At 35.4% G+C, this 144,179-nt stretch overlaps 7 long non-coding RNA genes and 1 pseudogene across 8 annotated transcripts; 7 read left to right on the forward strand and 1 right to left on the reverse strand.

Moving 5' to 3' along the window:
- Positions 1-26,037: 26,037 nt before the first annotated feature.
- Positions 26,038-104,234, forward strand: LOC125657962 (uncharacterized). Of its 2 annotated transcripts, XR_008798084.1 has the most exons (4): positions 26,038-26,088; positions 38,582-38,606; positions 103,774-103,834; positions 103,989-104,234. It is a non-coding gene; the product is annotated as an uncharacterized LOC125657962 (long non-coding RNA). The 2 variants fall into 2 exon arrangements; XR_007363539.2 differs by lacking the exons at positions 26,038-26,088; positions 38,582-38,606 and adding an exon at positions 103,356-103,416.
- LOC130049541 (uncharacterized) lies at positions 51,703-58,447 on the forward strand. The gene is made up of 3 exons (XR_008798086.1): positions 51,703-51,867; positions 53,231-53,288; positions 57,982-58,447. It is a non-coding gene; the product is annotated as an uncharacterized LOC130049541 (long non-coding RNA).
- Positions 68,413-75,737, forward strand: LOC130049545 (uncharacterized). Its single transcript, XR_008798091.1, has 3 exons — positions 68,413-68,908; positions 70,927-70,984; positions 75,690-75,737. It is a non-coding gene; the product is annotated as an uncharacterized LOC130049545 (long non-coding RNA).
- LOC125657990 (uncharacterized) lies at positions 81,087-88,732 on the forward strand. Its single transcript, XR_007363549.2, has 3 exons — positions 81,087-81,163; positions 81,408-81,465; positions 88,377-88,732. It is a non-coding gene; the product is annotated as an uncharacterized LOC125657990 (long non-coding RNA).
- On the forward strand, positions 94,305-98,600 carry LOC130049542 (uncharacterized). The gene is made up of 3 exons (XR_008798087.1): positions 94,305-94,389; positions 94,628-94,685; positions 98,122-98,600. It is a non-coding gene; the product is annotated as an uncharacterized LOC130049542 (long non-coding RNA).
- Positions 104,235-112,132: 7,898 nt separating the features above from the next.
- Positions 112,133-113,893, reverse strand: LOC125659916 (uncharacterized; annotated as a pseudogene).
- Positions 113,894-128,497: 14,604 nt separating this feature from the next.
- On the forward strand, positions 128,498-129,988 carry LOC125657976 (uncharacterized). The gene is made up of 3 exons (XR_007363543.2): positions 128,498-128,609; positions 129,362-129,422; positions 129,678-129,988. It is a non-coding gene; the product is annotated as an uncharacterized LOC125657976 (long non-coding RNA).
- A 4,899-nt stretch (positions 129,989-134,887) lies between these two features.
- Positions 134,888-135,995, forward strand: LOC125668760 (uncharacterized). The gene is made up of 3 exons (XR_007367779.2): positions 134,888-135,082; positions 135,420-135,480; positions 135,724-135,995. It is a non-coding gene; the product is annotated as an uncharacterized LOC125668760 (long non-coding RNA).
- Positions 135,996-144,179: the final 8,184 nt, after the last annotated feature.

A 144,179-nucleotide genomic window follows, 5' to 3' on the forward strand; every position in this document is an offset into this window, starting at 1 on the left:
CTGAGTGGGTAAAAGGATTGATAAACTAAGATTTTGAATTTTTAAAAAAGCTAACAGACAGATATAGCTTGTTAAATATCATAATACAGTCCATCATATAACAAGGGTGCATGAAAATCAGATATTAATAGGTAGAATATTGATGATACGTCTTATCTGGTACATGTAAGTTGTAACACCCTCTTCATTAATACTGTGAATTTTGACAAAATGGTACATGAAGTGCAGTGGTACATGTTCCATTGAATTTGAATAAATATATAGTTAGTAGTGGTAGGGAACAGGTATGGGTACCAGTAAAGTGCGAAACGAAATCGAAACGAAACGAAATCTACTGAAACGAAACGAAATCTACCGAAACGAAACGAAACCTAACGAAACGAGAAAGATTGTATAATCGAACTCTTAATTATGATAATTGAAAATGGTATCTTAGGCCCCTGTTAAAGTTTACACATATAAATAAAATTCACCTCCCCTTTGATGTAGGCTTTCGGCTTGACTGATACAAAGTTTTAAAAGTTGGAAGGGGGGGGGGTAAGCACAAAGTACATAAATACCATGTGCAATTACGGAAGGTTACAGTCTCATAGGTCAGAGGGATGGGGAAACACACTAAACGAGGGATGGGGTCGTCGGCGTTGGATACGCTTTTGGGCATAAATACATGTTTCAGTATTTTTTGCTCTAAAGACAAATATATGTATACATGTGGATATTGTGTATTTGTATGTAGTATATCAAACGGTGGATTCTGAATATGTCCTCCGGTTCTTTTTGTGATTTCTGCTTAAAATTTCTTTGTTCATATATAAGCCGACCTCCTCCTAATATTATTGCATTAAAAAAAATTCCGTTTTCCGTCCCGTTTTCAATTCCCGGTTTTAGCAATACCCCAAATGTATAGAGTTTTTCCATTATTGAAAGTACTCACACCTCAGCAGTTAGAGATAAAATAAGCGGTTAAGAGCTCTTCCTGCTTTCAATTTTCTCAGACACCAGCTTCTTCAAACAATGTATCTATGTCCAAAGGCGGATCCAACGTCGGCGACCCCACCCCTCGTATAGTGTGTTTCCCCAGATCTCTGAGACTGTAACCCTCGGTTCTGAAATTTATGGATCCGAAACTAATTGTACATGTCATTTAATCAACTACGGGTATGTACTTTGTGCTTACTCCCCCTTCCAACTTTTAAAACTTGATAACAGTCAAGCCGAAAGCCTACATCAAAGGGGAGGCGAATTTTATTTATATGTGGTAACTTTCACAGGGGCCTAAGACACCATTTTTAATTATTATAATTAAAAGAGTTCGGTTATACAATGTTTCGTTTCGGTGGGTTTCGTTTCGTTTCGGTAGGTTTCGTTTCGTACTTTACAGGTACCCAACAGGTATTGCTTGAATGTGTCTACTAGATTTCTTGTTAAATAACCTTCACTGTAATTTCAGTCAAACATAATTTTGCATCAAACAGAACAAGTGGCTTTGACATAACCCAGAAATTACAATATTCATTAAAAAGAGCATGGCACCAGGATAGCTAGATGCCCATAACCCCAGCAAAATGAGCCAGTCCTAAAGAGAGTCCACTAGCGATGAAATAAAACTCATTAAAATGAGAAAAGGTATATATATACAAGTTTTAATTTGTACCTTAAGAGTATTGATGATTTGTATTTTGACAGCCTCCAACTAAAATACAGTGAAAATATTGCTGCAGTACTGTAATTATGTCTCCCCTCTTTCAGGGGGAGACATATTGTTTTTGTACTTTCTGTCCGTTTGCCACAAAATCTTGTGATCAATTCTCCTATATGGCTTATCGGATAGACTTGAAACTTTGTACAATGCTTCATTGCCATTTGCCATTTGTAGATGTGTATATTGGTGGGACGGGAGGATCAAATTATTTTCCTAAAAGTTATAGTAGGTCTAAGAGGGGTAGAGGATGTAAAATACCTTGTCAACACTTCTCCTCCTATATGGCTTATTGGATAGATTTGAAACTTTGTACAATGCTTCATTGCCATTGGTAGATGGGCATATTGTCGGGACAGGAGGGTCCAATTATTTCCCCAAAAGTTAATAGTAGGTCTAAGAGGGGTGGAGGATGTTAAAATAGCTTGTGAATACTTCTCCTCCTATACAGCTTATCCAATAGACTTGAAATTTTGTACAATACTTCAATGCCATTTGCGATGTGCATATTGCAGGGACAGATCAAAGATCCAAATATTGTCCTTAACATAGTGGATCTGAGGGGTGGAGGGTGTAAAATAGTTTGGAGTTCATAGTGTCTATATGTTCCTGCTCATTTTTTATCTTCCATACCATGCAGTACATTAAGGGGTTGGAGGTTTCATTTGGAGCACTTCCAATTTGGGAAGCTGGGGATACATTTGTTTTTCATAAAAACAATTTGTAGTTATGATATATTTGTCATAAAATGTTTATGATATCTGTATCACTTTGAATCTTTAAAAAAAGATATTTGATATTTGAATTAATATTTACAGCTGATCATTTGATAAACACTTACTTTGTGGAAATAGAAATTATGATTTTTATCTAATTATACATTTATTGCTATCTCTATGAAGACCTTTTACTAATCACTTCTCTAAATATTTTTGCAGATTTGACAGAATGTTATGCATCATGATCAACAGAAAAGAACTTCACAGGTAGACCATAGCTGACATGGGATGAGATCCTAGAACGAGACCTAGAGTTTACAGGATTGGATAGGATCAATCCACTGGGTCGCCAAGTGTGGAAGTACAAACTTCAACCCCGACAGGACAGACAGGCCTCACCCTTGCAAAAAGATTAATTTGGCCTGGATAGTCAAAATGAGTGATGATGATTGATATCAAGGTCTGACACTGGAAGCTCAGTAAGGGTAGATGCTGGCAATGGAACTGTTTAGCAATAAAACAAACAAGTTTAACATTAAACATGTTTATATACTTTTTTGGCTCACCTGAGCCAAAGGCTCAAGTGAACTTTTCTGATCACCTTTGCCTGTCGTCTGTCTGTCTGTCTGTAAACTTTTCACATTTTCATTTTCTTCTCCAGAGTGAACCACTGGGCCAGTTTCAATCAAACTTGGTATGCATCATCAATAGATAAAGGGTATTCAAGTTTGTTCATATAAAGGGTCATGCACCCTTCAAAAAGGAAATAATCATGGAAATGCAAAAATAGGGTGGGGTCATTTAAAAAACCTTTTCAAGAACCACTGGACCAGGAAAGTTGAATTCACATGAAAGGTTCCTGTTTTGTGCAAATCATGGTCTCCGGTGGTAGGGTGAAGTCACAATAGAGAATCAAAGTTTTACATTCATGTATAGTGCAGATTCAAGTTTGTAAAAAGCTCACAGGGGTAGGGTGGGGGTCACGATAGGGGATTTAAGTTTTACATGTGAAATATATACAAGGAAAATCTTTTAAAATCTTCTCCTCAAAAACTAGATGCAGAACCGTAGCTCTTTGAGAAGAGAGCTTCAGATGAACCCCTTATAAAAAAAACTTCAATTTATGGCAGAGAAAAAAGTGCATGTTTAAGTCCCTCTATCACTGCATTCCTGCATCGCTGTCTCATGAATTTAATATAAAATAATTCCCAACATATTTTCCCACTATACTTGTTTCCAAACATACTTTAAAATATTCCCTAAACCCACATATAACCCAAAAACTCACAGCTTCAAGTGATTTTCTTTGTTGATGTAGCCATGTTAAGTAGCCAGTCAATTTGAACCCCAGTTCATTTCCATACTCATACTCATTTTGAAACATAATGTCTGTGTGAACTAATATCCTCACAAATATTTTTAGTGAAATATTTTGGATGAAATCATCCCAGTTGGGTTAAATACTTATTATTCAAATACTGTAGGTTTGAATATTGAACTAATATCACAGCTTTCTTAGGTTTGATCCCCATCCCCGCCAGTCAGTTTTTACGCTTAACTATTGAAATGGAGTGTAAGGGATCAGACTAGGCTTTTATAGCATTATCAATTTTCAAAAGCTTTAGAAAAATTATACAATTTTAGGTCACTTGAGTAAACTCAGATGACATATTGCTATTGGTCTGTGTCTGTTGTAGTCCCTCGACGTTAACAATTGCACATTTTTAACTAATTTCTATAACTGAAAGATGAAAATAACACACAGCGATCAATCTACGATTCGAATAACGGAATTCTTTTCAAATTTAGTATGAAGCACACAAATTTACATTAAACCTTCCTGACATAGTGCATATTCAAGTTTGTTAAAATCATTTCCCCGGGAGGTATGGTGTGGTAACAATAGGGGGTCAAAGTTTTATATGCTAGCTGATATAAAGGAAAAATCTTTAAAGATATATCTCTTGAACTATTTAAGCTAGGACTTTCATATCTTGTATATACAATTTTTATGGCAAAACAAATCTGACCTATTCAGTATGTCCTGAACTACATTGTGTTTAAGGTAGATCTTTCATATATATTATGAATTTCTTATGATAAAACCTTTCATCTTGTTGAGGAGCCTCTCACCTCTGGTTGGCGCGAGTTCGAATCCTGCTCACACCGGTAATTGAGAAAGTTTCCCAGTTTACTCTCGGAAGGTTGGTGGTCTCTTCCCAGGTACATTGTATCTGGGTTCTCTCTTCCACCAATAAAAACTGGGCACCACCAGATAACTGAAAAATTGTTGAGTGTGGCGGAAAACAGCTAAAACAAACAATCATATTATGTTCTTTGACCTTGTGACCCTGAACTCTGAGTTTGATCTACTTTTAAGAAATTATAACCTATCAAGTATATCCAGGACTATTTTAGATAGGGCTTTCATGTTTTGTATTTTGATTACTTATGGCAAGGTCTTTCATATCATACCAAGACCTACGACTTTTTACCTTGGTCTTATCCAGAACAGCAATAGCATGCTAGTCATATCTTTGTGTTATATGATTTCATTTCAGTAATGTTGTGTTCTTTAGAGCTAGGTTTGGGTCACATTATTCATGAGAATAAAGATTGATAAAATAGCATTTAAAAATCAAAACAGCAGGGCCAAGATGACTCAGGTGAGCGATGTGACCCATGGGCCTCTTGTTGATTTTGATATTTCTACCTCTATCATTTTGTATGAGAAATGGAACGCTTTGTTTTTCTTTTACAAATGCATGTATTATCATATGGATCCATCTTTGTTGATTATTTAATCAAAGGACTATATTCAATTCATTCAATGTATTAAATGTAAATTTATTGATATGTCTGTGGTTGAATTACTTATGTATGTATGTACATTTTTCTCGCACATGCAATTACATATGTGATGTATATATATTTACTAATTGGACATATAATATCCCCTGTTATATAATAAAATATATGACTGAGAATAAAAGACCCGCTGTTTTCATTGCTACCATGAAACATTAAAAGATTAGAATAATTCAAATATCTTAATGAATTCTGTAATATATGAATTTGATATTTGTATACGATTGCCTCACTGGTGTTCAATGTGAACTTTGGTTTATCGTTTCAGTTTGCTCTTTATATCAAATCAAAATTTAAGACAAATGAGGAATTATTTCCGAAACAGGTTAATATGGTACATTGTAGTAAAATAATCAAGAGTTTATTCATATGAGATAGCTAAATTTCACATGGATAACCAGTGACTGATTCTTGATTGTCAACATTTTCACCGAACAGTTCAGAAATTACCCCGGTACATACTATTGGGGGGATCATAAAATTCCTTAAAGAGTGACAAATTTTTAAATACATGTATCACCTTTTCAAGGAGAAAAATCCCTTTAAGTATATGAATCCTATGAAGAGATTAAAAGAGAGGTGGCTAGATCTTTATTTTTCTGCAACATATTTAAGTGTGTGTTTATCACTTGTATGGTGAGATTCATTTGTGGCAAGAACTGGTATGATGTCTTGAGTCAGAAAACACTGGAATCCACTAGGAATAGTTTTAGATCTATGGAGCGCCAAAATAACAAACTCAGATATTTGAAGATATCTTTAATTATTTGAAGATATTATCAATTCATTTCATGCACGCAACATTGCAATTAAATATCTCTTCAAATAATTAATGATATTTTCAATTGAATTGAATTATTAATATCATTATTTATTATATAGCTAATAAATAGTCTATTATAAAATCTGCGTAAAATCTAGAGAATGTTAGCGTTCAATATCCTGAGAATTTATTGAACGCCAACTTTGCATTGCATAAATTGTATGCGCCCGAAACATTCCGAGTATGAGCGTTCAATATTGACGTTACCGTAACGACGTAAACAAGCCAAAATGGCAGACGGCGGTCCTCCGAATCTGACAGAGCCGGTATAGCAAATGTTTTACTGTACATAAATTATAATGTCCCCATTCACAAAATCAGTTTGATTCATGCATTAATGACGGGTTAAATATTGAACAGTTAAGAAATGGATGCCGGTATTGCACACCTTCACCTTAGATGCCAATATTGATGAATTCTCGTCTATTTTGAGTGAAAAGGGATATAATTTAACAACTAAATACTTTAGCTATATAATAAAAGGGTTATTGAACTTATCTAGGTGAATATTGGCACTCGTTGGCTGTCAAAATGCACTCGCAAGCTCGTGCATTTTTACAGCCAACTCGTGCCAATATTCACCAATATAAGTTCAATAACTCTATATTATTCCGCTGAATTGATACATGCAATAATTTAATTGTTGCTCTCCTCAAATGAATTATAATTTAATGATACCAACAATAGAATCAATGCATGCTACAATTCAATTGAAGAGAGTAATAATCAAGATTATTTGATACATATCAAATAGTCCACAATTAATTAAGATTGGCTAATACTGTTCGTACCGTTTACGAAATAAACCTGGTTCGAACTATCTTGCCTCTTACAATTCCGCCTAACGGGGAACGAGTTAACTTTTCATTCTGCTCAAACCTTAGATTCAACACATTATGAAAAATGATTTTCTTAATGACAATCCATTGCCATCGAGCTAATTTATTAACATCGGGCAATCGTATACGCAGCCAAACAATCCTTTACCAGTGCAGCAACAGGATGAAGCCAAAAAAAAAAAAGAAAAAAAAAGAAGGGACAGATAGAAGCAATACCGATCGATTGGTTTATGATTTGTTTTGTCCATGGTGAAGATAACGAACTGTGACCTATCTAATTCCTATAAGCAATACAATAAAACATCTCTTCCAACAATGGAATCGTCACCACTGTCGGCGATGGGTTGCTAAACTTTGGCCTGAGTTAGGCGTTTTTTCGGCCACTTAGCGGGGAGCTTCAGCCTCAGCGATTTTTATCGTGCCACCTGTGACTCAGACCCGCGGTTTAATTTGACGGCCTATTACAACTGCGATGGGTGCTGTGGACCTTTCTATCCTGGATCCCCACGGGACTTGAGTCCGAGACTAGGAGGGCAAGGCAGTGAAGCACGGCAACGTTATGCCCCCTCCCCCTCTTTTAAATGCAGTAGGTACCCATTCAGCTGGTGATGGAGGTTTAATCCCGGGCGAACGCTACTCGTCTTTCTCAAGGTCAACCTGAATAGAATCGTCACCACTGTCGGCGATGGGTTTCCAAATTTTGGCCTGTGCTCGGTCGCTTTGCGGGGAGCGATTTTTATCGTGCCACCACACACGGACCTTTCAAACCGGGATCTCCACGGGACTGGAGCTCGAGACAAGGACGGCATACCAACCAGGCAGTGAAGCACGACAACGTTGGTCCTTCCCCTCCTCTGAAGGCAGGATGTACCTATTCAGCCGGCGATAGTCGTCTAATCCCTGACGAAGGCTACCATCCCTTCTCAAGGTCAGCATGGTGAGTCGCTGCATTTATTTGATATTTCTTAATATTCACTTAGTTCAAATTCTACCGGCTGTCGTGAAGCACTCGCACAACATAGCCCATAGGGCGATACCATACTCAGACTTAGTTTCTGTATGTATCTTCTGGCAGCCGCCATATGTAAATTCATATCCTGGTCATGTCCTACACCACCTAACATACCTAGCATTGTCGATGCTCTATTATTATGTATCCCAATGGCAAACCTATGGCACAATTTTGATTGTATCTATTTGGCCAAAATGCCATTCATGATTCAAGGTACTTGGTTAACGTAGGTTTCATGACCTTTCATAGGCATGGCTAGCGAGTCGGTCAAGCAAAGGGCACCAGATAGTCAGATCATGCTACAAATTCCAAGGCTTGCTTACTCTTAATTCGTCCCATTCTGTAATCAGTTCATTATGTCGCGTTACTTTGTATTTATTCATTTACATGTCATACACTGATGAACCTGGATAACGTTCAGGTATACCTGATTGTGCCATGTCGGCACTGCATAGACCAGGGGCTTGGACCTCAACCTACCACGAGGTTCAATTTGCAATGTGGCCAACCACTACATTATCTCACTAGGTTTACTTGCTAGGCATTATTGGGCCCAAGTTTCAGGGTAGGCATTGCTATTCACGGCCACAGGGGTTCACGGGTTTTTACTACGCACGGTCACAATTTTAGGTACCAAGGACCTCACCGGTCAATTTATGCAGAGTTATTAATTTCATAGTACTTATCTATTATTAACATCCCTATGCAATTACGTGGTATTCTTGCTATTTCAGCAATTTACCTCTTTTTATTTTATGTAGTTTACAGATGATTCCGACAACGTACGTGACGTGGAGCGCTATATGCTATTTCGTACACACGTTTCAGGTTTGTGCAAGAACCAGCATCACAGCGTACGGGTCGCAGTATATTCTCACCTTGTCGTTCTTTGGATATTTAGCAATTTCCATAGCACAGAGACCCTAGTTCCATATCATTAGTTGCATTTAATTGCAGTTTTTGTTTCCGATAATTGTCCACAATCTCAATTTCAGTTCGGACTTGCAGATTGTTGATCGGTTCGTTGTTTATTCTCAATGTCAAGCCTAACCAAAAGTTATTGTTTGGTTAACTTTAAGTCAATCACACTCCATTCCATTTTCATGTAAATAATTGACTGGTTTTGTCTCAGATGTATTCGGCGTTGAATTTTTCTTTCCATAATTCATTCAATAGGCATTTATTGGAGTTTGTATGGTTCCAGCAGTCGAGAAACCACGTCAGGAAGTGTCATGTTTTGTTATCCAACTTTTTCCGAGGAGGCGTGACTTTGAGGGTAGAGGCTTAGGGGTGTTAATGGGCTGGGTAATTTTCGTATTTTGGCTCGAGTAATCGGTCTTAATTTTAATTCTTAGCTGAGTTTGGGTTAATTCTTACTGGCTCTGGAACGTTTGGATTAGTTTGACGAATTTATGAGGAATTTCCGGTCGAAAAAGTTTGATCCATTACAGTTTATTGTTTTATCTTAGGAATCGTCGAAAATGATATGTAGCAATGTGCCATTCTGCTATCATTACCTTAGTTTTTACGGAAGTATTTGGGACTTGTAGTTAGATCTTTTTTTACGGAATTCAGACTTCAAAATTATTCTAGAATTTTCTGCTGAAACTCTTCAGAATCAATCGGAATCCTTTAGAGGTATACCAGTTTCAGTTATGGGGCGTAATTTTCCTCCAGTAGGACTGGGAGATGGTTTGCTAAATTGGTGTTAGGAATTTTTGCTTTCCATCATAGGAGTTATTCAGAGCTGACAAGTCATATAGTCCGCCTGAACTGCGACCACTTTGTTGTTAATCTTACGTCACCTTTGAGATTACACATTTTGAAATGGTCATTTCAGAATTCAGTCTAATTTTGGTCAGGAATCCTGAAGTTTTAGCTTTTCCATTGAAAAATCCAGGAAATTCAAATAATATACAACTTTCATAATCACTATCAAAATGTGTCAATTTGGTGATACCAGTGACCTCTTGGTTAAGTCACCATTGCTTGAGAGTACGCAAGGGGGTTCGAAGGGGGTAGCATAGAGATAAACGCTCTCCCATTGTGCCCCCAGGGGGCCTGGGTGACGGACGAGAGTGCACGTCGCCCACCCCGCAGAATTGAGATGACCTTGTTGTTAATTTATTACCTTCGAGGTTACACTTTTTGCAATGATCAACTTCAGAATTCAATCTAATTACTGGTCGGAAATCCTGAAAGTTTTAAATATTCCCACGAAAATTACAGGAAATGCAGGTAATCTTCAAGTTGAGAGCGATTACCGAAATGTGTCAATTTGGTGATAACTTGGTCTTAGTAACCATTGCTCGACAGTGCACAGGGGGTTCGGAGAGGGGAGCGTAGAGATAAATGCTCTCCCCTCGCGCCTGTTGGCCCTGGGCGACGACGAGGGTGCACGTCGCCCACCCCACTGTTTAAGTGCCTCCAATTTCAAGTATGCATGAAGAAAAAAGGAAAAACAAATATCAATTTTTGTGGGGGACATTGTTCCAATGTCTGTGGCGGACTGGGGAGTGCGTTGGGGTAGTTGATCACTAATTCTGCGCCAAAACCGGCTCTCCTCCCACCTACTACTAAAGCAGGGGGCAGTTATTTCACGTGTACCCTCCAGACGACCATTAAACTAGGTCAAGAGTCAGTGGATATTCATAGAAAATACTAATTTCTTGCATAAGTTGTTAAAGTTTAATTCGTGGGGCTCTCAGCTAGTTCATAGCTGGGGCCACATCCACCTCCTACTAAGGGAGGGGATGCTACAGGCTGGTGCATGTTGCGACAACTGTAGGAGGGTCTACAAGCTTGCTCCGCACTTGCTAATTAAACCAGGTAGCACGCAGGAGACCGGTGAGATGCGCAGAGATCTCTACCTCCCTTAGAACGTGGGGACTCGTTCAGGTTCGGGCACCTATGTCCACATAGGGCCCCCTGTGTTGCCCCTACTTTGGTAGTCAAACTGGCACACTGGCCGCCTCCCCAGTTCCCCACAAAAAGTTTGCATGCGAGCCTTTCCACCATATATGTAAATTTGCATCCTGTTTCTGATCCAATTAATAAATATTAAACTTGTATCACTCTTGTCATTGCAGCTGCTAAGCAGCCTATGAGGGATTACAGGGCAGTCAGTTAAGCTTCGACACACCTACTGGTCTATTCAGATATTAGGTTAAGGTCACTATTCAATTCGGGCAGTAGGTCAGATGTCTTGCGGCTGGTTGTGCTGTATATTAAGTTTATTTTAGCATAATGGCTTCTCTAGGTAAATTTAACATACCCTAGGTCAGGTCATGGTCATAAAGCCAATTCTTTTATTAATTCATTAATGCTGACATCACTTAATGTGCGCAATAATTGAATTATTGCTATCTTCTATCGAATTATTGATATCATTAATTAAATTGATGCGTGCAATAATTATGTTAAAGAGAGTAATTATCTAATTGAGATGTAATCCTTAATTCGACATATCCACAACTGAATGAATGGTTTCTTTAATTGAATTGTTGCTCTCTTTTAAAAAAAAAACCGATGAGCACATTAATTACTTATGAAATAGCCCTATATATAATTAAAAAGATCTTCTATGAATTAAAATAGATAATCAAGTCATTCATACAGAGCTCTAAATTAATTTTTGTAAGCAATATTTCCACCACATGGATATTATTGGACTTAAATTATTTGACCTTATGTAAAACATTAAGATTTTAAAAATCAACCTGGTGAATTTGTATTGCAAAAGTCATGAGAGGAGACGTCCAGTTTATGAACAAAAACAGAATGTAATATATTCTCTTGAATTTGGCCATCCCTGTCCTCAGTGTGTTTCAGAAGTGTTTAATGGGGGTGTGTGTGTGTGTCTAACACGTTTAGCGGATATTTAGTTGTCGGCATGTGGCGGGAGCGAAACCAGGAATTATCCAAGGGAAGGGCGTAATGAGTGCCTAAGGCACGAAATCTCTAAACAAAAATATCTAAGATGAAGCAAAATTGTGATTTTTGAAAAGTTTATTAGATATATCACATTTCAAGTATACTTTAAGTAAACCGTATCATTTAAAAGTTAAAATTTGTGATTGTACAAAATGAAGATGCTTTAAATTACAAAAATTAACGTTTCACTGGTTTGTTTGTTTACATAACACAGAACCAAAGCTAAGATACTGCTCTTATCCTTGCATTCAGACGGTCCAAATTTTGGTTGTCAACATTAAATGAGTTATATATTTTTATTTTTAACATAAAAAATGATTAACATTTCTTTCAAAAAACGTGAACCAGTCCCTTAAATGCGCCATTAAATACAATTTCAGAGTAGCAATCCGCATAACAATAACTTTTTCAAAGATAGATAGATATATATATATATATATATATATGAGAGAATTTTGATTGATTGTTTCTTGTTTAACGACTCTCGGGAGAATTTTTCACCCATATGGAGACGTCACCAAGATCGGTGAAGGACTTCAACTTTAGACCTTTGCTCGGTAATTACGGCCATTGAGAAGTGAGGGTTGTTTAGCGTGCCACACCTACTGCGACACGGGACATCCATTTTTAAGGTCATCTCCGAGGAACCGTGACATTCACACCTGATGCCGATCGTTTGGCAATGGAACTGTCCCTACCTATTTTAACGACTTAGTTCCATCACACCCGGGATTCGAACGCTCTAATCTATAGATCAGTGCGGTGGAGAGGGAAAAGGTTAGTATATATTCAATTTAAAGTAACATTTCAAGGATAAATAGCCCTAGGAATTACATGTACAACATCGGTTGAAGTGCACACTCTTCCACCAACGTCAAATGCAACAAAATATCATTTTCTTAGAACATTCTATCAAGTAAAACAATGGACTGGTAATGACGAAAACATGAATTTGACGGACTTTGGGTGGACCATTGAAGGGAATACGTGCTTACCTGTAAGTTCAACCATGCTTCCTGCACCTCTTAAAAACTATTTATTGTAGATGCAAAATCTGTTGTGATACCAAACGTTGCAACTGCAGAAAACATGGACTAGAATGCTCAATAGCACGTACCGAGTGTCGAGGCACAACTTGCGTGAACGGTTTTAGCCCAAATGAAGATTCCGATGATTCATGATATTAAAAACAGTAAGATATAGGAATAAAGACAAAATGTGAAAGATAGCTGTGAATCAAAACATTATGATAACTTTGTTAAACGTTATCTAAGAGGCTTACAAAATAGAACTTGTTTTGTGATGTTTGTGAGAGTTAATTATCAATCTTAGCTGTTGGAAATCATATTTTTGTTTAATATTCACCAAAAATGACGTTTTTGTCCCATAAAATACGTATGTATGGTACTAGAAATGAAATTTTTGTTCCTTATGATGCAGTATTTTGTTTTCAAATCATTTCAAATAACTACAATGGCCTATTTTTCAGACTAAAGCTTTGTATCTATGATTTCCAGTTTTTTGCGATTTTTCTGAAACATCCGTGATTTTTACCCCAAGAATCTATATAATGCAACAATTGATGGCGATTTTTGATATAGCATTAAGGACACTGTAAGCTATCCAAAGAACATAAAAACATTTCTGTTGCAATTAGTTCTAGGTTCAGCACAACCTGGCGTAGAATGACTGGACTATAAGTTGTAACCCATTACAGGTAAAATGGAAACCCAGTCAGGATATTATCAAATCTATTATAAAATCATTCAATGTGGTCGCTTTGAATTCAGCTATGCTCATTCTTTTCACGTTCACAAGAAAGTTTGATGAGAGTTTAATCGCTGAATGAGGAGTTACTGTTTAAACGACCTCTGGTTATGAATTATTAAATTTGATATGAAATAGGTTTCAACTATTATAGTTCTATATTCCTCAGATATAGCCAAAGATTGATAAATGGCATACTAGTACATTCTTTAAAAATACTAATTTTCTGGACTAAGATCCACACCGGAAACGTGTATTTTTTTGGTTTTTCCCCAATAATCTTTTTGAGAATTTGATTTATTTCAGAATGTTCCTTCATGATTTGAAAATTTATTTCGTCAGATTTGATAAACTTGACACAAACTAAATATGCTCAGATCACACATGCCAAGACACGAAGTATGCATTGCGTTTGAGAACTTTCATTGTTAATGGATGTGTTCGTTTCTAGGGCCCGTGTCACCTCAAGTGAACCTAGGAAACTTTGTGCCGAATATTTAATTGGTAAAAGCACTGGGAAAGCATGTCTTAGTGTGCGACGAATAACAGCGTACCAAGACTCTGAACGTAGGTCTACAAACAAGTGAAAATTCAATAAAAAGCACTGAATATATACATGTATATGCAATGCATGCTCGATGAAAATGAATCCATGTTTAGAACTGCAATCATTTCTTGATAAGTATACATAGAAGATGTATTTCTAAGATCTCGAATTCTTTAGAGAATTTCTATGCAATTTTCCAGAGTTCATAAAATCACGCTGACCTTCAATTCATTGACCTTAAAAGTCGTCAGACACTATATCGTCAGTAACAAAAATAATGTAGCAAGTTTTATTAATTTCGCGAGATATGTCCGAAAAATGATAGGATAATGATGCCAATTGGAGATGATCTAAAACGTCGTTTTTAATTCTAAAATATAGACTACATTACCTGATTTATTTTAGACAATTGGGTATATTACGCCTGTAAGTTGGTTTGTTTGTTTGTTGTTTTACGTCTGTAAGTTTGTTTGTGTGTTGTTTTACGTCTGTAAGTTTGTTTGTTTGTGTGTTGTTTTACGTCTGTAAGTTTGTTGTTTTACGTCTGTAAGTTGGTTTGTGTGTTGTTTTACGTCTGTAAGTTGGTTTGTGTGTTGTTTTACGTCCGTGAGTTTGTGTGTTGTTTTACGTCTGTAAGTTTGTTTGTGTGTTGTTTTACGTCTGTAAGTGTGTTTGTGTGTTGTTTTACGTCTGTAAGTTTTTTGTTAGTTGTTTTACGTCTGTAAGTTTGTTTGTGTGTTGTTTTACGTCTGTAAGTTTGTTTGTGTGTTGTTTTACGTCTGTAAGTTTGTTTGTGTGTTGTTTTACGTCTGTAAGTTTGTGTGTTGTTTTACGTCTGTAAGTGTGTTTGTGTGTTGTTTTACGTCTGTAAGTTTGTTTGTGTGTTGTTTTACGTCTGTAAGTGTGTTTGTGTGTTGTTTTACGTCTGTAAGTTTGTTTGTGTGTTGTTTTACGTCTGTAAGTGTGTTTGTGTGTTGTTTTACGCCTGTAAGTGTGTTTGTGTGTTGTTTTACGTCTGTAAGTTTGTTTGTGTGTTGTTTTACGTCTGTAAGTTGGTTTGTGTGTTGTTTTACGTCTGTAAGTGTGTTTGTGTGTTGTTTTACGTCTGTAAGTGCGTTTGTGTGTTGTTTTACGTCTGTAAGTTTGTTTGTGTGTTGTTTTACGTCTGTAAGTGTGTTTGTGTGTTGTTTTACGTCTGTAAGTTGGTTTGCTTGTTTGTTGTTACTAATCATGCTAAACATGGCGCTGGGAACAGAAACAGAAATCTGTATGATGGATACTTTAAGATACATAATCAAGCAGTCTGCTTTTCTTCTCAAATCTAGGATGCTTTAGAAATGCCTCTATTTGCAGACGAATCTTGTACATCGCATATAACTGAATAACTGTGATGGAATGATCTGTAGATGATTTACACATACCGGGGTAGAAGCATAAATTAGACTTTGGAAGAATTAGATGAAAATACTAATATACGATTAATCAGTGGAGTGAATTATCAGTCTATTTTATGAATCAGATTAACCGATTTTCACTTGTGGTGGTAAGAAATCGAACATTCTTTATAAAAATGTTGATGAAAACCTCCAGACAACGCCCGAACTGTTAGATAATTCACGCGACCTTAAATTTTATTAGTTAAAAATCAATGGAGGTGACGTTTCGCGTTCCCTTATCTCTACACTAATACTAAACCATCTGAGCGTCATCCTTCTACAGAAAACGTGCTATTCTGAACTGATTACATGCCCGATCCAGTAAAACCGTTGGGTTGCCTAAATATGAAGACTTTCATAGGATTGTATTTCTTATCATGTCTTTAAAATCAAAATTTAAGAGTAAATGCCCGGATGTCAAAAACTATCACTGCAATGACATCCAATAGATTATACCATGGATTTGTGTTACCATGGTAGAAGAGAAACAAATAATACTTATCATATCAATGTGTTTTAAAATTGGATTCAATTTCAACCATACAGCCGAAATGTGTGCAATGTTTGCGTTGTCTTATTCTAAGGAAAGCGTGAGGCTAGCATTGCAATGGTATTAAATTGATTGGTTTTCTATCTATTTGTGTTTTTCTATAGTGGCAGAAAACAAATACAAAAGATTAATTAAAAGTTATCATGTTGTCTTTTTGAAGACAAGACTGAAAAGTATGCCTGAGTATGAATTCAGCCACACAATGTGCATGTTGCTTCAGGTGGCCCTGTTTCTAAAAGGGAGATGGTGTTATAGGAATGGTATCCGATATATTAGTTTACATCTACCTGTCTTTAGTAGAAAAATATTGATTTATTTTCCATGGTAGCAAATAAACAAATGTTGTTATCAAACCGAAAGAGAATGCTACAAGGCGGGTCTTAGTACAAAAATGTAATCATAATCTTAATGTGCATGATAAATTCCAAAAGATCGATGTGAGACAAATAACCCCCTTAGTCTTGCAAAGACATTTTGTATTGGCGATACCGTTGTTACTTTAGAATAATGACAATCGTTTTGAATAAAAGGTCCATATAAGTGTATACATTTTGTGTTGGCGATGATTGTAAATCTATAATGACGACAATCGTTTTAAATGATAAGACAGTATAGATATCTAGTGATCGATAAGTCCACGGTTACCTGTACGTTAAAAGATGATCAATATTGGATCACCTAGACACCTAATCCCACCTAGACACCTGATCCCACCTCTTACAGGGTCCGTCTTTGTCTTGTTCTCGATGTTGTATTCTTTATAGGATTATGGGATTAAACAGAGATCACTTCACTCTTTCATGTATACGTATATTGTAGAAACTTCATATCAAAAATTTCCGTGGGGATCCGGGTTAGAATAGGTCCTCAGTACCCCTTGCTTGTCGTAAGAGGCGACTAAATAAGGCGGTCCTTCGGATGAGACCGTAAAAACCGAGGTCTCGTGTCACAGCAGGTGTGGTACGATAAAGATCCCTCCCTTCTCAATGGCCTTACGTGACCAGCATATGCCTAAATTTTGCAGCCCTTCACCGGCAGTGGTGACATCTCCATATGAGTTAAACAATATTCAATCAATCAATTATTCTAAAAATGAACTTAAAAAAGAAGTTACAGTCGTTAAAAGTTTGGTTGGTTTTTCTTTTAAGACAAAGAACATAGTTTATCATGTTTATAGGGTAATTAGATTGACTACATGTTATTTTCCTTCTAAATTAAAATGTAAGGAACATCACAGAGAACGCTTCTGGAGTCATACTTGTACATATGTAATTACAAATGTGATCAGATTTCCATTGTTTAACCTTTCAACTTGATCTTCTGGTATAACAATTAAGAAATCTTTGTTTTTCAGGATTTTGAAAGCATTCAACCATTATTTAAGTATTTAAGAAACACATAAAATGAAACGGTGATACACGCAAAAACTATTTCTCCAAACTATAAATCTTCATAACTCGTAATCTAAATTCTTAGGTGAAAGGATTTATGTCTGTTGAAGAATCAGTCCCTATTCCAAGGGGGGATTGCTTGAAAATAGTAATACTGAAAAAAACGTGAAGATAACAAATAGTGATCAATCTCAGAAATCTGTAAAGAATACAAAAGTGAGAGTAGGGTAAACACGACCCTTGGAAACACTTGAGGTGGGATCAGGTGCCTGGGAGGAGTACGCATTCTCTATTGACCGTTCCTTATCGCCGCGAGCTACTTATTCTATGGGTAAACATAGTAATTTGCAGTCATGAACTTTTTAAAACGATATGACACACGTCAAATAACATTCGACATAATGTCAGGTATCTAACACATAAGAGCTTTATAATCATATAATTTGCGAAATGCTGACTTTAAATGAGACTTTGGAAACTCCTATAACAACAACTTATTGATCAATAGCCTGGCTGCCTCAGTTTAAAATGTATTATACGCAGAGCATACTTCGTGTTTTGAATCAGTTGAGAGACATAAAATCATATGTAGGTAATAATAAAACTGCAGCATTACGATGGGAAGTTGACGATGGAGAAGCTGAAGTCATCCCGTTGGTAATAGAGTTGAGTTGTTTTTATGCCGTTAACGGTTATGTTCAGTACAACATCTAAATTTAAAGCAGTTGTGGAGGTCTCTGTGGCGTTTATTGAATCGACCTATGAATGAAAGTGAACAAGAGGTACTGTGAGCAATGCTCACTAAGAATACCCCCCGCTTACCCCAATCTCCCAAAGGGTGTTGGTAATAGGTATAAACTACCTCTTTTCTGAGTGTAAAAATCAAATGGCATGACAAACCAAACCATATTGCTACTTCGATGTCCAGTGCACGTGACCTGACCTTTTGACCCCAAAATCGATAGGGAACATCTTCATCCCATGGGTAGTCCATATGTATGATATGGTGACGGTAGGTGGAAAGGATAACGCTTTAGAACCCGGAAACCATATTGCTACTTCGATGTCCAGTGCGCATGACCTTTGACCTTTTGACCCCAAAATCGATAGGGAACATCTTCATCCCATGGGTAGTCCATATGTATGATATGGTGACGGTAGGTGGAAAGGATAATGCTTTAGAGCCCGGAAACCATTGCGTCTACAGACGGACGGACGGACGGACAGACAGACGGACAACCCGATTCCAGTATACCCCCCCCCCCCACAACTTGTTGCGGGGGGTATAATAATGTTATAGATAAAATGTCGCCGATGTATCTAAATGTCTAGTTGAAGGCTCAGCAAGAAATTTTCCTCTTCTCCATGTAGAATCGTTTGAATAAGTACGCCAGTTTCGAGATAAGAGCTCTCCTGTGTAGGAGGTACATTTAGTAGAACTTTGAGGGCCTAAGTGGGACAGAGTGAACCTACTGTCAGTGAGAAAGACGATAAAATGTATTAAAAGCGGCTTCTCTTTAAATATGTAAATGTTGTAAACACAAAATACTATTGAAAGAAATGTTTTACTAAAGCAGAAACATAAAAACAATGTCATATTTGAAAGTAATATCCTGGATATGATACCTACTACCAATAAAATTACGTGATATAATAAGAATTCCATGTATCTAATTACTGCCTGAATACTTATCACTTACTTAGTTTGTGTATCAGTTGAATTCGGGTGATGAAACAGAGTATGAGAGACTTAATAAGTACATTCACTTATGCAGTGATGAATATTCGTCCCACTCCCGCATGTAAACAAGTTTGTTTCGCGCCTTACTATGTATAAGAGTTCTTCAAAGGGAAATAACTCGAGCGTATCTCGAAACCGGCGTATTCTGTCTCATAAAAATTCATAAACAGGCCAGCTAATAAACGAACATAATTTTGCTCATGGGAATTTCAGCAGAGTGTTGGAACACTGCATAGATATTGCCAATGAGGAACTCGATTATATTTTAAACATCAACTTTAGAGTACATGTGCGTAGAACCAGAGTGGTGTTTAACAAAAACGTGAAGATAACGAACAGTGATCAATCACATAACTCCTATAAGGAATACAATAATTAAGAGTTGAGCAAATACGGACCCCTGGATAAACCAGAGTAAGGATTTACCTAGGAGGAGTAAGCATTCCATGTTGACCGGTCACACCCGCCGCGAGCCCTATATCCTGAACAGCTATCAGCTTACAACTCCTATGTACCTGATCCCACCTCTGGTATATGCAGGGATCCGTGTTTGCCCAACTCTTTATTTTGTATTGCTTATAAGAATTATGAGATTTATTACTGTTATTTATCTTCACCTTTCATTATACCGTTTGTCATAAAGTTGTCACACGTCAGACAACATTTGACCCAATGTTAAGTTGAAATGGCAAACTGGATCATTATAACGACCACCGAATTTGCATAAATATGGGAAGTTGTCGATGGAAAAGCTTAAATCATCCCGTTTGTCATAAAGTTGAGTTATTAGTTTGCCGTTAATATCTATTTTCAATAAAATATTTAAGCAAAAAGGATGTAGGACACTGTGGTGTCTATTGTTTCGAGTTCACAAAGAAAGCAATTTTATGACTGAATATTTCCGATTTCTACTTTAATTGAAGAAACCGCTGTCCAAAAAGTCTGGCCTTTAATTTATCGTGATGATGGTGTTGAACAGTCGTACTTCTTGATGCCGTTGATGTGGGAAAAGTTTTGTGATTTCAAACTTACTAAATATTCCTTGGAATGTTTGAGAATCCACATTTGATTGATGCCATATTTTGAATATGTTGTGCACAATACGTGTGAATTTTCTCTTCACAGCAGGTAAAATTTTCGTGAGGAATAAAGATAGAGGATTGGTAAAACATTTACTGGCACATGTATCTTTCTTTGTAAGAATTTGTGTGAAGTTTTGGAATCCAATATAGGTACGATAATTCAGTCGTCCCATTGACTGGGGTATCAAATGTTAATATTGACAGAATGCGGTCATTAATTCTAAAAAAAATCATTTCTTAGAACCACTGGAACAGAAATGATAGAACTTATACGTTGGCTAGCTTCTATATACAGTGGAGATGAAAGTTCACACTATTTCCCAGGGTGTCTGAGTAACACACAATATGGGTGCAACATTTTACATCAGTTTGCCAATACAATCTATCATTGGGTCAAATGCTATCTGACAATGCTTCATACCAATTGTTAGGCCATCCTTGGCACACTGGTTTTGACTACGGATAAATCCGTTTACCTGATTAAGATATAGGGCTCACGGCGGTTATGACCGGTCGACAGGGGATGCTTACTCCTCCTAGGTACCTGATCTCTTCCCAAGAACAGCATGAGCCTCGTTTAATGTGGACACTGGTGTGTTTATACCTGATTATAGAGTCGAATATGAACTTGACCTTGGTGCCTCGTATGAACTTGAACATGAAAAGGTAAAGGTGACGAACAGTAATTAATCTTATAATTCCTACATATAATACAAAATTAAGAGTAGGTCTAACACGGATCTCAGGAGAGCGCATAAAATTAGAGAGGTGGGATCAGGTGCCTAGGAGGAGTGTGGTGTTCACTGGGATATATTCCTGTATAGACTACACTATGACTTGACCATGGGGTCCAGTATGAAGTTTTTTGTTGTTGTTTTTTTAATTAGTTTTTTCATACTTCAAAGTGTCCTTACAATGTTCAAGACATTCGGGCGCATGTCTTGATAACAAGAAAACATTTATATATATATATATATATATATATATATATATATATATATATATAATCGCATCACAATATATTATTAATTTTTTCAAACACATCATTGAAATCTATATGTAGCTTTTTGTATACATGAGAGTACATCTTTAAAGAAGCTTTAACATGCATGTATATATTTTCGGTGTTTTCTTCAATTTCTTTGATTTTACAGTACATCTTGTATTTGTAAATAACAGTTGCTATAGTAGAAATTACGTTATTCAAAATGACAATTCTGTGGTTGTTTTCAAAATAAAATCCAATAAGAATGTGTTTCCATTTGATGTAAAATTTGACAACCCTTGACGTTATTTTCCATATATGCTTTACATTTTCATAAAAATAAATCAAGTGTTCATTGTCTTCAACATTTTCTTTACAAAATCCACACGTTTGATTCGGTTTTCTTTATTTTCATGAGAAAAGATTTGTTACATAGAAGATTATTGAGAAGTTTAAAATTAAATTCTGCTACCTTTTTTTCATACATATCTACGATTTTGTTTTTGTAAATGATACTCCAGGAGGGTTTATCAATATTTAAAGTTCTGCTATAGTAGGATTGATACAGGGGGGTCATCTTCACAAGTCAAGGGTTATTGATTCGTTACCTCGCACTAACCCTTGACATCAGTCGCTATTTAAAAGTTGGGCTCGAGAAGAAGGATGACGCAATACACTAAAATCCATCAGCCAATGGGATTTCTTGTTTCAGATGAAAGTTTCGTAAGGGAATAAACAGAAAGTAAAAAAATGGCGTCCGTTCACGAAAAGATATGTGAAAAACATGAAATCGATCATTTGACTGAAAACCAAAAGCTTTCGATATCATGTATCAGAGAAGGAAAAGATGTTATTATTGGGACTAAAACCGGCAGTGGTAAATCGCTATCTTACGAAGTTGTTCCATTATTTTGGACAATTTGTTTAATTTGTTAAAACATAGTCGACAAACGTACTTCGACAATCCATCATTTTCATTCGGCTCATACCCCAAACCCTCGTCTAATTGTTTCTTCAAGCAAAACGAACTCCCGAAAATCAATCGACGGTATCTGTCTTGTACTAATTGGCCACAAATTCTACACCATAATGCCGTCGCCATGCGTGTTTACTGTTTAGTTTTGTTTTCGACCGATTATAAAAGTCATTGTCTGATTGGTTTGCAGCTTCAGGCTGCAAACCAATCATATTGCTTCTTCTCGAGCCCAACTTTTAAATAGCGACTGATGTCAAGGGTTAGTGTGAGGTAACGAATCAATAACCCTTGACTTGTGAAGATGCAGGGGGGTATGAAATTTGATTTCAACAAAAATGGTATACATCTTTTTCGATGAAATATCAGTTATTTCAAAAGGTTTTTTCATTGATGTAATTTCAAAGATGAGTTTCAAGCGCAGGTTTTGATAGGGTAAATCTTGAAAATTCAAATTTCTTAGCTTTCGGGGTCCAGTATGAAGTTGACCATGCAATCCACTATGACTTTACCATGGGGTTCAGTATGAATCAATTAAGAAATATTATTTCATAAAAGACTATAGGCTACAATATATAAGAATGATTTAAGCTGAGCAATTTATAGCCGCCTCTGTCTCTTGATGAAAATGAGAGCTGTTATTTCTTTGTCTTGAATAATATTTGTTACTCATAAGAGAAATTTTTAGTGGAAATTACATCTTTTCTGTCAGGGAAACTCTGGAAACCGGGAAAATGCTGGTGTATTTGTCGTACAACTATAGCATATTAAAACTTTCATTGATTAGATTACGAGAGGACAATTACCCCTTTACATTTGAAACTTGAAAGTGGGTTCTCAGACAACTTCATTTTCTACAGGTATCCTATGGTTGTACAACTATGTATGTAAACAACATAAGTGACGCAAACATTCGTGACAAAGGAACCAGCGTGGACAAACAATACTTAGGAGAAACTGACAGAAATACACCGTATGTTTAACTACACAACTCCCTCCCTAGTAGTGTTTCCACAAAAACACACATTACAACACACAGTAAAGCTAAATAAGTACACAACTCCCTCCCCAGTAGTGTTTCCACAAAAACACACATTACAACACACAGTAAAACTAAATAAGTACACAACTCCCTCCCCAGTAGTGTTTCCACAAAAACACACATTACAACACACAGTAAAGCTAAATAAGTACACAACTCCCTCCCCAGTAGTGTTTCCACAAAAACACACATTACAACACACAGTAAAACTAAATAAGTACACAACTCCCTCCCCAGTAGTGTTTCCACAAAAACACACATTACAACACACAGTAAAGCTAAATAAGTACACAACTCCCTCCCCAGTAGTGTCTCCACAAAAACACACATTACAACACACAGTAAAACTAAATAAGTACACAACTCCCTCCCCAGTAGTGCCTCCACAAAAACACACATTACACCACACAGTGAAGCTAAAATAAATGGAGTCCAACACACACACATAAACTGAAACATCGGGAAACATATCCCCATCTATTGACATACCTAAATCCACACTCGCCAGGGAACAATAGATAATTTCATTCAATTCATCTGCTAAACTAAATCGGCCACATACAGGCACCATTCTCTATATAAATTTAACGATCTCCATGTTATCTTTGCATTATGTAAGATGCCAGAAGAAAGAACCTACGTATTGTCGAATCTTGTCCCACATCGTTGACAATTATTTGTGAAAGATGATAAGGAATTTGTTTGAATTAAGGACCTTTGTGATCAACAATATCGCCATCTATTGACATACATCGAAATAAATCATCGCTCCATCCACTGCTGGAGTGGATACTTTCACGTCAGCAGCAGTGGCAGTGGGGCATATGTTCACTTTCTTCTCCGTTTTTTCCATCAAATTTGGTTAAAATCTAGATTGTTAAGTTTTAAAAGATGGGTGTCAGTGTGACAGGCAAAGGTACTTTCGAATTAAGTAGAGAGGATGTTCATCTCTGTAAGGTCCACAATATTACCTCTTAACAGAATCTTTCATTTCTCGATGCATACATTACGAATCACGACACCTTTTTGATATAATAGTTCGTTTAAGTACCATTTCTTATCAAATATCTTGTCTATTTCAAATGTGTTAATTAAGAAATAAGGTATCATTTAAAAATATTTATCGGGATATAAATACGGGTTGGTCACGTGATCAAATTCCATAAAGCCCGAAGGGCTTTATGGAAAATTTGATCATGTACCAACCCGTATTTATATCCCGATAAATATTTTAAAATGATACCTTATTACTTATATTTACATTTTTGGTCGGTAACATTGCTGAATTGTGTTAACAACATGTTTCCATACATTTCAAATTGTTGACGTCCACAACGAAGCGTCATAGATGTTCAAAATGACGACAACACAAAACAAAGTTCTATAAAATGAAGAACTGTTTTAATTATTAAGACGCTAGAAAGCAAGTATATCAACATATACTTATACATTAACTCGGGAGTATATAATGGAAAACTCTTCCATATGTCTAATTGTAGGGGGTGGGGGAATTATGATTTAAACGGGGATGCGCAGTGTTACACTTAGAGTTGTGATGCGCTTTGACTTTTGAAAAGTGAAGACGTTGAAGACCGACTTTGAAAGATATTCTGTGGATATTACGAAGTTAACAGAAGACTGAGATGGAGGAACATGAAGAACAGGGCGGCAGTCGTCAGGTGTAGGCAAATTATTTATAGACAGGACAGAGGACGCAGCTCAGATGAATCTCCGGAAAGAACTGAACATCGCAGAGAATGTGGAACTGCACGAAGGTAAGGGACAGTTTGGATTTGGATAATTGTTGATAAACATGAGCTCACTGAACGCTTCTTTTGACTCGATAATTTTTTGTAATAGGTTTTTAACGACGCCTCGCTTCGATGTCCCGACATAAACTTGCTGCTGTGGCACGGAAGCAGTGTGGTGTGTAGGTCTTAATGCACTTTGACGACTTATCGGCCATATATCCTATGGATGACCTTTTTGCTAAAGCCTAATGTCATCGTCTAGCAGTAGGTACAATTCCGCATCACCGATGACCAGGGTGAAGTTGTAGCAGACGAAAATTTAGACATACATTAGGCCTAGTAGGCTAGTAACGAAAGACATTGTTTACAGTTATGCTTTTATCAATTATTGATGAAAGTCCACTGCTTGGAATACAAATAAAACCGTAAAATACATTTTGTGGTGTTGATTTCATCTATTGAAAGATTTCTGTAGTAAGTGAGAGCGATTGCTAGATGTGTATTGCCTTAGTAAAAGTAGTACCCGTTACCTACTTTTAACAAATGTTCATACGCACAGCCGTGACCTCTGTTGACCCCGTAGTAGATTTATCCAGAAATAGATACGTATTGCTCGTAATAGTGTTATGTAGGAGAAAACAGTTGCAAATGTAAATATTCTAGTATGATTGTAGTATGTTCTGCAGATTTATTTAAAATTCATTGAATTCAAGATAAAGAATTTTGGCAGAAAAGACTGTGGAATGAGGAATCATGGAATAAACACATCGCATCATGATCGTTATTGGTGCAAAAAAAAAAAAAAGAGAGGGAAGGACCTAAGTTTGATTCACCAATGATTGACCGGGTTATCAGGTCGGGGATTTTCTCGCTAACATATAAAACATCACAAATTTGGTATCATAGCCCTGTTAACAACTGATAACAAAGGTAAGATATTTCAAAACCGAGAAGCGCATCTTAATACTTAGGATAGGAATTTTAGCTATGACTTTTTTTATCACTAAGAATATATACAGCAGATTTCTCAAAGATTAAGAAAAACCAGAAATCTGATATCTTCAATATTATTTATAACTACTGCATAAGATAGAGATAATCTTAGGAGAGGTGACACATGGTGTAATAGTTTTTTCTCACATTATCACCAGTGTGAGATCGACTTTACCCATGTGAGACAGCCATGTGAGATTTTTCTGTCTCACACTGCTGCGACGTCATTTGATTGTGACGTAATATATTTTCTATGATTTACGTTACACGCAAACTTCCACCAGAGTTCGTTTGCTCACAAACCAAACTCTTCCACTTAGGCATTATGGGATAACGATTTCTTAGGCCGCGTATACTGTGACGTCACTGTAGAATGACGAAAAAACATAACGTCAAACGTAACCAACTTTCAAAACAAGAACGTAAACATCAAATTCATTACTTTACACAATAATTTGAACAGAGTATCCCTACTTTTTAATGATCTTTTGATCATTTTATGTTTAAAATAAAATCCATACTTTTATATTAATGCTTTTAATACTAATATCTTCAGACTTTTAACTGCGAACTACTTCTTTAGTGTAATTTGTCTGCGTGATAATCGCGGACTCACAATATACAAATCTGTATATTGTGGTGCGTCACATAGGAGAGGTCTATTCGTAGGCACTGTGACGTAATGAGGCCTCGACGGGGAGTTTGACGTTACACGGTGAAGATTTACGTTACACAGTGAAGTAAAAATATTTTGCATTGTTATCTTTAAATTTTAATGTAGTATAGCTTTCTGGTGGACAACCTTGGGGTTTTTAGTTTACACTTAAAGTTTAAACCATTTTCGGGTATGCTCTTTCTGCCTATCTAATTAGTTTTTGCATCGAAGTTCAAATGAGGATTTTGATAATCTAAAATTTTCTGAAAGCTCCTAATTTTATGCGCTAAACTGTAGTTAAAATGTGAGAAAAATAATCCTTCATTATTTACTCGTGTGGGATAGGGAAATTCCACCTCTGGAACAAGATTCGCTGTCTAGGACTCGGCAAAGCCTCGTCCAAGACTGCGAATCTTGTCCCCTCGGTGGAATTTCCCTATCTCACACTCGTACTAATGAAGGATTCTATTAGTATCATTCATTTAACATTTACACTATAACAAGACCTGCTCGGGTGTAACTCAAACATAATATAAGACAATGAGGATTTTTGAAAAGAAACATGTGTCATTTTGAATACTAGTGTATGTTCACTTGTTATAAAGTTTTCTGGTGTACATCTTTAAAAGATTGCTGAAGAAGTTAAGTGGTTTTGGTAATGAGAAATGAAAAGAAAATGTTCTATTTTCCACTGGGAAAGGAGTATATTAAAAGTCTCGTGCAGGGCAGCTGAAAAGTCTTAAATGTGGTTTAAAGATACAGAGCAATGATGTTTTATAAGACTTTATGTACTTTTTAAAAAACCATTATTGATAAATAGTATAAATATTGCGAATTCAAAGTATTTCAAAATATCATGTTTCATATCATAAGTTTCTTTTGATTATACTCATTCAGTCATGTTTAATTACTAGTATTATATAACATTTTACGGTCGCGGTAGCTCAGTGTTAGATCATTCGATTCCTGGCCAGGAGTTCAAGGTCCCGCTCGTGCGTCTAACCTAAACGTAGGTATTGATTGCTCCTTCGACAAACCTTGGTATTTAAAAATGAGAATCACGGGTCCTTCAGATATGGAGGAGTAAACATCCATCCCCTGTCAACCGGTCACATCCTCCGTGAGCCCTACATCCCGATCAAATAAACGGAGTAATCTGTAGTCAGAATCAGTGTGACAAGAACGGCATAAATATTGCGAATTCATACGATGATATCCCTTAAATAACTGTGTCCATATGGGGCATGTCGAGCGAAACAAATTAATATCAAAATAAGAAAGCTGTGTTTACACATAGCTAAACATTTCAATGTCAAAACATGAAGATACTGTTTCCATAGTCTGATGTTATACATCACTTAAACACAGTGAAAGTACACTGTATACCATGCTAAAAACCCCGTAGGCTTAAAATAAAGTATAATGTATACCATGCTAAAAACCCCATATATTTAAAATAAAGTACACTGTATACCATGCTAAAAACCCCATAGGATTAAAATAAAGTATAATGTATACCATGCTAAAAACCCTATAGGCTTAAAATAAAGTATAATGTATACCATGCTAAAAAACCCATAGGCTTAAAATAAAGTATAATGTATACCATGCTAAAAAAACCCATAGGCTTAAAATAAAGTATAATGTATACCATGCTAAAAACCCCATAGGCTTAAAATAAAGTACACTGTATACCATGCTAAAAACCCCATAGACTTAAAATAAAGTATAATGTATACCATGCTTAATACATAATAGGCTTAAAATAAAGTATAATGTGTACCCCGCTAAACACATCACAGGCTTAAAATAAAGTATAATGTATACCATGCTTAAACACATCATAGGCTAAAAATAAAGTATAATGTATACCATGCTAAAAAACCCATAGGCTTAAAATAAAGTATAATGTACACCATGCTAAAACCCCGTAGGCTTAAGATAAAGTATAATGTATACCATGCTAAAAACCCCATAGGCTTAAAATAAAGTATAATGTATACCATACTAAAAAACCCATAGACTTAAGATAAAGTATAATGTATACCATGCTAAAAAACCCATAGGCTTAAAATAAGGTACACTGTATACCATGCTAAAAACCCCATAGACTTAAAATAAAGTATAATGTATACCATGCTTAAACGCATCATATGCTTAAAATAAAGTATAATGTATACCATACTAAAAACCCCATATACTCGAAATAAAGTATAATGTATACCATGCTTAATACATAATAGGCTTAATATAAAGTATAATGTATACCATGCTAAAACACCATAGGTTTAAAATAAAGTACAATGTATACCATGCTAAACATATCATAGGCTTAAAATAAAGTATAATGTATACCATGCTAAACATATCATAGACTTAAAGTATAATGTATACCATGCTAAAAACATCATAGGCTTAAAATAAAATATAATGTATACCATGTTAAACACATCACAGGCTTAATCTAAAGTATAATATATACCGTGCTAAACACATCATAGACTTAAAGTATAATGTATGCAAGGTGAAGATAACGAACAGTGATCAATTTCATAACTCCTACAGGCAATACAAAATAAATAGTTGGGCAAACATGCTAAACACCCATAGGCTTAAAATAAAATATAATGTATACCCTGGTAAACAGAAAATAGGCTTAAAATAAAGTAGAATGTATACCCTGTCAAACATATACATATGTAATAAGCTTAAAATAAAGTATGATGTATACAATGCTAAAAACCCATAAACTTAAAGTACAATGTATACCATGCTAAACACATCATAGGCTTAAAATAAAGTATAATGTATAGCATGCTAAAAACCCCATAGGCTTAAAATAAAGTATAATGTATAGCATGCTAAACACATCATAGGCTTAAAATAAAGTATAATGTATAGCATGCTAAACACATCATAGGCTTAAAATAAAGTATAATGTATAGCATGCTAAACACATCATAGACTTAAAATAAAGTATAATGTATACCATGCTAAACATGCTTTATTTGCATATGAAACTAATAGAATACGATCATTATATAAAAATCTCCCAAACTGACTCTACATGCCTGGGTGAAATGAGATTTAAACAGTCTTGGCTATGTAATTATGACATTCAGCGGCAGTCTGTGTCATGAAAGTTAAATTGTGATTTTGTTCTACACATATAAATATATATTATTACTACAGTAACTTGATCCGAAGAGTCGGATCACGTCGAGTTGACAGGCTCATAAGAATACGGTATTGAAGATAAACTAATTTTGTTTCCTTTGTTCATAATTATGCATTCATATAACGACATTCCCAACATTTTTCTGAAATAGTTTCACTGAGATAAGTTTCCCACTTCTCTCTTTTGAGTTGTGGGGCTATGAACTCCTTTTCCTTCAAGACTTGCTATAAAAATTTAACATAAGAACTAGAGTTCATTTTCTGTACAATACACTGATTTGGACTCAACAATCCATGGTGTACTTTGCATTGTTTTTAAAATCAACAATTTGTCTTTTAATTTCAATCCCAAGGTGTAATAACCTGCATTCCCAAAGAAGAAAAAGATAGACGCTATATAAAAAATTGGGAACCAATATCATTATTAAATGTTGATTACAAAATCGGTTCTAGTGCCATAGCAAATCGTTTAAAGAAAGTACTAAAAAGTATCATAAGTGACTCTCAGAAGGGTTTTATAAAGGGACGGTTTATTGGTGAAAACACTCGGTTTTTTTTTTTTTGTATGATTTGATTGACTATCTAAAAAACCAAAATTAGCCAGGATTGTTATTATTATTATTAGATTTTGAAAAAGCATTTGATTCATTGGAATGGGATTTTATTGTAAAGGCACTCAGGTCCTTCAATTTTGGGGAATCTATTGTAAAATGGTTTCTTACTCTATACACCTCTAGTACCAGTTGTATAATTAACAATGGGAACTTGTGCTTTTTATTACAGAAAATGGCCACAGCTTCTATTATTTGGTTTATTTTGACGTACACATGAATGTACAAGTACTTAAACAGCCTCTTAAGGTAGTTCACTACACTAAAGCTGATACTCTTCATGATACTACGTCACAAAATAGCGATTTAAATGTTTTGTGAAATTAATTGTATCGATGGATTAGTTTGTCCAGCATCGAATTACACTCAACCTGGTTTCTTTCCCTCTGTTTAATACTCATCTTCACTTTGAAAATTGGCTTTTAATTTTTTTTTTATCAGAATCAAAACACGTCTTTCTCCGTTTACGACTTTTTTAAAATCTCTGTTTCCATTGTTTTTCTGCGTTTGTGTACTTTTCATTGTTTCAAAAATGCAAGTTATTTCAATTGGTCTTAAATCAATTAACATCTGCCCAGAAGTATATTTAAAACTTAAGAAATACGTCATGAAAATATACAAGCTCGTTCTTTGCTTGTTAATGTTTCATTTCAAGAAATATATTGTAACCCGCACCTGGCAGATCTAAATAATAAAGAAGAGGAGTGACATCAACTTGATGTATAACATGTATTTATTTCGCGGGTTTCAGCAACAGCAAAAGTCAAAAGAAAACATACACAATGTAATAGAGGGCGAAGCCCTCTCACGGCCGTGAGAGCGGAGCTCTCCCTATAGGTAACACGTATATACATGTTTAAAAGGAAAATATAGGGAAATAATGAAAAATTAAACCATACCTATGGAACTTGAAAAGTTTGGTACCAATGGCGTCGATTCGAATATTAGCGCGTGGACATGTATTTCTCCATTTTGAACCTCGTCTACCCTAGTTCACGTCGTTCTGAGATGTTACATAAAATCCGTAAAAGCATGTAAATCTTATTTTCTTAATCATATATAATCACTCCACGATTAACGCCATGTTTTTTGTTGTGGTTCAAACGCTATGTTTGTAAATTTGTTAAATAACGATGCTGAATATGACGTCACAATGTACTGTTTACATCGATTACGTTATATTTCCCGCGTTCAATATATAGGCGGATCAAAATGCTTTGATACAGCTCTGTCCTCGTGCTAACTTCGGGTTGTTTTTGTTCTGTTTTGGATATAGATACCAATGCCAAAATTTGTTTGCTTCGCCCTCAAACACGGTCACGCCGTAAAACATATTACTATATATATAAACTCATTTCGTCAAGGGGATTTACAGTGTCAACACAGCACAAATTACATTCTTACTAGAATCAAAGTGTGACTAATGGTGACGTCTACCTGTATATTAATGTTATTTAATAAAGTTACCAGATTTAAAAGGTCTAAACAGATACATGAAAATAACGGTATTTGTTTACATTTTCCTCAAACCGGAAACAGATTACAATATTCTAAAATCCAAACCGCAAACGGTTCAACGTAGCTAATTCCGGAAACAATCTGTTGTCTCATAAAATTTCAGAAAATTATAAAATACATCTCTTACACCACTTACACTGTCTATTCAATATTCATTCCTAAAAAAGATGTACTTGCTTACCAAACTAGTAATGAAATAACAGGCTTTGCTCTAACCTTTAAAGCACGTGACCAGAAAATGCTATATCAAGAAGCACGCTACTTGATGAAAACACATCATAAATCACCTTATAACAATGTCTAAACAAACCAAGGTTCATATATAACCATGTTGCCGCCAACAAGGAAAATAGTAACAAAGATATTTCGGGCTCTATTTCCAAATTCTTACCTAAATAATAAAGAAGAGGAGTGACATCAACTTGATGTATAACATGTATTTATTTCGCGGGTTTCAGCAACAGCAAAAGTCAAAACCTTATGTGCCCGATGTTCCGGATTTTTAACAGCTGTAAGAGTTACCGCTCTTTTACTGCAAACATTAGTCAAGTTATTACATATCATACGACACACCGGTAAAAATATGGGGGTGGCTGAAACCCAATAACTACATGACACAATATTTCGCGCGAAAAGTCAGTTTATCGATATTGTTCAGATTTCTTTCAAAATTGACCAACAATTTCTTAAAGTAAATTTGGAAAAATAGCAATGGTGTATATGAAAGACCTGGAAAAATATCACCAGCTTATCACGCCGACTTTTCAGGATGTCACTTATCAAAATTCTCCGATATGGCACGCGCGAACCACATTAATTAGATAAACCTGCTTTAACGAAGATAAACTAACTTTATCGACCGTTAATCCTAGTTTAACGGCGTTAATTCGAATTAACGATCGATAAAGTTAGTTTATCACGTTAACTCGAATTAACAGTCGATAAAGTGGGTTAAACGGTAGTTTACATTTTTTATCTCACATTATCGACTGTTAATATGAGTTGTAATGTTATTGTTAAACATATAAAGAAATTTTAATTTGCATTAACGATAGATAAACCGGGTTTATCACTCGCATTTACCGATGTAACGCTGATTTTGATTGGTTGACGTGGTGTGCGAAAGAGTTTTTATTATTTGCAGTTTATTATCAGAATATCGCTAATTTACTTTGTATTAGAATATATTTTCATGTTAGGCTAGATTCTCTATGGATTAAATTTTCATAGTTGTACTGCAATAACGTTAATTAATTTATTAATAATACGATGGTTAAAACTCGGTCCAAGTTGTATCCATAAAGGATTTCAAAGCTGTGTCAGATCTCCCGAGGCCTGGTGTATGGGGGCTTAGTCTCCTCTTTTGTTTGTGTGTTTGGGGTATATGCCCCCTCCCCCCCTTCATCTTACGACATGTAACGTTACCTGTATCCGTGTAAGGCTTCTTGACACGACCCATACTAGTATACTAGTAGTTAACTTACATTTAGTTCAGTCTCCACGACGAACAAGAAAAGATGTTAGACAGTAAGTGGCTTCACAGTTTATTGTCTATATAAACTAATGTACAGAATAGATTTGAGTTAGATGTTACAATTTTACAGTTTAAATTGACTAAATCTATATCTAAAGTATATATGTACACACATGTAGTAGAGGCCCATTTTTCTAAAATCATAATAAATGCATGGAATTTTTTTCTGATACCGGACTCCTTGTCGAACTATGCTAGCTTCTTCAGCTATCAATAAGCATATATATATATATATATATATATATATATATATATATATATATATACAGTTACGTATTTGGATATTAAATAAACCTTTAACTACATAAACAAATAGACTGGACAAACTTTCAAATCATTACTTTTTTATCATATTTGTGTCAGACTATATCATAATAGCTAGCTTGTTAAATTATTATATCTTTTTAGTAAATAAATTTCATGATCTTTTCATGGCATATTTGAGTAAAATCAATTGACTTCAAAATGAATAGGAAACACAACAAATGGATGGGCTACATTCATTTTGAATTGCCAAATTCATGTATACATAGTTGTCTAATTGCTGATATAAATTACAATTGTATCATGACATAGCCTTATTAATTCAGCAGAAGTCACAATTTGTAGCCCATTAAGGTTTGCCTTTACAAGTTGTTTTAATGTGGCAAATGTTAATCAACTTAGCAAAATTTGTAAATTGTTAGATAATATAATTGAGAGAGTTGTCTCTCTTGGTTAATTATAATCCCTTCTTCAAGCATTATTAAATTTTGTCTATTATATTGTTTGTACACCTTGTACATATGTATTTTCTCTGCACTGTGTTACAGTTTATGAGAATAAAGTTCATTGTCATTGTCATACCAGGTCTAAAGCCAATTAAGTAATTTTCTACTTGTTCCATATCCTTTGAAAAAAAAGAAAACATCACATTTTTCTGAAAAAATTTAAGGTACATTTCAAAAGCATTATCTAGACCTTGATGGTGTGACAAGAGAGATGTTCCCCTGCTTTTTCAGGGCAATGTTTCTGAAATACTTCATTGGAAATGCACAAAAAATTCCATCCATGGATCATAGGCACCTCTTCAATGGAACTTTTGAAATCATCGGAAGGATTATTTCCTATTGTTTTGTTTTGTGCAACTATCTACCAGCAGCACTTTCCCCTTTACTCTATATGTTGTTGGGAGTGGGGGTGTGTGTCAGACAACTTTCTTCTGGAGTCTTTTCTAAACTGTTTGTGTTTGCATCGACGGCTGTGATTGGCTGTCCATTAATTACCATTAACGACTTGAAAAACCCGGATTATCTGTCGTTAACTCGAATTAACGATCGATAAGGCATTAACAACAGATAAAGTGGGTTTAACGACCAAGAACTTGTATTATCGATCGTTATTTCGAATTAACGGTGGTTAATTTGAATTAACGGTCGTTAATTCGAATTAACGACGATAAACTTAATTTATCAAATTGAAAAACTAGGATTAACGGTCGATAAAGTTAGTTTATCTCCGTTAAAGTAGGTTTATCTAATTAATGTGATTCGCGCGTGCCATATCACCAGTATGTTAATTACTTGCATTCCGGGTTAGCATTATGTAACCGGTATGGTTCTATGTTTTGTCACTTTTCTATTCATCTTACGTTTCCGGTAAAATAAATGTGCTGCGTTTACAACTGAGTGTTTGTTGCTGTGTTGGATATACACTAACTGGCGTGGTGGCAGCGGTGGGATTCAAGTGAAAATGTGTTGTACTCATCAGGACTTGTCATGTCGTCGGGAAGCTTGACCTCAATGTACTCTCCTGGCCACAGAGTTGTGGTTTATGTAAAGTGTAGGAGGTTATTCTCTCTAGATATTGCATTTTTCTAGATTTGGCATGTGTATTCAATAGTAATGTTTTAAGAGAAAAAGGAAATCAAAGTACTTAAAGTACTCGTGGGAGTTGAACATTGTGGAAATTCAGTTAGAAAATATAGTACTGGAAGGGTAGGGGGATAAATGACTGAATATTATCATGATTTTAGATACAAATCAACTGTTGTTGTTTTTCAAAGCGTTACAACAGCAAACACCCATGGGCCACAACGCTCCTAGAGTCACTGAAGTCGTGTTGTTGTTTTCTAGAATTTCACCCCTTTATATTCTCATGAAAAATGTGACCATATATTATGGCCCAAACATTCAAATCAATATGGTTATCAATGCCTTGCAGTTATGAAGTTTTCCCCCTGTATATATATACATTCAAGTTTAATCCTAATTATAGCTAATTCTAAGGATTCATTACTTGAAAAGGTAGTCCAATATGCTAAACTGTCACCTGAGTATACTACAGTCCTGTAGAGGATCAATGGAATGGTAAATAATTGTATAATAACTCAAAATAAATGAAATGCAAAAAAATTAAAAATTGTCGGGCATCGGAAATGCACAAGCTGAGTTGCGCAAGGAATGGGCATAGAGGGAACCGGCAGAAAAGTTTTCAAGAAATATGAAGCAGGGAGCAAAATTTTGCATACATAAATTTCAGCCGACTTAAATCCTTTGTGACCTTGACCTTTAACCCTTGACCAAAATCAATAGGCTTCTTTGTCTCATCAAGGGCGATAATCCATCTAAGTTTAATTGACATCCTATAATTTGTTAAAAAATTATAGTGCAGAAAACAAAATTTTCTCCAAATTTCAGTCTATTTATAGCCACTGTGACTTTGACCTTGTGACCCCGGAATCAATAGGCTTCTTGTCTTACTTAATCGATCTAAGTTTGATTGAGATCCTATAATTCGTTCAAGAGCTATGGTGCGGAAAACAAAATTTTCTCCAAATTTCAGTCTATTTATAGCCAATGACTTTGACCTTTGACCTAGTGACCCCAGAATCGATAGGCTTCCTCATCTTACTGAGGGTGACAATCCATCTAAGTTTGAATGAGATCCTATAATTTGCTCAAGAGCTATGGTGTTGAAATGAAATGTTGATGCGTGCCCGCCTGCCCGCCCAAAGGCACTTCATCAGATCATAAGCCGAGTTCGACTTCACCGCAACTCCGCTAAAAATGAAACACTAGTCAAATAATGTTATTTATTGCCAAGGTATTTGGGATATTATACTGTGGCTCAAACAGGGGGTGAATGAACCTGACAGTATGGAAAGCATATAGTGTAATCAGACTTGTGATGTTGGAAATCTATAGTGATTAATAAACTATACATGTACAAGATCCATAACTATTTTTTTTTTTCAGTTTGTGAGGGAGAATCCTCATGTCTCTTTCATCTGTAGACAAATAAACAATGTGTTTTGACCAGAGCAATTTCCAATCCTTTTTGCAGCATAAATTCAACATTGTGGCAACTGGGTTAAACTTTGATAGTGAAGTAATACATGGCAGCACCTTATTCCATGCTCTTAAAATTTCTGTTTGACACACACTCATGACATCCACTCAAACATTGCAGAGTGCAGCAAAATCCCATTGTAATAGGGGATTCAAAATGGATAACTGGTACAAAATATGGTACATACTATTCAAAAAGGATAATGAATTTGACATATTGATGTCTTGGAAAAGGAAATTCTGACATCGGGGCTCTAAGCGTTTTCAAACATTGTCATTTGATAAAAGTGTTCTACATTTTTAAAAATAGAGATTAATATGTCTTTACATACATAGGTGAGAAAGTTTCCATTATTCTTAGCCGAGACATACCATGTATTCGCAAAAAATTCATAAACAAATATCACACTACTCACGTAGAAAATGTGGACCTTACAGTCATCAAGCGCAGCGAAACACGCCATTTCGAGATTATAGTCGACGAAAGCTCGGTAACAGTAATGAATAAGGTACACTCATTTTGTATCTATTTTGTGACTTTCTTTATTAAAAGGAACAGTTCTCTAATGTGTAACGTGCAATTACTACGTAATTCAATAACTTGAAGCATGAAGCAGTTTCACTTTGCCACCGGATATAAGAAATTTTATTTCGTATTCCGATCCCAATCGAAAGTTGTTGACTGGGAATGACGTGTTTTAATTCAATCTACATGTAACATCAAGCATTTTTTTTTATATCACATTAAAAAAAACCCAAATATATACACATACACAATGTTGTAGAGTTATTTCTTGTAAATTTTCTGAGGTTTCGCACCATATTCGATATTTCGCGCCACGGTGTCAATAGGGCTTGTGTGCAGTTATCGTTCGTTTCCCTATCAATGTTTATAGGTGACGCTGCGCTACAAACGACAATTTTCAACCTTATCTTTTATTTTTCTATGTCTATCAGTATCAATTTGATCGAAATCTTGTATTCAAATTGATTTGAATACAATATCAATGCATTTATTTACATGTCAATTATCAAAATTAGATTAATTCAGAAAAGTTACATGGATTATTTAATGGCGGATGTTTATAAAAGTTTATGTTGATTTACCTAGGAGTAAATCAGCTGACACAGAACCCCCGCTGACGACCACTATACAAATCAATACAAATTACTGCGCAGAAAAGTGCGTGATGACCCAGGGAGATTGAACATAGTTCAACTCCCAAAAATGGTGACACCAGTATGTTAATTACTTGCATTCCGGGTTAGCATTATGTAACCGGTATGGTTCTATGTTTTGTCACTTTTCTATTCATCTTACGTTTCCGGTAAAATAAATGTGCTGCGTTTACAACTGAGTGTTTGTTGCTGTGTTGGATATACACTAACTGGCGTATCACGAATATGTCAGATTAAATTTTGTATCATATCACAAAAACGCTGCGATACTTTTCTGTGTTAAAAATTATGTAATCAAATTAATCACATTGAACGTTTTGAGCAAAACCTTTTCATAAGATCATTCATTATGCAATACCGATAACAATGCATTCACGTGGTATCTGCCCCTTCGTATTTAAAGATTAATTTTTCTTTTCCTTTCTAGAAACCGGGAAAGAGTCAGAGGAAAGGTTGAAAAAGAATATCGTTTCGAGAAATCATAAACAGACACGGAGATCTCAGAACTGCAATCAAAACAGTTAAGTTTAGAATATTTTATTTTATTTCAATGATTTCATAAAAATTTAAGTCGAAAATACGATGGGTCGCTGACACATTCAAAGAGTGGCAAAAATATGGCAATGAAATATCGAAAGTCCGTGCGGATATAAGTCCTTTTCTTGTTGATATAGGACATATGACGAAGGATATCACCTTTTATTTGTGAAGCAAAAAAGGGGGGTTGACGGATCCGAAACGATGTACAGTTTTATTATTTGCTTACGATTGTATATGGATACACTAGGACGTAAGAACAATTTTTTAGTTTAGATAATGAGTTATTGCAAATTGGAAACACTTTGGATAATGCAATGAAAACAAAGGCAAAGGATAATATCGGTGGTACAAAGAAACAAGTGTTGCTAATAAAGGAGGATGAAGAAAACATTTTGAGGTCCAGCGGTGTACTAGGTGGAGACAAGCCTCAAAAGCATCTGTAAACAACATTGCACCTTATTGGACTATATTTTAAATTACGTGGTGGGCTGGAGCATATGAATTTGCGAAAAGGGGACCGTTCTCAACTAGCGCTGTGTGAGGATGAACATGAGGAATTGCTTAGCTCTTCGGATGATACATCTAAAAATAATCAAGGAGGACTAAAACACAGAAAAAACGGAACAATACAAGGAGTGGAGACGTTCCGTTACCGGAAGTGTGGTGATTATTACCATATTTATTGCTTAATAAAACTGATTATGAACAAATAATGATGAGACTATGAAGACCTTCATCCTACCCAGTCGCCAAACTAAGAAATGAAATCAAGAAATTATATCGCAACTGTGATGATAGATATTTGGGATCTTAATCAGTTGGTATGCTTCTTAGAAATAGCATGAACAGAAGATACTGCTTAGCTAGCTTTCGTGTGATTTCAAAACTTTAATGTACGTAATTATTTTCAACGATATAGATTGAATGTTGGGGACTAATTAAGGAGCAGTTAATGGATTATGTCCTAATAGAATTAGAGTAAGTTGCATCTCATCAGATCATAATATGAGTGATCGCATGCGGTTTGATTGGATAGTTTGATGTGTAACAGATTTTTTTGTATAAGCAAATATGAAAATGATCATTAAAATGTCCTTCGAAGAAAAAAGTCGTTCTTTTATCATTCTGAATGATCTTGACCAGTAAATAATATTGACCTGATGATCTTGACCAGTAAATATTGACCTGATGATCGGAAACAGTGAATATTGATCTAATGATCTTGACCAGTAAATATTGACCCGATAATCAGGAACAGTGAATACTGACTTCTTTCACAAATGATAGTAGTGTTTGTACATATAATGTAGTTTGCAGTAAATATTTCTTTTCATAATGAATATATCGGCTGTTTCATCTGCAGGTGTCAAATTTTGACCCGCCGTTGAAAAATGACCATATAATGGTAATATATTATGAAACAATTGACCATAATGTTGTTTTGAGAAACTTTCATCAAAGAAATAATTTCATTGTTGAAAATACTTGGGGACATGAACTACACGCTTTACACCAGTATAATTCATGACAAACGGGATGATTTAAGCCTCTCCATCGTGAATCCCCCGTGTTTGTGTAGCGGTATTCCATCATCGCCTGTATATGGTGTTTGTGTCTCTCGACTGGTTCGATACACAGGGATTTGTTCTGCGTATGATCAGGTTCCAAATCGAGGCAGGCTACTGACAAACAGGTTGATGTTACAGGGGTTTCAAAAGTCTTGTTTAAAGTCGGTCGCCTTTCGCAAATTCTATGGTCGTTATAACGATCTAGTTTGCCTATACAACCTATCATTGGGTCAAATGCTGTTTAAAGTGTGTCATACCGATTGTAGGGCTGTTCTTAACACATTGATTTTGACTACGGATTGCTCCGTTTGCCTGATCGGGACAAGGGGCTCGCGGCGGGTATGACAAGTGGACGTGGGGTGCTTGCTCATCCTTGTCGCCTAGTCCAACCTCTGGTATGCCCAAGGTCCGTGTTTGCCCAACTCGTTATGTAAAAGAATTTACAAGGGTTGTTTCGTTGAAAAACGTCGGTTTTTTTTACCCCCATTTGCCCCAAGGATGAAAATGGAAATTCCGAAAACTTATTGCTCATCTACAGGGCACCACCAATCACATTCCAAAAGATGATTTTGCTACTGCATACAATGTAAGGAGTTCTAGAAACCAGATTTTAGTAAAAAATAAACATCCTTTAGAACGTCTATTTGGCCCCCCAGGGCGACAATGAATACTTCGGAATTTTATTGCACATCTACCGGACCCCATCTATCATTATCATAAAGATTAATTGATTACTATTTAAAATGAAAGAGGAATTGGAAGAAGAAAGCGCGAAATAGGGACGGACGGACCACAACACTATACCTGAACTTTCTATAGAAAGTGCGTGTATAATGATTGTTTTAGAAGATTATCTACAATATGAAGAAAGGAAACGGTCAAACAAACATACAAAAGACTTTATTTATTAAACAAATTCTTAGTTTCAGGAATTATTTATCTCCGAAAAGCGAAAAGTTCCTATAATCTGTTTTATTTTATTTGTTATGTGTAAAAACTGTCCATACCAGATTTAGAGTATCTGTTTTATTAGCGATTGACAGTACCTGTATCGGTGGTTACTAAATGTCCCTAATGAAATAAAACAGATGGGGCCTCTTTAATATCACGAGATATTATTTGAAGTGAACATTAATTGCTAGAACCGATCGAAGCTGAATGTAAATTTACAGACACGAATTATGAAGGACTGATCCGAGATTCGATGAAGGCGTCAGTCCAATTATCCAGCCAAGCCAATTATTCAAACGAGATTAATCTATGCAATGCTGCCCCAGGAAATCTCCTTTAGAATTCATAAAAGATTTCTGAATAACAATATCATGTGCCGGGTAGTCGTCAGGAAATGAATTTGCTAAAGTAAATGTGGCAAAAATGATATTGGTGTTTATGAAGGCCTGGATAAAATGTCACAAGCTTATCAACCTGACTGTACGGAAATCACATAATTTTCTCCGCTTTATTACAAATATCTTCAGTTAAATTTTGTATCCAATGTGTTGTCGCTGCGAAACGAAATCAATATTGATCATTTCACGAATCTATCACCTTGGGCATTTCGAAAGAATCTTTTCTATAACAAGATCATTCATTACGCAATACCGTTCACAACGCATTCACGTGGTATCTGGCCCCTTCGTATTTAAAGACTAATTTTTCTTTACCTCTCAGAAACCGGGAAATAGTCATAGAAAAAGTACAGAAATTTTTAATATCAAAATTTTGTCATTTTCATAAAATCTCAAAGCATGTTATATAAAAGGTGAAGATAACGAACAGTGATTAATATATGAGCCTCGCCAGATAGAAATCGACCTTATGGCAAAATTTTCACAATTTGATATTTTTATTTTAATTTAGATGTTGCATGACATACTGATTCAGAAATCGAAAACGAGACCTAAATATCTGTAGTAATAACAAAGATATTGAAGTTTGATAATGGCACACTTTATAAAGTTACTTTAAAAAACACCGATATTTTAGATTCAATTGTGACGTCATGAGTTTTTCATAACATGTTCTATTATACCATGGTAGTGGATTTTGACCTTTGGGGGCACTCTAATTCATAGCTATAATTGTAAACACTTACATTTTTACAAGCCCAATAACTAAATTAGTAGCAACTCTTCCCTATCTTTGAAATCAGTATTGGTAAATTAACATATCAATAGCTGAAAATTCCCATAAGTTTGAGTTTTATCGTTAACAACGAATTAGCTAACGTTGTCATGGAAACACATCTGAACGGCTCATTGTCAAGTGCACAAAAATTGATGAAAATTGCTATGTTCATCACCTATTCACAGGAAAAGCCAGCACCTTACAGCAATATGCATATTATAATTGCATATGACTAACCTCAGTATTTCATATTATGGAATAAACTGAGTGGGCAAATCATGTACGAAAATTCTATAAATATACAAAAAATGCATAAAATTCAAATTTTCAAATTTCCTTCTTTATTAAAGTTTAAATATATTTTTATTATGCACATAATCACAAGACTATCTTATCAAAATGATTGATTACTAATTTTTCAACAGTAAAATTGACATAAAGAGATCAAAATATAACTGATAAAACGGTTGCTGTGGCAACAAAACTCTTAAATAAACAATATAATTATGTCTAATATTGAATTGATAAACCAGCCAGTTTCAACAATCAGAATATTCAAATTCAACTTCAAAATAAAATTTAATTCAGAATTGCAGGTATCAACATATCAATTGAAAAAAAAATTAGTTGCCAGTGGTGCATATTTGCTGTGCTTTCTTTTAGCATTGAATATTAGACTTCAGTTTTATAGCTTTACATCCACTTTTTTTCAAAGTAAATATTGACCTAAAATTATCATACAACTTTACAAATTAAGAACTTAATCCGAATTTCAAGTACTTAAGTACATGTTTGTAAGATTTCACTTTGTGTCTTCTGCTCAATAATCAGATAATGAAAGTTCACATTGTTTTGCTTCCTAATGCTACTGTAAAGCATTGTTGTGCACTGACAAAAGTTGAAAAAAAAACCCAACAACTTTTAAGTCTTGATAAAATCATTAAACTGAGGTTATTCCAAACTGACTTGACAAATCTGAATACTCTGGATTCCTTCTGACTGTGCATCCTGGTTATGTATGTCTGGCTAGTTGACATTAGTTGATGTAACCTATAACCTAAATCACATTAAAACTGCATGTAGAATGAATATCTCCATTGCACACAAATATCACATACAGACACATATGCATACAATATATTCCAATTCTTGATAAGTTTTCTACTAGAAATTTATATCTGATGCATGTAAAAAATATTAATAAAAATTCATTTTCCAATACATGTGCAATTGTTCCAGTATATTATAACACGAGAGAGAGAGAGAGAGAGAGAGAGAGAGAGAGAGAGAGAGGGGTGATTGAGAGAGAAGCTGAAAGTTTCCTTTTCATAATTCACATGAATAGAACAATCTGTTTTTAATGTACGTGATGAACAAATGTTTGGAACACTATTAAAATAAATAGAACATTTATCTTATTATAACCTTAAATATTGAAAAGTAGGTGAAATTAACAATGTTAATGTTAAATAAAACTGTCAGATATAGTACTTATTTTAAGATTACAATACAACCCCCTCCCCTTTCTTTTATGATGACATTTATAGTGGAACAATTTTCAGTGCGTGACGCAATATTTTGGTCCTTACAGAGAATTGCTCTTAATGTGTGTGAGAAGTTTTTCTGAGTAGTGTACAGAGGATCTTAAATGATGATATTGGACGCGATATTCTTGGCACACTGTTTTTGACTACGGATAACTCCGTTTACCTGATCAAGATATAGGGCTCACAGTGGGTGTGACCGGTAGATAGGGGATGCTTACTCCTACTGATTCCACCTCTGGCATATCCTGGGGTCCGTGTTTGCCCAACTCTCTATTTTGTATTGCTTATTGGAGTTATGAGATTGATCACTGTTCGTTATCTTCACCTTTCATTGATATAAACATGGATGTTTGTATCAAGGACATTAGCTTTTCATAGAAGACATTAAGATTTCATCGAGACAGACATTAGGTCTATCCACTTTTCAATATGAATTTACTTTATGAATGAACATTACTCTCTGACTTCTTTGATATTTTTACAATGTTATATATTTTGATTGTTATTTCCGTTATACATCCAGTGTGTGGATTGCTTTGATTTCCCCCCTAGCATAGCAATGCTATAAAGAGGTACAGATAAAACATTACACTGTGCGCTTTATTCCCACTTTGCCAACATTTTCAGAGATCCAATGGCCATGAAATGCTGTTTTTCAACAAAAACTTAGAAAAAATGTTCTTGTATTTTAGAGTATATCAAAGTTAAGTCCCAATTTAAGATAATTAATTCGTAAAGTGTGAACAAAAATGACAATAAAGACAAATGATATAATCAGCACAAGAAAGGTCAATAATAAAAGAATAAAACTGTTATTTACTTAAAATTTCCAGTTACTAAATGCTGGATTTAAATTAAATCTAGAATATGAAAAACAGACTATAGCTATCTCTGATTAAATTCTTTTGTTCTCCACTTCCAACCCATTCCCACTTAGCCAACCCAATTTTACCTGTCATTGGCTGAGGGTGGAGACGCCCAATGAGCTTTAGGTTCCTTATATATAATCCACCTATTTATTGAAATTTACGATTTGTTTGGACTTGATATCGAGACATTAATTTTAAGAAAGTAATTTGAAATGAAATAGTGACGATTGTGCTCGTGCAGTCATTAAGAGACATTCGTCTTGTAAATATGTATACATGTATATATATGTCTATTTTGATGTATAAAAGAACAAATATATACAGACACTTTAATTTTCTTTTAAAATTTCGTTCTGTGTTGTTGAAATCAACTCAATTACCTTAAAAAAAAGAAAAGAAGCACAACATATCAAAACAACCCCAGGATGTTGCAAATATGCAATATCAAATTCCGTACAGTGTCAATTCTCCTGGATTTCTTTCTCCTATGAATAATGATATTGGAATTGTAGGGTATCGAAATACGGAGCCAGTGGCGTAGCCTGAGTTAATTAATGTGTACGCCTATTGTACGGCGAGGGGTCTGGGTCCAGGGCAAAAGATCTAATCTATAATAGGTTTTTTTGTTTTGTTTTTTTTTGTTTTTTTTTTTACACATAAACACTATATATGCCAAGTTTGGCTTCGCCCTGGGGTCAAAATCGCAACCCCGGGGATCATGAAATTTAAATCTTCTTCATTTTGTAATTTGATCGGTTTCACAACTTGCCGGAACAATAATAGAGAAAAACATGCCGTAACGACAACGGTTTAGACCCGGAAAGGTGTAACACTAACAAGATATCCAAGATATCAGTACCAAGAGGGAGACTAATGTACCGCAGATACTGCAGACACTTATTTTTCACCTATGTTTGTATCATTTAGGTTTTTCTTTCTTTTCTTTTCCTTTTTTTTTTTAATGTGTACGCCCGATTGAGCGGAGGTATAAATGTCTAGGTGTTGCGTGATTGGCTAATATCAAGAGTGAAATTATTTGGAATTGAAAGAAATATTATAGAGGTTCAAATTAATTGTCAGGATGAAAAATTATCGCACAAAATCGAGAAATGACTGCGGAAATGACCATGGTAGGGGTGTGCTTAAAATGAAGTGTGTAATTTACTGCAGATTGCTATGTGTTGTAAAAAAGTACAAATATGGCCTTTAAAAGGCACGGGACCCAATATATTTTTTGTCATTTTTTATCAACACTTGGAATGAACTTTGAAATGTTTGCGGTCATTTGTTTAAAATCGATATATTTAAGTAGTGAGAGGGCCAAAGGTTAATATTGAGGTCTATGGGAAATGAATTGGTACTCTTTTCCCTGATGCAATCTGGTTACTATAAAATCTGAACTACAAAGGTAAGACCTTTAATTTCCGGATTTTTCTCTATCTTGGATCTCAAAAGTTTTCAAAAAGCTCTCTTGAAGTTATCGAGAATCACCTGTACATGCTTGCCGCTCCCTGAGGCATCGGCGTGTTTATCTGATTTTAAACATTTAATAGTGTTTATTCATAATACCTAGAAACAATAAAGGATATATTGATTTCAAATGCTAAATAAAATAATTTGGGTCCCACGCTAGCTGGACATATCCTTGATAATGCCCTATATTAGAATGGATTCTTGTACTAAATAAGGAGTAGAATTTTATAACCAGTAATATTAATTATACATGTACTTTTAAGATGCAGTTTTGTATATGTATTTTAATGTATCACAATATTTTTTTAAAAATCGATTTATTTTCACATTTCCTAATAGAATATAGACATAGCTGACATAACAGGGTGTTAACATAAGACTGAAAAGAATATACATCTACAACATTATTCACACTTATGTTGAAATTTCAGGGTAACTCGAATCAAATTGTAAAAGTAGCAATGATCTCAAAATGGATGGTATATCAAATGAATGAAGGTCTGAATTCAATCAGTATCATTTTTAAAATAAACACTCAGTTGAAAAAGTTTATTCGTATTTTGCATTGCAGCGTTATGTAATTGGGGATAATTGAGCATGAAATATAATATGACTCCTCGTCCTCTTTAGAAATAAATCTGATAGATAATAATTTTCAAACTCATTAACCTTTATCTGGTAGCTGGCTATCAGTAATTATAACTTTTATATTTTGTAGTAGCTGGCTACGAGTAGCTAATGTTTCTTACTTTTAGTAGCTGGCTACTAGTAACTGGCTACTAGTAGCTAACTTTTCCTTGTTCAAGTAGCTGGCTACTAGTAGCCAACTTTTCTCTTTTTAAGTAGCCAGTTACTAGTAGCCAACTTTACCGATCTAATGTGGATAACGTTTTAAGCATCAGTGTAAGAAGCGCTCTTTATGCAATTTAAACTGTACAGTAACTCAAAGAATATATAAACAATGTAGTCGTAAGTTGAACGTATCACAATACTAAATATTAAGGGACAATACCTTCCTGCAATGATAGTACATGTATAATATGCAATATACTCGTATTTCCAATATGTATGATCCGGGTTAGCATGGATCCTAAGTTTCCCTTGCCTGTTGTAAAAGGCGACTAAATGGGGCAGTCCTTCGGATGAGACCGTAAAAACTGAGGTCCTGTGTCACAGCAGGTGTGGTACGATAAAGAACCCTCCCTGCTTAAAGGCCGTAAGCGCCGAGCAAAGGCCTAAATTGTGCAGCCCTTCACCGACAGTAGTGACGTCTCCATATGAGTGAAAAATTCTCGAGAGGGACGTTAAACAATATTCAATTAATCAATTATATATGGAAAATAAAAGAATATACGAATATCATGTCTTAAGAGGGATGTACCACTACGGCATTGATATATCACAAGATGATAAATTGTGCTTTTATTTACTTTAAATTCAATCTTGTTCATTAATTTTCAACAAAAAATGAATTGCCGGTGTCAAATTGGTAATAAATCTAATATCTACGTTGACTATAAACAGACCTTAAAATTGTGTCTAAAATGTAACTGTATGTTTTAAGGCTGATCGATCCACATGTGATATCATAGGATTTTGCAAAAATCTTTATTAAATTAAAATTTGCGCATATTAGAAATATATCATTCAGAGGAATTCTATTAACTAGTTTTTTTTTTTAGACTGTTGACATTTAAAATTTGTCATTTCAACAAGTTTTTATCTATTATCGATATTCTGTATAACGAAAATGTGTGATTTTCTGATGTTAACATATACTTCTATTATTGTATGTCCGACATCTTTAAAAATGTGGCACCATACACATTTTATTTGGTTATTAGCTATATTGAGTGGAAATCAATACAGTTTTTACACTTTCAACTAATAAATCACAAGAGGATCAATCCATCTTAACCTTAGCCCTTTTTCTAGGAATGACCCTTAATCCTACAACCCTAGAATCTTAACCATAATTTCTCATCTTAACTCAGACACCTTATACAATCCTATCTCGTTACAAAATTTAGTCTTTGTCGATATAATTACCGTGTTGACATATTCATTTCTAGGAAACAAATTAAGAAATTCACTAATGTTAATGTTTTCCACAGTATGTAAATATTCCTTATACATCTGTTTGAATGATGCCTAATTGAAATCAAGAAGATAAAACAAAATATTCAGCATCGGAAGAATAATACCCGCACTTCAATATACCCCAGGGTATTTGCTATTTACCTTATTACCCCTACATGTAGATTTTAACGCCAATTATTTGGTGCAATTTAATTGGTTAATCGGATACGTCATCTGCACTACGACGTTGATATCGTTACAGAATTTCTTTTGGACATATATATGATCAATGATGATCTCATGGTTGTGTGTGCAATCTAATTAGCTCTCTTTTGTAGACCAAAGTCATGACATTGAGAGATTTTTATGCTCCCGTAATCGGTCTATCTGTCTGTTTGTTTGTCCGCAAAAACATTAACTTTGGTCATAACTTTTGAATGGATGGTGATAGGGCTTTCATAATTCATATGCGTATTTTTTGTGACAAGTCGTTTCTTCAGGTAGCAAAACAATTTATCTTGTGACCTTAACCTTGGAGTTTGACGTATTCTTAAAAAACTCCAACATTGGGCATAAGTTTTGGATGTTTATTGATAGGGTTCTCAAATTTCACATGCTTATTAGTTGTGACAAGACGTATTTTGATACCCAAATATTCACCTTATGTCATTAACCTTGGAGTTTGACAACGTTTTGAAAAAGTTTCACCCAGGTCATAACTTTAGAATGGTTAGTGATAGGCCTGTTATATTTCTCATGTGTATTCCTTGAGTTTACCTTTGCTTTCATACGGACGCACCAGAGTTTTACAACCACATCTTGTTTTATCATCCCCACCTTTGCCAACAGTCCTATATATTCACAAATAGCAAATTGTAGAATAAAGCAGCAATTTGACACGACGGGAAATAAGTCCCAAAATCTTTCGCTGACGAACTAATGTTTTCAGATACTCACCGACACGGAAAAGCACGTGCAGTTGCTGACATTTATTATGGGTAATTTGAAAATCGCCCTCACCAGTTATTGAATATCTATGAAATATATTCATAAGGGAAGTTCATGAGCCACTGAGCTTCGGTACCATGTGTTTTTCTCAACGCTAGTTAATTCATTGCTTTACAGGGCTTGGTGCTGCTAGTACACCAGGAGCAGGAGGAAGTTCATCAGGAGCAGGGAGTAGTACAGGAGGAAGTAGTTCTGGAGGGAGCGGATCAGGTTCTGGGAATGGAACTGCAGGGATAACTGGAAGTGTGATATTGACTTTGTTATCACTTAGTTTCTACTGTTTCATGAAAATAAGATAGGCTGTATTATTTTGAAGCTTTGCCGATTTCTATATCTATTCATTGTGAAGAACATACTTGATATCATGCAAATTTTGAAAAGGAGATTCGACTAAAAACCAAACAAACTAAATACATGGACAATTTTGTGCAAACACCATATGTTGTAGTGATCTGCGTAATAAATTTTTCTTTCTGAATTCATACTTGATTGTAGTTGAATTCAATTGTTCTACAAAGCGTTTGTAAAAAAAAAATTGCATTGTGAAACATGAAGTTAATATGTTGACGGTGCTACCGTTTGGGAGAGCGCAGCTTCATGTATGTACATATTTTGTAATGTTCATGTTTTGATCAGGTCTAATACTCATTACATGAATTTTCTCCCAGGGTTTTATATCAAAAAGCATTAAAACATGTATACATGAATGTGATTGAAATATTTTTATGCTATATATACATTTTATTTTTGCTGCCTACACTGTGACTGGCTTAACCTTTGATGCATGACCTGTTCTGCTGTATGCTCTCAGCCTCTACTTTCCTAATGAAATTTAAAAATAAATCGATAAATTCAACTATTAGCATGTATATGCCCCCCCCCCACACCCACACACACACACATATGCGAACCTATCTTTTAAAAAATGAAATTCATATGATAATCCCCTTGTAGCAATGGTATGTTCCAAAAGAGAAAACTAGAACAATTTTATAATATTATACATAATCCTAGTTGTAACACAATGATGAAATATTTAAGCATTCACATATAATCATTGAATAAAATTGCAACATAATTGATCCAAGCCCCTCTCCACTGTTATTGTGAGGATACATTAATTAAGATTGATTCACAAAACTAGAATTAATTAATGATTTTTCAGTCGTTAATACATGTAGCAAGTGGCATGGTTGGTTATCACGAGGGAGAGGGGTGGGGTGGGGGGTGTCATCGTGGTTTGCATTACCGGACATGTTAAAAGGAAATTGATTTAAGCACTTATTATTTTTAGGCGCGGGAAAGAAACCAAAGATTTAAAAAATGTTTTCAATCCGACCGAATTCCATCGATTTTTTGCAATTTTTTAAATAGCACTGAATCAGTACCTTTGATCCCTTACATATTCTAACAATTTTTAAAAAGTTAGTCTCCTTTTTTTCTTGTTAGAATAATCATAGGCGCATGGGTCAAGGATATTGCACTGTAATCATATCCGTGATTAGAGATTTGAATGAGATGACTCTGGACAGAAAAAAATTATTAAAAATATACAACGGATAGACAGCTGTTATTAGAGGATTTCAATTATTAAAGAAGAATTACTGGGAGTGAATGGGGCCCAGAAACTGGCTGGTAAGCAGTGTAAATAACCTTTAATCGACAAATATCTGTCACGGGGTACGGAAAGGGGTAGATTGAGTTGCTAGCCTTAGTACGTAAGTCCTCGAGCTCGCGCTTCATACTTCACCGCATATCGTAACGAAGTGCAGTAGGCCGTGACGTCATAGCAAGCCTATGAATCACGGTCACTGGAAGTTAATGTAAATATATAGTATGTGCATGTATAAAAAAGGTAGGGTAGGACACTCTTTTTGAGGCAAATTCGGGTTTGGGTTATTGTGGACATTTCTCAAACGGCCTGACGCGATGAATCGTTCACATATGCCTTACTTTCAATATCTGTAGGGTTTCGTTTCGTTCCAATGCCGTTCATTCGAAGAAAAAGATGTTTTTACACCTCCAAGTGTCTAAGAATTTCGCTAGACTGTCTTACTTCCGGTTTAATCATTAATGCACTCTTTGACACTCCATTTTGGAGCCTCCATCCTCCACATTTTACACCAAGCCGTTTAACTACTCATTTCTGATAACATATCTTGTCTATCTCAAATGTGTTAATCTAGTATAATTATATTATGATCTGCAGATTTATTTAAAATTTATCCAAAAAGAAAACAATTTGGCAAAAAGGACTGTAGAATGTGAAATTGCCACAAACCAGGGAATAATAAATGAAATCAGGGTGTAAAGCATTTTAGCGAACATATCGCAGCATGATAGTTTTTCTTTTTTTTTAAACCAGAAATGTATGCAGAAAAGGGAAGAACCTAAGTTTGATTCACCAATGATTGACCGGGCTAACAAGTAGGGGATTTTCTCGCTAGCATATAAAACATCACAAATTTGGTATGATAGCCCTGTTAACAACTGATAACAAAGGTAAGATATTAAAAACCTGAGAAGCGCATCTCATATTTAGGATAGGAGTTTTAGCTATGACTTTTTTATCACTAAGAATATATACAACAGATTTCTCAAAGTTTAAGAAAAACCAGAAATCTGATATCTTCAATACTATTTATAACTACTGCATAAGATAGAAATAATCTTAGGAGAGGTGACACATGGTGTAATAGTTTTGCATCATTCAGGATTGAAAAGATCTAAGCTCATCGCCTCGCACGGGTTGGAACATTTTTAGCATGGATTCTCTTGAAAACATTGGATTGAAATTTCAATTTGCAAGTTGATTTTCAATCCACTTAGTTTTAGTCTTGTTGTATTAATGAATTATAATGTTAAACATTTGATATAACGTATTCAAAACGAAAATATGAGGTCTACAAAAGATTAAAACCAAGATTATTAGTTCAATTTTTATAATCAATCAAGCTGATCACAGAACAGTAAGCGGTTAATAGGCCTGCGAAAACCGCAGTTCTTGATTTCAATCAACATGTAGCTTCCGCGTCTGGCGCAAAATATTTATTTACGATCAACTTTTTAGAATTCAATTCAATCACGCATGTGATCCGTATACTCATTAAAGCAATTTGTACGGTTAACATTTCAAGAAAATACTGTATATGTGCATGTATATAGAACTCGATTTACGAAAAAAGTTGTCCCCATCTTCCATGCATGTTTACGCATCCTATATTGGTATCGCAAAAAAGTTAATTGCAGTTTTAGAATTACTTGCAGGACTTTCATCATTATGAACAAGACTGTGTTAAATTATTTGTGCATATTGTATATATAAACTGGCAAGAAATGAAATATAAAACATTCATGAAGTTTATCTGTTTTAAAACAGATAAACTTCACGAATGTTTTATATTTCATTTCTTGCCACTTTATGTTCGCCGGTCTTAAGGTAGTCGCTTAGGAGCAGAGGGTCCTGGGTTCAATTCTCGGTGCCGCGTCAAACCGAAAAGGGATAGTGACGGTTCCTTTCTCAAGAATCCGGCTTTAAGAAGTAAGAGTTACGGGTCATTCGGAAATTGCCTTAAAATGAGAGAGCTAGTGTCAATGTAGGTTATGACACGATAATGAACCCATACTGATACGATCTAGAGTGCCATCGATAGGTTAAACTTTGTAGCATTTTACATACTGCTTGTGACGTATTTACATGAGAGAAAAATTCTCGAATTCGACGTAAAAGGATATGCAAACAAAACAAAACAACATTCTTTCTTTGTATTGGAATACTTTGGTGCATCTAAACTACAGTACATAAATATGTTTGTGACACAAAATGATTATCGTGAAAATAGTGTTTTCATTTTCATATTTTCAGATGAAGGGGGTCATGGTTTTTGCAGTTTTCTTGGTAGCATTGATGCTGGTAGACGAGGGTATGTTTCCTTATATTTGTCTAGAATGTCTCATCCATTTTGATTTCATATATTCTACAATGGGACCCTACAATATTTCTCATCTACAAATCGCCCGTTTTCATTACTGAAGAACAATGAGATTCCTTTTAGTCTGTTTTTATTCTCCCGGAATCGAAGATTCAGAGGCAAATAGTTTTTGATCTGTCCGTCGGTCTGTCTGTTGCAAAAAAAGCTTGGTCATATATTTTACACCATAAAAGATAAAGCTTTCATATTCGGTATGTGTATTTCTTTTGGCACTACTTTTTTAATGACACTAGAATCGTTGATCTAATGACCTTTATATTGACCTTTAACCTACTTCTAGGAAATTCGAATATGCGCCATATCTTTCAAATCTTAAGAGGTATTGCTTTTATATTTAGCATGTGCATTTCTTGTAAGAACACCTTTCCAACGAAACCAGATCTGTGTAGACCTTGTGACCTTAACATTGACCTTTGACCTACTTTAGAAAATTCGAAAAAAGCCATATCTTTGAAATCGTAAGAAGTACGGTGTTTATATTAAGCATGTGTATTTTTTGTGTTAATACCTTTACTCGTGGTTGAGAGGAGAAAAATTGCTGTGTTCTTATTGCAGTATGTAGATAATATGAATTTTTAAGTATCTTCATACCTCAAATGCACGTAATAGAACCCCACATGTTTAGAAATATATATCTTTAAAGGAAGTGAACATGAAAATGTGACAAAGGGTTTAAATTTGTCATTTTGATGTATATAATGAATTCTGAAAATCATTAAAATGAAGCTTTCTTTAGTAGGGAGATATTTCATAAAGATTAACTAATTTTTTCAATCCTTGGGAGCTGCCATGTTGAAAAAATTATCATCTCCGTGCTGGGTTATCTCTTAGCATCCACTAGAGGCAGCACTGATGCTGATGTCAGTAGGACACATTGTGTATTTTTGGCAAATTGTAAACATCAACGTTAAATTGTCATCAGCAGAAAGTGAATTAAATATGGGATATCAGTTTGAACCTGATGTTACAGAGGAAGAAATTGCTTCTCAGAATAATTCTTCTTTACCAGCAATTGATTTTAATTATGTACATTCAAGGGGTGTCTTAATTTGTTGTCATGAGTTTGAACATTTTGTGTCAGATTACATGGATATACACATAAAGTGCGGTTCTCTACACCCATATTTTGACATGGTGTGTCTAAGTCCTGTTATAATTGATACAGCTTACATTTATCCATGGATTTATGTATCCAGAGAGGAAGGGTCTCAGGGGACTTGGAATTAACTTGTTAAACAAGTAAGAAAAACACGAAAATGAAAAATACCTTCTGTATTCACATATGTATTTTAAAAAATCTAAACATAACATGGCATTTGTGTGTAAATATTTCCAATTACACACACACATGGTAGAATACAGTAACAATTCTGTTGCAGGCATGCTATAAAGATTTATGGCCTACAGACAGTTTATCAACTAGGTCAGACGCTGTCAGCCTCTTGGGGGGGATCAGAGTAGTTTTACCCTCATTTGTTGTGACATAAATTAAGGGAGCATTTCCTAAAGAGCACTGCAATTATAAAGGATTTCTTGACACCTCAGACTTTGATACAGATTCTGAATATGTAATTTTTATTAGTGTAAATAAATAATATAACTGTAAATTGCATATCCGAAATTTATCTGTGGTCCATGTACATCAATTATTATAAAATATATAAATTATATGCCTATATTGCAGTACTTTTATGACAGTCACCTCAATTATATCCAAATATTTTAAAATTTAATAAAATTAATTGATTTGGAATCTTGAAATACAAGAGGCCCAAGGGCCTAGAATCGCTCTTCTGATAAATTGTACAACCCCACCATTTCTATTCTTAGCCTCTTAGTATTTTAAATCTTTAGTTAAATCCTAAGAATTCAAAAAAAGTAGGTCAATGTGACCTACTTTTTGGTTTACACATTTTGAGAACCCAAGAAATATCAACTGACAAAGTTTGATGATTTTAAGCCAATTAGTATCTGAATATTGAAATATAGCTATCAAATTCCAATCGTAGGTCATGGTGACCTACTTTCTGGTCAGCGAACTCCGAACATGCAAGACCCATCAACTGACAAAGTTTGATGACTGTAGGTCAAATAGTATCTGAAATATATAAATATAGCCGTCCAATTCCAAAAGTAGGTCAAGGTGACCTACTTTTTGGTCAACACCCTTTGAACATGCAAGACGCATCAACTGACAAAGTTTGATGACTGTAGATCGAATAGTATCTGAAATATATAAATATAGCCGTCCAATTCCAAAAGTAGGTCAAGTTGACCTACTTTTTGGTCGAAACCCTTCGAACATGCAAGACCCATCAACTGACAAAGTTTGATGACTGTAGGTCAAATAGTATTTAAAATATATAAATATAACCGTCAATTTCCAAAAGTAGGTCAAGGTGACCTACTTTTTGGTCGACACACTCCATTGACTCAAGATGCATCAACTGTCAAAGTTTGATGATTGTAGGTCAATTAGTGACTGAAATATATAAATATAACTGTCAAATGCCAAAAGTAGGTCACAGTGACCTACTTTTTGGTCGATACACTCCGAAGACTCAAGATGCATCAACTGACAAAGTTTGATGATTGTAGGTCAAATAGTGTCTGAAATATAGTAATTTAGCTGTCAAATACCAAAAGTAGGTCACGGTGACCTACTTTTTGGTCGACACAAACCGAAGACTGAAGATGCATCAATTGACAAAGTTTGATGATCCTAGGTTTTACAGTGCCCAAAATATGCATCTAAAATTGAAAATGTGAAATTTGAATATCTGCAAAATTCAAAAAGTAGGTCACTGTGACATACTTTTTTATAAATATGTTTCAAGGCCTCAAGATGCATCAACTTACAAGATTTGATGATTCTAAACCTCTCGGTATTTGAAATAACAACTTAAAATATATCTATAAATGATAAGCCATAAAATTCAGAAAGTAGGTCACGGTGACCTATTTTTCAGTTGACGCATTTCAAGGTCCCATGATCCACCAACTGACAAGTTTTGATGATCATAGGCTTCAAAGTGTCCAAGATATGCATCAAAATTAATTTTAAAATAAATACCTGCAAAATTCAAAAAGTAGGTCACCGTGACCTACTTTTGAGACAACTTGACACAAGGTCCTAAGATGCATCAACTGTCAAAATTTGATGATCCTAGTCCTTATAATGACTAAAATATCTAAGATTTAAGGAATTTAAAATTTTTTTAAATTTAGGTCAACTTTGAAGTGACCTTGAGACCATGCCCTTTGCCCCAGGGTAATGCCTTGAACAATTTTTAATCTACAACATATTCTCATCCTTATGTGTAAGTTTGGTGATAATCTGCCCTGTGGTTCTTGAGAAGAAGATTTTTTTAGCAACCACTACTTTTGTTTGTATTTTCCTGATTATCTCCCCTTGTTAAAGGGTCACATCCCTTTATTTAGTATGTATGAAAGCCCTTGGGCCAATGATACCCTGTACCAAATTTGAAAAAAATTGGCCAAGGGGTTCTTGAGTTATAGCCCTTTTTCTAAAAAGTTTACGCACACCGCACACCGCACAAATGGCCATAGCATTAGCTCTTTGAGCCTTTGGCTCAGAAGAGCTAATAACAGTACTAGTGCTTCTGAGTAAGTTCAGAAGTTGGAGGAGCTGGAGATATTTTGTGGGAGTGTTTTCTTCTTTTTCTTAATGCATTGTAATTAGATTTCATTTCAATTCTTTTTGCCCCAAAACCTTATCCATCAATTCTGATATGAATCCATAAATTTCTGCTGTATAATAGTGACCCAGTCAACAACAGCAATGTGTCTCACCTACGTCAGAGCACAGATGCATACTGGGAAGTAATGGATGCCCTCCATAAACCTTTAACTTAGAGTGTTTAAATGAGCAAATATCGTAATAGAAACAAGCAAATTAGATTCAGGCCACACTATTTAGTTTCAGCAGGTCTTTTAAGTTTATTATGCAACAAATATTTTTTTCATGTTCACTTCCTTTAATACTCATTTTCACATTATTATTGGCGGCAGAATCTATTTATGATTGTGTTGGAAATTATGTATGAGAAAAATGAGAATTTTTTGATTTGGTAAAATAATTCCTTATTAATAACATGCTAAAAAGTTCTGAATAAAAGATTAATCAAAACGTTTCATTTTTATTCATTATTAATAAAATATCATTAATGAAGTACTACTCTAGAATGGCAATGTATAATGTATTAAAGGAACTCGTTATGACTTTCCAGGCATTAATCATTTAAATGAAATTGTATAAAGAAACGTTATTTTGGTTTGAAGATATGCTACAGTTGCACACACACGCACGCTATGATGTGATACCTTTCTCTCCTGTAAAAGAATTGTGAATTATCAATATAAATATAATACAATGCTTTCTAAAGACCTAAACATGTGCATAATCAGGCTCATGGACCTCTTGTTAAATAAAAGATACCTCTGCATTTCCTTGGAAATTGTTCAGCATGCTTAAAATTTTAGCGGCGGATATTTTTTGCATCCGAATTTTCTTGTCAATCTTCATTTTGCTGCAACTCAATGAGTATTTTTTTTAAATGTCAGTCAGCTGTTCTCTTTATACATTTGTATTTTTTTCTTTAAGAAACTACCGCTGCGACTACCTCGACGATCACCACTACTACAACTCAACCAGGTAATCCAGTACCAGGTGGTCCAGTAACAAATGCTCCTGCAGCAGGTACTCCAACTAATGCACCAGCTAATGCACCATCTAATGCACCAGGTGGAAATAATGGTGTTACAGGAATAACCGGAAATGCGTTGTTAACATTCCTAGGTTTGGGATTTTACGGAATCATGAAATTGATGTGATGCTGCATGGAGTTTTAAATTGTTCAGGAAACAGATTGGACAGACAAGTGAAATACAAGCGATGTGTTATACTAAATTGTATAGTACTCTCTCTTTGTCCTGCATTTTTCACCTCCATTACTGACAGTAGTTACACTGATGATGAAAAATCTCGCCCTCCATTTTCTAAAACATTTAGAGGATTTACAACAGAGGAAATATTTTTAGTTATTCATTAAAACTTGTTTCTAAACCTCTCCCATGATGTTTTTTTTTTTGGTTTGCTTTAAAGTGGAATATCATTCACTCAAATTGAGACGCCATTTGGCGCTCAAGGTCGTAGCAGTGAGGGTTCTCTATCGTGCCACAGGACATCGCATCCAAATAAAACAGCCATTCTCATTCTAAAATAATACTTAAAGATAATGATCGAAGTGTTTGCGCGGTAGTTTCGTTTTATTATTAAGATTAAATACACTGAAGCTGAATTGATAATTTAGAATGATATTTATAGCTCATTTACTGAATGAAAGGTGAAGATAACGAACAGTGATCAATTTCATAACTCCTATAAGCAATATCAGGAAATATGCCCGCACGAGATATTTGTGCGGTAAAGCAGGCCCAGCTTGCGAGTTCCAAATTTTTGCACCTATAATTCAAAATTAATTTTCGGTTGCAGACATAGAGTTTATGGCCATCATTATTTATAAACAGATGTGACGTCACTATTGAGTTAGGCTATGCATTATAGTATTGATGTTATCGCTTTACTCTTCATCAGCACCTGTTACTGTATCTATAAGATAGTTACTTTCCTCCAATGTGCCTTTGGAAAAGAAGTGTCAAAGCAGCAATCACAGATTTTCATCTGCACTTAGATAGACGTCAAAGGATGCTCTCAGATACTTCCTTCCTCCAATTCAATACCATTACAGGAGGAAGATCTCCGCAAGCTATTTTGAAAATTCCTTTTAGTGTTCATGACATAGAAATTTGTAAATTTGTTACATGTACCAAACCATGGACCTTTCCTTACTCTCCCTTCGAAATCTTGTCTCATAACAATTTCACAAACATTTTTGAGCCCATCTCAACCACTTGTTTAGGAACAGTCGCTACCCGAGATGCTTGGTGGGATACGGTGATTGACCACGATATTCTACTTAGTGCCGAACTTTGCGGTCTCTGTCCTCAGGACCTATATATCTTTTTCTGTTAGGTGCTAGAACACTCACAAACACTATCTCTCGTTATGACGGATCCAGCTTGCATATTTTTAACGTTCGCTTTCTAAGGAATGTTGCAGCATGGTACAACAGAAATTTACTTCACATATGACCATAGTAAACTACGTCTTTTTTCCGATGTTTAATTCTGATTAGTTACATATCAACTGTACAACGCTCTTGTCAGCAACCATGTTATCTTCTCTTGTAATTGATGTATATACGTTGCCTCCTATTTCTTTTTTCTTTGTTCATTTCTAATTACAATATGTATTTTCCTATTTACTTGTGTCATTTTCTAACAATTTCATTTATTTATTGTTCATGTAATCTCCCATGGGAGGAAATAAAGAATGAATAAGTTAAGCCATAAATTATGATATTTTGAAAGATGTAGTCTCATAACGACAACGGTATGTGCGAACAAATTTTGATAAAACAATAAATAATAACCTTTCAATGACTAATAATTTATTGCTTATACACATGTATTTACATTTTAAAAACTTTTTATGCAAGCGTTTGTCAACTACATGTATATTCAAATCTTTTGGGTAAGTAGCGATTAACGGAACAGCCATGGAACGACACATTGGTGTCATATCGCAAAGAATATAAAAATAGCTGAAAAAAATTTGATAGTTCAATTCTGGAATTGCTATTCAATTAAGTACCATAAACATCAAATTATTAACAAAGTTGTACAATCTGAACTTTAAACAGTTCATATCTTTTCAAAGAACAAGGTACGTTATTGGTAGAAACACGCCAAACTTAACTGGGTTAAAAGACCATAATCTGCACAAACAAATGGTAAATAATTTATCAATGTGTATCAAAATTAAAAAATAAAACTTCTACGCTGAAAACGGCGTCCTCATATAAAAAGTATCTTTCTTTTTTTTCTAATCCCACGTCATAGTATACGAGTACGGGAATGGCATCGCATTCGCAATAGTTCATTGATTGTAATTGTTATTTAAGTTATTAATTAAATATAGTTTATATAAGTTGATTCTGTATCGTAGCTATCGGGTCTATATTTAGAATCTGGCAGATCTAGTGCATCACGTGATCAAATGGACCAATCAGTATTAAGCTGTATATCATCACTTCATCAGTTTGAAGTTCTTCTGTGACTAAACAAATTTCTTAGATTCCTTCGGAATATTATTCAAGGATTTATAGCTTGTGCATATTTATTTGTGTTCATTGAACTTACGGTAAATACAAACTGTGATTTTGAACCGCGACATGTGAATGTGCGTGTGGGTGTTGGTACAGGCACGCTCTATTGCAGTTTCCTTCAGATTCTAGGATATTGTTTCTGTTTATATCGCTAATGTTCAGTGGAGCATTACTGTGATTAGTCAGCCCTCGTTACACTTAAACTTCAAATGTGATCAGTGACAGGCGAATGTGCGCAGGCTTTGTTATACCCCCCCCCCCCCGTAACAAGTTGTGTGTGTGTGTGGGGGGGGGCTTAATGCAAGTAGTCTCATATCTCTAAACATACGAATGTAAAAGATGCAGACTTAAAAAGACACAGAAGAGTTTCAGGGTCAATGACTAGGTTTAAGATTCTTTAGATCCCTTCGGTTGGTCTCTCACTGAAAATAGTATAATTATTTCCTAACTGAATAACAGTAATAGAATGACATGTCGATATTTTACAATTGGAACAAAATTATCTACATGGAAACACACTAAACCTTAAAAGAATTTGATGAAAATGTTATGCGATTAATCAAAGGAGAGAGAGTTAACTTATGAATCAGATTCCGTTATGTTTTTCGACAGTATTACCCGACTTTCACAAGTGGTGGTAAAAATTGAAAAAAAAAAAAATTGAAAAAGTTGATAAAAACTCTAGACAACGCCCGAACTCTTAGATGAAAAGGTGAACATAATAATCTCATAACTCTTATAAGAAATACAAAATAGAGAGATGGACCCATGGATATACCAGAGGTGGTATCGGGTGCCTAGGACAAGTAAGCACCCTCTGTCGATCACACCAGCTTTGAGCCCTATACATCATGGTCAGGTAAACAGAGTAATCCGTAGTCAAAATTAATGTGCCAAGAATAGCCTAACATTTGGTACGAAACACGCCAGACAGCATTTGACACAATGACAGGTTGTATTGGCAAACTAGATCGTTATAACGACAATAGAATTTGCGAAAGGCTGACTTTAAACAAGACTGTAGAATATCCTGTTTATCATTGGTTTGCTCGATTTCGAAATGAATCATACACAGAACATTCCCTTGCGTATCGAATCAGTTGAGAGATATAAACACCATATACAGGTGATAATGGATAATTGCTAATGAATATAAGAAGTTGACGATGGAGAAGCTGAAATGACCCCTTTTGTCATAAAGTTGAGTTGTTAGTTTGCCGATAATATTTATTTTCAATAAAATATCGAAGTATGAAGCAGTTTCATACCGATCGGTACGCCGTTCTCAACACACTGATTCTAATTACAGATTACTCCGTTCACTTTATCAAGACATATGACTGACGACGGGTGTGACCTGTCTACAGGGGATGCTTACTTCTCCTAGGCACTTTATCTCACCTCTGGTATTTCCAAGGGTGTATTTTTACTGGAGCTATGAGATCGATCACTATTCATTGTTCGTTACCTTCGCCTTTCATGAATGTAACTGAACAAAAAAACATCGCCGTTATGAATAATTCACGTGATCTTCAACCTTAAGTTTTAATATGTAGAAATTCAATGGAGGTGACATTTCGCGTATCTCTACACTAATACTAAACCATCTGATCTTCATCCTTCTACACAGAATGTGCTATTCTGAACTGATTAAATGCCCGATCCCGTAAAACCGTTGGGTTGCCTAAACATGAAAACTCTCATAAAATTGTACTTCATATCATGTCTCTATTAAAATAGTCCAAATGACACCCAAAAGATTAATTATACCATGAATTTGTTACCATGTTAGGAAAGAAACAAATATTATTTATCATACTAATGTATTTTAAAGGAATATTGAAACATGCATTTGTATCATATTTCAACCATACAGTGGATACGTGTGTAATGTTCGCGTTGTCTCATTGTAAAGAAAGTGTAACGTTATGAGTATGGTACAATGTATAAAAACTCATTCTTGTGCACGATAGATTCAAAAGGAGTGATGTGAGACAAATGGCGTCTTTAGCCTTGAAAAGACATTTTGTGTTGGTGATAGATATTGTTAATGACAATCGTTTTGAATAAAAGGTCCATATAAGTGTATATATTTTGTGTTGGTGATACCGTTGTTACTTTAGAATAATGACAATCGTTTGGAATAAAAGGTCCATATTAATGTCCACATATTGTGTCAGCGATGACAGTAAATCTAGAATAACGACAATCGTTTTGAATAATAAGACAACTTATAGATATCTATAGTGATCGATAAGTCCACGGTTACCTGTAAGTTAACAGATGGTCAATATTGGATCACCTAGACACCTAATCCTACCTACACACTTGATCCCACCTCTGACTGGGGTCCGTCTTTGTCCTGTCCTCGATGTTGTATTCTTATTAAATCATGGTATTAAACACAGATCACTCCACTTTTTCATGATTATGAAAATCTATATTTAAAAATCTCATTTTAAAAATGAATTTAAATACTAAAGAGAAGTTAAAGACGTTAGAAGTTTTGTTGGCGTTATCTTCAGACAAATAACATGGTTTATAGGACTATTTACCTTTTTATATTGATAACTCTCATAAAGCATCTAAAATAAAATGTAAGGAACACCATAGAGAAAGTTTCTACAATAATACATGTAATTTTCATTGTTTCTTGATCTTGAACTTCTGGTATAACAATTAATGAACTTTGTTTTTGAGGATACCGGTATTTGGAAAGCATTTAACCATTATTTAAGTCTCAAGAAATGCATAAAACAATACGATGATGCATACAATAATATTTTTTCCAAATTAAAAATAAAACCCGTGATACAAATTCGCCGATGAAAAAATCAAAGGCATGAAATTATTTAAAATAAAGTTCATGTTAGATAAAATTAACTGTATTTTCCTAGGTATCTTTCAGCAATGAATAATTATAATTGTATTTGAATGCCGCGTTGTAAATGTATAAATCTTCATAACTAGTAATCCAAATTCAAAAGAACTTGAGACGAGAGTATGTTTGGGTGAAAGGATTTATGTCTATGGAAGAATCGTACCCTATTCCAAGGGGGAGATTACTTGAAAATTGTGATTTTGAAAAAGGTGATAACAGTGATCTCATAATTCCCATTAAGAAAGCAAAAGTGAGAATAGGGTAAACACGGACCCCTGGAAACATTGGAAACAAAGTTGGGATAAGAAGCTTAGGAGTTGACATTCCCTACTCACCGTTCACACCCGCCGTGAGCTATCTATCTTGATCGGGTAAACAGAGTAATCCGTAATCAAGAACATTTTAAAAAAGGTATGACACACGTCAGATAACATTCGAAATCATATCAGGTCGATTCAATAAACGCCACAGAGGCCTCCACAACTGCTTCATATTTGGATGTTTTAGTGAACATAGACGTATGAAGCAGTTGTGGAGGACTCTGTGGCGTTTATTGAATCGACCTATGAATGAAAGTGAATAATGTTAATAGATAAAATATCGCCCATGTATCTATATATCGAGTTGAAGGCAAAGCAAGAAATTCATTCTCCGTAAAGAATCTTTTGAATAAATTCTGTCTCATAAGAATTCATAAACAGTCAGCAAATAAAGTAACATGATTTTCTCCAAAGGGAATTCCAACAGTGTTGGAAGACCTGATCTTAAAAAACCATATAAATGAGGAACTCTAACAACATATTCTAAATATCAACTTTAGTGTACCCGTGCTAATAATCCGGTTGATCTTTACCAATGTAATTTTTCAGATGACTGATCACAATATATGAATATTTCAGATTTCCGTTTTTATTTAAGAAGCAGTTGTCTTTAATGTCAAAGTCTGGTCTCTAATTCATCGTGAGGAAAGACCTTGTTGAGAAGCCGTGCATGTTGAAACAGTTGATTTTGAAAACGTTCTGTGATATCAGATTTATTGACACGTTTTAGGTTTTTTGAGAATCCAGATTTGATTTATGCCATTTCTCGCATATATGTCACAATGCATCTGAAGATTTCCATTACAACAGTTTTGTGAGGAATAAACATAGGAGCTTGCTAGGATACTGTATTTACTGAATCCTGCAATGTACACGCGCCTTTCTTTGTAAGAATTTTTGTGAAGTTTTTCAATCCAATATAGATACGATAGTTAATATTCAGTCGTCCCATTGACTGATATATCAAATGTTAAATATTGACAGAATGGGGTTATACAGAAATCCTCACGATGAATTAAAGACGAGACTTTTTGACATTATAGACAGTTGCTTCTTCAACAAAAATGGAAAACGGAAATATAATTCATATCTAGTGATCAGTCATCCAAAAATTATTTTGTTAAACATCACTCTGATTCCACACACAAGTATTCTGAAGTTGAAATAAGACTCCTGGATATACAAGAGGTGGGATCAGGTGCCTACAAGGAGTAAGCATCTCCTGTCGACCGGACACACTCGCCGTGAGTCCTATATCTTGATCGCGTAAACGGAGTTATCCGTAGTCAAAATCAATGTGCCAAGAGCTGCCTAACAATTGGTATGAAACACGCCAGACGGCAGTTAACTCGATGATGGGTTGTATTTGCCATCTAGACTGTTATAACGACCATAGAATTTGCGAAAGGCTGACTGTTGAAACCCCTGTACTTGTTTGTCAGTAGCCTGCCTCGATTAAAAAACTGATCATACGCAGAACAAGCTCTAAGAATGACTTAGAGCCGAGCAATTTATAGTGTCCCCTGTCTCACGATAAAAAAGAGAGCTGAAATTTCTTTGTCTTGAATAGCATTTGTTGCTCATTTGAGTAACTTTTAGTGGAAATTCATCTTTTCTGTCAAGGGAAGAATGATTACAAATGCACAAATAAGTACACAACTTCCTCTTTAGTAGTGCCTCCACACAAATACACATTACAGCACACACTTGATCTAAAATACAGCGATTTTTCACATCAGAATGCTGTTTGAATTTCTTAATAACACTTCGCACGGTAGATCTGGGTATTCCTAAAGTCCTTGATAAGTTAGAAACATTTCCGTTCACTTTGTGTGAATTTATTATGATATTTCTGACTTCAATGCTCAGCTCTTTCCCTTTACGACCCATTTCAATCAACAATGTTTACTAAGACTATGATCATAGCAGACGAAAAAATGTATATGTACACGTCATCAATTTTAGTAGCTTGACCCTGTTGTAAAAATATGAAGGGGAAATTTGTTGTCTATTTATAGCGCGGGGGTCTATTTTCGGTTTCTAATCGCAAATACAACGCCATTTGCGCACGGGGTGGCGAATAATTATGTCCCATGACTGTATATTCAATATTGTCCCGGTAGTATGACTAATAACAAGTACGTATTTAGATCCGCCACTGTCAGTCTTATTATGACGTATGTAAAAACGTAGCCATGACGTCACACATCAGAGCTTAGCCTGTCTTTCATAAACATTGCACTTCGTTAAAGATTTCGCCTAATGGTGCACTGAATTTTGGAGCTAGGAGGCCACACAATTAGGATGATAATCCACGTAAGTTCACAGTCATATTCGAAGGTGTGACTTTGCGAGATCTCAGCCATTTTTGACAAGGGACTTCTGGGATTGGCGTCAAAAAACTTTCCTTGTTAGAGGTTTAGATTTAGCTCGGATTATTTCCCGCGCTCTAGTCATTAGAGCTCGCAGTACGAGTCAGTGCTTCGCGCTGGCTCGCTGCGCTCGCTATTATAATGTCAGCACACTGCGTCGGATGAAAATTTATTCAGCGCCATTACCATAGTACGAATTGTTTATTGTACGAGTTGTTTTTTTGTTTATTATTCATTCGTCTATTACAAGTTATACGACACAGCATTGTGTTTGTGGTGTTTGTGTTTCGATTGGGTATCGCATCCTTCTGACGTGGTGGCAGCGGTTAAAAGAATCAACGTCCCCGTGGGTAATGAACACAGATATTTGTCAAAAGAAAAATAATTCCATGACATATCTTTACTCTGTCGTACCATATTTAGTCAGAGGCAAGTCGGTCTGAGTGTTGCGATTCGTGACCAAAATAGTTACTGTGGACCCGTCTAAATTAAACTAATACACACCACATAGTTAACTGCACAATGGCAACTGTTCGTGCTCCCAAACAATGGAGCCTCACAAAAAATGAGACATTAACTTCATTTGAAATTTGGCGACAAAATCTAGTATATACTCTATCATTAGACAACAACTTTGCCCCTTTTCTGGTGAGTGGTGAAAAATGGGATAGGAAAACAAAAGAATCACCCCATCGTGGATTTGTTGATGATGATGAAAGTGTACCAGAGGCTCGTCGTCGTACAAAGGAACAAAAAGTTAACATGCTTGAAATGCTACTTGGTCAAATTGCTAATTATGCACCCATAATATCGCGTAATACCATTGTCAAAAACTCAACTTCAATAGACAGCATATGGCAGGCGATCCGCCTTCATTATGGTTTTCAAACTTCAGGTGCACATTTTCTGGATTTCGCATGCATAAAACGCCAATCAGATGAACGTCCAGAGGACCTGTATCAGCGTATAGTTGCCTTCATTGAGGATAATTTGTTACAACCCGAGTCTGACATTTCTCACCATGGTGAAGTTGTACTGGAAGAAGAAGAACTTACTCCCACGTTAGAAAATTTCGCGGTTCTTACTTGGCTAAAATTGATTCATGATGACTTGCCAAAACTTGTACCTCATGAAAGCCAGACAAATCTCGGAGGTATATGACGTTCCCAGTGATTCTGATGAGGACAGTGGATACAACGTCAACACTCAATCTGAGCCAACATTTTCAGATCCTAAACATGCTGAGTCACTTACTGCAAATCTTGTTCAGATTGAACAGTCACCATATTTAGATGTTTTTCATGGTCATGACACAGTCAGACTGACTATAGACTCAGGTGCAACTGGTAATATGATGCGAACATCATGTGCACATTATCTCGGCATCAAAGTAAGTAAAGGAACGCAAGCTGTTCGTCAAGCAAGTGGAACCCAATACTTCTGCTACTGTCACTCCAGCAAATCCGCCGAATCCTCCTATGATACCGCCAATCATATCCACTCCGCCTCCTTACCTTCCATCAGTCGCATCAAGTCCGACCAGAACTGATGACCATATCAATGATGACAGTATCTCATCACTGCCAGACAACGTTTCTAACACCCGCCATTCTCAGCGCATGAGGAAGAAACCCGCTTACCTAAATGATTATGTTCTTGATTGATTTGTTGTTTATAGTGTGAGGGGCAGAATAATCCCCACATACCTGAGGGAAGTCTACCCTGTGAAGGTATAGCTATTTTGGTTTCATTATTTTTGTATAATAATTACACCTATGTCAATCTGTTAAGTAACAGTATATTAATTCATATTCCTCATGTATCAGCATTCTCTTTGTTAACAACAATAATGCGTCTGTAACCACAAAAGACTATGAAAGGACATGTAAAGAGATGAAAGTGGTGACGCCATTACCATAGTACGAATTGTTTATTGTACGAGTTGTTTTTTTGTGTTTATTATTCATTCGTCTATTACAAGTTATACGACACAGCATTGTGTTTGTGGTGTTTGTGTTTCGATTGGGTATCGCATCAGTCTGGCGCAGAATGAATTTTCAGCTTTCAAATTTTATGAAACTGAAAGTGTCTTCAATTAAATCAAGAAAAAAAAAACCCCACTAAATTTTTTTAATTCTCATTATGACTTTTGTCGGTAGGGAATACCATAAAATGTTTTGCTTTCATTATTGAAACACCAGTAAGTTCAACGTTAAAAAGATGACGTGTCTTCACTGTCGTTGCAATGTTGATACATCAAAGATGTTATTTCAATAATGTGTTTTACGGTGTGACAGTGTTTGAGGGCGAAGCAAAAAAGTTTTGGCATTAGTATCTATATCCAAAACAGGACAAAACAACCCGAAGTTAGCACGCAGACGGAACTGTATCAAAGCATTCTAATTTTGGACATTTGATCCGCCTATATATTGAACGTGGGAAATATAACGCAAATTGATGTAAACAGAACATTGTGACGTCATATTCAGCGTCGTTATTTAGCAAATTTACAAACATAGCGTTTGAACCACAACAAAAAACATGGCGTTAATCGTGGAGTGATTATATATGATTAAGAAAATAAGGTTCACATGCTTTTACGGATTTTATGTGTAACATCTCAGAACGACGTGAACTAGGGTAGACGAGATTCAAAATGGAGGAATACATGTCCACGCGCTAATATTCGAATCGACGCCATTGGTACCAAACTTTTCAAGTTCCATAGGTATGGTTTAATTTTTCATTATTTCCCTATATTTTCCTTTTAAACATGTATATACGTGTTACCTATAGGGAGAGCTCCACTCTCACGGCCCGAAGGGCCGTGAGAGGGCTTCGCCCTCTTTAATGAGTTATAATTGTTCAACGTTTTCAACCATAATTCAAAGTATTTTTAAAGTTGATGACACTTTGTGTGTCTGCTGGGTGTGATGAATTTACCATGTACGACGTCACGTGTACGACCACTTCCTTCCTAGTCTTTCTAATGACAAAAAACAAAAATAAACAAAAACAAAAAACCCACCACTATTTTCCTCTTGTTTTGGTTTCAGAAAGTATGGTCTGCATGCGTCGATCTCTATTAAAATGATATATGTTAATCAGCATATCACGTCAAAATAAAGTTGCATGTCGCCATAATCTATAGAAAGATAACTTCGTTTTATGGGGCAGAAATATGCCACCAAAGGATGATCCGCTGTTCAGTGAATAAATAGATGGGGGCGTGAAACATTTTACCGAACATATCGCAGCATGGTATTTATGGAAGGATTTGCAGAAAAGGAAAAATGGGAAGAACCCAAGTTTGATTCACCAATAATTGGTCAGTTTGCAAAGTCAGGGATTTTGTTGTTCTGATATAAAACATCGCATACTTGGTATCCTAGCCCTGTTAACAATTGAGAACAAAGGTATATAAGATATTTAAAAACTGAGATGTGATTTAAGGAAAAATACTTAACTATTTGTAGGAAGAGGAAAATACGTTTTTGTAGCGAAATAAATTATTAGTGATGTAGGATAATTCATGGCTCTTACATTCAGGCTTTGGGAAGAAACACACCTTTTTGTATGCAGGCGTCTACGTTATTGTACAGGAATGTGCTTTCCGTCATAAATTAAAAATAGGCAGTTATAATATAAAAGAAGAATTTCATCACCTTGTTCTGGATTTCATGATAAAAGAAATAAAGCTAATCTCAATGTTAAACTAGGATGATCTTTGCACTTTTAATACTATTATGAAGGTATAATGATAAGCTTTATGCACTTTTACAACTATAAATGTCTTTTATTATCCTATACACTTAAAATCATCGATACTTAAAAATTCCATTGATTTTAAACTAATCAAATTTATTTTAAATATTTCATGAAAGTTGAAAAAAATGGCGGAGAAATTCGAGGAAATAAAAAGAAATACCAAAAAGAAACATCCGAGTGATTTTCTACTTCGCTCGGGATTGAAAACCTTAATTATCACTGTGACATCACAAAATAACAAGCCATGAGAACTAACCTAGTTTAGTAGGCTATGATGTCATGGCTAGTAAAGTGAAGATAGCCACTATTATGACGTAGATACTCTGACAGAAGATATTTCAATCATTTGATCCTAGGCATATGGTGTGTCCAAGGGTCCGTGTTTGCCCAACTCTCTGTTTTGTATCTCTTAAAGGAGCTATGAGATTGATCACTGTTTGTTATCTTCACCTTTCATCAGTGTCTTGCCTATCCTGAAACATACAGGGTAATAGTCATGATATGGACAACATATTTTGATTATTTTGAATCTCTAACACACTACTAGTCCATCTCTAAAGACGTTTTACATAGGTGGTGGCTGTTCCTTCGCCAGGCATCCGGTATTAGAAGTAAAAGTCACGGGTCTTTCGGATATGGCGTAAAAAGGAAAACTTTGACACGATAAAAAAGCCCAAGAGTCACAAATGTGACCTTGAGTGTCGTGCGTAGCACTTCCCCTGCTGCCGAACTCTCTATTTGAGTGAAAAATTCCCGAATGGGATATAAAAAAAAACATACAAAAAAAACAAAACAAAAAAAACACCAAAAAAAAAAAAAAAAAAAAACACCAAAAAACCCAATACCAAAAACCAACCAAACAATAGCAAACATTTCTTTACCGATCAGAAAAACCTTTTTTCCAGAATGAAATAAATATGCTGCTACGACAAAATTTATTACTTTGAAAATAGTAATTTTTCTTTATCATTTTTTCAGATGAAGGGGATCATGATATTAACAGTTTTTGTTGTAGCATTGATGTTGGTAGATGAGGGTATGTTTCCTTATATTTGTTATATTTCTTATAAATATCACGTCTTGATTTTATTTTGATATGCTCTGTAATTAGACTCTAACACGTTTATCATGTAAAAATTGCCGACTTTCGATAATTTTTTAAAAACTTTTTTATGGTTGAGGAGAGAATGACATTGTTGTGTTTTTGTTGTAATTTATGGAGGAAGTATATACGAAGATTCTTTGAAAAGGTCTGAATTATGCTTGATGAAATGAAGACACTATTTTAAAATGACAACTTTTGGTTTTTTTTTGTAAACGTCAGGAAATTGTAGCTTAAAATGACGTCACAGAAAATAATTTGCAATGAACATGACGTGAAATTTTACTTCATATTCTAGATATTTCAAAAATACTGACGTGAAAATGGATGCCATTTCTTCTGTTCTTGGCACACTGATTTTAACTACGGATAACTCCGTTTACCTGATCAATATATAGAGCTCACGGCGGGTGTGACTGGTCGACAGGTGATGTTTACTCCTTCTAGGCACCTGATCCCACCTCTGGTACATGTATATCCAGGAGTCCGTGTTTGCCCAACTCTCTATTTTGTATTGCCTATAGGAGTTATGAGATTGATCGCTGTTCGTTATCTTCACCTTTCTGAGAAAAGGACATTTTGCAAAGGGCATGCCTTATTAGAGTTTACACCAAAGGGCATCATTAAAGTCGATTTAAACAAAGTATATGGCGATCAAGCACATTCATATACATTTGTTTAAGGCAAACGCATCCTTTAAAATCGGACAGGAACTCACTGGAAGACAAGCCTCGTTCAGGTTGGTCGTTGTCTGTGGAAAAAACATTGTTGCTATAAAAATGCAATCGTTGCAGCTTTTACAAAATTTCATTCGTCAACTAGCTTTTCTATTTTAATATAACGGTTACAGCTTGTACCAGGCGGGTTCCCATTTTATGGTAAAAACGCCACCGAGTAGAAATGACCGCCTAGTTACTCGTTATTTACAAGGAGTGTGATAAATGACAAGTGAGATCCATACTGGTGACGAAACCTGGATTAATTTTTTTAAACCCGAAATCAAACACAATAACAAGTTCAGGATGAGGAAAGAAGCCAATGGCGGTTCGCAGGGACTTCCACGTTTCCTTCATACTTTGATATTTCATTAAATATTGATGTTACATATAACGGCAAACTAACAACTCAACTTTAGGACAAATTTCAGCTTAACCATCGTCAACTTCCCATATTTAAGTAACAACATTCTATTATCAGCTGTATATGGTGACGTGTTTATGCCTCTTGACTGATTTGATATGCAAGAGCATGTTCTGCGCATGACCAGTATTTAGTTAGAGGTAGGCTACTGACAAATAAATTGATGTTGCTGGGGTTTCAACAGTGTCGTTTAAAGTCAGCACATTCTATGGTCAGTATTACGATCTAATTTATAAATATCACCTGTCTTTAGATCGAATGCTGTCTGAGGTGTTTCATACCAGGTGTGACCAGCCAGCAGGGATGCTTACGCCTCCTTGGCATTTGATCCCACCTCTAGTGTGTGGGTCCGTATTCGCCCTACTCTTTATGATATGAGGAATTATGATATTCATCACTGTTCATTATATTCACTTTTTTTCTAGCATCCCGGTACCCATAAATATGTCGCAAACATACACACCATCGAAGGTGGTGTTTTGAATTTAAACGATTGCGTTAGAGATAAAAATGCAAAAATAGGGTCAAATTCGAATTCCTGATGAAAATTGGCGTTACAGCACTGGTTCTTACAAAACGTTTTAAGTCAAAACATAAAATTATGCCAAAACCTCAAACAAACAATATAAAATACCCCCCCCCCCCCAACAACAAACAAACAAATAGCCCCAAAACAAGACAACAACAAAGAAGAAGAAAAAACACGTCAACTTTATGTCCTCAGTTTAGACGGTGTTGTTGATGAAAATTGTCACGTTCGCGGTTTTTATTTAGGCAGTCTCATGAATTTTTGTATATAACGTTACTGGTGTTGGTGTTAACAAACAGAAAACAGCAGAGTTGCATCGAATCGTCTTTAATTTTTCGATTTCGTGCTAACGTTAGAAATTTGATTAACTAGTTAAAGAATTATATATGGTAATCAATTTTGGATGTGAAAACCTATCATAAATACGACAATTGGGACATTCAGATTGAGAAAAAATCGTTCGAATTCAAGTGACGGATATGAGTTGTAATGTTCAAACAAAAATACACCACAAAAAGATTTCCATAAGGACCGGTAGCTGAGAAAATTTTATTAACTACATCTGGTCATGGGTCTACAATCTCAGCTAAAGTTTTGCGAGATACGAACTTGAAATTGCAAGTCAGGCTGTTGTGGACAAATACAACTATCTAAAAGAAGTGTGTATCTACATTTTAGACAAAAACGAAAGCTAAATGATATTGCTGTTGTCGATACCCACTTTTTATTATGTGGAAATGAAAAATCCATACAACAATGTTACCGGCTCACAAGAGATAATATATAATACACCTATCTCGTGAGAGACATCGCCATTACTTTATTAAGGTAGCTTCACCTTCTTATGATTTCACATTACTAATGGTTGAAAGTAAAATAAACTATTGATTTCCACTTGATATAGTTTGAGGTAACCAATCATCAAAGAAAATGTATATGTTGCCACCTTTTTAAAGATGTCAGACATGTAGCAACAGAAGTACGTCAATGTCAGAAAATCACATATTTTCATTAAATTTTGATTTTAACAGTTTTAAAATTTGCTACTTAATTAATAAATACATATAAATCACTTGTGCATATTGAGGAAACCGTTGTATAATACACATGTAATAGAAAAAATACCATCATAGGAGTTATTGCCCTTTACAACGTTTTTATTTGAAAATGTAGATTATTAATTATTTATAGAAAATAAAAACTTTTCAGGGTCAAATAGTTTACCAAACTTTTTTTTATTGTACTCATTGAATAAAATTCATAGAAAAGATATATTCTTATCATACACAAAATCTAATTTCTTTAATGATTTTGCGAAAACCTACGATATTACATTTGGATGTGAAACCTTTGATAAATGCGATAATTTGGGCATTTGGATTGAGATAAGTGATGGGATTCTTTCCAAATGCCCAAAGACGAAAATGCAGTCATGGCCATCGTTCATATAAGAGACAAAGTATAAATGATGTCATGTTTAATTCACTTTTACCTTACGTCAACAGACAATTAGGTCCACATCATATTCACACAAAAATTTACTCTGTTTCATTGAGAGTTTTACATACGTTATTTAAAGAAGCCATAGCTAGTCTATACTTGAATTTTTCAACACCTGAATATAGACTGAACTTTATGATTATGTATGTTGCCAATTACAGACTCTTTAAACCACCACGGGTCATGGATTATATTCCTTCCAAATCATACTGGTAGTTCCTTAAGCTCAAATGTACAAACAAAGGAATAGATGCCGTCAACATAAGCAACATTCTTCGTCATAAATGAGTTCAGTCTTGATTTCCAACTAATTTCAAGTTCACGTCAACACCCTGTATTTCCTACAAATATACCTCTACTTTTGCATCCAAACTTTTTGCTTATAAACAAACTTTGCAGTGCCTATATGTAGGCCATCTTATACTTAATCCACATACGTGTTCTTGCTCTTCGTCTTCTCTATTATGAATTCTGTCGAAGATTATGTCAGACGATGGGCTAAATATGAAAAAGAAGAACGTGAGACTTTGTTAGAATGGATTAAAAATAAAAGAGGAATATTAAAATCCCGCGTCAGACACATCAAAACAAAAGTACGTACCATTTATCCCTCTGTGTTTAGTAAACCAGAAGTGATAAGAAAAACTAGATATAATACATGAGGAATATGTTTTGGATCCAGCTGACAAAAATAATGTCTTTGTTTGTAGGGCTCATTAGTACTACTGTATTTTAAACGAACTAGGCTTTAATTCCACTTCTGGTAATCGTACTTATACTCCACCTGCCCTTTCAAAAGATGAAATTCTTCAAAACCATGCTTCATTTTTCGACACATTTAATATTCCAGTCAATGGATCCGATGAATATGAGTTACCGTACCTTACTGAATTCCTAACTTTAGAAAAACCCTTACAAAGACACATTGCTGGATCCAGTAAACGTTCTACCAAGCCTCTATTTTTGCTCCTTACGAAAATATTAACAGCTGTGAAGAAGAAACTTCAAACGTACTACGCCACTACATATGCCAGCAGTGGTGTAAATAAAATGTGGATTCTAAAATTCTAAAGAACTTTTAGTAAACATGAAATCGGAGAGCTTTTCTCAAATTAACAACATCAAAACCTAAGATTTTTCAATACTTTACACGACCATGCCTCACGATCAACCAAAAACTATGCTTTTTGACATCATAGACAGATGCTTGTTCAACAAAAGTGGAAAATATAAATGAATAATGAAATATAGAATATAAGTATACAATTATAGAATACAAAACAAAGGATGCAAAATACAAACGGACAATTATAGAATATAACTGGAAAAGATTGAATAGTAGAACGTTTCATATGAAATAATCTAGAGTATTAATTTTCACATTAGCAATCTCTGTCTATATTCTGCTGCAATTCAATGAGTGATTTTAGGTCAACCCTTCCTTTTTATTTATCTATTGTTTTTTTTAAGGAACGACAGATATGACCACCATTAGTATAACTACGGCTGCACCAACAGGTAGTTCACAAAGTGTCATAGGAAGTAATAGGAATTCAGTAAATGGCACAAGAGGAAATGATAATGGAGTTGCAGGAATAGCTGGACATGTTTTGTTAACATTCTTAGGTTTGGGATTTTACGGAGTCATGAACTTGATGTAGTTGTTGTGATGCTATCTGGAGGTGAAACAGCTGTGATTGATAAATTTTCCTGATATGACTAATGAACACATGGAGCAACGGTCAAAAATGCATTTGTGCTATCTAATTATCTTTATTAAATGACATCATCAGGTGAAAGGCAGAAGCAGAATTAAATACTTGAAATTATATATCATAATAAAATGTATCTTAATGTTCATATTTAGAAATGTTCAACCCTATTGGTTCATTGTTTGTGGAGAGTGTATGCAGAGAGTGTCGTACAATTAATCATGGAGTTTGATCTTTGTGAGTAGAAACAAAAATAGAGTTGTGGATCAGCCACTCATTTAGACAGCTGTACGTCATTCACTTATCTAGATGGTATTGCATTGTCCATGTATCCATTCATCTAGATAGCAGCACATAAAAAACTGTCTAGATAGCAGTGCGTAAACCATTTATCTACGTAGCAGTGCATACATCATTTATCTGGAATTTTCTGATTTGGTTTACCTACCATATGGCAAACATGACACGACTTGCATAATTCAGAAACACGTTTTCTCAAGTTAGGCCAATAGAAATGACTCAAAATCCTGTTACATGTATTATTGACACCTACATGTCCTTATTTCGGGCAGTAACTACTTTCCACCGCGGGAGACCTTGTCCAGGTCTACCATGCTTATTAAGACCATCATCACTGGTTTTCAGTGGAGATTCACTGTTATATCACTGTCTGATTTCATATGAATCGTCATCAAGATCAAATAGGAATGTGCCACTGAAGTCAATTTCATGAGATGAACAAGCTGTGTTAAAGGGTTAAAAATGTTCAGTCTTAATTTCTTTTCTTCTTATCATTGGTTTGGTAACAGCATATGCTAGATACAAATCGTCCACTTCATCATTGGACGCGACATTATAGGTGATTTTCTCACAAAGTATGGGATCTGGTACAATTTTGCCACCAGCGAAGTCGCTGCTTAGCATCAAGGATACACCTTGAACAGGAAGAGTAGGTCGAACAACTACGAAAACTGGTCCAGTATTTAAATCTTATTTCAGATAATTTCTATGTTGCGGAACATCAATGACGCTTAACTCCACACTCTCTGATAAAACTGACCCACTACTAGAAGTCTGTTCAGACAATGGCAATATATTCTCTAACAACAAAGTCTGGGCAGTATCAGTAATCTATGAAAATCTGAACAGGTTTATCTTTATTAGGGTCATTGAGTGAAACAAATCCCCGAGACAAATGGGACTTACAGATCCATATAGAATTAACATAACTGGGCTTTGAACTCTAAATATCAGGAATGTCAGAACAAAACGAAACAAATGCTTTCCTATCATTTTTATATGCTGAACACGGATGTGGCTGTGGTTCGTCAAGCTTTAAACATTCACTAATCATACAATTAATACAAGTAATAAGCTATCCTACATTATAGAAACCTTCAAAACGTCCCGACCTTGGACCGGACGTAGAACCAGTGTGAGATGGAAACTGGGGACTTGATGAAAGGTGATTTTTAAACTCTGAAGCGCTCTTGTTTTTTTGATAAACTACTATTTTGAGATATTTTGGAAACAAAATCTCTTACGAGAGATAATGTATAAGTATCTGAAATAATATTGTATTTGCGGCTTTCTCAAGAATTCTCACGTTCTTATCTTCTAAATGTATGAAAGGTGAAGATAACGAACAGTGACCAATCTCATACTCCTATAAGCAATACAAAATAGAAAGTTTGGCAAACACGGACCCCTGGACACACCAGAGATGAGATCAGGTGCCTAGGAGGAGTACGCATCATCTGTCGACCGGTCACACCTGCCGTGGGCCCCATATATTGATCAGGTAAACGAATTTATCCGTAGTCAAAATAAATGTGCAAAGAATGGCCTAATAATCGGTATGAAACACGTCAGACAGCATTTGATCGAATTATGGGTTGTATTGACAAACTAGATCATTAAAACAACCATAGAATTTGCGAAAGGCTGAGTTTAGACGAGATTGTTGAAACCCCTGTCACATCAATTTGTTTGTCATTATCCTGCCTCGATTTGAAACGATCATACGCAGAACAAGCTTTTGTTGTATATATAGGATTGACAGAGAGTAAGAGTATACCGAGACTCACGTGTGACAATACTTGACTGATTGAAAGGTAAAGATAACGAACAGTGATCAATCTCATAACTACCATAAGCAATACAAAATAGAGAGTTGGGCAAACAGGGACCCCTGGACACACCAGAGGTGGGATCAGGTGCCTAGGAGGAGTAAGCATCCCCTGTCAACCGGTCACACCCACCGTGAGCCCTATATCTTGATGAGGTAAACGGAGGTATCTAGTCAAAATCAGTGTGCCAAGAACGGCCTAAACATTGGTATTAAACACGTCAGACAGCATTTGATCCAGTGATAGGTTTTATTGGCAAACTAGGTCCTTATAACGACCATAGAATTTGCGAAATCCTGACTTTAAACGAGACTGCTAAAACCCCGGTACTTGTTTGTCAGTAGCCTGCCTCGATTTAGAATTCATTTCAAAATTAAGGATTATCTCCCTCATGGAAAGCTCTTATCCTTAGACGAATTTGACTCCACTTTTTGGCACACTGTTTTCCCCTATAATAGCTGTAGCAAGTTTATCGTTATTTCGGATTTCAAACATTTCGGTTGAGCATCACTTAAGAGACATTATTTGTCGAAATGCGCATCTGATGCATCAAAATTAGTACAGTATAATTTTACATACTGACCATACACAGAAGAAGGTCTTGCGTATCGAATCATTTGAGAGATATGAACACCATTCGCAGGTGATAATGGAATATTGTTACATAAATATGGGAAGTGCATAATGGAAAAGCTGATAGCATCCCCTTTGTCATAAAGTTGAATTGTTAGTCTGCCATTAATGTCTATTTCCAATAAAATATCTAAATATGAAGCAGAAGTGGACGACTCTGTGGTGTCCTAATTTTGAGTTTACAGGCATAGATCGAATCGACATATGAATGAAAATTTAATTGTAAATAGAGAATACGTCGTGGATATATTTAAATGTAGAATTGAAGGCTACAATAAGAGTTTTTCTTCTCACGTACAATTTTTTTTAATATAAATTCTGCTTCATAAGAATATAAAAACAGGCCAAGTGGTAAAGGAGCACAATTCGTGCCCATGGGAATTCCAACATACTGACCGGTCGACAGGGAGTGCCTACTCCTCTTAGGCCCCTGATCCCACCTCTGGTGTGTCAACGGGTCCGTATTTGCCCAACTATCTACTTTGTATTGCTTATAGGAGTTATGAGAATGATCACTGTTCGTTATCTTCACTATTCACTGTTGGAAGACCTGATCACCAAGAACCACGAAGATATTGTCAATGAGGAACTTTAGCATATTTTTATGTCAACTTCAGAGTACTTGAGCGTGGAATCAGAGTGGTGTTTAACAAGGTAATTACAACAAAATGTTTTATTCAATGATCTAATTATTTACAATCATTTTTGAAAAATGGTCAATTATTGTGCTTTTCACGTGAAAAAACACTGTGTTTATGCTATAGTTTCTGGCAATCAATAATTGGTTATTGCCTTACATTTCCTACAAAGTAGTGTTAGAACACGGAATTGGTATTCAGAGAAAAGAACATTACTGTTACTCTGCAGCGTTTTGCTTCGTCACTGGTAATGGCGCCATACTCTTAGTGTCAGAATACATAATTTTATGTATCAGAGGGCTGTAGGTGTTATGTACATTTAGATACGACGTGATTGTATGTAAAACTTATACGGACCAATTTTGATGCACCAGATGTGCATTTTGACAAATAATGTCTCTTCAGTGATGCTCAAGCCGAAATTTTGGAAATAACAATAAACTTGTACGAGCTAAAAGGAAAAACAGAGTGTCAAAAACTGGAGTCAAATTCGTCCAAGGATCAGTACTATGCACGAGGGAAATAATCCTTAATTTTGAACTGAATTTCTAAATTTTATCCCAGCAATTAAATATACATCAGTATTTTCAAGCTAGTAACGAAGTACTTAGCTAGTGCTCTAAAAATGCATTGTTATTTCGGATTTCAAACATTTCGGTTGAGCATCACTGAAGAGACATTATTTGTCAAAATGCGCATCTGGTGCATCAAAATTGGTACCGTATAAGTTTTACATTATGACCCCTGGGTCGAGGCCTCTGCTGGTGGACTGTTAGTCCCCGAGGGTCTCTACAGCCCAGTAGCTAAGTACTTCGTTACTAGCTTGAAATTACGGATGTATATTTAATTGCTGTTACAAAATTTATAAATTCATTTCAAAATTAAGGATTATCTCCCTCACGCATAGCTCTTATCCTTAGACGAATATGACACCACTTTTTTGGCACATTGTTTTTCGCTAAAATAGCTCTAAAAATTCATTGTTATTTCGGATTTTATACATTTTGGTTGAGCATCACTGAAGAGACAATATTTGTCGAAATGCGCATCTGGTGCATCAAAATTGTTACCGTGTAAGTTTTACATTATACATATTACTGTGATAATTCCATGCACTACGAAACACACAAACAGCACATACCTATCTACAAAATTAATAGATACTTACTATTATATTTCATATATTGGATTACGCATTCGTAACATGGAATTCATATTATAGAGAAAAGTATGTCATTACTATAGGATGATTGCGGATGAAAAGTGAAGATAACAAACAGTTATCAATCTCATTAATCCTTTTAAAGATTATAAAATTCATAGAGGGGCAAACTAGGATCCCTAGGAGAAGTAACATGTTGATATAGATTATGATATGTATCTTGTTACGCCTGTTCTCGTGAAGAACGATTGGCCATCATCTCGTTATCAATATCATTCAAACATTCTATGTCATATTTGACAAAAACATCCTTACGTCTGACACGATGTCCTTTGGCAAACACCACTGCTGATATTGCCAAGTGGCCGTGGTTTCTTCAACATCATTCAGAAAAGTATTCAAGACATTTTGTAATATACAATGTTTTTTTCCCCTTTCATTACTTTCCTTATTTCGATTTAAATGCATACATTAATTTTATTTTCTGAATGGTATCTTACAACAAGGAGATAAGGAAAACTCACGCAAAACGATAAGAAAGTTTTCATACATTTATTAGAAATTATCTTAAACCACCTCAATTATAGCAACAGTATAAAAGACGTTACAGGTAGTTTGCGCAAAGGAAAATTCAACTTAACAATCAAAGCAGGAGTCCAAGATTAGGAAGGTGTGTATTTTTCTTTATTCTGAATTTGGGACACAAGGCATAATGAACTTGGATTGGCTATTGAATATTGTAGAATATTATTGTAAATGGACTTCCTGGAGTGGTATCCAAAGTAACATAATATTGACACAGGAAACTGACAATAATTTAGGATTATCTAGATTTCAATACATAATGTGTTTCTCTACTTTCACCGTTGTTGAATGACGATTGAATTTCATGCAAATTTCATGTGTTGTTTCAGATGAAGAATGTCCAGTTCCTCGCCATTCTCATTCTCGTTCTTATTTCCACCCATGAAGGTATGTATGTCCGATCAATTTGATATTTAAATACTGTTATTTTACGTTTTTAAAATATATTCCTTTATCTAATCAAGATAGAGGGCTTATAACAGTTGTGACTGGTCAACAGGGGATGCTTAACTTCTCCTTGGCATCTGATCACACCTCTGATGTGTTCAGGGGTCCATATTTGCCCTATGTTTGATTTTCTATTCTTAATGGAATTTATGAGATCTATCAGTGATCGCTACCTTCAATTTTTCATCTAAGATTTTCAAGTATTTATGAATGTAATATATATATATATATATATATATATATATATATATATATATCCAACGATGACTAAGTACACATGATCCACATTTAATTAAATGTGGATCATGTGTATTTAGTCATCGTTGAATATTTATCTCAGAACAGTGTGTCAATGAACAAAAAATAAATATATACATACTTATATCTTTATTATGGCATTTATGGGTACGGCTGTATTTACAACACAAAAGAAACGGGTCGCCAGCATGATCAAGGGCAGGCCCAAACAAACAACAAAAGCATCATCAAAAGCAAATTCAATATCAACATATTCTTTTGAAAAGTCAACATTCAAAGTTCAAAAATATCTACATTCACAGTTCACAGTTCAAAGTTCACATCATATCAAAGAGTGCTTGACCCTGGGGATGCAGAGGTAAAACATATCATGACCTTGACCCTGGGAGGTGCAGAGGTCAAGGACTTGTAGATTTTCACATTTTATCATAAGTTCTGACAGTGCCGCTCGTAAGCACCACAAGTTTCCTACCTTGAATGGCAGTACTGGAAATCATGGCAGGAAACCCCCACACTGGGGGCGGGGGAAGAGCGGCACTTTGCTATAATTAAGCCGTACCCATAAGGAGTACTGCGGAAAGTATACAACGTTGTGGCATAGTATAGTTTCTAGGCCCCCTTGTAGTGTGTTTGATAGAATAGAATTCCCTAGTTTGGATAGATGAACCCCATCACTGTGTAAAAATGTGGGTTGTGGTTTGATATATGGATATGAAATGACAGCCCACCCTTCCGACTTGATTAAAGCGCTTGCAAAGGAATTGAAGCGCCGGCGTGCTTCCTCCATTTTGGCCTTATTGTGGGAATATTTCCATTCAATGCACGGTAGAACGCAAGATCACATAATCCTAGCATTGGGAAAATTTGTTTTTATAAATTTTGCAACTTTCTTAGTCTGTAACCTCAATTTTCTTATGGCTGTATGGCCTAAATCGTTCCCATCGCAATGTAGTAGAATGGCGCATGGCTGCGGACCAAATCTACTTAAGTATTTTAATTTATTGACGACCTGCATAAAAGCTAGACCACTGTAACCCTGCCACAATAAAGATATATTTACCCTACCGAGATTCAAACCGCAACCACCAGGCCTAAGTAGAGCTTCTGTTTGTTCCCACTTTAATATTGAGGATCCCAAGAACCAAACGATTTGACTCTCTACAAATAAATGAACTTGGAAATTAGAACTTTGGTATACGTATGTATGATTTATAACAGCTAGATCGCCATATACCAGATTTCCGAATGACATCGGATGAAAACTCCTTGATTGCTAGTTCAGGACTCGCCCCAATTCTAAAAGAATGAGTTTTATACTTGCCTGGCAATTGAAGTACTTTAATTGCTTTTGACAAAATAGCAGTAAATGGTATCTAGTCAATAGGGACGGATCGAAATGACAGAAAAGGGGGCCCGAGTCATTAGGGCGAACAATCAGAAAAACATCCATATGATAAAATTGGCATGTCGAATCTCCTACCCTAGAAATGTTAAGTACTGAACCCTTGCCCACCTGATCAGTCTTAGAATATCTAATGGTCAAACTTATTGAGCCATTTGCTCTGTCTAGTTTAATATCACCTCTTTGTACAACTCTTGCTATTGAACTGGGATCGCTAACTAATTCGCCTACCCTGAGCAGCCCGTGAAACGCTAATGAGAATGCAGTGGAAATCAAAAGCAGACTCATAAATATTACTATTAATACATGGAAGCACCTGAGATATTCTAGCTAAAATGTTTTGTTATTGGAAGCCTGCTATCTGGAGTATGCCCCAAACGTTTCATACCTTGCAAAAGTTTAACAATCAAAAATTCAGAAGTAGGATCATAAATTCCTTGCAATTTGCAATGATATTACAAGGCTGCCATGTATGAGCGGGCTGTGGAAAAAGCTAAACCCCTAATAGATAAATTTAACATGAATTGAACTATTGAAGCTAAGTTGGGTGGCCAATTTGGACTGATCCGGTTTTCTGAACAAAACTTGTAATACGCCTGGTGACTTGCATTGTGAGTTCTGTGTGTATTTTGTGACAATGAAGCGTCTAATAATTTGTTGAATTCAAACCAGAGATGAGGTTTGTGAAGGAGGAGGGGATTGTCAGTGGAACTGGATCTGCTTCCGGCGCTGCATGACGAAATCTTTCCCACTGCATGCGAGAAATAGAATCGGGAATTATGTTAAGTTTTGTGGGAATATATTCTGCACGGAATAAAATGTTATACTGCATGCATTTCAAAACAAGGGGTCGAACCAGGGACATAACCAATTTGGATTTTGAGGACTGCTTATTTAATATTGCTACAAGGGCTTGATTGTCTATATGAAGTATGATTTTCTTGTTGGCAAACTTATCGGCCCATAAATAGACTGTCAATACGACCGGTATTAGCTCTAAAAATGTCATATCACCTAATAGGTCTTCCCAAAAGGGGGACCAACCAAAGTAGCACCATTCACCTTGAAAATAGGCCCCACAACCTAAGTTTAAAGCCCCTGAACTGTCCGTAAACAACTCTAACAAATCATTTGATATCCATTCCTGGTCTAAGAAGTAAACATGACTATTAAAGTTGTTTAAAATTTTTGACCAAAGATCTCCATGCATGGCTTTTGTAATACTTATATGGTGGTGAAGCTTTGTTACCCCTATTATAGCATCATATAGCCGCCTCACAAATGTACGACGAGGGTGGATAGCTCGAGTGAAAAAGTTTAACTTTCCTAACAATGACTGTAGTCTTTTTCCTGGACATGAAATCCTCAATGATGACCTTAAGTTCAAGCAATCTGGGGCCTGGGATTTTAACTAACATTTGAACTGTGGCTATCTCTAAGCCCAGAAAAGTTAGACAGGTTGTTGGACCTACTGATTTGTCATCTGCTAGGGTAACCCCAAGTTCACGACACATATTTTGAAATGCTGACATAATACGTTTACACCCATGAGCCATTTGATCAACAAAAATAAAATCATCGAGATAGTGATCAAACGAATCAAAGCCGCACTGATTAACTGACAACCAATTAAAAAAGGTGGCAAATTCCTCAAAAACTTTACAAGATATAAAACATCCCAAGGGCAGACATTTATCAATGTAATATTTATTGTCAAATTTGTAAACCAAAAGATCAAAATCCCCAGGATATATGGGTAAAAGTCTAAATGCTGATTTTATGTCACATTTAGCAATAAATGTTCCCTTACCAAAGCGAGCAATCATTTGGACGACTTCATTAAATGAAATATATTCGACTGAAGTCTCATTGGGGTCTATGAATGCATTAACGCTGCAGTGGTCAGGGAAGGATAAATGAGTTATGAGCCGCCATCCTGAATTATCTCCTTTGGTACCACCCCTATTGACGAAATACGAAGATTGGAAATAGGCAACTCTTTGTATGGACCGCCTATCCTGCCCAACTCGATTTCCTTACAAAGTTTTTCTTTAACCTCCCGGTGGTATTCATATGCTGATATCAAGTTCTCCGATTGTATATGTAACCTAGGCCCCAAATAATGTAACTGAAATCCCTGGGTAAATCCTAGATATAATTTGTTTGCCACTGCTCTATTTGGATATTGATCTAAGTATTTTTTAAAAACTGAAACTCTAATTGGCGTTTTGCCTAAATCCCACATTTTGTTGGTTTTGAAATCGGTTTCTTGGGCGCGAAGAAATATTCGGCCCTCTATAAGTGAATGATTGATTTTGTTGCCCTCTAAAAGTGGGTGCTGAATTTGACACCGAAAACTGAAATTTCACCGGGAAGTGAAAATTGTTGAGTCCATTTGCTTGCGGTTGATGAACCCCTGGACAGTGCATCGTGACATGCTGCCCATTACATCGCAAGCACATATGATCATAAAAACAAGGACGTTTGCTACAAGATCCTTTGAAGTTGAAATCATAACATTTCCCTGCGGCTACCGGGGCTTGTTTCAGACTCAGAGTACGAGTTTCCACAGGAGATGGGGTCATACACATAAGCCAAAGTTCCGAGTCGACCTCCCCCCAAGAGCTACCGGGGTTATTGGCCTTGCGAAGGCGGTACTGAATATCATATTCATACCACCACTTATAACCCCTACCAGCCCCATTCTTACTGTGTGAATGTACTTAAGGAAGTCAATGGTTTTAGCAGGGTACGCCTGCAAGTAGATTGCTGCAAAAATCATCACCGACCTGATATGATGCTGCAAGTTTGGAAAAGGAAGAGGCAGACAAAGCGCCGCCGCTTATATATAGCGCAAGGGGAAATAATAAGAATGGACTTCGGTGCATTGGACAAACGGGGAATAACTACGTATTGTACTGTCTTCGATAAAACCATCTAATTCATATGCGATTAGATGTAAGTAACACACACACACACACACACACACACACACACACACACACACATATATATATATAAAACTGTCACTACCTTTTGTAACAACTTGGGTCTGTCGCGGCCGAGATTTGAACCCCGGCCTGACGCATGCGGGTCGAACGCTCTAACCTCTAGACCACCGGACGGTCTAAATATTTAAGGGATAATCTATCCCAATAATGATAGTATAATATAAAATATAATCGTATTTCAAATATTTATGGAAAATAAAAGAATACTTGTATTACATCTGTCTTAAAAGAGGAATGTACCACTACGGAATTGATATACCACAAGATCATAAAAAGCTTACAAGTCATATCCTTTGTCATTCATAACAACTAAAAATTCAACACAATTCATTCCTTTGCTATACATATCGAAAAGTAAGTAATGTATGTATTTCCTTGATTACATACCAGTTATTTTGAAAAGTAAATTGTGCTTTTTTATTTTAAATTCGATCTTGTTCATTAATTTTCAACAAAAATTGTATTGTCGGTGTCAAATTGGTGATATGTATGTTTTAACCATTACTCTAGGAATGACCCTTTATCCTACTACCTTAGCTTTTAAACTTAACCATGAATTCTTAACTCATACACTAACCTTAGCCCCTTATGCAAGGTGAAGATAACGAACAGTGATCAATCTCATAACTCCTACAAGCAATACTTATACAATGCTATTTCTACACAAAATTTAGTCTTTGTCAATATAGTTACAGTGTCGATAAATCTATTTCTGGAAAACAATTAAAAATACACTTGTTAATGATTGTAACATTTCTAAATGTTCATTTACATTTGTTTGGATGATGCCTAAATAAAATTAAGAATGAAAAAAAAAATCATCGGAAGAATAACATCTGCACTTGCTAGTGATAATAGAACTATACCCAAGGTATTTGCTACCCTTCTTATTACCACTGCACGCAGATTTTAACACCAACATGATTTGATGATATTTAAATGGTTAATCAGATACGATTACGAATTTTTAAGTACGTCATCTGCATATTGACGTTGATATCGTTACCGAATTTCTTTTGAACATATATAATCATTGATGATGATCTCATGGTTGTGTGTGCAATCTAATTCGCTTTCTTTGGTAGATCAAAGTCATGACATTGAGGATTTTATACTCCCGTAATCGAAGATGTAGTTTGCGGTCTGTCCGTCTGTCTGTTTGCAAAAACTTTAACATTGATTATAACTTTTGAATGGATGATGATAGAGCGTTCATATTTCACATGCGTATTTCTAGTGACAAATCCTTTCTTCAGGTACGTTGTTACCTTAACCTTGAAGTTCGACGTACTTAAAAAAAACAAACGAAACTTGGGCATACGTTTTGAATGGTCAATGATAGGATTCCCATATTTGACATGCTTATTTGTTGTGACAAAACGTTTCTTTTGATACCAAAATATTGACTTCATATCCTTAACCTTGGAATTTGACCAACTTTGGAAAAACTCACTTAAACATAACTTTTGAATGGTTTGTGATAGGGCTTTCATATGTCATATGTGTATTCGTTGTGAGGTTACCTTTGTTGCAATACGGAGGTATTAGTGTTTCACAAATACATTTATTACACCCAACAGTCCCATATTTTCACAAATATAGCAAATTGTTGAATAGAACAGCAATTTGACACGACGGGAAGTAAAAAAAAAAAAAACACGTTTCGCTGACGAAGGAATGTTTTCAGGTCCTCACTAATACGGACAAGCAGTTGCTGACATTTATCATGTGTAAATTGAAACTCATACTTACCATTTATTAAATACCTATGAGAAACATGGTGTGACCCGTTGACAGGGGATGTTTACTTTTCCTAGACACCTGATTCCACCTCTAGTATATCCAAGAGTCCATGTTTCATACCGATTATTAGGCCATTTTTGGCACTCTGATTTTGACTACGGATAACTCCGTTTACCTGATTAGAATATAGGGCTCACGGTGGATGTGACCGGTCGACAGGGAATGCTTACTCCTCCTAGGCACCTGATCCCACCTCTGGTGTGTCCAGGGGTCCATGTTTGCCCAACTCTCTATTTTGTATTGCTTATAGGAGTTATGAGATTGATCATTATTCTTTTCTTCACCTTTCATTCATAAGGGAAGTTCATGAGCTACTGAGCTTCAGTACCATGGTTTTTTTTTTATTAACGCTAGATAGTTTATTTATTGCTTCACAGGACTTTGTGCTGGAGGTACTTCAGGAAGTGCATCAGGAGCTGGTACAGGAGGAAGTTATTCCGGAGGGAGCTGATCAGGTTCTGGGAATGGAACTGCAGGGATAACTGGAAGTGTGATATTGACTTTGTTATCACTTTGTTTCTACTGTTTCATGAAAATAATATAGGCTGTATTATTTTGAAGCTTTGCCGATTTCTATATCTATACATTGTGAAAAACATACTTGATACCATGCAAATTTTGAAAAGGAGACCCGACTGAAAACCAAACAAAATGATACATGGATTATTTTGCGCAAATACTATATAATGCAATGATTTGTGTAATAAATATTTCTTTCTGAATTATAACTTTACTTGATTGTAGTTGCATTTTATAGTTCTAAAAAGTGTTTGAAGAATTTTGCATTGTGAAACAGCAAGTCCTTATAATGTCAGCACCCAGTGGTTTATAATGAAAGTTTTTCAGCTTTCAAATTGTATGAAACTGATCAGTGTTGTTTCAACTTTCAATTGAATGAAGAAAAAAGAAGCATTCTGAGAGTATTGCATGGCAATACATATTCCCTTACCGGTCGCAAAAATTCTTCGACCGCAACAATATTAGTTCATTATATAGTTATGGTAAAGAGGAAAATTGGGAAACCAGGATAGGAATGGCCGCCTCCCCAGTTCCCCACAAAAATTTGCATGCGACCCTTTCCGCCATATATGTAAATTTGCACCCTGTTTATGATTACGATTAATAAATATTCAAATGTTCAATGCTGAATTTTTATATGCATACATACAGTAGTACATGCAACAAAATATTGTCTGTATAATCGTCATTTGATAAAGCCAATTAAAGTACATGTACCAGAGTAAAACATATCTATGAGATACACATGTTATAGCTTAGATACCTTGTATACTGTTTTTAAAATCATTTTAATTTAGATCATTTAAAAAAAATAATAGCAACATTTCACGTTTAGCTAGACGTAGATTGTGTACATTGACGTCGCGTCATTGCGCAACAAAATCACATGGGACATTTATTTGGACATTAAGTATCTTTTCGTTTTCCTAAATGGACGCGGGATAACATGAAATGAGGACCTCAAATCACTTATTCTTAAAGGTTTAATTGGCGACAGAACTTCATCTCTATTATGACTTCTGTCGAAGATTATGCCAGACGATGGGCTAAATATGAAAAAGAAGAACTTGATACATTGTCAGAATGGGTTAAAAGCATAAGAGGGATATTAAAATCCCGAATTAGACACATGAAAACAAAAGTACGTACCATCTGTCCTTCTGTGTTTAGTAAACCAGAAGTGATAAAAGAATTAGATAGGTTACATGAGGAATATTTTTGGTTCCAGCTGACAAAGCTAGTAACAACATTGTCTTTGTTTGTAAGGCTCATTATTACAACTGTATTTTAAACGAACTGGGCATTAATTCCACTTTTGGTAATCATACTTATACTCCAACTGCTCTTTGAAAAGATGAAATTCTTCAAAACCATGCTTCAGTTTTAGACACATTTAATATTCCAGTCAATGGGTCGAATGAATATGAGTTACCGTACCAATACTGAATCCCTAAATTACATAAAAACCTTTACAAACAAAGATACATTGCTGGATCTAGTAAGTGCTCTACCAAGCCCCTATCTTTGCTCCTCACGAAAATGTTAACAGCTGTGAAGGAGAAACTTAAAACTTACTGTGCGACTATATATGCCAGAAGTGGTGTTAATCAAATGTGGATTCTAAAAAATTCTAAAGAACGTTTAGGAATCTCATAACTCCTATAAGCAATACAAAATAGAGAGTTGGGCAAACACGGACTCCTGGACACACCAGAGGTGGGATCATGTGCCTAGGAGGAGTAAGTATCCCCTGTCGATCGGTCACACCCACCGTGAGCCCTATATCCTAATCAGGTAAACGGAGTTATCCGTAGTCAAAATCAGTGTGCCAAGAACGGCTTAATAATCGGTATGAAACACATCAGACAGCATTTGACTCAATGATAGGTTGTAATGACGAATATGATCGTTATAATAACCATGGAATTTGCAAAATGCTGACTTCAATCAAGACTGTTCAAACCCCTGTACCATGAACTTGTTTTTCAGTAACTTGCCTCGATTTCAAAACTGACTATACGCAGAATAAGCTCTTGCGCATTGAATCATTTGAGAGATATAAACACCATATCCAGGTGATAATGGAATAATACTACATAAATTTGGGAAGTTGACGATGGAGAAGCTGAAATCATCTCGTTTGTCATACGGTTGAGTTGTCAGTTTTTCGTCAATGTCTACTTTCAATAAAATATCTAAGTATGAAGCAGAAGTGGACCCATCTTAAAGTCATAACCCTGGGTTGTGAAATTTACCATTTTTTGTATGTCCTTTTCTGCTATTCCTAAGTATGCATTTAGATTTCATACAGTATCAGCAAACTTACACATTAATACCAAATATTAAGTTTGGCCCAACCCTGGGGTCAGAACCCCTACTCTGGGGATCATCAAATTTACAATTTCGGTAAAAGACTACCTGCTCTATCCATTTAGCAATTTAGTATCAATAGCAATAAAGAAGATGTTATCTAAGTGTTTCACATATATACACTATATATCAAGTTTGGCCCTGCCCTGGGGTCAGAACTTCTACCCCGTGGATCATGAAATTTTCAATTCCTGCTCTACATCACTATGCATTTAGTTTTTATTACATGTATGTGGTTCTTGAAAAGAATATTTTTGAAAATTGTTTATTTTGGACAGTTTTTTGTCCCACCCAAAAGCCCCAGGGGTGCAGGAATCCTGAAATTTACAATTATTCATGTTCCCCTTGTTCCAACTATGTTTAATACCAAAAAAAAAAAGAAAAAAAAAGAATTGGAATGATTGTTATCAAGAAGTTAAAAATTTCTATTGTTCACACATTTAATATCTGACCATTTTGGCCCCATCCTGATACCAAACCCCTATCCCTGGGATCATGAAATTTACAATTTTGGTAAAGGACTACCTGTTCTTTCTAAATATATATTTACTTTCAATTTAGTATCAATAGCACTAAAGAAGATTTTATTTAAGTGTTCTACACACAAACACTATATACCAATTTTGGCCCCGTCCTGAGGTCAGAACTTCCATCCTGTTTATCATGAAATTTATAATTCCTGCTCTACATCACATCAATGCATTTTGTTTTTATTACATGTGTGCGGTTCTTGAGAAGAAGATTTGTGAAATTGGTGTATTTTGGACAGTTTTTATCCCGCCACCAAGGGTGCTGGAGTCCTGAAATTTACAATTTTTGTCCCCCTTGTCCTAATGATGCTTCACACTAAATTTGAAAATAATTAAAATTGTAGTTATTAAGAAGTTAAAATGCTCAATTGTTAACGCACGTCGGACGACGGACGACAACCAATTGCAATAGGTCACCTGAGTTTACTCGGGTGACTTAAAAAATCGGGTGATCAGAAAAGTTCACTTGAGTGAGCTAACCAAGTTAAAAGTTTTGGTAGGAAAAGAAAGGTCTTTACAAATGGAAAATGGTAGCCATATCACTCTCAATTAGAAAGTCATTAAGAAGGTTCAAGTTTCGGATATAGTTTTGAAATTTGTGTAAACATTCCAATGTCACAAGGTCAAAGCTCATGGGATGAAATGAAATATCTTACCATAAATATATCTATACAAAATATGAAGTACCTTAAAATTGATTATGTTTGGTTTTCTTAAAAGTAAGTGAAACTCCAAAATGATGGTAACAATTTAAAATCTTTGGTATTGAAAAGGTCTTGCCACAGAAATTCGCAAGTAAAATATGGGAAACCCAATCACTTATACCAAAGTTATGAGCAAGGTTAAAGTTTTGATATTTGCATCAAACTACGAGGCCAAGATCAGAGATCATTGTATGAAATGTAAGGTCTTGCCATAATACATCTATATACAAAATATGAAAGTCATACCTTAAATAGTTGAGGAGATATTGCCTTATCTAGTTTTTTTTTTAAAAGTAGTCCAACTCCTTATCATATCTCTCGTTGTTTGCAGTGACGGCATCCAAACTATAGCATGGTGTCACTTACAATACTCATTCTCACGCACCAGAATATCGATCTACCCTTACCACCTGTCAATCCTATGGATATTGATTTCTAAAATTGATGTGCGTTGTTCATAGTAACTAAAATACCAAATGAATAAATTTAGAAATAATTTGCTTACTCAAGAACTATGATGTAGTCATTGGAAGCCGTCAGAGTAACTGAAAGAAAAATTAGGAAATGTGATTTTCTGTTTGTCAATCTTGATAATTTCACCATCTGAACGACTTTAAAAATCAACAAAGATAACCGTTTGGCTGATTGTTTCACGTGATTTTCCTTGCCTTTCTGGAAATTGATAGGGTCGGCGGAAAGTACTGTCAATACTTGGCTGAATAAATTAGAAAACAGAAAATACGGTGTTTGAATTCCTTTGATTACTCATATATATATATATATTTCATCACAGGGATCTAATTCTCTATAACAATTTCTGAGAAATAGTCATTAATTGTGATTTTATGCAATAGTACCCTGTGTAAAGTTTCTGGCAACGAACACAATTAGTTGTTGCCTCACATTTCCTACAAAGCAGTTTTAGAATACGGAGTTGGTATTCAGATAAAAGAGCTTTACTATTACACTACAGCGCTTGGTTTTGTTACTCTCAGTGTCACAACAGAGAATTTTAAGTATCAGAGAGCTGTGAATGATATGATGTATAGATTTATGTACCAATTACATCTAGTAACGACGGGTTTGTATATCACAAATGACAAGATGTATTTTATTGTGAAATTCATTATACATATTACTGTGTTAGTTTATTGCTTGAATAAAACTATGAAAAACACAGACAGTACATGCCTAAACAGTTTTAGAGAAAAGCATGCTAGTACTTCAAGATGCTTAAGGATGAAATGGTGAAGATAATGAAAAGTAATCAATCTCATTAATCCTTTAAATAATACAAAATTAAGAGAGGTTAACTGGTTGTATATTGCTCGTGAATATTTTACTCATATGGAGATGTCACCATTGCCGGTGAAAGGTTGCAAAATTTAGACCTATGATCGACGCTTATGGCCATTGAGCAGGGAGGGATATATATTGTGCTACCCCTGTTGTGACACGAGTCCTCGGTTTTGCGGTCTCATCCGAAGGACCACCCCATTTAGTCGTCTCTTACAATACGCAGGGGGTACTGAGGACCTATTCTAACCCACATCCAGGGATACTGAGAACCTATTCTAACCTGGATTCCCGGGGGTACTGAGGACCTATTTTAACCCGGATCCCCACGGGATCCGATTTGATGACGTGGCTTGTTAGGCCTGGAGAACGATTGTCCATCATCTAGTAATCGATGTAATTCACAAACATACTACATTGTATGACAAACTTTGCAAAAACAATCCTTACATTTGTCTGCATATTTTATTTCAGTTAAACTTCGTAACCGATTGAAACGAATTTAACTGGTCAAATTTTTATCACAATCGTGATTTTTTTTTCGTGAAATCGGTCAAAGAATTTCTACCAATTCACTTTCGAATTTTTAAACTTCCTATTCCATGACACGATGTCATTTGTCAAAACACCACTGTTGCTATTGTGAAGTGACCATAAATTCTTGAATATCACCCAGAGAAAGTATTCTTGACGTTATATAACATACAATGTTTTTCATTGTTCTTTCTTATTTCGATTTAATATGTATACATTAGTTTTATTTTCTGAATGGTATCTTACAACAAGGAGATAAGAAAAAGTCATGCAAAACGATAACAAAGTTTCTTGGATTCATTTATTAGAAATTATCTTGAACCTTTTCATCTACTGAAACCACCTCAATTATAGCAACAGTATAAAAGACGTTACAGACAGTTCGCAAAGAGTAAAAGTTATCTTAACAATTCAAGCAAGGGTCCAATATTACGAAGGTGAGTATTTTTCATTATTCTGAATTTAGTACACAAGACATTATGAACTTGGATTGGCTATTGAATATTAGTAATTATTATCGTAAACGGACTTATTGAAGTGGTATCAAAGTAAGAGAATTCATAGTGGAAACTGACAATGGCATTTGATATCTAGAATTCAATTCATAACGTTTCTGTACTTGCACAGCTGTTGGATGACGATTGAGTTTGATGTAAATTTCACGTGTTGTTTCAGATGAAGAATATCCGGTTCCTCGCCGTTCTCATTCTCGTTATTATTTCCATCCATGAAGGTATGTCCGATTTATTTATTATCTAAATACTGATGGATTTAAATTGATAAAATGTCTCCATTCATCTGATTAAGATATAGGGCTCTCAGCAAGTGTGAGTGGGTAACAGCAGATGCTTACTCATCCTACCTTAAATTTGTATTTTAAAGGAATTATGAAATTTATCATTGTTCGTAACCTTCACCTTTTCATCTAAGGACCCTAAGATATTTATGAATGTAGATTAACATATAATATGCACCTATGAAAACCAATACACTATTCTGAACTAGATTCATTCTTCATCGGGTAATGTAGCTATCTCTTTCTCCCTCTCTCTCTGTGAAGAAAAACGTGATCAATTTCATAAATCCTATGAAAAGATGCAAAATTATGAGAGGACAAAGGCGGATCCTTGGATATACTAAAGGTGGAATCAGGTGGCTAGGAAGCATATGTATGCTCTGTTAACCGGTCACACCCACCGTGAGCCCTACATCTTGATCAGGTAAACGTAGTTATCCGTAGTCGGCCTAACAATCGGTATGAAACACTTCAGACGTTTGACCCAATGATAGGTTGTATTTGCAAACTAGATCATTATAACGACCATAGAATTTCCGAAACGCTTACTTTAAACGAGATTGTTGAAACCCCCTGCACAATCAACTTGTTTGTGAGTCGCTTGCCTCGATTTAAAAACTAACCATATACAGAACAAGCTCTTGTGTATCGAATCAGTTGAGATATATAAACACCAAATGCAGGTGATAATGGACTATTGCTACACAAAATGAGAAGTTGACGATGGAGAAGCTGAAATCATCCTGAAGTCCTTTCCGATTGTCATAGAATTGAGTTGTTATTTTGGAGTTAACATCTATGTTCAAAAAATGCCAAGTCTAAAGCAAATATGAAAGACTCAATGGTGTATTGTGTTCGAGTTCACTGGGATATATCGAATCGCCAAATGAATGATAAGGAATTTTTGACGTTTGTAAGAAGAATAAACATTAGAAATAAAGTTTGTAGTTTTGTTAATGAAACATAAGAGGAGTTTTATCAATTGACTGAATATTTTGACTATGTAAATCAAACTTTATACATTATTTGTGAGTATATTTTTGAAGATACTCATAGAACCATTAATTTGTTTTACTCAATAAGATATATGATAGTTTGTGTAAAATTTTGAATTCATCATAACTATTAATATAACTTTAAATACAGATTTCAACTTTGAGCACAATTTTTGAAGAACAGTTAAGTTTAAACAATTTGTTTATATTTTCACCTTTCAGTTTTAAGTGTAATGTTTGCAAATGGGAATAATAAAGACGAATTCGGACAACATTGTCCGATACCTCTAGATATAAGAAACTTGTTTGACTCTTTATGTTTGAAATTGGATTGATGTTATAATATTAATCTACTATTGTTAATATATTAATCTCGTGTATGACAGTTTTAGTTTTTGAAAATTGAACATTCGTCGCATTATAAAAAGAAAACCGTATTCCACCTACTTGAAAGCTTTATAGAATTGATGAGATTTAGAACTGTTTGTTATCCTCCATTTGGCATTATAATCTAGAAACGTAACAATCGACTATAACTAATTTACATACCGTTGACATACATAAAACGACCTTTGATAATCACTTGTTGTTCTTTAGTCATTAGATTGTGCTAGCTTTGCAACCTTCTAGCAAAGACAAAATCTATGTTGTATTCTGAGTTTCTCAGCAACTTGAAACTACACGAATTGTGTAACGTCAATAAAAATGACATTGTTAATTGTTTGATTAACTAAAAACATGGTTGAATTTCAACACAACACAGAAAGTGCACTGCATCATCAACGTCTACTGTAAATGTATGCAGAACAATTATGATTATCTTTAGATAAAAGAAGCAAGAAGCACAACATTTGACTTGGTTTCTGTCATATACGAATAGTATGCGTTTTCAAACCTCTTATCTTAAAGTAAAGATGGCGATCTTTCACATTTGATGAGTTTTATTAGAATATTTCAATCATTGCAACGTAAATTTTCAGTGTTTAATTTACTTGTTAAATTTTGAAATTATGCCGATGTTTATATACTAATAATCTTTGTTTTCATTACGTCAATGAGATACTTTTACTTCATCATAAGACGTTTAACATAGTGACTGTTACTTTGCCAAGCACACATCATCAGAGGTGACAATTACGGTCTTTTGTATATGACCTGGAAAGCGGAGGTCCGGTGTCACGATATGCCTTAACACTATGGCGAACCCTTACTGCTAAATACCTGAATGGCATACTTAGGTCAAACTTTGTGGCAAGTCACCAACAACTAGTGATGGTCCTACATGAGTGAAAAATTCTAACTTACAAACAAACAAAACATGATATGAATTTCCAATTTTTAGTTTATGAAAGTTTTTATTTCCTATGAAGCAGAATATATTCAAAAACTTCTACGTGAGAAAAAAAAACTTGCTGTGACCTTCAATTCGACATTTAGATATATCGACGATGTATTATCTATTAACAATAATAATCTTCATTCATATGTCGATTCAATATATCCCAGAGAACTTGAAATAAAATACACCACGGATTCGTCCACTTCTGCTTCATATTTAGATATTTTATTGAAAGTAGACATTAACGACAAACTAACAACTCAACTTTATGTGGAATGGATTGATTTCAACTTCCCATATTTATGTAGCAATATTCCATTATCACCTACATATGGTGTTTACATCTCTCAACTGATTCGTTACGCAAAAGCTTGTTCTGCTTATAGTCAGTTTTTAAATAGAAGCAAGCTACTGACAAACAAGTTGATGGTGCAGGGGTTCCAACGGTCTCGTTTTAATTCGGCATTTTGCAAATTATATGGTCGTTATAACGATCTAGTTTGCCAATACAACCTACGATTGGGTTAAATGTTGTCTTACGTGTTTCATGCCAATTGTTAGGGCGTTCTTGACACACTGATTTTGACTACGAATAACTCCGTTTACCTGATCAAGATATAGGGCTTACGGCAGGTGTGACAGTTCGACAGGTGATGTTTACTCCTCCTAGGCACCTGATCCCACCTCTGGTGTGTCCAGGGGTCCGTGTTTGCCCAGCTCTCTGTTTTGTATTGCTTATAGGAGTTATGACATCGGTCACTCTTCGTTATCTGCAACTTTCATTGGTCACATGATCAAATCCTATAACGTCTGAATTAGCTTTTAAATTCATGTTATATACCAATGAAACTCTGAAACACTGTTCGTTATCTTCGACTTTCATGCAGTACATGTACTAAATGTGATATACATGCATGCTTTTATGAAAAGGAATGTTAACAAATGCAATACCTTTTCTAACTCTGATATGGCTGTTATGATGTTAGAACTTTTGGTTTTCAATTCTACAAATAAGTAATAATTATATTTTTTTCATAAGGTAACTCAGCAGGAAATGCTACTGTTCCTGGAAATAATCCGCCAAATAATCCGGCCAACCTTCGTACCGGTGGAAATGCTGCTAACAATAATACTAGATCCGGAGCTGTTGCGATAACCGGAAGTGTGGCTTTCATGTTGTGTACTCTTGGTGTTCTGGGACTATCTAAAATTAAACTGTAAAAATATACGGATTTTCTTAAAATAAATTGAGGAATGAGAAAATGATGTTTTAAGGACGTTTGAATTAATCCAACTTAAATTGAGAAAAATTGTCTATCTCTTATGTGAACCAAGTGTTTTCTTAATTTGTATCATAAATTTTACGACATTAGTACAAACTATTGAATTGCAAATCTTTCCAATGATGTATATAAACGTACTTGTTGATAAATACTGATGTTGATATTGAGTTTTGATTTACCAGAATTATACTGGATTAGATCGCAATGTGTTTCGTTACATAAATTAAAAATTTAATACAATTTTTGATGACATTAAATCGGTTACATGACTTTCTTGCGTACGAATACAATCACAGCTTCAAAAGTATTTTAGTCAACTGTACTAGTTATTTTGTCAATGTACTACATACTGTCACCTGGCTTCTTGCTTACACAATGGCATAACAGAAATTAAATTTTAAAAATCATGATATGTATATGCAAGGTGAAAATAACGAACAGTTATCAATCTCATAACTCCTATAAGCAATACAAAATAGATAGTTGGGCAAACACGGACCCCTGGACACACCAGAGGTGGGATCAGGTGCCTAGGAGGAATTTGTTTTGTAAACAAATAAGAATTTCATTATTTAATCAAACAAATTTCAAACATCATCTGTAATTAAAAGTGCAATTTTTGCAATGAAAGGTGAAGATAACGAACAGTGATCAATGAAAGGTGAAGATAATGAAAAGTGATCGATCTCATAACACCTATAAGCAATACAAAATATATAGTTGGGCAAACAAGGACCCCTGGACACACCAGAGGTGGGATCAGGTGCCAAGGAGGAGTAAGCATCCACCCCCTGTCGACCGGTCACACCTGCCGTGTGCCCTACATCCCGATCATATAAACGGAGTAATCTGTAGTCAGAATCAGTGTGACAAGAACGGCATAAATATTGCGAATTCATACGATGACTTTGATATTGGAAGCGAAGAAATAAAGGCAGAGTTATAGGCCTATTTACTTTATGATGATAATAACCTGTTGTTTCCGGGCACCAACCACCACGGTCATGAGAGACGCTGGTTTCGAGGCCATGCCAGGGGATCACTGCGAATCTTCATTAAAATTTTACAACATGAATAATCTCTCAAAGGAATAAAAACTTTCTGTCAGTTCGTATTTATCTTCTCTTGTACACTCTGGATGTAAAATTAGCAACCTAAAACTACATGTACGAGTTCTAGCGATAAACATGCGTTAATTTGCAAAAACCCGACCAAGAGTTTAAAGTTAACTTGATCCATCTATCCTCCGTCAATTCTCTCTCATCTTTCTGTCGAAATTCATGTTCAACAATTGCGCTTTTTTTATTTTCAAGGAGGCCAACACCACGGTTTCTCCAACCCTGATCGCGACCAAATCACCTCACGGATAATAGTTTCCTCCTGTCGTCGTTCATTTAAGTTGATTCGACGCTCTAAATTACCTTTATTTTACACCCGTTTCATCTTTTTTCATTCGTTCTAATTTGAATATTTATGTTCTCTTAGATATTGTTCCAAATTATTTATTCGATAAAAATCTAACGAACTATATTTTGTGTTGTCCGATCGTTATTTCAGTCATTTGCTATATACACGTATGTATGGAGCTCGATAAGAACGCAACTTAAAGAGAAATATAGAAATAAGAAATAAGATATCATTTTTAGAGTTTCATTGGTATATAACATGAATTTAAAAGCTAATTCAGACGTTATAGGATTTGATCAGGTGACCAGTGAAAGTTGCAGATAACGAAGAGTGACCGATGTCATAACTCCTATAAGCAATACAAAACAGAGAGCTGGGCAAACACGAACCCCTGGATATACCAGAGGTGAGATCAGGTGTCTAGGAGGAGTAATCATCCCCTGTCTTGTCATATCCAAATGGATTTCAAACATGATATCCCTTAAATAACTGTGCCCATATGGGGAAACAAATTAATATCAAAAAATGAAAGCTGTGTTTACACAGAGCTAAACATTTCAATGTCAAAACATGAAGATACTGTTTCTATAGTGTAAAAACTTATACGGTACCAATCTGATGTTATACATCACTTAAACACAGTGAAAGTACAATGTATACCATGCTAAAAACCCATCCATAGACTTTGCTAAATACATCATAGGCTTAAAATAAAGTATAATGTATACCCTGTTAAACACCCTATAGGCTTAAAATAAAGTATAATGTATACCATGCTAAATACATCATAGGCTTAAAATAAAGTATAATGTATACCCTGTTAAATACATCATAGACTTAAAATAAAGTATAATGTATAGCATGCTAAACACATCATAGGCTTAAAATAAAGTATAATGTATACCCTGTTAAACACATCATAGGCTTAAAATAAAGTATAATGTATAGCATGTTAAACACGTCATCGGCTAAGATCATTATCTCATAACTATTACCTCAGATAGCAGACAGACAGACATGCAGCATTAATTTCAAAGGGTGTAGCAGCCGAAGAACTTGATCGTTAACTTGGCAAGTAAAGAAAGGATAGGATTTTACCCGATCTTCAAATTCTTAAATCGTGGAGAGGGGGTTAAAGTAATTAACTAACACTGCTTACATCCCCCCCCACCCCAGGTTTTCATTTCTTAAATCGCAGGGGGAGGGGGGCACAACAATCATGCCTCGTTACATGGGCTCAATTAATTTAAGCTGCTTACATTTTTCTCATTCATCGAAAATGTGGTGATGGGACACCCAATATATCTTTATTTGCATATGAAACTAACAGAATACGATCATTATAAAAATCCCCCAAACTGACTCTACATGCCTGGGTGAAATGAGATTTAAACAGTCTTGGCTATGTAATTATGACATTCAGCGGCAGCAGTCTGTGTCATGAAAGTTAAAATTGTGATTTTGTTCTACACATATAAATCTCAGTATCATGCATAAGCAAAATTTACCGTTTAATGATGATCACAGAAACGTGTTGCTCTGACCCCAACAGTAAGACAGACAACATTACTTGTGTGAATTGTCATTTATTGTGATGACAATGTAAAAAGGTGAGATCACCCAGAATGATATACTACTTAAAATTGCGTAGTGATCTCCCCTGATATAAAAACAAATTAATGAAGAAATAAAAATGACACTGTAAAAAGGGGAGATCACCCATAAATAGATCATACATTGTTGCTAATGAAAGCTGCCTAATGATCTCCCCTGGTATAAACAAAATACTGTAAGATTTAAAAACAGAGAACAAAGTGTAAAAACATATATATACAATACAACCCAAAAGTTGGCGTTCAAAAACAAAATGCCCAATAGAACAAAGTGTAAAATGCTCGGTGAGCGTCGGGGAAGGTGGGTGGGTTAATAATTTGGCAAGAATTTTCTACAAGCTCCGATGCAACAATGATCAAGTGAGGCTAACTTTCGTCACGTGACCAAAACATAGGGGTCAGACTAAAACCATGAAAAACACCTAAAATAAACATCACACTCTACAAAGTTTATCACAATATTTTAAAGAGGAACGCGATTCCATAAAACTTATTATTTTACAATAATGTTATATACATTCTATTTTCAGTGTACCACTGATGTATGTTCGGGGAAAGGTAGAACAACGTCGCACGGGTTAGGCGTTTCATGCTTTTCATTACATAAAATGGCCACAGCTTCTATTATTTGGTTTATTTTCACGTACACATGAATGTACAAGTACTTAAACAGTCTCTTAAGGTAGTTCACTACACTAAAGCTGATACTCTTCATGATACTACAATGTACGTCACAAAATAGCGATTTAAATGTTTTGTGAAATTAATTGTATCAATGGATTAGTTTGTCTATCATCGCAGCCCAGTAATTAAGCATTGGGCTGGTGAACCGCAGATCTCGAGTTCAAATCCGCCAGTCTTTTGTTCATATGTGTTGAAAAAAAATTTTGGAAAATAATTTTTTATCCAAATTTGCACATGTATATATTTTGGCTTTTTGGCATACATACTTATCATATATCATGATATTTTTTGTGATTAAATCAATTCGTACTGATTTGAGAAACTATATCAGGGTGTAGTGAACCACCTTTAGGTTTTTCTCCAGTTTCGAACTGGTTTCTTTCCCTCTGTTTAATACTCATCTTCACTTTGAAAATTGGCTTTTAATTTTTTCTCGATCAGAATCAAAACACGTCTTTCTCTGTTTACGACTTTTTTAAATTCTCTGTTTCCATTGTTTTTCTCCGTTTACGACTTTTTTAAATTCTCTGTTTCCATTGTTTTTCTCCGTTTACGACTTTTTAAAATTCTCTGTTTCCATTGTTTTTCTCCGTTTACGACTTTTTTAAATTCTCTGTTTCCATTGTTTTTCTCCGTTTACGACTTTTTTAAATTCTCTGTTTCCATTGTTTTTCTCCATTTACGACTTTTCTAAATTCTCTGTTTCCATTGTTTTTCTGCGTTTGTGTACTTTTCATTGTTTCAAAAATGCAAGTTATTTCATTTGGTTTTAAATCAATTAACATCTGCCCAGAAGTATATTTAAAACTTAAGAAATACGTCATGAAAATATACAAGCTCGTTCTTTGCTTGTTAATGTTAGGTTGCAAGAAATATATTTCGCGCGAAAAGTCAGTTTATCGATATTGTTCAGATTTCTTTTCAGAATTGACCAACAATTTCTAGATAACATTATTACGTACCAGGAAGAAATCTACGATGGAATGTCTTAAAGTAAATTTGGAAAAATAGCAAAGGTGTTTATTAAAGACCTGGAAAAATATCACCAGCTTATCACCCCGACTTTTCAAGATGTCACTTATCAAAATTCAAATAAATGTTTCTCCGATTTATCACGAATATGTCAGATTAAATTTTGTATCATATCACAAAAACGCTGCGATACTTTTCTGTGTTAAAAATTATGTAATCAAATTAATCACATTGAACGTTTTGAGCAAAACCTTTTCATAAGATCATTCATTATGCAATACCGATAACAATGCATTCACGTGGTATCTGCCCCTTCGTATTTAAAGAATAATTTTTCTTTCCCTTTCTAGAAACTGGGAAAGAGTCAGAGGAAAGGTAGAGAAATTTAAAAATATCAAAATTTTGTTATTTTTTTCAAATCTCAAAGCATAATATTTATTATTACTGTATATTGTTTTAAATATGCGGTGCTAAAATTTCACGATTTGTTAATAAGGTTTTGAATTTAATGTTACGAGAAAATTTACATTTCGAATTTTGATTACGAAAGCATTGAAATGTTTGAAACATATCTTCACTATGGTTTTAATTTCGCGGAAAAAATAAATCATGAACATATGGAATTAAAACCAGCGTGTTAATTTCTCAGTATAATGTTCTACATTAATTACTGCGACTATAAAGAATCTTGGATTTTAATTTTAATCAAAGATTTATATATTTCTCCTTCAGATGGATAGATTTCTAAAGTGTCTTGTTGGCGTAATTTTGCTACTCTTCGTTGGTTACTCAGGTAAATTTCGTGGTTTTTCCCTTTTCCGTTACTGTGTTACGAACTAAGTGTTTTATTTTTTTAACAGCTCCTTATGATTAAACATCAAAATTATACAATGATTGATACAGATATGTCTTTTATTGAACAGTATCATTATCATCCTTTTATTTAGAGGCCACGAGTACTACCACTACCGCAGCTGGGGGAAATGGAGGGACTGCTATCACCGGAAGTATGGTGATCGTTGCCATAGTTATGGCTATGGGAAATCTGATCATGAACAAATAACACAGAAACTGTGTTAACTTTGAATCTTGAATTTTAATTCAAGGACTAACACCGATGGAATAAAATCAAAGAATTATGACAATTGTTGCCTAAACCTATGACCAATGAAATAAAATCAAGTTTTACTGTCTTTAAAATATTTTTTACAAAACAACTCAAATACCATGATAGGATTTAACCTACAATATTGAATTGCCCATCTTGGCTAGCCAAAGATGAAGATCCAGAGTGTTTGTCTATTCACACGCGGATTTAGCAGCTTTCAAAACAACGCGCCTTGAGATTCCAGGGCATCCAATGAAATCGTGCTTAAAAATTGCGTATAAACAGTAATGTCTACCCCCCATGATTGGATTGCCATGCAGACTATGTCAAAGCATGAAAACCAGACGAAGCAATCGTAAGCTTGTATTCTAGATTTTTCTCAAAGTTTTTAAATGGAACAGCTTCTCTGTTGGTACTGAGTGTATTCCCGTGAAGGTCCTAATGTTAAATACCGAGAAAGATAGTAAGACGAACTTTTATTGGACAAAAAATAAGTAATATGCTAATGGACATAACTCTGTATAGAATTAATAGGAAGCACTATTTCAGTGACTAAAGCCGCCTAGGTAGAATAGAGAAACACTGGATCGTCAAACTTGGCTAGCGAAGATGAGATTCCTCTCAAAATGACATTATCCTGATTTTATAGTATCAAAATGCTATGGAAACGTGTATGATATGGCGTTTTTGATTGATTTGAATTGGAATTGGTCCGATATCCGTTCACGTACAGTTAATGGATATTATATTTCAGAAAGGGTAAGTAATATTTCGTTGGACAAAATTGAAAAGGCAATCTAATTAAAATTAGACTTCTCAGATCCGCGCCGTATACTCTCAGTAAGAAAATCCGACATAACGCGATTGGGGGTCATGTTCATGTTAACTTTGTTAGCCAATCATCGCGTCGCCTATGAAATTGTCGGTGTTCACAATTCAAGGAAAATGGCTGCGATGGTTTGGTTTGAAAGAAAACACATCGCAGCTAGATGCGACGTCACAATGCACCGTTTACGTCGACTGGCTTTATATTCCTCGAGTTATTTAAGTAAACCATCTTGAAAACTATTCAAATCGTACCCAACCCATTTCATACATCAATCGGAATTCACAATTAATTTAATTTGGATGTATTTTATATTGTACGTTTTGTTGTTTGTATGAACGGAATAGATTAGGCATTATTGCTAAAGTTTGAAATTCGTTATGCAAGAATATACAATTTTACAGTGTGGAATAAACTTCGTGGGAGAGAGGCTTGTTTACAAATTGCCAGGAACCGCCTAAATAGCCATCATTGTCTGTATGACGCAATCGGACTGGCTGATAGTCTTATGAATATTCCAAGCCAAAAGTCATGCGGACATGACCCCTATGGGGTTATGTCAGATCCTATTGTAGCGATTGTGAACGTATTCTAGGATCTGATTTTAATTAGATTGTTGAAAAGGTAAAGATAATGAACAGTGATTAATCTCATAATTCTTATACAGAATAAAAAAAATATGAGAAGTAGAAACACGGAGCCCTGGACATAAAAGAGGTGGGAGTGGGAGAAAGTATTCCTGTTGATCGGTCCCACCCTGCAGGTGGGAGTAGGAGAAAGTATTCCTGTTGATCGGTCCCACCCTGCAGGTGGGGGTGGGAGAAAGTATTCCTGTTGATCGGTCCCACCCTGCAGGTGGGAGTGGGAGAAAGTATTCCTGTTGATCGGTCCCACCCTGCAGGTGGGAGTAGGAGAAAGTATTCCTGTTGATCGGTCCCACCCTGCAGGTGGGAGTAGGAGAAAGTATTCCTGTTGATCGGTCCCACCCTGCAGGTGGGGGTGGGAGAAAGTATTCCTGTTGATCGGTCCTACCCTGCGTGTGCTAATTTCACTGTTAGCCGGGCTGAAGTCATTCCGGCAAACTAACAACTTAACTTTATGATAAACTGGATGATTTCAACTTCCCATATTTATGTATCAATATTCCGTTATCACCTGCATATTTATATCTTTCAACTGATTCAATACGCAAGATCTTAATTTACATATGATCAGGTTACAGATAAAGAAGTTAATATTACGGGTTTCAACAATCTCGTTTAAAGTCATCATTTTGCAAATTTTATGGTTGTTATAATGGTCTGGGTTACTAATACAACCTGTCATTGGGTCAAATGCTGTCTGACGAGTTTCATACCGACTGCTAGGCCTTTCTTAGGACACTGATTATGATTACGGATAACCCCGTTGACCTGATCAGGATATGGGGCTAACGGCGGGTGTGACCTGTCCATAGGGGATACTTACTCTTCCTAGGCACCTGATGTCATCTCTGGTATACCCAGGGGTCTATGTTTGCCCAACTTTCTTTTTTGTATTGCTTATAGGAATTATGAGATTGATCACTGTTAGTTATATTCACCTTTCATGCAGGTGATAGTTGAAAATTGTTACATAAATATGGGTAGTTGCCGATGGAGAAGCTGAAATCATCCCGTTTGTCATAAATTTGAGTTGTTAGTTTGCCGTAAATATTTACTTTCAATAAAATATCTAAGTATGAAGCAGAAATGGACGACTCTGGTGTCTTTTATTTCGAGTTCACAGGGATATACCGAATCGATTAATAAATGAAAATTATTTTTCTAATAAACAAATTGTCGTCGATGTGTCTAATACGTAATTCTAATATTCCTCTTATACATTTTATTCATTCTGACACGGTTTCAAGTTCATATTAATTCCATCGTCTGGCATAATCTTCGACATAATTCATGATAGGGATGAATTTCTGTTGCCTGTTGAAATACCTTAATTATCTGTATTTAGGACCTCTTAAAATAAGAGATTTCATGCCCTTATTCTGCGTATGATCGGTTTTTAAATCAAGACAGAGTGCAAATATAGAAACTGAAATTACAGAGGTTTTGACAGTCTCGTTTATAGTCAGTACTTCTAATTCTATGATCGTTATGACGATATAGTTTGGCCGTTCTTTACACACCGATTTTGACAACGGATTGCTCTGTTTGCCTGATCGGGATGAGGGGCTTGCGGCGGGTATAACTGGTTGATAGGGGGTACTTACTCCTCCTAGGTACCTGATCCCACCTCTGGTATATCCAGGTGTCCGTGTTTTTCCAACTTTTAATTTTCCTTATAAGAGTTATGAAATTGATCACTGTTCGCCATCTTTACCTTTACATCAAAATGCAATATCTGATGAAAACAGGAAGAAATGCAACAAGCTTATCAACAGGACGATTGCGGTATCTAACATTATTTATCACTGGTAAATAATCAAATGGACCCCCCCCCCCATTTTATTAAGAATATGTGCGATTAAGACTGTAATCCAAAACGGTGAAGCCATCAAACATAAGCAGAAACTTTTCATGTAATTCTTGCAGGATCTTTGTAAAGTATATACATTAGTGTCAAAATAAATCACATGATACATGCTCACCTTTTCAATAACGGGACCGATGTGTATGAAGTATTTAAAACTGAGAGGAATTTCTCATTGTGGGTCTCAGTCACCTTCTATATAAGGGGGATAATTTCTCTTCCTGGGCCCAGAGGAAGAGAGACAGTCATTGGGAAAGGCAATGATATATGAAAATCTTAGATTTGTTTTGTTCATTACTGCAAGAAAAGACAAAAAGTCCTAATTTGTAATATTTGCTGTGGTTTCTATGTAAGGGTTAATGTACGATTAGGTCTTCATCCCTTAAAAGTAATGGAGTGGAGGCCCCGAAGGTGCCGAGGCCCATTACTGTTAAGGAATGGAGCGCTAAAAGTACATTGACCCGCTTAAAATCTATACATATACTGGAGATATTGCTGTAACTGAATGACACAATGTTCATTCAATTGTAAAGAATCTGTGTAGTCTACGTGATGTGTTGAGTGTACACGTTATGGAGAGGTCATTCGAACCGACTACCGCAATAAATATTCAGTTCATACTTGACTATCGTCATATCAATATGAATCCGTCAAGCAGTGGTGACATTTTCTTGACTCAGCGTCATCATAAGGCCGAGACTACGGAGAGTGATTATCATTATGATACGGATAATTTAATATCGAATATACTTGGAATTGAAAAAAATTCAATATGACAATAATATTGAAATATCGTGTCAAAATGAGCGTATGCGCTCCAGTGTTCCGTTATAAGCGATGCAGACAAAGATTTACTTGTTTTGACGGCAGTGAAGGTTGAAAAAGAATATCGTTTCGACAAATCAAAAACAGACACGGAGATCTCAGAACTGCAATCAAAACAGTTAAGTTTAGAATATTTTATTTTATTTCAATGATTTCATAAAAATTTAAGTCGAAAATACGATGGGTCGCTGACACATTCAAAGAGTGGCAAAAATATGGCAATGAAATATCGAAAGTCCGTGCGGATATAAGTCCTTTTCTTGTTGATATAGGACATATGACGAAGGATATCACCTTTTATTTGTGAAGCAAAAAAGGGGGGTTGACGGATCCGAAACGATGTACAGTTTTATTATTTGCTTACGATTGTATATGGATACACTAGGACGTAAGAACAATTTTTTAGTTTAGATAATGAGTTATTGCAAATTGGAAACACTTTGGATAATGCAATGAAAACAAAGGCAAAGGATAATATCGGTGGTACAAAGAAACAAGTGTTGCTAATAAAGGAGGATGAAGAAAACATTTTGAGGTCCAGCGGTGTACTAGGTGGAGACAAGCCTCAAAAGCATCTGTAAACAACATTGCACCTTATTGGACTATATTTTAAATTACGTGGTGGGCTGGAGCATATGAATTTGCGAAAAGGGGACCGTTCTCAACTAGCGCTGTGTGAGGATGAACATGAGGAATTGCTTAGCTCTTCGGATGATACATCTAAACATAATCAAGGAGGACTAAAACACAGAAAAAACGGAACAATACTAGGAGTGGAGACGTTCCGTTACCGGAAGTGTGGTGATTATTACCATATTTATTGCTTAATAAAACTGATTATGAACAAATAATGATGAGACTATGAAGACCTTCATCCTACCCAGTCGCCAAACTAAGAAATGAAATCAAGAAATTATATCGCAACTGTGATGATAGATATTTGGGATCTTAATCAGTTGGACTGCTTCTTAGAAATAGCATGAACAGAAGATACTGCTTAGCTAGCTTTCGTGTGATTTCAAAACTTTAATGTACGTAATTATTTTCAACGATATAGATTGAATGTTGGGGACTAATTAAGGAGCAGTTAATGGATTATGTCCTAATAGAATTAGAGTAAGTTGCATCTCATCAGATCATAATATGAGTGATCGCATGCGGTTTGATTGGATAGTTTGATGTGTAACAGATTTTTTTGTATAAGCAAATATGAAAATGATCATTAAAATGTCCTTCGAAGAGAAAAGTCGTTCTTTTATCATTCTGAATGATCTTGACCAGTAAATAATATTGACCTGATGATCTTGACCAGTAAATATTGACCTGATGATCGGGAACAGTGAATATTGATCTAATGATCTTGACCAGTAAATATTGACCCGATAATCAGGAACAGTGAATACTGACTTCTTTCACAAATAATAGTAGTGTTTGTACATATAATGTAGTTTGCAGTAAATATTTCTTTTCATAATGAATATATCGGCTGTTTCATCTGCAGGTGTCAAATTTTGACCCGCCGTTGAAAAATGACCATATAATGGTAATATATTATGAAACAATTGACCATAATGTTGTTTTGAGAAACTTTCATCAAAGAAATAATTTCATTGTTGAAAATACTTGGGGACATGAACTACACGCTTTACACCAGTATAATTCATGACAAACGGGATGATTTAAGCCTCTCCATCGTGAATCCCCCGTGTTTGTGTAGCGGTATTCCATCATCGCCTGTATATGGTGTTTGTGTCTCTCGACTGGTTCGATACACAGGGATTTGTTCTGCGTATGATCAGGTTCCAAATCGAGGCAGGCTACTGACAAACAGGTTGATGTTACAGGGGTTTCAAAAGTCTTGTTTAAAGTCGGTCGCCTTTCGCAAATTCTATGGTCGTTATAACGATCTAGTTTGCCTATACAACCTATCATTGGGTCAAATGCTGTTTAACGTGTGTCATACCGATTGTTGGGCTGTTCTTAACACATTGATTTTGACTACGGATTGCTCCGTTTGCCTGATCGGGACAAGGGGCTCGCGGCGGGTATGACAAGTGGACGTGGGGTGCTTGCTCATCCTTGTCGCCTAGTCCAACCTCTGGTATGCCCAAGGTCCGTGTTTGCCCAACTCGTTATGTAAAAGAATTTACAAGGGTTGTTTCGTTGAAAACGTCGGTTTTTTTACCCCCATTTGCCCCAAGGATGAAAATGGAAATTCTGAAAACTTATTGCTCATCTACAGGGCACCACCAATCACATTCCAAAAGATGATTTTGCTACTGCATACAATGTAAGGAGTTCTGGAAACCAGATTTTAGTAAAAAATAAACGTCCTTTAGAACGTCTACTTGGCCCCCCAGGGTGACAATGAATACTTCGGAATTTTATTGCACATCTACCGGACCCCATCTATCATTATCATAAAGATTAATTGATTACTATTTAAAATGAAAGAGGAGTTGGAAGAAGAAAGCGCGAAATAGGGACGGACGGACCACAACACTATACCTGAACTTTCTATAGAAAGTGCGTGTATAATGATTGTTTTAGAAGATTATCTACAATATGAAGAAAGGAAACGGTCAAACAAACATACAAAAGACTTTATTTATTAAACAAATTCTTAGTTTCAGGAATTATTTATCTCCGAAAAGCGAAAAGTTCCTATAGTCTGTTTTATTTTATTTGTGATGTGTAAAAACTGTCCATACCAGATTTAGAGTATCTGTTTTATTAGCGATTGACAGTACCTGTATCGGTGGTTACTAAATGTCCCTAATGAAATAAAACAGATAGGGCCTCTTTAATATCACGAGATATTATTTGAAGTGAACATTAATTGCTAGAACCGATCGAAGCTGAATGTAAATTTACAGACACGAATTATGAAGGACTGATCCGAGATTCGATGAAGGCGTCAGTCCAATTATCCAGCCAAGCCGAATCTCAAACGAGATTAATCTATGCAATGCTGCCCCAGGAAATCTCCTTTAGAACTCATAAACGATTTCTGAATAATAATATTATGTGCCGGGTAGTCGTCAGGAAATGAATTTGCTAAAGTAAATGTGGCAAAAATGATATTGGTGTTTATGAAGGCCTGGATAAAATGTCACAAGCTTATCAACCTGACTGTTCGGAAATCACATAATTTTCTCCGCTTTATTACAAATATCTTCAGTTAAATTTTGTATCCAATGTGTTGTCGCTGCGAAACGAAATCAATATTGATCATTTCACGAATCTATCACCTTGGGCATTTCGAAAGAATCTTTTCTATAACAAGATCATTCCTTACGCAATACCGTTCACAACGCATTCACGTGGTATCTGGCCCCTTCGTATTTAAAGACTAATTTTTCTTTACCTCTCAGAAACCGGGAAATAGTCATAGAAAAAGTACAGAAATTTTTAATATCAAAATTTTGTCATTTTCATAAAATCTCAAAGCATGTTATATAAAAGGTGAAGATAACGAACAGTGATTAATATATGAGCCTCGCCAGATAGAAATCGACCTTATGGCAAAATTTTCACAATTTGATATTTTTATTTTAATTTAGATGTTGCATGACATACTGATTAGGAAATCGAAAACGAGACCTAAATATCTGTAGTAATAACAAAGATATTGAAGTTTGATAATGGCACACTTTATAAAGTTACTTTAAAAAACACCGATATTTTAGATTCAATTGTGACGTCATGAGTTTTTCATAACATGTTCTATTATACATGTATACACGTAGTTTTTTCAATATGTCATAATGATGTAAAACAAAAATACAAATGATTCAGCTTTGTCTCATGAAATTCCTATACAGTCATTCCTCCTCAGGAGCGGGACACGTGACATCTTTGTACGGCGCTTTTACATAAGGTACATGTATGATTTCACGGAAGAGGTATCGCATTCTGTCCTTAGAAAGTCCACCTGGCAAAATAACTTCAGGAAATTCGGTGTGCATGCCATCTAATTCGACTCGTTCTTTAAAAAGATTAATTTGTACTGCTGGGGTATCAAGCGTTTGTTTCGCATATACTATGCCTGGTTCCTCAGCTGTGAACATGAAATGATGGAATTTCCCGATCCCTTTCACCGGCTTACAATATCTATTGAAGAAAGCATCCCACTTGAACCACTGAAAATCTCCACATCTTGCTACCGTATTACTCTTTGCAGATTGCTCTTTTACTTGTTCTAAATGCTCAATGCTGTCAACTTCTGATCGCCGATATTTCTTCTTTAGCATTCCGAAGCAAGAATCGCACAGACATTTGGTATGACCAGCTATCATAAAATGCAAATTTATTTTTTTGTGGAGTCCGTTTAAGCAGCGCCATGCAAGATAATGTAGAGTTGTTTTGTTTTTGTTTTGGCCAACGCAGTTATCGGCGTGAAGATGGCAAGCTGTTTCCCCGTAGCTGTTGGCGTCGAAGTAATGATGCCATATACTCAATGCAGCATTTGGTCCGTGCGTTTTACTTCCATTTTCACCTATAGTTTCATTTTCATCTATTAGGTAATTGGATTGAAGAGGAAAGTTCTCATCACATACTCCAAAAATCTGTACCTTTCGGGGTTGTAGAAAAAAAGTGGTCCGACTTGCTGTGAAGAATGGGGAATAGTCACGTATTGAGAAAAGTCAAACGTATAATGTACTTTCTCATAAGGTACATAGCATGACTGCGAATATCTGCCATGAAATTTTTCAACATCTTGAAGTTCATCCCGTGCTTTAGTAGTACACTCTTTATAGAACTCGCACTCCTGTTTCACTTGGTCTATGTGGTCAATCAGACGCTGTGTGAGTTCCAACTTTGTCTCTTCATTAAATGCACCATCTATATTTTCACGGAGATCATAACAGGTCTTGCACAGGTTTGTTTTGGGTTTCATGAACTGTATGAAAGGTACATACGCATTCCAAGCTTCTTTGAATGTAGATAACTCGACGTACGCGCTATTTGATTCCAGGCAGGCATCTTTGTACTTTGCATGTACTGCTGCTTTACACGGAAGGAGAACTGGTGGCGTGTCGTCGCGTGCTCGCGGGGCAGCAGGCAATGGCAACCCAAACTGGTCAGCGAATCTCTTGATGAACAATACTGCAGCTTCAATTACACAAAATGGATGACCATGGTTTGACTTCCAACCGGTCAATCTGTGAATGCCGTTTTCTTTGAACTGTTTCTTTAAGCTTTTAAATTCCGAACGTCCTATTTCGAAAATAGAGCGCCAAGTACTCTCGCATATTTTCATTCCTTGAAAGATGTAATGGAACCGTTGACGTTCTCGCTTGTTCCCTTTAGTGGTGTCCTCTCCTGCTATGGTTATCTGATCTTCTAACTTGGACAATATATAAATGTCTCTCTCACTTTTGGTAAACTCACGGAGCCTTAAAAGAAAGCTGGTATTCATGTTCTTTGTATGACGAAATGTCAACAAAACAGTTCGTACTGCAGCCACACTCACTTGCAAATAGATTGTTAACGTACAACCGTTCATGATCCACATTATCATCGTAGCTTGGTTGTGATTGTATTATAATGTTAAAAATTTCTGTAATTTGTTTTGATTCCATGGTGCCAAAATTTTAACGATTTGTTACAAAGGTATCAATCGTGATAGTTTTAAGTTCATGTTACGAGTAAATCTACCTTTTAAATTTCGATCACGAAAGCATTGGAATATTTATTGTTTGTTTAATGGTTTGTTTTACATCCCTTCGAGAATGTTTCACTCGTCTTGAAGTACCATACATTAAGACCTATGATTAGCGCTAAGGGCTGTTGTAAGAAGTGCCAACGCCTGCTGCAAGACTGGTTTTAAGATCCTATCCGAAAGACCCATATTTTTCAGTTCAAAATGCCGACCGTTTGGCAAGGGAGCAATCACTACCTATGAAAGTGAAGATGACAGTGATCAATCTCATAAATCCTATAAGCAATACAAAATAGATAGTTGGGCGAAAACGGACCCCTGGACACACCAGAGGTGGAATCAGGTGCCTAGAAGGAGTAAGCATTCCCTGTCGATCGGTCACACCCGCCATGAGCCCTATATCGTAATCAGGTAAACGGAGTTATCTGTAGTCAAAATCAGTGAGCCACGAATGGTCCAACAATCGGTATGAAACACACCAGACAGCATTTGACACATTGATAGGTTGTATTGCCAAACAACCATAGCATTTGCGAAATGCTGAGTTTAAACGAAACTGTTGGAACCCCTGCACCATCAAATTGTTTGTCAGTAGCCTGTCTCGATATAACAAGAGGCCCATTGGCCACATCGCTCACCTGAGTCACCTTGGCCCATATCTGAAGACTTTCCATATATATTTGCATGTAAAACCTTAGTCCCTATTATGACCGCCAACTACCCCTGGAGGCCACGATTTTTGCAAACTTGAATCTACAGTACGTCAGAAAGTTTTCATGTAAATGTCAACTTCTTTGGCCCAATGGTTCTTGAGAAGAAGATTTTTAAAGATTTTCCCTATATTTGTATGTAAAACTTTGACACCCACCCCAGTTGTGGCCCCATCCTACCCTCCGGGGGCCATGATTTGAACAAATATGAATCTGCATCATGGCAGGAAGCTTTCATGTAAATCTCAGCTTTTCTGGCTTAGTGGTTCTTGAGAAGAAGATTTTTAAAGTTTTCCCCTATATATTTGTATGTAAAACTTTGATCCCCCCTTGTGGCCCCATCCTACCCCCGGGGGCCATGATTTGAACAAACCTGAATCTGCACTATGTCAGACAGTTTTCATGTAAAAATCAGCTTTTCTGGCTCAGTGGTTCTTGACAAGAAGATTTTTCCTATATATTTGTATGTAAAACTTTGATCCCCTATTGTGGCCCCATCTAATCCCCAGGGCCCATGATTTGAACAAACTTGACTCTGCATTATGTCAGAAAGCTTTCATGTAAATCTCAGCTTTTCTGGCTTAGTGGTTCTTGAGAAGAAGATTTTAAAAGTTTTTGCCTATATATTTATATGTAAAACTTTGATCCTCTGATGTGGGTCCATCCTACCCCGGGGGCCATGATTTGAGCAAACTTGAATCTGCACTATGTCAGAAAGTTTTCATGCAAAAATCAGCTTTTCTGGCTCAGTGGTTCTTGAGAAGAAGATGTTTAAAGATTTTTCCTATATATTTGTATGTAAAACTTTGATCCCCTATTATGGCCCCATCAAACTCCCGGGGCCCATGATTTGGACAAATTTGAATCTGCATTATGTCAGAAAGCTTTCATGTAAATCTCAGCTTTTCTGGCTTAGTGGTTCTTGAGAAGAAGATTTTTAAAGTTTTTCCCTATATATTTGTATGTCAAACTTTGATCCCCCTTGTGGCCCCATCCTACCCCGGGGGCATGATTTGAAGAAACTTGAATTTGCAATATGTCAGGAATCTTTCTGGTAAATTTGAGCTCTTCTGGCCCAGTGGTTCTTGAGAAGAAGATTTTTGAATGACCCCATCCTATTCTTGCATGTTTGTGATGATATCCCCTTTGAAAGGGACATGGCCCTTCATTTGAACAAACTTGAAAGCCCTTCACCCAAGGATGCTTTTGGCCAAGTTTGGTTGAAATTGGCTCAGTGGTCTGGAGAAGAAGTAGAAAATGTAAAAAGTTTACAGACGGACAGACAGACAGACAGACGAACAGACAGACGGACGACGGACAAAATGTGATCAGAAAAGCTCACTTGAACCTTCAGTTCAGATGAGCTAACTTGCGTATCGAATCAGTTGAGAGATATAAATTCCATATGTAGGTGATATTGGAATATTGTTACATAAATATGGGAAGTTGACGATGGAGAAGCTGAAATCACCCCGTTTGTCATATAGTTGAGGTGTTAGTTTGCTGTTAATATTTACTTTCAATAAGATATCTAAGTAGGAAGCAGAAGTGGATCACTATATTTATGTCTTAATCAAAGATTTCTATATTTCTCCTTCAGATGGATAGATTTCTTCTATGTGCTGTGGTTGTAATTATGCTACTTTACGTTGGTTTCTCAGGTAAATTTCTTCAGCATATTTATTTCATTTCATTATTTCAAGTATGACGGAAATGTCAGTTATCCGTGTAGATATAATTATGTGAAAGGTTTCTTTCGTTTAAATGTATTTATGATCAAAAGTACTTTTATCATTTGATCCACTACATCTGTAAAGTATTCAGTGCGGTCCTCATTTTTTTGTTTTGAACACCTTCTTATTAATGCATCAAAATGATACAATGATCAATATATACATTTTTATTTTATATTCAACAGTATAATTGTCATATTTTTATTTAGAATCTGCTGCATCGAATACTACTGCTGGTGCATCCGGAGAAAATGGAGGGACTGCTGTCACCGGAAGTATCTTGGTCGTTGCTGTTGTTATGACTATAGGCCAATCCGAAAACATGAGTTATCTTTCCTTGATCCGGAACGTAGTGCGCTTGCATAACAGTAGGTAAAGACTTCTGGGTAGTATATTCGAGAAGCTTCATTATCAACAGTGCAGAAGGCCGCGAATATATTGCTGTATAATTTTACAGTAATCACGCCAACAAATATGTTAACGTTAATAAAAAATCTTAATGCATAGGTTTACTTCATACACGTGAAAATAACCAACTTTGCATGTAAAAATAATAGAAAATTAATGTTGTAAGTAGAGGGGGACACCCCCCCCCCGATAGAATGTTCTATCATTAAACTGATGTAATTTCCTACGACAGGCCTGTCCCGAGACGCAGTTAGATTATTCTAACTAACCCCCCCCCCCATTTTCCAGTGTTTTATAACTGAAATTAGTATATATCATATATTGCATACATTTCCTCAGGATTTTTAGCCCGTGTTTTAATAAAGTTAGATTTAAAATTAAATATCAGAAGTTCAATATCAATGTAGTACATTCAGCGATGAAAGTTCTGCCACGATGTACGTCTAGGTATGTCGGACTGACACCTCTAGATTCTGAAAATGTCCATCTCCTTCGATTGGTGAGTAAAATTTAACCCAGTCTGATTAAAACCAGCCCCCCTTCTCCTATCGTCGTAGGAGAAGGGGGGCTGGTTTTAATCAGACTGAATTTAACCCAGCCTGTAGGCCTACTTGTAAATGAAACAGAGGCCACTGACAGATTTCCAGCTGTCTGCCCACAAATTTTATAGAGTTTCAAATACAAGTATAACTATAAAGAAATTCGTCGTTACAAACCACCTTTAAACTGACATTTAGACATGCAATGCTTTGAAAATAAAATAACGTATAACTGAACGCCCTAAATTTATAGTCGGCAAGAGTATGTGCCTGTAAATACAGCCATTTTGAGTAAAATATTTGGAGTTTTACTCAAATTATTTTGTAAATTTGTGGCGAAAGGGGGTGTCTAAATCTGTCATTGCAATTTCTGTTATGACACGATACATGAAGCATTATATTGGGGGGGGGGGGGGACGACTTACCTATCCCCCATAGAGTACATTTGATTTGAGAATATCTCGGGGGGGGGGATCACACAGAAAAAATAATTTATATCAGTCTAGCAATATTGAACAAAATTAATAAAAAACATTATTTAGTTACCTATTTTACTGCATTTTAAACACATCAGTTGATATTGACAATCCTAGTTTCATGCTGCAGTGTACAAAATGATTTGCACGTCCAGGTACTTTGGAGAAAGTTACCCAATGATTGCAATCTGGTTTATTTTTGAAAGAGTCGATTGGTGGTGGTGGTGGAATGATTTTAATCCTGATAAAATAATGAGAGCGTTGATTTCCTAATTTAATTGATTTCTTTTTTATTTTGAAAAGAGGGGGGGGGGGGGATGTTATGCAAGATCTTTGCACCACAGGCACTCGAAGTTTTTAATATCTATAATAAAGAAAATTGCCTACAAAATAATTATGTCAGTCGTTATTGGAGACATATATGTAAACAATTAAATGAATGTCTGGGTGATTTTCAATTTAATTTTTTAAATCCCCCGAAAACCACACCCGACTCGATCAAGAAATTCTTTTTTTGTTTCCATTAACATTTTCTTACTCTCTCGTACAAATGATTTCAACTGTTCTCGATTTTGAACAGCGCCCATACTAATATAACTATATATATATAATATATGCGCAGTCTGACTGTGTTACTACCCGGAAGTTGTCATATTCACACTAAATGTAAGAATACAAAGAGAGATAACTCACGTTTTCGGAAAGGCCTATAGGAAATCTGATCACGAACAAATGATACAGAAGCTGTATTAACTGCCTATTATGAAATTTTAACACATCTAGATAATGACTAACACCAATGGAATAAAATCAAAGAATCATGACAATTGTTGGAATCTTTCAAAGATGTTTTTTTAAAATCAAAATATATCATGTATACATGTATGATTGAATCTTAATGAATTGGATTTCTCTGAATATGACTTATTTCTCTTCTTTGATACAATACATGTGTGATTTGATAAAGGATATCGAGAATTGAGGATAACAGAAATTTTTGTTCGATATTACGAGTAATTGGGGCTAGTCAAGTATCCTTTCCCGCATAGTTAATGAATATCATTTTTCGAATAAAAGATAAGTAATATTTCGTCGGACCAAAATATCATCATCATCATCATCATTTCTGCCTGAAAAATAGGGGTCGGTTAAAAGTTTTGGTATTTCGACTAAAATACAATGAGGCTCGTTTTATCAAGGGACGTACGCCTGTCGGAATTCTACGTCCGGGATAAATCGGATCTTACGCTGAAACTAAAGAGGCGCAAATCAATCAAAAATTGCTCCTTTAACCTGAATCTTCTACTATAAGCTTTTATGTCTGTTTTAAGTTCTTAATAATTTATCAGAGGGGTAAATGCATAAATTAGACGTTTAGGCAGTAACTTTATGTCAAAATTTGTGATGGCTCTGAATGACAGATTAAAAACTTCAGGATTCATTGATATATTAGAGGGCGATTTCTTGGTAATTTGATTAAATGAGTTGTAAATACTGGTAACTAATGATTTCGAGATTTGCATCTCTGGCCTGGATTGGATTTGCCTCTTCCTAAAAACTAATACCACACTCCTCTTCCGGTGTACGTTGTTTCCTCATTTCTTTAGATATTTCGTTGTTTATGAACACGTACGCGAATACGGAGGGCGTTACTACTTTCAACAATGAAATATTCACACTAAGCGCACTGACTCTCATTTGCACCGTATGTCATCCAGTTGTCATTCCCCCAACTTCCAAAGGTGTACCAAAGGGTTAAGCCACCCGAATCTGCCGCATCTGCTCTACTCCCACTACTTTCCAAGGACAAGGATAAATCTTTAAAACTCACTTGACAAACAGAAGATATGGTGCTTTATTTCTACCTAAATGTGTTACACATCTTTACTATCCTTAGCCATGTTAAGTAAAACATTATCGGTTTGTCCAGAGGTGGGACACGTCAGTCCCGAAAATTTGACAATCCAATTGTCATTTCCGCACTTTATATGTGTTTTATATTTGACCTACTACCTACTCAGTGGATCCGACACTATAAGGTATCGGGTATTGTTGCTCTCTTGCTCTGAACACCAGGAAGAAATGGCATCAGCTTATCAACTGGACGATTTAGCTATCTAACATATTTTACTTGTTAAATATCAAATTGAATTTGCACTACTCTATTTAGAGTATTATACAAAATAGTGTAAACATCGACAAGCTTTTCGAAAAATTCTTGCATGATCATTAAAGAGTATATACATCACGTGGTATATTTTCACCTTTTCAATAATGGGACCGATGTGTATGAAGTATGCAAAACTGATGGGAATTTCTCGATATGGGTTTCAGTCACCTTCTATAAAAGGAAGTCTTTTCTATTCTTACAAACTGACAAGCAAATACATTTGCTGACCCCCGTGGGGATCCGGGTTAGAATAGGTCCTCAGTACCTCTAGTTCGTTGTAAGAGTGGACTAAATGGGGCGGTCCTTGGGACGAGACCGCCAAAACGGAGGTCCCGTGTCACAGCAGGTGTGGCATGATAAGATCCTTCCCTGCTCAATGGCCGTAATCTCCGAGCATAGGCCTAAATTTTGCAGCCCTTCACCGGCAGTGGTGAGGTCTCCATATGAGTGAAATATTCTCAAGAGGGACGTAAAATAATATTCAATCAATCATTTATTGACTAGCACAGGACGTATATGGGGAAGCCTGGAGTTTATCATACCGACATGAAATGTATGAAAATGTAATAAAACCATATCTGATACACTGTATGAACACTATAATACAAGTGTAACAATAGGTGTGACTGATAACAGAATTAAATTGAGTATCCTTCCATTAACGACGTGACCGGTCAGGAAAAGCCAGAAGTAAAAAACTATATGAATCGTCAAACGCCTGTGTTGATTTGGTTTAGATAAGAATAGACATAAGACATTTTTTTATTCATAAAGATTCGTTATTAGCATTATCTATGCACTATAATGAATCAATATTGATAAGATTAGTATTTGAGTCTCTAAATCGTTATGGACCGTTTCATCCTTTTTGGGTAGTTAGCGGCACCAACCAAAATGACTGTGACATTGAAAGTACAGCTTTTACGATTTTCAGTCAATTGGAGCTATTACATGTACGGACTTCATTTTATGAATTGGGGTAAGAAATTCATTTTAGAAATTATATCTTATGCTGCATATTCTATGTAAAAGCTTGATGGAATGCTCAAATATTCTGTTTAGTTGTATAGTGCCAGGGCCAGCTAAAAGTCGACCAAAAAATAATAGGCATTTTCCGAATTCATTCCTGCAGATCTTGGGATGTATACGGAATTTCGGGATGAACTTTAGTAGAACTGTAGATTGATTATGTTTGAATATATTAGAACAAAAAGTAGAATTTTATATCCATTGGTTTTTTTGTTTTACATCGACTAAATTTAGAGTTCTATACCTTTACTCTTTAATAGTAAATTCGACCCCAAGCGATGCAATTGCCTTTGGATTGATCACTAAATATCGTATGGATGGTTCCATTTTTCATTGAAGAAACCACTGTCATTGTTGTATTTAATTTATCATAAGGAATGGTCGAGTAAAGTGTTGAAAACTTGTACGTTTTGATGTTGTTGATTTGAGAAAAGTTTTGTGATTTCAAATTTACTAAATGTAATGTTCCAAGCTACGTCTCTAAGAATAAATAACATTACATGTTACATGTCATTTCACCGTTCATGCTTGAAAACTTTCTACAAATATTTTCACCTTCCATATTCGTGTACTTCACAGTACCAGATGAGAATGCGGATTAGAATCAGTCTGTAAATCTTAAAAGGGCGTTGTAACTATATAGAGGTAATTATGGAAGCAGGGCAGAGTTTGATAGCTATCCCTCTACATTTACACTTTGTCATAATTTGATAGATCAGTGGGATGCTTAACATGGAATATACCCCTTTTCCAGACCTTAATGATACCTCTAGAGACAACTTATCAGATGTCCTCTTGTTCCAGTACGAGTCAACATGCAGAAATTACAAGGACATAATGCTTTACGATCTAACCAATAAGGATATTCAATAACGTGGTCCTTGTAAAAGAACGTTGATATGATGACAGTGCATTACGCTGTACAGATGGAGAGAAATAATTACGGGTGTAATGCTTTCCTAACAAATTAATAACATTTTTCTACGGTGATTCGACATTTCTTGCATTAAAAATATGATTATTCTTTCAATTAGAGACGTCACTACGTTTGTTTCAGTTCAAACCATCAGGGAAATCTTGAATTAGGTTACTAGGAAGGTTTAGCTGCTGTTCAAGCGTAATTTCTTTTTACACGAATGTGATTGTTGTGGTAGTATCAGAGATATGGGCTTCCTACAAGTTCTGGCTGATGGATCCCCCTCTCCTCTTTTTCTCTGGTTTACCATGTGGTAGTTTTCCTAGATACGACATCACAGGTGGGTCAACACTTTAGCTCAAGCACTGGACTACTGTGACAGAAACCATGGTTTGTTTCATCGCCCTCAGCAGTAGAATACTTGAATCAAATCGAGTAGTCTACGACTTCCTCATCCAGCATAATCCTACGCTTACGTTGAAGATCTACCGAGAGTATGGTAAAAAGATGATCATAGTTTAATCTCCTGTTCAGTTTTATAAAACATAAGTTTATACAATCGTAACTTCGAAAACGTTTAATATATTTCTAAATGCACAGACAGGATAATTAATATGCTGCACACAAAATAGGCATCTATGCAAAGTGAAGATAACGAACAGTGATTAATCTCATAACTCCTATAAACAATACAAAATAGATAGTTGGGCAAAAACGGACCCCTGGACACACCAGAGGTGGGATCAGGTGCCTAGGAGGAGTAAGCATCCCCTGTTGACCGGTCACACCCGCCGTGAGCCCTATATCCTGATCAGGTAAAAGGAGTTATCCGCAGTCAAAATCAGTGTGCCAAGAAGGGCTTAACAATCGGTATGAAACACGTCAGACAGCATTTGACCCAATGCGAGGTTTTATTGACGAACTAGATCGTTATAACGACCATAGAATTTGCGAAATGCTGACTTCAATCGAGATTGTTGAAATCTCTGTACCATCAACTTGTTTGTCAGTAGCTTACCTCAATTTAAAAACTGACTATACGCAGAACAAGCTCTTGCATATCGAATCAGTTGAGATATATAAACACCATATGTAGGTGATAATGGAATATTGCTACATAAATATGGGAAGTGACGATGGAGAAGCTGAAATCATGCTGTTTGTCATACAGTTGAGTTGTCAGTTTGCCGTTAATGTCTACTTTCAATAAAATATCTAAATATGAAACAGAAGTGGACGACTCTGTGGTGTCCTTTATTTCGAGCTCACAGGGATATATCAAATCGACATATGAATGGAAGCTATAATTGTTAATAGACAAAGCGTCATCAATATATCTAAAAGTCGAATTGAAGGCTACAGCGAGAGATTTTTTTCTTCTCGCGTAGAAGTTTTTGAATAAATTCTGCTTCATATGAATATAGAAACAGGTCAGCTAACAAAGGAGCAAAATTCGTGCCCATGGGAATTCCAACAGACTGTTGGAAGACCTGATCACCAAAGATCACGAATATATTGTCAATGAGGAACTCTAGCATATTTTTTATTTCAACTTCTGAGTACTTGTGCGTGGAATCAGAGTGGTGTTTAACAAAGTAAGTTTTTGAATGACTTATCACTAGATATGAATATTTCCGTTTTTGTTGAAGAAGTAACTGTCTATGATGTCAAAAAGTCTAGTCTTTAATTTATCGTGAGGAATGGTCGTGTATAGTGTTGAAAAGTCGTAGGTTTTAATGTTATTGATTTGGGGAAAATTCTGTGATTTCAAGTTTACCAAAAGTTCTTTAGAATTTTTTAGAATCCACATTTGATTAACACCACTTCTGGCATATGTAGTCGCACAGTAAGTTTGAAGTTTCTCCTTCACAGCTATTAACATTTCGTGAGGAGCAAAGATAGGGGCTTGGTAGAGCACTTACTGGATCCAGCAATATATCTTTCTGTGTCACCCTCTGGAAGTTTATCAAAGGGAAGAGAAACGTATGTGGTTTGTAAATTAAAATTGATGGGAAAAAAATGATTTACAAGATAACGGTCTAGAGTACCTTTATAGTTCCATACTCTGTTTGAAGGCTTTTAAATTCATTCAAAGGTCAAAATAAATCCACTGCATGGATTACAACAATTTCATTTGTGTTGAAAATCTATTTTCTTTTACCTGTGATATTAACGCAACTATTCCGGTGCGCGATTTATTGATACAATAAATTCTTTTCAGGGATAAATTCTTCGAAGTTGTCATTAAAGTTCACAATAGGAAGCACAAAGAAAATTACTGCATACATCCACGGCCTTCTGGATCTGACAGCTACAGATTCAACTTATCAAATATTGAATATCTCTTAAAATACATCTAACAATAGGCTTACTGCAACACACATCCAACGAACGAATAACTCAGTAAATCCACTTCTACTTTAGAATCAAAACAGGGGGGGGGGGGGGTCAAACTGACAGTCTCTCTGTTCTGGGAGGTTTAGATTATAGGATGTTACTTAAGCCAATTTACGCCAAACTTAGTCCGGCTTAGATTGTATTCTCATTTTATCTGATCAATTAACATCTCTGCAGGTCTGACCGGTTTACAGAGGATTATTCCTCCTCCCAGTCACCTGATCCCACCCCATGTATTCTCTTGAATTTGTATCTTTTATAGAATTGTTGAGATTGATCACTGTTCGTTATATTCACTTGTTTATTCTAGAATCAGCAAAAATGTGCTGTGACTTACGTTACTAAGTTAGACAAAGACTTTCGCCATTTACAACCAGAGTCTACACGGCACTCACGCTCAGACAGCGATCATCTTTTGCGGTGTGTTTTTGTACGTATGCGTTTTGATTTGAAGATTGTATTTGAAAAATGCTTTTGGATATTGTCTAATTAATATTTTCCGCGGTACGGAGAATAGCGAAAAATAATTGTCTTATAAGTTCGGAAATAAATTGTCCAATGAAATTTAGTTTAACAGTCACGTGGTGACTATTGGTTTGAGTGATGCTCGAATCGCACGGGATATCAGTTCTAGCCCGTCTTCTGGAGAAGACATAAAAAATATTTACATGCAAAAATTAAATTTTTTGGGGAGTTTAATCCATATGTTATGTATAAACAGTTTTATATAATGCAAAGTTCTTGCATAATATTACGACGGCGCGCTTTTGATGCAATTTGGACATGGTAAAGGACACAGGTTTCCCAATCTGACTAAAGTACAGACCTATATTATTATATATATATAGAATATCACACTCTAATGTTGATCTCGGACCTGGGATTGGCCCCGAGAGTTGATCTCGGCCCGAGCCCGTAGGGCGAGGGCCGAGATCACTCGAGGGGCCAATCCCAGGTCCGAGATCAACATTAGAGTGTGATATTGTTTATATCATATACCTAAAACACAACAAGTTGATAAACATTTTTTTTAAATTGGGTGGGTGGGGGGGGGTCATTGACCCAAACATAAATACATAGTATACTGTACAACGATATTTGACTATTTCATTCCTTCAGAGAGTTTACTTTAATGGTTACGTTTCCAGTACTATTGACATTGTGAAACATGCTAAAGTCTGGGTTTTGTAGCTTTATTCCATTGCTGATTTTTATTTATTTTTTCGGATTTACCAAACTCGCCCGTTTTCAATATTTCATATAATTTGTAAGAGTTGTAGAACTTTGTTTACGTGGCGTCATCGTATGAACGGGAATGTTTACAGATCTGATGCTGCTATTTCTTTGCTTAAGAAATGTTACCTGATACTGAGGTAAGTTTTTTTTACCGTTTCCCATCTGTTTAGCATCTATAAGTCGTTGAAATACGTCGGAAGATAATGGTTCTGCTTTTCTCGTTTTATTGCCAAGTCCTCGGGATTTTAGATTTCAGAAATCGTTTTAAAACAGTTTTCTACATCAAAATTGCTGTAAATTAACATTTTATCTCCATTAGGACCGGGGATTTCTGAAAATGCTTCAGTATCACCCTCCATAATCCTCCTACTGTTTTCTGTCACCTAGAACGTTGAATGTTTTGAAATGAAGTTAAACGTGTTATTGTTCTAAATAAACAATTGTTACTTGGGTTACCCCCTTTGCTTAGATACTCGCTACAATTTAGCGCTGTTTTCAAAAACGTTTTTATTTAATTTTTCTGCTTAAATTAAATTTTGTCGTGGAAGAAAGTATTATATATGAAAAAAATTGTGTCTAACATCATTTTTTCATGTAGTTATGTTAGATTTCAAAAGATTAAAGAAGAAATAGCCATTTGAAATTTGAGGGCGAGACAGCCCCTTGACAACGGGCCGAAACAGAGATATCTCGGCCCTTAGGGTGAGACAGCCCTACCTACTTGCAGCTGTCTCACCCTAGCCAAGATAGGTGTATCAGGGCTGATACACTACTAGGTATATGATATATAATAATATAGGTCTGTACTTTAGTCAGATTGCAGGTTTCCAGACTTAACTTTTCTAGTTTTTTATTTCTGGTTTTTCCTTGCCGGTATCGTCGTCGATTATTCATAACATTTTTCAATTCCACTTTTGGTAATCATACTTATGCTCCAACAGCCCTTTCAAAAAATGAAATTCTTAAAAACAATGCTTCAGTTTTAGACACATTTAATATCTCAGTCAATGGGTCGAATGAATATGAGTTACCGTACCTATACTGGATTCCTAAACTACATAAAAACCCTTACAAACAAAGATACATTGCTGGATCCAGTAATTGCTCTACCAAGCCCCTATCTTTGCTCCTCACGAAAATATTAACAGCTGTGAAGGAGAAACTTCAAACTTACTGTGCGACTACATATGCCAGAAGTGGTGTTAATCAAATGTGGATTCTAAAAATTTCTAAAGAACTTTTAGTAAACTTGAAATCGCATAATTTTTCCCAAATCAATAGCATTAAAACCTATGACTTTTCAACACTATACACGACCATTCCTCACGATAAATTAAAGACTAGACTTTTTGACATCATAGACAGTTGTTTCTTCAACAAAAACGGAAAACGGAAATATTCATATTTAGTGATCAGTCATTCAAAAACTTACTTTGTTAAACACCACTCTGATTCCACGCACAAGTACTCAGAAGTTGAAATAAAAAATATGCTATAGTTCCTCATTGACAATATCTTCGTGGTCTTTGGTGATCAGGTCTTCCAACAGTCTGTTGGAATTCCCATGGGCACGAATTTTGCTCCTTTGTTAGCTGACCTGTTTCTATATTCATATGAAGCAGAATTTATTCAAAAACTTCTACGTGAGAAGAAAAAATCTCTTGCTGTGGCCTTCAATTCGACTTTTATATATATCGATAGCTTTCATTCATATGTCGATTTGATATATCCCTGTGAGCTCGAAATAAAGGACACCTCAGAGTCGTCCACTTCTGTTTCATACTTAGATATTTTATTGAAAGTAGACATTAACGGCAAACTGACAACTCAACTGTATGACAAACGGGATGATTTCAGTTTCTCCATCGTCAGCTTCCCATATTTATGTAGTAATATTCCATTATCACCTGCATATGGTGTTTATATATCTCAACTGATTCGATATGCAAGAGCTTGTTCTGCGTATAGTCAGTTTTTAAATCGAGGTAAGCAACTGACAAACAAGTTGATGGTACAGGGATTTCAACAGTCTTGATTGAAGTCAGCATTTCGCAAATTCTATGGTCGTTATAACGATCTAGTTCGTCAATACAACCTCGAATTGGGTCAAATGCTGTCTGATGTGTTTCATACCGATTGTTAAGCCCTTTTTGGCACACTGATTTTGACTGCGGATAACTCCGTTTACCTGATCAGGATATAAAGCTCACGGCGGGTGTGACCGGTCAACAGGGGATGCTTACTCCTCCTAGGCACCTGATCCCATCTCTGGTGTGTCCAGGGGTCCATGTTTGCCCAACTATCTATTTTGTATTGCTTATAGGAGTTATGAGATGGATCACTGTTCGTTATCTTCACCTTGCATTCTCTATATTTTTCTTTGAATAATTCTCCAACAAAACCTCCTCCAACATAGCTAAAAGGTCCCGTTTCTTAAGGTCTAAATCAAATGTCCATATTTGTTTTACAATTAATTTTGACGACAAGTCTTCACTCTCATGCTACATGATATAAATTATGAAGGTTCGGGGAAAGTGTCCGTCCAAATACAATGTATCTAGTCGAACCGAATCTCAGCCGAAATTAATCTATCCCATGCTCCTTCAGAAAATCTCCTTTGGAACTGACTAAAATTTTCTTGATAAATTTCTGGGTAAAAGAGTTTCCCAAAGTTAATGTGGAAAAAATGACATTGGTGTTCTTACAAGGCCTGGATAAAATATCACAAACTTACCATCTTGACTCTGCGGGAATCACATAATTTTCTCCGCTTTATTACAAATATGCCCAGTAAAATTCTGTATCTAAAGTGTTGTCGCTGTGAAACGAAATCAATATTGATAATATCAAGAAAACTCTGCGTACTCTATCACCTTGAAAATTTTGAACGAATCGTTTCCATAACAAGATAATGCATTATGCAATACCAATAAGAATGCATTCGCGTGATCTCTGTCTACTTTGTATTTAAAGAATAATTTTTCTTCCCGTTTCCAGAAGCGGGACAATAGACAGAGGAAAGGTACAGATATTTAAATACACTAAAATGTTGTTCATATCCCCTCTGAAATCTTAAAGCATAATGTTATATATTTGTGTAGGTTGTTTTAATTACTTTACAAAATTTCACGTTTTGTTTCAAGGATATCAATCGTGATGGTTTGAATTTCATGTTATGGGAAAAATAGTTTTTCAAATATCGATTACGACAGCATAGGAATATTTGGTGTTTGTTTAGTGGTGTGTCTGTTTTATGTCCCTTAGAGAACGTTTCACTCATATTAAGACGACACTAGCTGTAGGCGAAATAACACAAATTTAGACCTATGCTTAGCGCTCATACAGGGCCGTATCAGTGAGGGTTTCTTAACGTGCTAACGCCTGTCGAGACACGGGGCCTCCCTTTTTAAGGTCAGATCTGCAAGACCCGTATTTTCACTTCTAATTGCTAAGCATCTGCCGAAGAAGCAAAAACTACCTATATATACGTCTTAGGTACGACGTTGTCATGGCATGAACGGGGCTCGAACTCACGGCCTCCATTTTACGAAGCGAATGTTCTACTACTGAGCTACCGCGACATGCTTGAGATATTTATAGTATACTTATCACGATGGTTTTGATTTCGCGGAAAAATGGGAAATCGTGAACATAGTACTATTAAAACCAGCGTGTTCATTTCTCATACTTCATAGCATAATGTTATATATTAATGCAACAATAAATTATCTTGGATTTGAATCTTAATCAAATATTTATACATTTCTTCTTCAGATGGATAGATTTCTTCTGTGTGTTGTGGGTGTAATTTTGTTACTTTCTCTTAGTTACTCAGGTAAATTTCTTTGGTATTTTCATTCATTTCTCAGAAGAAAATGTCAATTATCTATGTATAATCATATGTATATATGAAAAGTTTATTTTATTAAAACGTATTTATGATCAAACGTACTTTTATCGTTTGATCACTACATTTGTATAGAATTCAGTGCGGTCCTCATTTTTGGAGCAGCTCCATCAAATGCATCAAATGATTTAAATATGCATGTTCTATATTCAACTGTGTCATTATCATCTTTTTATTTCAAAGATGCTACATCGAGTACTAACCCTTCAGCCGCTACATCGAGTACTACCACTGGCGCACCCAAAGGAAATGGAGGGACTGCTGTCACCGGAAATATGATGATCGTTGCTATAGCTATGACTTTGGGAAATCTGATTATGAAGAACTAATACAGAAAATGTGATGACTCTCAATCTTGAATTGTAATACATCGAACCGAGGTCTACCACCAATGGAATAAAATCAAAGAATTATGCTGCAATTTTTAAAAGAATTTATTTTACAATGAAATATCTTGATATGATGAACCCTAATAAATTTAATTCTTCCCTTTGTTCTAGATATGTGGTGTGATTGAAAAGGCTATCGATAATTTATGATTATATAAACTTTTTAATGATATTAATTGGAGTTAGAGTTCGAAATCAAAGGCACCACAAAGTCGTCCACTTCTGCTTCATACTTAGATATTTTATCGAAAGTAGATATTAACGGCAAATTTACAACTAAATTTTATGAAAAACGGGATGATTTCAGCTTCTACATCAACTTCCCATATTTACGTGGCAATATTCCATTATCACCTGCATGTGGTGTTTATATCTCTCAACTGATTCAATACATAAGAGCTTGTTCTGCGTATGGTCGGTTTTTAAATTGAGGCAAGCTACTGACAAACAAGTTGATGGTGCAGGGGTTTCAACAGTCTCGATTGAAGTCAGCTTTAACTGTGCTAGACTATATTGAATCAATGGAGTTTTAAAAGTTAAAAACATCATGGCCAGTAAATAGCAGTAAAGTTTTAGTATATATATATATATATATATATATATATATATATATATATATATATATACTTCGTTACTAGCTTGAAAATACGGATGTATATTTAATTGCTGTTATAAAATTTAGAAATTCATTTCAAAATTAAGGATTATCTCCCTCACGCATAGCTCTTATCCTTGAACGAATTTAACTTCACTTTTTTGGCACACTGTTTTTGCCTATAATAGCTCTAAAACGTCATTGTTATTTCGGATTTCAAACATTTCGGTTGAGCATCACTGAAGAGACATAATTTGTCGAAATGTGCATCTGGTGCATCAAAATTAGTACCGTACAAGTTTTACATATTAAAAAGGTTTATCGATCCAGATCAAAACTTATTTCTTACCCAATAGGATGTTCACAGTGCATAGCATACTTTTGCCTTTTCCAGTAAACAAATTAATACTTTTACTTCATGGAAGCCAAACAGAAAGAGCTGGTGTATTCAAGGACTCATATCTTCAAAACAAAAATTCTGATCAATAGTCTAATCATATACGTACATTTGTGTTCTGCTCAAATGCTGATATATGTGTGTGATTTGTTCATCTTGTCTATAATTTATCTTTATTCACTTGAGTGACTTGACTGTGCCTGTCATTTTCTAGGCTTTAAAATTAATACATACTGGGTATGCATCTGTATAGGTGTATATTTATTTATATAAGTACACATGTACAATGTGTACACTAGTGTTTCATTCATTAGACATGATTTTAAATAATTAATCAATATAGTATTCAACTAAAGGTCAAAATTTAATGTTTTCATAGAAGAATAGTGCTCGAAAAACAATATTCAAGATATAAATTTTATATTTAAAACAATTATTTTGAGGGTCATTTTCTTAATTCACTGTATGGGTCAATATATATCGTAATTGCGCTAAAAACAGTTATATGTTAAATAATTATAAAAATATATCAATTAATGAAATTAATACCTGTCCTGTCATGTTAGTTGAGACAGATCACCAGTTTCAAAGTATTAAATATGGCTTTGTCTAGACCTCTCTCAATCTAATTAAAATTAGACTAGTAGATCCGCTCTTGTACGATACGCCTCAATACAAATATTTGGTACTCTGTGGTTTTCTCTCGGTTCCCTTTCTTCTGTTACACTAGTCTCAAAATCATGTATCTATGAATTTCTTTAAAGTAGACCTATACTCGGTCTACGTCACAATCAAATGTAAATGCGGAACCACGCTTTCGTTTTCCGAAATGTGATATTTTAACGATATCCATTTGATTTTTACATGGCGATACGAGATTAATAGAATCCTTCATTAGTACGAGTGTGGGATAGGGAAATCCCACCGAGGGGACAAGATTCGCAGTCTAGGACGAGGCTGTGCCGAGTCCTAGACGGCAAATCTTGTTCCAGAGGTGGGATTTCCCTATCCCACACAAGTAAATAATGAAGGATTATTTTTCTCACATTTTACCTACAGTTTAGTGCATAGATTTATGAGCTATGAGAAAATTTTAAATTATGAAAATCCTCATTTGAACTTCAATGCAAAAACTAATTAGATAGGCAGAAAGAGCATACCCGAAAATGGTTTACACTGTAAGTGTAAACTAAAAAACCCAAGGTTGTCCATCAGAAAGTATACTACATTAAAATTTAAAGAAAACAATGCAAAATATTTTACTTCACCGTGTAACGTAAATCATAGAAAATATATGACGTCACAATCAAATGACGTCGCAGCAGTGTGAGACAGAAAAATCTCACATGGCTGTCTCGCATGGGTAAAGTCGATCTCACACTGGTGATAATGTGAGAATAATAGAATCCTTCATTAGTACGAGTGTGGGATAGGGAAATTCCACCGAGGGGACAAGATTCGCAGTCTAGGACGAGGCTTTGCCGAGTCCTAGACAGCGAATCTTGTTCCAGAGGTGGAATTTCCCTATCCCACATGAGTAAATGATGAAGGATTATTTTTCTCACATTTTACCTACAGTTTAGTGTATAAATTTAGGAGCTTTGAGAAAATTCTAAATTATCAAAATCTTCATTTGAACTTCGATGCAAAAACTAATTAGATAGGCAGAAAGAGCATACCCGAAAATGGTTTACACTGTAAGTGTAAACTAAAAAACCCAAGATTGTCCGCCAGAAAGCTATATAAATTAAAATTCAAAGATAACAATGCAAAATATTTTTACTTCACTGTGTAACGTAAATCTTCACCGTGTAACGTAAATCATAGAAAATATATGACGTCACAATCAAATGACGCCGCAGCAGTGTGAGACAGAAAAATCTCACATGGCTGTCTCACATGGGTAAAGTCGATCTCACACTGGTGATAATGTGAGAAATGAATATCCGATATCAAATTCCTTCCTGTGTGTTCTTATCTTCTTATCAGTCAAATCTTAAGTTGAGATTTTGTGGGTTTTTTTTATAGGGGGAAATAGAGATGATTATAGCTTTACAAAAAAAATCTATTGGAGAACAAACAACAATTTGGTGGATGAGGGTGTGTCAATTACATTGCACATGTTCATGAGGCATTCAGTGTACATTGACTATTTGCGGGGCTTCAGAAAGTGGTGGTGGTGGGGGGTGGGGGGGGGGCAGATGGGAAAGGGAAAGGTGAGACCAATCCAGATGTCTACGAGCATCATGATAATATTTCTTTTGTGAGGATCCGGGTTAGAATAGGTTCCAAATTTTCATCAACAAATATACATGGTACGCTCGTGTAAAAATGAAAAGTTCACATTTTGCTGCTCCAGTGACCACATATATCGTAGTTGTGTTCGCTGAGCAGGCATTACAATGTTACAGATATTGACACAAGCTTCAAAGATCAGCTGCATTTTTTCCTCATCCTCTCTTCCTTTTCAAAATTATTGTGGCGGCATCTATTAGTTCCTTATTGAGATTACATCTACTTAGACAGGCGTAAGTGATTTCATGACCTGTAGAGATTCATATAAAACTTTGTCTCAGGATATAAGATATATCACACATTACACGTATACATTAATCATGTAGGCAAAATCATCAAAATTTTGTTTGTTACTTTCGATTTACATTGTGCAAAGCCTTCTCTAGAATTTTTTTTCAGATGAAATGTAAAATTTAATCGTAAACCACATGTATATTATAATAGTTATAGTTTAGCATAGATCAAATCATCGTCGGTTACCCACGGGTGCTTCTATTCGATTCTCTCCATCATCATCAACAGGGGATGCTTACTCCTCCTAGGCACCTGATCCCACCTCTGGTGTGTCCAGGGGTCCGTGTTTTCCCAACTATCTATTTTGTATTGCTTGTAGGAATTATGAGATTGATCACTGTTCGTTATCTTCACCTTGCATGAGTATGAGGGAGCGTGAGTGGTCTCAAAACCGTGGTTTGCGACGATGAGTTCAAATTATTATCCAAGGTTGTAAATATGCTCAAACTTCACCTGTCTTCACATGACTTACGAAAATATGATAAGGTATAATTTTTCAAGGTTTTAAGGGGGTGTACTTGTTGTTGATCTGATGGCTTTTAAAATAACACGTCAACGTATGATTTTCTTACTCAAATCCTTATTCTAAGAGAATAATCTGTAAATCAATTAATCAAGGTTTAGTCCATAAAAATTAGGGAAAAGACCAATTATATTGACGTCAAATGGTATTTCCTTAACATGTTTGGGCTCACAAAGTATACGTTATAAAAATTATTATTCCAATTTATTAGAATAAATGATTACATACCATTAAGTAAAGGGGGTATACTCTATGTTGCTTATTATAGCCCATTTGTTTGGGAAAATAATAATTATTAAGAAAAATAAAGAAGGCGGAGTGCATTTTCCTTAACGTTGATGGGGTGCTTACTTTTGAGAAGCAATAACAATGAAAATAGCATGTCAACATATATATTTTTCAATGTCTATCTATTACTGGATTGTATATTTATCTTGTAAAGGCAATTTTTTCATGAATTGGGTCTATTTAAGGTCGACTATAGATCTGCCTTAAACGACAATATGAGCGTGGGATTTTACAATAATGTCGAAAATGAAGTTAAATGAAGTGTGTGTGTGTGTGTGTGTGTGTGTGTGTGTGTGTGTGATGGCCTGAAATAGCTGGGATGACACCTTCACATGCAGACATTTTAAAAATTTAACGGTATTTCAACCATAGGAACATCGACAGTTTTCAACTTTTGTGTTTGAAATCTCCCGGTTTGTCACTTTCGTTATCAATGTAAACACGGAAATCCCCGTGTCTACCCATTGGGTAGCGAGTTCAATGCTCATTATTTTACATGTACTATATTTCGTAAAACATATTGCTTAATTGTTATCAGAACGCAACACCGAAACCCCCAATATACATATTAAAGATAAAACACATACACATTTATATAACAGCAATTTATTTTCCTCGCTTGGAATATGTACTTCGTAAAAAATATAGCTTTCTTCTGCGGACGTAGTTATGCACATGTCTAGAAATTATCGTGAAACAGTCTATACCGGAAAGAACTTAATGCATTCACGTGATCTCTGCGTTCTTTGTATATAAGGAATAATTTCTCTTCCAGTTTCCAGAAACAGGGAAATAGTCAGTAGAGAGGTACAGAAATTTAGATATATCGAAATTTTGTTATTTTTTTCTCTCTAAAACCTTAAAGCATAATGTTATATATTTCTATAAGTTGTTTTAGATACACGGTGCTAATATTTCATGATTTGCTACAAAAGTAGTTATCGCAATAGTTTTGATTTCATGTTAAGAGAAAATCTACTTTTTAAATGTCGATTACGAAAGCATTAAGATATTTGTTGTTTGTTTAACCACCGTGTTGATTTCTCAGTCTACTTCAGAAGCATAAAGTTATATATCAGTCACTACGATGATAAAGAATCTTCGATTTGAATTTTAATAAAAGATTTATATATTTCTCCTTCAGATGGATAAATTTCTAAAGTGTGTTGTGGGTGTAATTTTGCTACTTTCCCTTTGTTACTCAGGTAAATTTCGTGGGCATTTTCATTTATTTTCCTAGATGAAAATGTCAATTATCTGTGTTCATATCTGAAAAGCTTATTTTATTTAAAAGTATTTATGATCAAAAGTACTTTTATCGTTTTATCAATACATCTGTAAAATATTCATTGCTGTTCTCATTTTTCTTTGCACAGCTCCACATTAATGCATCAAAAATGACAAATGATTGATATATTCAACAGTATCATCTTCACATTTTTATTTAGAAGTCACTTCATTGAATACTACCAGTGTAGCATCAGGCGGAAATGGAGGAACTGCTGTCACTGGAAGTATGGTGATCGTTGCCATAGTTATGACTTTGGGAAATCTGATTATAAACTACTAATACAGAAACTTTAATGACTGCGCTATTCCGATACTCTAACACATCGAAACAATGACTAACACCGATGGAATAAAATCAAAGAAACATGACCACTGTTACAATCTTTAGAAGATGTTTTCTTGAACCTTAATAAATTGGATTTCTCTTAAATTGACCTTATTCTTTACTTTGTTCTCTCGTATCAAAATATGTGTGTGATTTGATAAAGCCTATCGAGAACTGATGGGTACTGACATTTTTGTTTGATATTAATCGGGGCTAGTCAGATACCCGTATACATTGTCAGACAATAATATATATACATTTTGTAATTGTGAAGCAGAAACAAGCAGTCATATCTTCTATGACTGTGTATACGTCTAATTGTTTTGGAATGATGATGTGAAATGGTTCAATGCAAATGAAAATGATTATAAAATATGAATTTAAGAAGAATTGTCTTACTTGGTAATACAGAAGGAAACTGTTTAGAAAATTTTCTTTTATTGGTTGCAACAAAGTTTATATAATCCAGGCATCAAGCCCAAACACTGAAATCACTATGTCTTAGGCCAAACTCTGAGGCAGTATTACAGAAACCTTTTAAATTGTGTGAGTTAGGTGATTTCGTGTGTCAACAATTAATTTAGTTAGTTTTCAAATCATTTCCATTTTGTGGTCATATTCTTATTGGTGTTAATTGTAATCTGTTAAAAGGCAGCCTTTCACAAATTCTTATCCATACTGCACGTTAAAAGCCTCTTAAAAACAGGCGTACTGCGGAAACCTGGAACAGATGATATTGGGGAGTGTCGTTTACATAAGGAAATAAAATAGTTGATGGGCACTATTTTGATTTTCAGAGTAAAAATATTTTAGTACAGAACTTATCAACCGGATACCAGTTAGTCGGTGATTTATATTTGCTCGGAACTAGCTATTTAAAATAGACGTTATTATATGTATGTTGGAAGAATCACTTTAACGATTGAATTTTAAGAATTTTAGAATAAACAATGTAGAAGAAATTTGCCAATGATCTCATATATTTGTAACTGTTAAAAATATATATGTAAAAGGGTACAATATATGTACATGTATATGAATGTATACAAAAGAAACTTAATGTCATTGAAATCACATTCAATGTTTAGTCCTCATTTAAAACTTACACGCATTTGACGTTCAATTGTTAGATCAAGGAATAACGTTATTTTGAAGCTTTCTTGGCGTTACAATTGTGCGCAACGTCTTTAATGTTCCTAATAGTTAGACAAAATAATCTAATTGATAGTGCAGTTATAATTTTAAATGAACTATCGGATCGAAATACTAGAATTATGTTGATTTACTTTTAATAATGAGTAGACTAGTCATTATTGTTTTATCTATTTAATTTATTTTTCTATCTATTTAATGGATGATAGGTGAAGATAATAAACAGTGATCAATCTTTTATTTGATTTATTTTGGGAATGTTCATTTCTATTTTCTGCATTGTTCTTTCTTATCAAAGGTACCAAGTTCTTGTCAACTGACTAGTACGATGTATATGCATAAATGCCCCCCTCCTGTCAATCTGTTTCAGTCTTGCGTACCTGGCGCGAGGTTTTAAATTTTATCTGTTGTCATACATGTTCATAGAAATGTAAATTTTATTTGATTTCGGTCTTTGAGAAGAGGTTGATTTTCCCCCTTGAATGTGCCCTGAAATATACAAATTATGCCTGTATTTTAACAACACTCAGATTAAATGTTTGAATATAACGAAACAGTGGCACACATTTTCAGTTTCCATTAATTTGATAGAGAGGCGAAGATAACGAACAGTGATCAATCCCAGAACTCCAATAAGCAATACAAAATAGAGAGTTGGGCAAACACGGAACCCTGAATATACATGTACCAGAGGTGGGATTAGGTGCCTAGGAGGAGTAAGGATTTAACTGTCAACCAGTCCCACCCGCCGTGAGCCCTATATCTTGATCAGGTAAACGGAGTTATCCGTAGTTAAAATCAGTGTGCCAAGAACGTATGAAACTCGCCAGAAGCATTCGACCCAATCATATGTTGTATTGGCAAACTAGATCGTTATAACGACATTAGAATTTGCGATATACTGTCTTTAAACGAGATTGTTGAAACCTCTGCACCATTAACTTGTTTGTCAGTAGCCTGCCTCGATTTAAAAAAACTGATCATATGCAGAACAAGCTCTTGCGTATCGAATCAGTTGGGAAATTTAAACACCATATGCAGGTGATAATGAATTATTACTATATAGATATAGGAAGTTGACTATGGAGAAGCTGTAATCACCCCGTTTGTCATAAAGTTGAGTTGTTAGTTTGCCGTTAATATCTATTTTCAATAAAATATCTTAAGTATGAAGCAGAAGTGGACGACTCTGTGGTGTCTTTTAGTTCACAGAGATATATCGAATCGACATATGAATGAAAAATGATCATTGTTAATAAATAAAACGTCGTGGATATATCTAAATGTCGAATTGAAGGCCACAGCAAAAGATTTTTTCTTCTCGAGTAGAAGTTTTTGAATAAATTCTGCTACATAAGAATTTCAAAACAGGTCAGCTAACAAAGGAGCACAATTAGTGTCCATGGGAATTCCAACAGACTGTTGGAAGACCTGATCACCAAAGACTAAGAAAATATTGTCAATGAGGAACTCCAGCATATATTTCAACTTCAGAGTACTTGTGCATGGAATCAGACTGGTGTTTAACAAAGCAATATTTGGGATGACTGATCACTAGATATAAATAATTCCTTTTTCCATTTTTGTTGAAAAAGCAACTGTCTATGATGTCATAAAGGTCTTTAGAATTTTTTAGAATCCACATTTGATTGACACCACTTCAGGCATATGTAGTGGTTAAGAACACTTGAAGTGTCTCCTTCACAGCTGTTAATATTTCCGTGAGGAAAAAGGGGCTTGGTGGAACATTTACTGAGTCCAGCAATGTGTCTTTCTTTGTACAGTGTAAGGGTCTTTTATGAAGTTTAAGTATCCAGTATAGATACAGTAGCTCATATTCATCTGAACCACTGACTGGGGTATTAAATGTGTCTAAAACTGAAGCATGGTTTTGAAGAATTTCATCGTTTGAAAGGGCAGTTGGAGCATAAGTATGATTACCAAAAGCAGAATTAATGCCAAGTTCGTTCAAAATACAGTTGTAATAATGAACCTTACAAGCTAAGATAATGTTGTTACATGTACAAGCTTTGTTAACAGGAACCAAAACAGATTCCTCTATCAACCTATCTTATTCTTTCATCACTTCTAGTTTACTAAACACAGAAGGATAGATGGTACTTGCTTTTGTTTTGATGTGTTTATTGCGGGATTTTGATATCATCTTATACTTTTAATCTAAGTTATTCCTTTTCATATCGTCTGGCATAATCTTCGACAGAATCCATAATAGAGATGAAGTTCTTCTACCAATTGAAAGACCGAGTTTCTCTGTATTTACGACCTTTTAAAATAAGTGATTTGAGGTCCTCATTTTCAACTATATCAACATCACCAGTAATGACATGCCCAGCTGGACTATAGTTGAAAGAAGATTAAGAACAAGAACACGTAGGTGGATTAAGCGTGAGATCGTCTATATCTAGGCACTGCTAAGTTTTTTTTAATATAATTAAAAAGTTTGGATGCAATAGTAGAATTCAATTATCATGCAAGTCGAATATATAATCAACATTGCATAACGATACAATTTTTGCATCTTTTTTGTTTTATTTCCGAAGTTAATTAGAATATTCATTGTTTATTAAGTCATTGCGTTAATAAGTAAAAATTAGTTTGACTTGTTTGATTATTTGTTTTTGTATGATTATTGAAATAGAGCAATTTGCCATATCGGACATGAATAATCATATTAAAATAGACCATTACCATTTTATATATAGTATTGAAAACATCATTAGTACATACTGTATATTGATTATTGAAATTATTTCTTGTTTAAACCACCCCTGGAAGGACCAAATACTGCCGAAAAAATCAAAGCGTGTACGCCATGCCTACCGTTACGTGCGGACCGTTCACAAAACGTGCAGGCCACTCCTACTGTCCCATGCAAATCGTGCAAACTGTTCACAAAATGGGTCTTCGTTCAGTGCAAACCGTTCAACGCTCTGTGTAGGAATAGTTTCGTGTCGTTCCACACTAGAAAGGGGATATGGTTCCTAGGAGGAGTAAAGAACCCCTGTTGACCGGTCACACACGCCGTGAAATGTGTATTAATTCAGTTTTTGTTGTGAATTTCAAACAATCCTGCAGTTTTTTGTGATATTTGCTACGTATTTTGTTGTCTTCTTTTACAAGTAAATATGACAAACAGGGAGGAAGAAACACCTGTTACATAAGGAGGTTCAGAGGAACAAGTTGTATCAAGAAGTGATATAAATGGGTAAATAGGACATTTTTTCCCGAAAACTTGTACACCTAACTTAAGTGGTCTACAGACCACAGGAAAAAACTTGGTACAGGTAAGTTCATGAAAATGAATCAGCTCATACTGGTTCCATGATAGGTTCTCTAGGAAATTATTTTATTGAAAGTGCAGAATTGATTCCCAAACTACAACCATTTTCTGATGGTGAACCTCCTCAAAAAGGAGTTATTCGGAGTGACGATTCCATATCAAATGTATACAAAATGATCCTGTGGTAAGTACAAACCATATACTGCAAGCAATTGGGAGATCATTGTGAGGTACTGCAATAAAGATGTTGTTACGACCATTTCGTTAATTAGTGCTCTCTCTGGAGTTGTGATGTGATGTCATCATTTTTGGGGCACAATATTTTTATGTGTAGAGCCCGTGATTCTATTCTGGCAGGACGCGGCAAGTGCCATACCTGCATTACCAGTTTTCCCAGTGAAATTTTTACTAGTTAACTTACCAGTCAGCTTTGTACTGATAATTATGTTCACTGGAGGAAACTTCTGAATTGGTGAGTGTATTATTGTTTTTATTTAGGTATAAACTGTGCATTTATGTATCTCGGTAAATTTTGCATACTTAGTAATTTCAGTATAAAGTAATTGCTTTTAGTATTTGTGCAATTATATTCAAGTTCATTACTTATAATGCAATTAGGAAGTCAGGTAATATGTGATATCGCTGGATACGTGCACATTTATCATGTACGGAAGATAACTCCATTTTCACCATGTTTTCCATTCTTGATCTGTAATAATCTAGAGTTATGCCTCTTTTGTTTACATTATGTCGGCAATTTTTCTTATCCATACTGCAGTGTCTGTTATTTTCTAGTACATGTAATACATTATAATTGATTTGCTAGGATGTGTTATCATGTGTGATTTAATCTGAAATATCTTGTATTTATCGTATATTTTCTTTGTATTTTTTGTAGTAAATCGTCGTTAAACGCATTTACAAGTTGTTACCTACTTCATTTCCTACTTGGCCAGTACAGATGTTAATTTCATTGGGTGAGAAAACTACCTTAATTGAAATACTGAATAAACTGAATGCTTTATTTTCGGGTATTTCAATAAATGGACTGATCATGCAAGAATTTTGTAATTCTTTTCAACATCTCAGTGAAAATGTTAGCTCGTTTGGTTACAGAATTTAATCGGTGTTGCAGACAGCAACTGACTGTAATCATTTGCGTAAAGAAGCAAAAAACATTCTCTTACGTCATAAATGTTGGACATCATTGCACTGTGAAAAACTGAAATCACAAAACTAGACATAGATATGTTACTGTAGATAATTATGATTAGATATACTTAGGGAAATTCGACAGATCGAGAAGGAGATCGGTATAAGCAGTACCAACAATAAAGACATCGGAGAGAGTAAATTTAGTTCTTTACGTTTTACAATTCGTAATTTTTCGTTCCTTTCCGTAAATACATTTCGCGGGCTTCTTAGCCCATGCACGAGCACTTTCGCGCTCAGTAGATATACTAGCCCTGGTCAGTTTTCGGGCAGTTCGAAGTTCGTTACAAGTAACAAAGGAAGTCCTTGTATTGCTGTGCCTTAGCCTTCCCTCCCACCCAACCCATTGTCATTTCGAATTATGCACGACTTTTCAGGGTTTTTTTTTATTTGATGTTTGCTCATTAAAAGCGATCTTGTAACGAACGCAACCAACCTATCAACCTTTTTGTGTTTTATTGCCAAATAGTCAAGAATTTTTTTAAATTTTCGGACGAGGGCACTGAGGGAGAGAGTAAAGCAACAGGAGCGGGTGTACCCGAGGAGAAGAAAGCATAACGCGTAAATCACGTCATAACATATGTAGCAGGGTTGGTGTAATATTGCCATCTTCGCTATCTAAGGGTGACAATCTTCTATGTTTCTCTTTTCACCCTTGGTGGATTTAGTAGCCTTCAAAAGACCACGCCCTGTAATTCCATGGCATGCATCAAAATCGTGTTTAACAAATAGTGTGTAAATAGTATCGTTGACCTCCAAGGTTGAAATGGAACCATTCAAATTCATTTCAAAACTAAGGATATCTCCCTCTTGCATAGCTCTGATCCTTGGACGAATTTGGCTTCCGGTTTTGTTTTGTTTTTTGGCACTCTAGCTAGTTTCCTTTTAGCTCTTACAAGTTTTTTGTCATTTTGAATTTCCAAAATTTCGGCTTGAGCATCACTGAAGATACATTATTTGTCGAAATTCGCATCTGGTGCATCAAAATTGGTACCGTATAAGTTTTACATTGTAAGACAGAGAGACAGAATAGAAGCTCTGTCTCTCTTTCGTATTTTCTTGGTAAAATGCCGTGACTTAAACTGCATGATAATTCAGTCATAGGGGCAAATTGTTCAGGTCATCCGTCATCTACTTGGGAAATGTCGTTAGAGAGAATGGAATATCCGCTATCTATATCAGTGACCACCACATGTATTCCAGCCGCGGAAACTTTATCTGCAACATTTACACATTTCCAGTTAATGCTATTGCAGCAACCACAGAGATGGTCAACATTGATTGGAGAAAGGAGCAGACACAAGATCAGACCTCGGAAAAGGTAATAGAGATTTTGGAAAGAAAAGGAATGGCAGTAAAAAGGAACGACTTTGGTGCAGAAATGTCTTAGGGAACAGAGAAAAAAACTGCTGATCTTTATCGACTCTTAATCGACGGTCGGTTCTGAATAGAGAGAAGGCATTACGATTATGTCTGCCGGATCATTTCATTGTACTTTGAAACTTGGTTGATGATCGATTGATTGTATCTTGTTTAACATCCCTCTCGAGAGAATTTTTCACTGATATGTAGACGTCACAAGGGCTTCAAATTTAGGCATATGCTCGGCGCTTATGGCCATTAAACAGTGAGAGTTCTTTAGCGTGCCACACCTACCGTGACACGGGACACCCGTTTTACCCGTGACATTCACACCTGATACCGAGGGTTGGCGATGGAACTGTCACTACCTGTTTTAGTCCGAAATATCTGTCGTTTTCTTGGCATTTTTAATGATTTTGATATTTACGCAGCCGGGATTCGAACCCCGACCTTCCGTATGCGAAACGAACTCTGTAAACCACCGCGGTGGCAAAACAAAAACAGATTGGAAATCTGCTTCATACTTTAAGATATTATATTGAACAGAAATATTATCGGTAAACTAACAACTCAACTTTATGACACACAAGATAACTTCATCTTCCCCATTGTCAACTTCCCGTATATAAATATGTATGTAGCAATATTTCATTATTACCTGAATATGGTGCTTATGAATGTATCTCAATTGATTTGTTACGCACGAGCTTGTTCTGTGCATGATCAGCTTTTAAATTGAGGCAGGCTACGAACAAACAAGTTGGTGTTACTTGGGTTTCAACAGCCTCATTTAAAGTAAGCAATTCACACATTCTATGGTCGTTATAACGATCTAATTTACCAATACAACCGGTCATTGGGTCAAATGCTGTCTGATGTGTTTCATCAGGCCGACAGATCATAAAACGAACCCAAATCGTTAAGTACCGCGGTATCATAGGACACCGGCATGTATCTGGCGAAAGTCCGACGAAGTTGACAACCCCCATCTTGTGTGCCATCGAAGAGCAAACTGTTATGATATGGGAATGCATTTGCTACGAAGGTGTTGGGACATTGACCAGTGTTAACGGTAATATCAACTCTCAAAAATATATTCAACATTTTAGAAAACAATTTATTGCCCGTTATTGTTAGACATAATCCACATTGAAATTATGTTTTTCAAGATGGCAATACCCCCGTCCATAGATCACGATTACTCAGCACCCGGTACCTACATGTATATGGAAGAAAAATATGTAAACACTACATCATGGCCA

This window comes from Ostrea edulis, chromosome 1 (assembly GCF_947568905.1).
Source record: "Ostrea edulis chromosome 1, xbOstEdul1.1, whole genome shotgun sequence".
In the NCBI taxonomy this organism is placed as follows: Eukaryota; Metazoa; Mollusca; class Bivalvia; order Ostreida; family Ostreidae; genus Ostrea; species Ostrea edulis.